The 109590-nt window shown below is 36.1% G+C and overlaps 6 protein-coding genes and 1 long non-coding RNA gene across 11 annotated transcripts; 2 read left to right on the top strand and 5 right to left on the bottom strand.

Moving 5' to 3' along the window:
* Positions 1–209: 209 nt before the first annotated feature.
* On the bottom strand, positions 210–29776 carry trpv4 (transient receptor potential cation channel, subfamily V, member 4). 3 transcript variants are annotated; one of them, XM_039659812.2, is made up of 17 exons: positions 29378–29618; positions 23572–23650; positions 19135–19571; positions 16528–16703; positions 14334–14486; positions 12981–13121; positions 6268–6566; positions 6019–6198; positions 5322–5480; positions 4410–4502; positions 4118–4191; positions 3456–3621; positions 2253–2319; positions 1864–2168; positions 1369–1496; positions 1174–1286; positions 210–878 (listed from the first exon to the last, which is right to left on the bottom strand). In XM_039659812.2, the coding sequence occupies exons 2-17, from the start codon at positions 23578–23580 to the stop codon at positions 766–768; spliced, it is 2613 nt and encodes an 870-aa protein (XP_039515746.1). In that variant the 5' UTR covers positions 23581–23650; positions 29378–29618; the 3' UTR covers positions 210–765. The 3 variants fall into 3 exon arrangements, 2 of the variants coding, with proteins under 2 accessions (XP_039515746.1, XP_039515745.1); XM_039659811.2 differs by having other exon boundaries at positions 19135–19574; positions 29378–29616; XR_016168368.1 differs by lacking the exon at positions 210–878 and having other exon boundaries at positions 1857–2168; positions 19135–19574; positions 29378–29776.
* A 4455-nt stretch (positions 29777–34231) lies between these two features.
* On the bottom strand, positions 34232–41967 carry gltpa (glycolipid transfer protein a). The gene is made up of 5 exons (XM_039659587.2): positions 41725–41967; positions 36961–37019; positions 36733–36866; positions 34760–34910; positions 34232–34564 (listed from the first exon to the last, which is right to left on the bottom strand). The coding sequence occupies exons 1-5, from the start codon at positions 41825–41827 to the stop codon at positions 34382–34384; spliced, it is 630 nt and encodes a 209-aa protein (XP_039515521.1). The 5' UTR covers positions 41828–41967; the 3' UTR covers positions 34232–34381.
* A 2033-nt stretch (positions 41968–44000) lies between these two features.
* On the top strand, positions 44001–51035 carry tchp (trichoplein, keratin filament binding). The gene is made up of 12 exons (XM_039659999.2): positions 44001–44530; positions 45212–45422; positions 45514–45570; positions 46515–46583; positions 46740–46913; positions 47883–47995; positions 48603–48669; positions 48771–48943; positions 49036–49117; positions 50179–50364; positions 50441–50584; positions 50667–51035. The coding sequence occupies exons 1-12, from the start codon at positions 44340–44342 to the stop codon at positions 50697–50699; spliced, it is 1500 nt and encodes a 499-aa protein (XP_039515933.2). The 5' UTR covers positions 44001–44339; the 3' UTR covers positions 50700–51035.
* Positions 51036–51522: 487 nt separating this feature from the next.
* Positions 51523–78385, bottom strand: git2a (G protein-coupled receptor kinase interacting ArfGAP 2a). The gene is made up of 21 exons (XM_089130499.1): positions 77673–78385; positions 73776–73909; positions 71827–71939; positions 71175–71280; positions 70905–70991; positions 70689–70819; positions 69875–69969; positions 69571–69619; positions 69146–69197; positions 68420–68492; positions 68231–68328; positions 65992–66103; positions 65757–65899; positions 64817–64966; positions 61908–62186; positions 59782–59871; positions 56937–57019; positions 56527–56718; positions 54792–54947; positions 54000–54063; positions 51523–52929 (listed from the first exon to the last, which is right to left on the bottom strand). The coding sequence occupies exons 1-21, from the start codon at positions 77752–77754 to the stop codon at positions 52717–52719; spliced, it is 2502 nt and encodes an 833-aa protein (XP_088986625.1). The 5' UTR covers positions 77755–78385; the 3' UTR covers positions 51523–52716.
* A 284-nt stretch (positions 78386–78669) lies between these two features.
* ankrd13a (ankyrin repeat domain 13A) lies at positions 78670–90362 on the top strand. 3 transcript variants are annotated; one of them, XM_039659822.2, is made up of 16 exons: positions 78671–79168; positions 80472–80607; positions 80933–81057; positions 81735–81780; positions 81870–82013; positions 82131–82320; positions 83145–83211; positions 83392–83473; positions 84099–84160; positions 84903–85033; positions 85917–86074; positions 86472–86612; positions 87086–87273; positions 87359–87420; positions 88053–88252; positions 88337–90362. In XM_039659822.2, the coding sequence occupies exons 1-15, from the start codon at positions 79061–79063 to the stop codon at positions 88246–88248; spliced, it is 1836 nt and encodes a 611-aa protein (XP_039515756.1). In that variant the 5' UTR covers positions 78671–79060; the 3' UTR covers positions 88249–88252; positions 88337–90362. The 3 variants fall into 3 exon arrangements, with proteins under 3 accessions (XP_039515757.1, XP_039515756.1, XP_039515755.1); XM_039659823.2 differs by having other exon boundaries at positions 78670–79168; positions 87098–87273; positions 88053–90362; XM_039659821.2 differs by having other exon boundaries at positions 78672–79168; positions 88053–90362.
* A 2102-nt stretch (positions 90363–92464) lies between these two features.
* Positions 92465–93596, bottom strand: LOC148981748 (uncharacterized). The gene is made up of 2 exons (XR_016168195.1): positions 93298–93596; positions 92465–93042 (listed from the first exon to the last, which is right to left on the bottom strand). It is a non-coding gene; the product is annotated as an uncharacterized LOC148981748 (long non-coding RNA).
* Positions 93597–95950: 2354 nt separating this feature from the next.
* Positions 95951–109382, bottom strand: slc6a4b (solute carrier family 6 member 4b). The gene is made up of 13 exons (XM_039658208.2): positions 108944–109382; positions 107795–107929; positions 107405–107624; positions 105045–105183; positions 104831–104965; positions 104003–104106; positions 101748–101875; positions 101513–101625; positions 100567–100698; positions 100210–100309; positions 99459–99559; positions 97152–97319; positions 95951–97060 (listed from the first exon to the last, which is right to left on the bottom strand). The coding sequence occupies exons 1-13, from the start codon at positions 109161–109163 to the stop codon at positions 96980–96982; spliced, it is 1776 nt and encodes a 591-aa protein (XP_039514142.1). The 5' UTR covers positions 109164–109382; the 3' UTR covers positions 95951–96979.
* Between the last annotated feature and the right edge of the window lie 208 nt (positions 109383–109590).

Here is a 109590-nt window from a genome sequence, read left to right as displayed (position 1 = left end):
AAATAAGAAACTGAACCAGTCATTACTAGTCTCTCACCAATGAAGTCACACTATTGCCCGCATACTGAGGTGAAAATAGCATACTGCTGCTGTCTGGCATTGTGCACACTCCTGGTGTGGATGCCACATCTGTTTTCTGCATGACCTTTATTACAAAACAATGCCAAAGGCTAAAACAGAGCAGCATTTTTTTGTCTCTATTTTATGTCTTCCATTACGGTTGGGCAATATAACAAAAGAATAACAATACGATTTTTCATTAAAAAAAGACCATACTTTATCACAAGGCACATTTAACACTGCTGTAATCGTATTGATTAAAATATAACCTTTTCCATGTAATCAAAAAAAAACAAACAAATGTCAGCAAAAATCAACAGCGACATCCAAGACCCTGTGGAGTGTTGTCGTTTTTTTTCCTCGATCAATATATAAACTTTTTGTTTATAAAATAAAAATGATCAAATCTGTTAAGAGAATCTATTGCACACACCATGAATAACACTATAATGTTAATAACTATATTTTCTAACATATCTCTTTAGCAACGATATGGACTGACCTACAAATTAAGTGTTCCTGAGTGTCTCATGGGTCCACGTACAAAAAAGAGAGGATATTTTCATACCTCATCATATATATAGAGCTGTTCTTCCAATAGTGATTAAATAATGTAGAACTACTGTCAGCTTTAATAAAATACATAATTGTCTGGCCGGTAAAAAAATGTTCAATGTCACCCTTTGAAGTCTTTAGCGTTCAGCTTTAGCTTTCAGACTTATGTCTGTGTCTGCCTGTGAGAGGCTCCATCTCTACGGTGTGATCTCTGGACCCCCTGTTCAGGTCAACCACTCTTGGGACGACCGTGGACCAGCGATCTATTGGTGCAGTGGAGAGAAATTGTGTTTGTTAGTTGATTCTTGAAACAATTTGCTCTGTATTGTTTTTTTCTCTAACAAATTGGGAAAAAATTGTGCCCAGAAGTCACTGTGGACCAGCGATTTGTTGGTGCAGTGGAGAGAAATTGTGTTTATTTTATTGTTTTTTTTACTAATTTGGGAACAAATTGTGCCTAAGAGTCATAAAATAAAATTCTAAAGAAGCATAACGTTTCGCTAACGGTTTATGTGTGTGTGTTATTGTGGGTGTGAAAATTCCAGCTCATTTACCGACCTCTTCGAACGCCTCGTCCACCCTGTGTTTGTTCGTAATAGTCTTTCTGTCCTGGATCCTCATTTATGATCCCCAGATTTTGATTCCAATGGGACCACTTAACCTCGTCCACCCTATAGCGTGGAAAATGAAGCCCCGTAACTCTGGTAATTCTGGTAATTTAATGAATGAGAAGTGGATATCTTGTAGTTGTACCTGAAGCACCAGCGTTTGTCTGGCGTTCCATCCAAGCCCTTGCCGACCGTAACCATCTCTCCAACCCGGAAAGACCTCCGCAGACACACTGGGAAGGACCGCTCAATATCTAGGATAGTAGTGGCCCACTGATGCAAACAGAAGGAAAATTACATGTTGGAGATTAAAGGCATTTATAACCACCGTATGCTGAGGTAAAAAGTCAATAGACTGAAGTTAACGAAACATTGAAGTGACTTCCTGTCAGATGGGCATCAAAATAAACCATGGCAACAACAACTTGAAGGAATAGTTCACCCAAAAACTATGTCATTCCAACACAGCATTTTTTTTTCTTCCAAGATACTTTTACTTTTACCAAGATACATGATACTTTTATGTTACTTACATTTCTTGTGTTCCAAAGAGGCAATAAAATAATGAGATTGGAATGACACGAAGGTGAGTAATTGATTTCCATTTTGGGTCAAATCTGACCTTTTGTGTACCTCTCACCTGCAGTTTCCAGATCTTCTTGCTCTCTTTGGACACCTGTCCCACTGTCTCCCCCATCAAAGCGATTAACATGTTGAGTAACAGGACGAAGGTGAGAATGATGTAGGTGACCAGGAGAATGAGGAAGACAACGGGATACTGTGCGCCTTTTAACATGTTGTCCAGCTCTCCAATGCCAATGGTCAGCTTAAACAGGTCCAATAGGAATTCGCTGAAGGTGTTTGTATCTCGGCATTCTGGGTATTTGAGGCAGTTATCCTTGCATGTCTCCTCATCAGGGCAGATGGTCAGAAGTGAGACTAATGCTGGTGGGCAATCAAAAAAGAAATCGTCAGTGACTATTTACAGCGAATATACCATAAAATACCAAAGTGCTATTACTAGCATACCTGATGCATAGCCGATCATGAAAAGCACATAGACCAGCAGGAACCGGAACAAATCTTTGATGAGAATCTGAACAATATATCCAAATTGAAGACATAATGAGTAAGCATTATTACACTAACAATATGAGAGGACAGTAGACTGGCAAGCAGGCTAATTATTCCAAGGCTTGTTTGTGGTTGCCAGCTGTGATGTAGTCATTACTGGAGACAACAGCTTATATGCTTAACTATGGAGATTTGCTGCTTAACTTAACAAGCAGGCCAATGTTGTCTAATTCAAGAGGACAGGATTTACAAATAACATCTTAGCCTAAAAAAAATGGTTGTTGATGGATAATATAGCATTAAAGGGGTATTTCACTTTTAAAAAAAAAACTTTTGCTGATATTTTACTCACCTCCATGTCATTCAAGATGTCCACGTCTTTCTTTCTTCAGAAAAGAAATTAAGGATTTTCTCCATATAATGGACTTCAATGGGAACCAAACGGTTCAAGGTCCAAATGTGAGTTTCAGTGCAGCTTCAAAGGGCTTTAAACGACACCCGTCTAGGACCCTTCGAGTCATGACTCGAAAAAAGATTTGTTCATTTTGATGAATGAGTTTGAACAGGAGAGTCACGAACGCTCATCACAGAACAGAGCAAGGTGAGCATTTGTGCTTATAAAACTTAAACTTTTTTACTTATTTTTTAAATGGCCGATCGTTTCGCTAGATAAGACCCTTATTCATCGTCTGGTGTCGTTTAAAGCCGGTTTGAAGCTGCACAGAAACTCTCATTTGGACCTTGAATCATTTGGGTCCCATTGAAGTCCATTATATGGAGAAAATCCTGGAATGTTTTCATCCAAAACCTTAATTTCTTTTCGACTGAAGAAAGAAAGACATGGACATCTTGGATGACATGGGGGTGAGTAAATTATCTGCAAAAGTTTTTTTCTACTCCTTTAACTATATACAGACATATGCATATGTTTCATCAGTATAGGACACTATTAGTAACTTTCACTATATTTACAGTACATTTTCATTGGACCTTACTAAGAATTAAAATACATATACATATTTTTTAATATTTAATAAACTGATTTGTTTCAAGACTTGACAATTCACAAAGATATTGAAGAGAAACTTCAAATATCAAAAATACTGATTTCACAATTGACAATCATTGAATTAAATGTGTACGGTGCTTAATTCATACCTTCTGAATCATGATACTGTAAGTTCCAGTGAGTTTAAGACCTCTGGTAAAATAGAGGGTGTTCATCCAACCTAGTACTAGAGCAAACACCATCACAGACACGTAGGCTTCAATCCCTGACAGGTACAGCGCTGCGCTCACCAGCACCAACACGGAGTAGATGAAGCTGACACAAGGAAACGCAAAGGATTGGTCAGCAAGGAATGTACAGTACTTGTCATCAACATACTCCAACTAATACATTTACCACTTGCTTTGAGTTTCCTGGCGACAAATGAGCAGCTCAAAACTGATAACTAAACATGTTGTGGCCTCTGGCTACTTCCGTATTTTGTTACTTTGAAGGTTTCAGAATGTCTTTGAGTCCTTATTTGCCTGTGTTGCTGAGTTTCATTATGTAAGGTTTGCTTTTCAAATGTAAAATGCCTCACTGGTTTAGCAATGCCACATATTAATTATAATTAACATAAACATATCGTTGAACTGCAGTCATCTTTGCTGAGATTGTGCTGTTTTTATGCAAGGAGATTAACTATTAAAACATGCCAAGAAAGGGGTTTTGGAATTAATTAGACAGCTCAATTAAAAAGAGGGAGAAAATCGCCTTAGGGAAAGACATTGAGAGTAAAGGAAGATGCAAAGAATGGGACTGAGTGTCTTACTAGAGAAGTTGAAAGGATCCATCAATAAATAAAGAATTCACCCCCGGGCACTTCTTCAGGAAAAGGTCCTTTATCTAAATCAGGAGAGAAAACCAAGAAATGCTGCTCAAGATATTTAGTGCTAGCTAAAGAGGAAAGATAGGGCAACCAAAAAAAAACCCCCAAAAAACACCATACTGTTAGAAATACAGTAAGAAACATACACAAAGGTGTTCTTTCAGCAAGCTGAGATCTTAACAATGAAAAAAAAACTATTTTACAAATAGTAGTTTACTGTGTATGTAAAGCTTACATTTGTTACGAAGAAAAAGACTCCAGATGCCACAGTTATGATCTCCCCTGCCAAGCGCACCTTGTCTGCAGTGGTGTCGTAGGCATAAGGGGGCTGTGGGGGAAGAAGATTTACAAATCAACTCCAGACCTGTTCATTCCCAGAATGCATCTCTTTACACAGGAGGACCCATGTGGTAAAAAAGCAATTCCTCTCTATTCAAATAAAAACATGAACATCCACATCATTCAAAAATAAATTGTCTGTTTTTGAAAGAAGTCTCTTATGGTCACCAAAGCTGCATTTATTTGATCAAAACATGCAGTAACCATCATAAATACTATAAATTGTGCATAATTTCATGCAACTAACCTTAACCACACCCCAATTATCCTATCCTATAATAAGTACATGTAGGTATTTAATATTACTCAGTACTTAAATATATAATTACACTGTAACACGGACACCTTAAAATAAAGTGAAACCAAAAAAAAAGGGGGTTACAAAAGCCTCATAAATCATTTTAATATGCTGATTTGGTACTCAAACACTTTTATTATAATTATTTTTAATGTTGAAAACAGTTGTGCTGCTTAATGTTTTTCCCAGGATTCTTTGATCGATAGAAACTACAAAATTAACAGCATTTATTTGAATTATTTTGTAAAGTTATAAATGTCTTTACTGTCACTTTTGAGCAATTTAATGCATCCCTGCTGAATAAAAGTGTTAATTTCTTAAAAAAAAAAAAAAAAATCTAGATAGATAGATACCATTGTTTTTGTGATTTGACTGGCGATTCAATCTTAATCTTGGCCAACAGCTTCTCCCCATTCAAGCAAACGGAAGAACTACTAATTTGACCGGAGACTCGGCAAAGGCCATGATGGCCGCTGACTGAGTGAACAGACTTGACTTAAAAGGACTCACTTTTCCCACTGATGGGCGATAATAGGCCACAAGAGTGAAGATGATCATGGTGACAAGGTAGGAAAACACACTGATGTAGAAGGTCACAGCAGCAAACTTCTGCCACTTGGCCCTCAGCAGCTCATTTATCGGTTCCACCGCCAACATCTCATGGCGATTCTGAGGGTACAACCAATAAAGCATGTGAGACAGCTAAACACAGAAATAGCCACCAACATCATGAGGAGGACAGTTTCTTGATGATTGTTATTTGTCTGTATTTTTACAATTTCCATAAATGCTCTTCTATACATTATGACTTACACAAGTAATGTCTCATCACCCAACTTCCACTGTTTCAACGCATTCTCATCATATAGGTGATTCTCATCATATTTTGACATCCAACGCACATGGCACCCTTTAGCGTCAATATAACGCTTCGGTTATGGGTAGGTTTAGGTCTGGGGTAGTGTTAGGGTTAGACCATTAGGAGGCGCCTTCTGGCCCACATATATCTGCATCTCATATTGACGCTAAAGGGTGCCATGTGCGTCGAATGTAGACGCAATGTCAAAAGCGTCACCTATATGACGCCTTGGGGATGAGACTGTTTACCTGCTAAATCTCACACGTGATAACTTCACAAAATATGGAGCACCATGCAAGTGCACACAGTCTATCTTCCACACTTTCGTTTGTCAATCCACATATTCACCTCAATCTTGCTGTTATAGACAAGTATCTCCAGAACAGAGACTTCCTCTCCGCAGGTATCCAGGGAAGACAGATCATAGAGGTTGGAGTACACGGGTCCATAAGCCCAGTCCTTAAATTTCCGGGAGAAATGCCGAGCCTCCTCGTCTTTGATCTCTCTCCGGATGATGTGCTGGAACACCTGTTGAGAAAAAAAACTTTCAATGCAAGTCCCTGAAGCTGAATTGCTGGTATAAAGCAAGTCTCCTACCCCGATTTTGCCCAGCTTGGCGGCCATCATGAGAGGCGACATGCCATCGTTGTTGAGCACATTCTCCAGGTTGCAGTCTGGGTAGAGTTTGGCACATTTAATGAGCAAAAGGTCGTACATCTTTGTGACAAACCGTGTGTTATCCCGAGTGTTGTCAGCGATATGGACCAGGGCATGCAGAACTGTGTTTCCTCTCGAGTCCTGTCTCCGCATATCTGCCTTCTTGTGGCTATTCTCGGTCAGGTAACGCACCATGTCTGGTTGGTTGGTACAAGCTGCGAGTGAGAGAGGCAGCTCACCTGTACAATAAAAGAGAGAAAACATTAAAACTTTCAGTTGTTAATTTTTTTATATCCTAATACATTTTTGCATATACTACCTTTCAAAAATTGGGGTCAGTAAGATTATAATACTGTCTTTCAGCAAGGACACATTAAATGTGTCAACAGTGACAGTAAAAAAAAAAAGTACAAAAGGTTGTTTTATAATAATAATACATTTTCTTTAACAAGGACAAGGATTTGAAATAAATCCTGTTCCTTTGAGCTTTCTATTCATCACAGAATCCTGAAAAAAAGACTTCATGATTTCCAGATTAATATTAGCAGCACAACTGCTTTCAACATTGATAATAATAATAATGAGAAATGCTTCTTGAGCACCAAATCAGCATATTAGAGTGATTTCAGAAGGATCATGTGACACTGAACAGCTTTGTCATTAAAGACTAAATTTAAAAATATATTCAAATAGAAAACATCTATTTTATCTTTAATAGTATTAATATTTCACTATAATACTTTATCAAACAAATGCAGCCTGGTGAGCATTACAGACTTACTGTATACATGCTACACTGTAAAAAAAAATATTGTTGGTTTAACTTAAAAAATTAAGTAACTTTTAAGTTCATTAAACTGGAAAAAGTGAGTTAATACAATGAAGGAGATTGATTTAATCATCAGAAACTCAAAATATTTTGTTATCTGAACTACATAAATTATTTAGGTTGATTTGACAAAAGAAAAAATGTTGTGATTACAAATCATGAAAATATTTTTTTTTACAGTGTACGGTATTTAGTAGACACTTTTAATCGAATGCATCATTTTAATATTTTTCCCTGAAAAACTCAAAAGATCAATTTAGACTAGAATTATGGGTTATGCTGGTCGTTATGATCTGATGCTGATGCTGATGCTAGTTAAAAGCCTGATGGGGACCAGAATACCAGCACCCCCAACACGAAAAATACTGTCGACCAAGGTAAAATGGAGTCAGGGATATTTCCCGCCTGCCCAGCTACTAGACTACAACTTCCAGATGTTCCAATTATCATTTTCCTTTATTAGACACCACGGTGAAGAAATACAATTAGCCCCTAAAGCCAATCATCCCTTTGCAGGGCTCACATAACAAATGAGCTTTGATCTAAATGTCACCATTGGTATCCAGTGCTCAATTAGTGCTCGTCTCATGAGAACCCATCTCAAATGGGAAGCCAAACAGTGAGAGTGAGCTGTTGCCAGGGGTGACAGATTATTTTCATGTCACTTCTTATAGAAACGCTTCCCTCTCATTGATTTGCACGCGCTCAGAGAGCGGTTAGTGTGACTGCTAAATCACATTAGCTGTCAGTGCTCTCAGGTTGGCGCTCACGTCACCGGGAAGCTCCGCGGCGAATGACTCCCTTCGTGCTCAGATCTGGGGGGATTAAATACTGACAGCCGTGTCTAATACAAATGAAAATAATTTACAGGTGAATAAAAGAGAGATGGAGACTCCTGGCAGGGCACCAGAAAAGATAATCCTATTCTGTCATCCTTGGATTATTTTAAAATAGTTTTGCACCTTTCAATCAGTTCCAAAGCAGACGTCTTGTTTCGTGGGTTGAAAATGGTGAGATGTAAATGAGGCTCATGAGAAGGGAATTCAAATTCTCAGCTTGATTTTATTACAAAATCACAGTTTTGTAACCACTGACGTCCTGGGAGGATCAACTAGAATAGTTTAGATTACAATATTTATCATGACAAAACAAGAAATGGCGGGACATCGGATTTTATACCTCAGGAAGTCATTACAAAGTTTACAAAGAAAAGCACAATAAGATTAGGAACATGAATTAAAGTAGTCTTTTGCTTTGGCAATATTGTGCTATTTTACACATTCATGCCAATAAAGTTAATTTGAATTGAATTGAAGTAATTCAATAGTATCCAGCTGCAGACCCGCAGCACAACAGTTTCAGAACCCCAGCGCCAGAACCGGACAGTGGTGGAATGTAACGAAGTACAAATACTTTGTTACTTTACTTAAGTAAATTTTTCACGTATCTTTACTTTACTTAAGTACAATAAATAGTGCCTACTTTTTACTTTTACTTCGTTACATTTTGCAGCAATTATTATACTTTCTACTCCACTACATTTCTACAACTTCTGTTACATTTTCGTTACATTTTCTGATCAGTTTTTCCCCTGCCAAAACGTAATCTGACCGTCCGTTCGTTGTACGTTTGTCTCACCAGTGACGTTTGGTTGCCATAGATACAGTATATCAACTAAATGCGTCTCACACGCAGTGTGTTTATCATGCAATTTATACGCGAAAATTAGTTTTTACGTGCATAGGAAACACACCGGGTGTAAATATATGTTTGGTTTGGTTAGGATTATGGCAAGCCAAGAGGTTCAGAATTATACCATAAATTAATCTCGTTTACTGCCAAACATAGTTATTAACATATAGTAAGGATACGCATTAAGTGTATATTGCCTAATTGCAAGCTTGTTTCAGAAATGGTGACATTTTTTTCCATCATTATTGAACATCATTATAGGAGTAGGCTATTAGGTTGAATGAGTTAGAATTAAATGTTTTATTAATCATTAGAAAATAGACATTAAGATAATAAATTGTTATGCAAGTACTTTTACTTTTAATACTTAAAGTACATTTAAAATAAAGTACTTTTTACTTTTTACTTAAGTATGGTTGTCATTGTGTTACTTCTACTTTTACTAAAGTAAATATTTATCTGGGTATTTGTACTTTTACTTAAGTACTGAGATTCAGTACTTCCTCCACCACTGGAACCGGAAGTAAGGGGCGGAGTTACGTTCTAACCAACAACAGCGCCAGGGTCGTAAGTGAGGGGCGGAGCTTAGGTTTGAAACCTAATAACGCCACCTAACGTAATATGGAGGGTATTTTAGACATGAAACAGCTTATTGAACATGTTATGATGCTACATTACAGTACAATAAGCATTTTAAAACATTGATTTTGTGTAATATAATTGTATATAGTTTCAGTTATCTTTTGTTATTGTATGAGTTACTTCCTGATCATGATGGTGAAAAAATAATACTTGAAACTTATGGTCATTTTAATGTATAACAGTTTAATAATTTTATCTAGCTAAGCAGTTTACGTGCTAGGCTACGTGTAGATTTACGAAGGTAAGACCTTTGGTTTTTTTTATGAAGGAGTTAACTTTATATAATAAAGCTTTGAAAGATATAAAACAAGACAAGCATTGGAGGTTTTCAAAATTATACTTTCGATAACTCGATAACTCATTAGACCTCAGTGATATTTTATGTTATATTTATTTATTTATTGTGTTTACAAAAATATTAAATTGTTTTGAAATTGAAGATATCTATTTGTAAGATGATTTTGATTGTTTAATAAAAAAATAAAATAAAAAATGCATGGGTAGTTTTGATAAAATATACTTTATTTCACAAGAACATGTGCAGCATGCATTTTTTTCCCTTGTCAAATAATAATGTCAAAATCTAAAAAAGAGAGAGAAAATTCGGCATTGTTTTAAACGAAACAATAAAAATCTATAGCTACAAATGACCAATTCAACCCTAGGCCTGTTTTATCACAACAATCTTGTATACATATAACTTACAATGTATCTAATGATGAACTCACTCTCAGGCCCATTTTGTCCTTACATTCTTGCTAAAATAACTATAATGCAATAATAATAATAATTCCACCTCTCCCTCACTTCCGGTTCTGGCGCTGGGGTTCTGAAACTGGGGTCTGCAGCTGGATATATCTCAAGTAATTTGACAGACCTGTAGTAACACACTCTGATCAACAGGAGGCAGAATGTGTTCAAGCCATTTTTTTATATAGTTCAGAACATCATCAGGCCTCCTAAATATAAGACCCTTTTACTGTATTTTCCATTGCAAACACAGAGGCTCCTTTCACTCTCTTACATCCTTAGTACACCCAGTACTACTTATGTGTGACATAATGTCCTGTTGGTTTTCTTTTAAGCTCCAGAAACCGTCTTACTCCCAGCTGATTGAACATTTAATGAATGTATAAACTGTGTAATACTCCTCATATTTGCCAAACATAGCACATAGGAAAAAGTAAAGAAAAATCACCTGATGTTACTATAGGAACTATGGGGTTTCTAAATATATTGTTTATTTATCGGCAAAGTCATGAAGGCTAGGCTCCTGATGCTAACTGTCTCATAGAGAAGAATTACAGGTCAAGACCACTAGGAAATCACTTTAATATCCTTTCAATTTCTTTAAAAATGTGGACATACTATACAACAAAGCTCAATTTGTTTGATCAAAATATAGTAAAAACAGTAATAATGTGAAATATTATTACAACAATTACTATTACTATTTTAATATAAAAGTCAAACTTTAATAAGTTATTTTGAACCGTAGTGTAACTAGTGAGCGAGTGACTGATAAAACAGCAAATGGAGCTTCCCACGAAAAACATTGTGAGTAAAGGCTCGGGCATGTTGTTATGAGGTTAGTAGTTTATTGAAACAAATGTTTCAGAACAGAGCATTTAAAGCATATAATAATATTTTAACAGATTAGAGTGGTCTGGAAATGCTCTTGATATATCCTGCACAATACTGCAAAAAATATATATTTAACAATATTAAATATTCCTTATCACTCACTTTTAAAAGGTTAGTTCACCCAAAAATGAAAATTCTGTGATTAATTACTCGCCCTCATGTCGTTCCAAATTATTTGTATATTTGATATAGGGACCATGGATATATTCATGAACATTTTTGTATGATAATACACCATGTAAATATGCCAGAATTAGTAAAAAAGATGCTACTTTTCATCTGCAGTCCCTAGACCGGTAACATAAAAAAAAAAACTAACAAAAAGATAACCAACAGTCATACAGCATTCATTCACGAACAACAACACACATGGATAAGAATATATATTGATATTACAAACAAAGCATAAATACATGATAAAAAAGACATTATAGATTCACCAATATACTACATTTAATTTAATAACAAAAGTGTTTGTACATCTCTGGTTCTCTAAGAGCCACTTTTTAAAGTGAGTTTTGAAATGTCAAATGTAGGACACTCGTGACTCGTATCGAAAGGGGCAAGTTATTCCAAAGTTTACCACATATTATTGATAATATATTTTGGCCAAAGGTGGTACGTCTAAATGGTGTCATACAGTCCCCTTACCGAGACCTGTGTAGTGTACTACCTCCACTTGCAAGTTTTTGAAAGAAGACAAGCAGCGGAGGCAGGGCAAGATTATTTAACACTTTATATACCAGACAAACCTACTTGAAACTTTTAAAATTGGCAAAACCTAGAAAATTATGTCTCTCTAAAATATTGCAATGGTGAAATGACAAGGCTTTTTTTATCAAAAATTTTTATGGCTTTCTTAAATAGAGATTAAATATTTTTAAGAGTAGATATGCAAGTCAATGACCAATTTATAAAACAATACTCAATATGTGAAAAAAAAAAAATCATAGTGTAAAAGAACAACTTAGCAGCTTTGGTCTTAAGAAATGGCCTGACTTGTTTAAAGTTCTGCAAACTGAATTTAACTTTATTTGCCAGTGTGGATGCCATTTCCACATAGTTCTTACCATGTGTAAATATTACGGCATCATCAGCACACATCTGGACAATATTTTTACATGCCTCTGGCAGGTCATTTATATAAAGTGTAAATAAAATCGGACCAAGTATGGAGCCTTGAGGGACCCCAACAGGAGACGTTGAGTCACTAATATGAACACATTGCTTTCTACAGGACAAAAATCCAGTTGAGAGCTTGCTCAGAGAAATTAAAATATGTTAGTTAAAGTAAAAGAACTTTGTGATTAACATCAAAAGCTCACTTTAGGTCAAGGAAAACAGCACTAACACAAGAACTCTTATCTAGGTAGCCTTTAACCTTTTCCAAAAACAAACAATTAGCTGTTTCTGCTGAGTGATGGGCCCCGAAACCAAATTGCATAAGGTGGAGTGAATTATCGCTTTTGCTGAGATGTTGAATCAGTAGTTTGGCTACCCATTTTTTGTAAAATTTTGTTTAAGCTTGTCTTAGCATTTTTTATTACTTTATTTCTTAATGAGGTACATTTTTGTCGGCCAGTTGTAAGACCTGATTTTAAGGATTGTTTCAATAATTGATCTCTTTCATTCATAAGTTTCCTACATCCTTCATTTAGCCAGGGTAATGTGTCCCTGTTCTTCTTATGACTTCACTTTCGGAGGTAGGGCCCCATGACTTTCTTAGTAAATTGGTCACAGTCACACTCTAGAGCTCCTTTAACACATAAATGAAAGGATTTTCATCTTTTTGGGTGAACTAACCCTTAAAGACGGGTTAAAGCTACAGAACAAAACCAAAACTCACCAAAGTAGAAGTATCCACCCTCCTCTCTGGGCTGGAAGAATCGGCCCCTGGCCTGGGCATGAACATCAGCCCCCTTCTCCACCAGAAGCTCCACATACTGTTTGCACCGTCGCTCTATGGCGATATGCAGTGCCATCTGACCTACACACACACACCACATTTTTATTGTAAATAATGATGCCAGTAAAGAATCAGAACTTTTATTATATGATACTGAATTGACCATAAAGTCAAAACCAAAGCACTCTGTGACATTACAGGAAAACTGATATCTATGATACATCTTATCAGACAGAGAAGCGGGAAGCAGCCTGATATTATTAGATACTGTCAACTTCTTTTACACAAGAGGAAGTACTGCAATATGAAAATACAGCCTATGTGCAAAGCCTGTAGTTTGTGTGAGAGCTTTAAAAAAAACTCTTATATTAACTATATTTATTTTTATTGTCCTCAGATTTAATCAACTAATAAAGGATTCCTGACTTAAAGTCTAAGTTTAAGGAAGTATTTTGTCATACACTTGGCTAAACTTGGAAAGGAATAACCTTAAATAACCTGATTTTCGTAGTTCAGTGCCACTCTATGGGTTTTGGCAGTGGGTCTACAAAAGAAAATCTGTTGACATACAGAATCAGCCTCGAGGACTGGAATTAACACTGGCAAACAAACTGAACCAATATGTGAGTGATTGTTTCCTGAGGAAATGAAAGGTAGACTACACAATGTCTGCTCCAAGTACATTATTATTGAGTATTTTGAGAAGTGCAACTTCCCGATATTAGTAATGCCGCCAAAACAAACATGCCATTTACAGCATTTGAAGGATTAAAATTAGAAGTCTACAGCCATAAAAATTAAATGATTTTAATATACATGTATAATACACTAGCATTCAAAAGGTTGAACATGTTGGACTGGAGTGGCCCTGGAAAATTTAAACATTAAACATTCATCGTTTTTGTATCAGAGGGCAAGGACAGTTTATGCACTTTATCGGGTGTGGCACTGGCAAATTCAAATCCCCTAAACCTAGTCGGGTAACAGAGGAACAACGTTAAATTCAGCAGTGTTTGTGAGGACTCTTTGTACTGAACAGGGTGGAGACTGGAGAAACCCAACGTCAACTCGGGGGTGACTTCTCTAACATTGAGCTCAGTCAGAAGTGCATGTGAAACTCCACCGCTGTGCTCATATTTCATTAACCTGCTCAGGGTGGTGCTGGTAGCTGATCAAAGTAAATGTTAGCTCATGCCACACTAAAGATTTTGTAAACTTTTAAGACAAATGATGCTTGAAAACTGGTCCTAACGGTTTTGAATCTGGTTAGTCTTTAGTGGTTGGAGGACTCACCCCTATAATACACATCTCTAAAGGGTGTGTTGATGAACTCTGGGAGACTTCCGGTCTGTTCAACAATGTCCAACAACACAGGGATTGTGTCATTGTGACCATTGTGCAGGTTCAGAAGTGCTTTTGGTAGACACGTCTTCCCTGTAGAAGGTTCTAGAGAAAGCAGAGAGAAGAACACCTGTTATCAACTAGAGTTTTACATTTTATTTAAAAAAATCTCAGTTTGCGCCAAGTCTGTTTGATATTCTGGCTCCTAGAAATGGCCTGTGTCCCACATTCAGGATATTTTTCTCTTTTTTATCATCCAGAAAATGCTAATTTTATGACTGGTCCCTTAGAAAAGTACATAGTTGGGGCTTAATAATTAACATTAGGGGTTTGTTCTAATTGCGAATCTAAGACATGAAAGTAATGTCAATGTTTTCCTTTATTTCATCAAGGCATCACATTTTCCTCTAGTTTCCAAAACCTGATTTCCTTCACTCATGGTAGTTGTCTTTTTGATCCCCTCAAACAGAATCCTTCATTCCATTTGTGACAGTTTGCTGTGATTTCTCACTACTCTCTGACACTTTGAAGCAGGAAGTAAACAGAGGACCACACCTTGCAGGGTTCACATCAGCTTACATAATAGAATTTCCTTTACTACATTAAAAAGGTCCAATAACAAAAGCCTAACAATTGAACCATGAGGGAAGGGGTTGCGACAACATTCGATATCTAGAGACACAACCCTATGTATAATAAATCAAGGTTTTGTCTTTTTAATAAAAAAGTGAGATCATTATTAAAGCAAGTCCTAATAATAGATTATTACTCACATAAAACAGAACAATGTACAGGTAGTATAATAACTTTTCAGTTTGTATTCTAGACAACAAACCTAAACATACACCTATTGCTCTTCACTCATAAGCCCCTTTCACACAGAGATTTCAGAAAATAAACTGATCATGTGACCCGGGATCATGTGCAAACGTGAACGTTGATCTGCATTTAAAACCCTCATTCAAACAGTCGCCCAATAACTACATCATTGGGACGCCGACGACACACGTAGTAATATTCCCAGGAATATTACTAGGTCCCCATCCCGGGATCAAACCTAATCCGGGATCCCCATCCCAGGATGTGTTTGCGTTCACACAGAAGGCCCTCTAGCAATTCGCACACAAAGTTGCTTTATACCCTGAATGTCGTTGCGCAGTCATGTGTTGTGACTGCAGGTTAGCCAATATCGCATAACTTGGTGTGAAGTGTACACTAATAAAGGGTACGATAGCATGGTTCTTTCTGCCATCTGTACAATGTACACTATACTGACACAAAGTCTGTATTCATTAGCTTCTGCATGAGTAAAAATATATAATAAATATATATATATAATTCGTGCATACCCAACTGCTTCACAAATCCAATGATGCCTCCTAAAACAGGAGATTCTTTGAAGCCTTGCCATCTCCCATAGGTCTATTAAACTTAAATGGAGGAAGTAGAAATAACAAGGTATGAACTAATTAATTTCATGAATTCAACAAGCCAAACTTTTGAAGGAATCAAGGACTTAGGTTGAGTACTTTGCAGAATAGACTTGCATTAGACCACCTGACTGCAGCGCATGCAGGGAGGAGTCTGTACAATAGTTGGAACCACCTGCTGTACCTATACCGGGCAATGATGTAAAAGGACATTTGTTTGATGAAGGAACTCAGAATATCACGAGAATAATGAAGAGATTAGAAAGTAGGGAAGTAGGTGAAGAAGGCTGGTCAGGTGGGAAGGGATGACTTGCGAAGGTAGAACATTACGCAAACATGGTAATAATGATTGTATTGTTTGCATTCATTTTGCTTTGCCTTTGGCCATGAATCATGTCAGCAGTCCAACGGGCTGTGAAGACCACCATATACGGAGTCTCTTGTGTATCATTGTTTTGGTCACACTTCATCTATATCAAGGTTGTGGTTCATTCACACCTTTTCTTATATGCACATACATAGTATAAGCTGAAGGCTTTCGATAAAGATTTGTCTCGATTGAACTACACTTCTGTATCTGTGTCATACTTGGTCTCAGATCAGTGTCACACTGTATGTCTTTGATTCGATAAGGAAGATCCATAATTATTTATCTAATTTTCAGTGATCAACGCTGTGTGAAAGGGGCCATAGACTAATCCATTCCCAGAATGCACCTTTGAACTCCTCATCTGTCAGCCTCTTTCCACTTGATTGAAGATACTGCAGGAGACCATCCAGAGCTCTTGGATCTCCTCGAGATACAGCTTCAAGCAACAGCCAGCGGTTGAAGACTTTAAAAACAGGGGGCTCTGGGGATCCCTCGTCACATGACATCTCGATCTCGGCCTTCCTGCAGGAGGAAATACATAGACTGTAAAAAATATGGACAAAGGGTCTGTGACGTCACCCATAGACTTTCTGAAGAACAGTTTTGAGGCTGTTTATGGGGGGTATGGGTGGCGCCATACTGGAAAATCTTGGGGAATACAAAATACAAATGTTCAGAAAGGATACATAGGTGGTATGATGATGTGTTGTGTCAGATCATGGCCGAGACGTCAAATTCCACTCGCCACAACCCGCTCAGCTGTCAATCAAAGTTAACCGCCCTTATTTGTCATACATTTTATATCTAAATACGATCTAAACTAACGAGAAAAAAATTCACCCCCCTCACAGTTGTCAGGCACGTGGAACTTATTGAAGATTACAATAAAAGTCCATGGGACCAAACTGTAAACATATGAATTTATGCTGTGAAAACGGATGTTTTAACATGATGTCTATGGATATTTGCTCCCTTTTGGGACCGGCCTCTAGCGGATTTGAGATGTATCGCAGTTTTTTGCACTTCCGGGTAGGCTTCATCTTTCAGATTAGAATGTTGCCGCTTGGGGAAATATGACCTTTTCAAATTATGACTCCAGTTAAACGTGCTCCAGTTAAAACTAAAAGTCTCTTATTTGTACTGTATACTAAACCGCCAATCTGACATTTATTCAATTGCAAGACATGGCTGGTCATGATGTAATATGGCTTCCTTAATGAGGAGGTGACTTGTTTTTTTAGGCAACCGACTAGTCTTTATCTGTGAAGCGAGTGTGTAATCATTTTACACATCTGTAAAAAGCATTATTACGCTTTTTTATCAGAAACATTACTTGGTGCACTTTTAATCTTCAAATGGTCTCCGTTTCCTGTTTACACTGGGCTTCAGGGTCTATACGACCCCAACAATTGATTGAGTAATTGTACAAAAAATATCCATTTTTAATCATACAAATAATATATTTTTATATATAGTATAATTTATATATAGTATTTAATATATAGTTTGTTTACTTCTCATCTATTCATTAATGCTGTGTTTTTGGAGATATAAAGTACTTTTGTATCCATATACCACACAATTCCTCAACTACACCATTAGCTTGCATATGAAATATTATTTTTTTATGATACTGTACATTGCCTTCATTCTGTGTAAAAGTTTTCAGATTTATGCCGGATTTTTTTTTTTTTGGACACATGAAGAAAATATATTTAGTTTTTTTTACATTTCCCATTCATTTCAATGTGGGGTCATATTGACCCCAAAGACCAGAAGTGTAAACATTTTTTTTTTTACATACCTTCAGAACAACCGAATTAAGCCCAGTTTTTTTGTGTGTGTGTATAGATAAATAATGTATGAAAAGTACACTGAGATGAAGGGAACCTTTTTTTTAAGTAAAAGTCGATTGGGGTTGTATAGACCCCATGACCCGATTGAGGGCTACATGCGATTTGCACATATAAAATTGCACATGGGTATTCATAAAAACTTGCAGTACCACCCTACCTGGCAACAACTTTAGACTACTTTTTAAGTCACAGTGGACGAAGAAAAAACTTCCATAAATAAGTTTCTGTCCTCAGGAAAACCTGACTGCCTAACTGACCTCAACCTCAACATAAACATTACTCCATAAGCCTTAATGGAAACTCCAACAGACATTCAGTTGTCCCACTGTGGATGATCAAGAGTGTAAAATCATGAGTAGACTGTCCTCAGCATGGAGAATAATATGTAAAAGTGACACTACACAATCTGTAAAGCATTCAGATCTGACCAAAGTCTCACCTCAATTGCAAAGCAGGAAGATGATTCCTCTAAGACTTTTCTTAATTGAAGATTAAACTAAAAAATTCTATATTCTTTATATTCTGATTCAATATCAAAACGTGGTACTGTAACTGTGGAACATTGCAAAGAGTTGTTATTTCATATCAAGCTCAACTCAATCCTCAGTCTGCATTCTGTCACCCAGTAAACAATGTGTGCACTCTGTTTATGGCAGTGGCATTCCTGCTCACTTGCACACATGTGCAACGAATCAACACTTTACTTCACAATTTAGTTATTTATAAAAATGTAAAATGTTATTGTATTATAATATCATATTATATATTATAGTGATTTGGTTTTAATTTATTTTTTATAACTCACCATGCATTTCTTGTAAAGCAAACAGCAACTTTTAATGGGTAGAATGCAAATAATCTGCAAAAGGGGTGACTTAATCGGACTGACGACTAAAGTTTACACGTGTGAATGAGTGATTTAAAATTTAAAAAGATAAAAAAATCCAAATGGGCAAGAGATTGTATATTAACCAAGAAGCATTTTCGCTGTGGTTTAGCGGTTAGTGCTTGTGCCTATCTTCCAATAATTTCCTGTACCCTTTGCATTATTGTATCAATAAAAGTGGCAAAAATTGTTAAAAGCTACTGTCTCTCACCCCCGTGGAAGCTTCTTCCTGCGTTTTTTCTGGTTGTTGATCTCCCTACATGTGCCGTAGTCAAACAGTGAATCCATAGGTGCTTTCTTAGGCCCTGGTGCCCCTGGATATTCAGACTTGGTGGACTCAAGAAGGTCCATGGGGTTAGGAACCCCCTTTTTAAAGGGCCCTGGAAACCTAATCCGTGTGTTCTGCTTGTTGTCAGTCTGTTGTCCAGGTCGAGTTGAATCCTGGGGCGAGTCTTGGGTTGGCTGTGATTCATCATCATTGTCCAGTAGTTCTACCAGTGAAGACATAGGGAAGTTGGGATCCCCGTCCGCCAAAGGGTCCTTACCCTCTGACGAGTCCTGAGCAGCAGTCCCGGACGGTGAGGACACAGAGTTTGACTCTGTCATGGCCAGACGATAGCGCTTCAGTAGAGTGGAAGCTGAGAAACCCTGCTGTAAAGTCAAAAATGGAGTCAGTGGACTTTAAACACAAAACAAAGCAATTACTCTGGATCGTGTGCTGCTAATACATGTTCTCTACATCATAACCTCTGTAAATTGATCATTTAAATGGAAAATAATTAAATTAGCTGTTAGGCAACTTTTTCAACATTGAATCTAATACACATATTTAACTATTCAAAATGTGTATTGATCAATCTCAGGCAACTTTATTTTTTATTTTTTTTTTACAAGGTTTAAGCAGAATATGGACGCATGTTTTCTCAATCCTGTTACCGAAAATCATGTGTCATTTAAAAAGCCAGTTTAGAAGCATGTCAATTAATTCCTTTTGTTTATTTTAAAGAAATTGTTGGTTATATGTTCAAAGAATTGATATTTGTGGTAATAAAATCACTATTAAAGCAAGGTGTATTTTGATTTAAAAAAAAAAACCACAAAGGCATTTTTTTCATTTTAAAGGCGACCGAAGCCTCAAGCTTATAATTTTTTTTTTTTAGAATTAATTCATTAAATAATTGTACAAATTATGGGCCAAACAAAACTGATAAAAATAGTGGTTTAATCTTATTATTTTAGAAAAAATAACAGTACTGAAAGTAACAGGATTGAGTTTTTAAGCAAAAAGTTATCAAATATATGGCATATGGCCACATAGCATTGATGCTAATAGCATGAGAACACTGAGCCAGTTCTAGTGCCTTACCAAAAGTTAATATTTTTAAAATAAAAAAATTAAATCTAAAAAAAAGTTTCATAGTTACAATTTCATCAAATATACAGAAATGAAAATGAGAGGAGTGACTTATAGTCGCCCCATTGCCTTCAGAAGATCCAGATGATGCAATTTACTGTTGAAAATGTGTCGTCGTGGGGGGGGAATGAGTGAAAACCCGGGGATATTTTTTATCTAAAATATTAGATCAAATGTTTTTTTCTTTTTTCATTTTAAAGCAAGTTGGATATAAAGTCACAACAATGCAAGAAAAATCAGATTTCTGAAGATTTATGATTTTAATCATAATATTTCATGGTAAAGTTTAGAGATAGAGAGTGGGGACATGCAGAAAATGCAATTTTTTAGTGTTCTGTGTCGTTTTTATTAATGTTTTTAATTATACGTTTTAAATTTTAGTTAGCTTAAATGTGCATGACATTTTGCTATTGACAAAATTTATTTTAGAGTTAATTTTCATGCAATCTTATACATACAATGTCCTGGGGACAGAAATGTCACCCTTTCGGTGGAATGGCTCCTAAAATGATACTATTTATTATAGTGGTCTTTTTACCAAGTTTTTAATCAAGTTTTTGTTTTTCTGCAGTTAAAACTGCAGGTCAATTAGTATAGCCTACTTGAAACTTGATCATTTGCTGTACTGGTCTAATCATATAAATTGTGTCATTCAGCATGTATGGTAGGAAAAAGCATTGCTGCTTTCATTAAATGTTGATTCTAACCAGTGTTAGAAAACTCTGAATGTAAAGAGATGGGATACAGGTTAGGTCTTTCAGTTCACCTTGAGCAAATCCACTTCAGCACGAACAGAACCCAATACTGAAAACACTGCACGAGAGATGCATTCGAGAAAGAAAGAAAAACATTCCAGGAATTCCTGCACTGGATTGTGAAATCAAGGAAATATTTTATCCCTGAATACACAAGAAATATGAAGATGCATTCCAGAAATAAGGCTCCTGGAATCAATTTACCCTGTTGGTACTACCAGAACACCTTATGAGCCTGGCTGGCCTTCCTCTCTCCCTCTCTCATAACAGTGTGGGATGTTAGCAGAGAAAATAATTGTTTAATTAGTTCAACTAGGTGTGCTTCTTTTGTTTCTGAGGAGATCTCTCTCAGGTAGGTTCGCCTCTCTAGCTGAGTCATGGATGCTCACTTTTCCACTTTGTGTGCCCTTCAAACGGATGAGGACTCAGTCTCAGGCACAAACTGATAAGGAAAAAACGACACCATTGTTACTGTTGGTACTGTATACTGTTTGTATGTGTTCAAGTGGTGAGGAATCCGAAACTGAAATTCAGTTATGGTAATAGGTGTTTTGTTTCTGTAAGTGGTAGACCAATCCCAAAAGAATGAGCCATCTGACCAATCAGAGCAGAGTAGACTTGTAGAAAGGAGGGTTTTAGAGCGACTGAGTCTTCGAATGAACCGTTTTCAGACTCATTGAAAAATGAGTGATATTCTAGGTATTTTATGACAAAATTAAAGTGCTTTTTGACCTTGGGTGCATGTAAACTTATTGTAGGAGAGCTCCAAAACCAAATTATGAACCTTTGAAATAGCATAATAGGGGCACTTGGATATATATTTTTGTATATGACACCCCTTTAAATTGCAGCGAAGAACTAGTTGGATGTATCCCCTCAAGGGCGTTTTTTTTATGACATTAATTGCAAACAGTCCAAATAGCTTTTTTGTTTTTCTTACGGTATTTGTACGCAAGAGTTGGCATCGGTGTTGAGGTCTCTTACCACACATCTGCTGTAACTGTGGGCTGTTAATCAAAAGCATTTCTTATGAAAGCCTTAACAATTTAGCAAGACACTTTTGCAGTGTAAAGATAGCTTAAATAAAGATTTAAGTCTTACTTGTTTTATACATTCTATACTTCGTTTCTTTAACAATGACATTTTAATCGTACCATTCTTTTGACAAGAAAAAACAACATGAATGTACTACAGAATACCTCACTGGTACTGGAAGTGCCCAGTAGCTTCAATACTCTGAATCTATAAACATACATACTACTAGGGATGGGACGATAACCGGTTTCGCGATAAACCACGATAAAATATACTGACGGTTAGTAATATCGTTTAAAATGTAATTATCATTAAAACCGTGTTTGATTATCGCGATTTTAATAACTCACTGTAAATCCTGTCGGCCAGTCTGACGCAGCCGCGCGCCGCACGCAATGTTTACTTTTCGAGAAGGAATGGCGGAAGGCAGTGACCGTGCTTGGGAGATTCAGCCTTTTAAGAGGACCAAATCTGGGGAGTGGTCATAGTTAGGCTTTTACAAAAGTCCTGAGGGAAACTTGATCGAGGATAGTCACCCTGTCTGCAGAACAAAAAGTCACTGTCCAAAAGAAACACTTCAAATCTGCCAAGTCGTCTTCTAGTGTAACCATCACCCGCTGTTGAATAGCGAACGCAAGGCAAGTTAACTTTGACCTCAATACCAAAACTACGTCTGGGAAAATATTGGGCACGAAATGTTGTTTTGAGTTTAAACATTTTATGTCACTCACTTGAAATAGAAGTGAAGATTCCGCGAAGAAAAGTTTGCAGCAAGTGTCTTTGAGCCAAAAGACGAACGAACATGTTCAAATAAGGTTATTATTAAGAGTGACGTTTTAAGGGATAGTAATGTATAGATGCATCACGTATTACACCGATTTTATTTTTACCACATAATTACGGGGACATATTGAATTGATAATGAGTTTAGCTAATGTTTTAAATCTTACCCGTTTATAAATTCATTTAGTAAAACAATCGTCCAGACAAGATGATCACACCAATATTATCAAACTCTGTAAACAATAAATCAACTCTGATTTCATTTTCAAAACAATCAAAGACTGGAGACACAAGACGGCCGGCAAGTTGTATTTGAATGAAACGAGCGCGTGTCCGTTGTGATATTGATGTGCGCTGTGTGTGTAATAATGCGTTGCTATTGACGACAGGCATTATAAAGAAGGAAATGCCATAGAATAGAATCTTGCTTAAAAAAACTGCATAGAGCTGATTGTTTATTTGTTGTTTGTTGATTTTCATTTATAAAACTTGTTGAAAAGTTTTCAGTGTGAGCATCAGTTCTTTTTGAACACTTTCATCTAATTTTAACAAAACCGTGATAATATTGATAATCGCGATAATTTTGGACACTATAATCGTGATATGAAATTTTCATACCGTCCCATCCCTACATACTACATAGAAAATACATGCTACTTACTTCAGTCATTGCTTGAATACTATGTGTAGTTCCCAAATGTCAAATTACTCCTTGGGGGAGCTGGAAAGTGTCAGGGGGTCTGCAGGGGTACAAACAAAGAAAAAAAATGTCAGAACAAACTGTCAAACTGAAGCTCGACAAGAAACATGCTGCCCACATTCCCTACAATATTCCCTAGGCTTCTGAAACATTTACATATTTTCTGTTCATGTATAAATACTCACATATATACATTATGAAATCTTGCCAAACCCCGCATGCAGTTCTGGGAATTAATTTGTCTACTGTGGTTTTGTCCAGCTTGGTTTTCTGACCCACCCTCTTGCAGTCTTGGATTTTGCTTCAGATTTGTTGCGCGTGTTCTGAAGTGCCTTTGGCCTCTGGGATTTTGAGTATTACAGGTACTTGAGTATTTTGAGTATTTGAGTACTACTTTGAATTGTGCTTGTTTTTAATCTCTATCCTACTTCAGTACCTGAATCAACATAAGTGATGCAATTCGACATCATATAATGGAAATTGGTATCATCTGTACATACTGATGTCAATGCCAGCTATTATTATATACAATTTTAAATATATTTCATTATTTTAAATTGTGATAATATTCCACAATAGTTTTCTGTATTTGTGATCTCTCGCTCTCTCTCATATCAAAAATACAGAATATATTGGAATATTATATTAAATTATATTTTAAATTGAAATATTCAGGTATTCCTGGTGGTAAAAAATTAATTAATATTTTAAATAAATAATATGATGTTGATTTGGTGCTCACAAAACATTTCTTATTATTACCAATATTGAAAACGATTGTGCTGAAAAGCCACAGCGTTTATTTAAAATAGAATTTGCTGCAAAAATCTTTATTGTCATGACAAATTTAATGTATCCTTGATGAGTAAAAGCACTAATTTCTTTAAAAAAACTTTTTCTTTTTCTTTTTTGGAATACTTTATTTTTCAGTTTACAAGAACAAACACAAACAAACAACCTCCATCCCCCTCCCCAAAAGGATGCTCCATCATTTTAAAGTACATATACAATGTTTCGAGGTCAGTCACATTCCAATATCACATTATCCGCATTTAATCTAAATAGGGCTGCCAAATTTTAATAAAGGTGTTTTATACCTTTTTAAGGTGAGGCTATATGTTATTTTTTCTAAGGGTACACAGTGATTCACACAGTGACTTTTAAGCCAATTTCCACAAAAAAAAAAAAACATTTACAATTTGTTAAGTGGTTTATCAATGACTCCTTGCTTTTGAACGGTAGTTAACATTTCATATTAACATTTAGGCACAAATGTGATATATTTTGGTGCCGATCCCAAGCAATGTTTTGATCCAAGACACTTTCTCACAGCTGGGGAAAAATGAGGTCCCTATTCATCCCTTATATCCCCTCCGTACACACACTCCAAAACCTTTGTCCGCAAGCATGTCACAATCTATTGAGGGATTCGTCTCAGTCCTAAACGGATTCTCTCATTTCCCAGAACAGGCATGACTCACACTCCCTCTGTCCTATTCTCTTCCCAGTTCAAGAGGGAAGTCTACTATTTCATCAAGTTAAGTCCAAATTCCTGAGGCAATGAGCGATGACTGCATCAAAGAACCACAGTGGCTGAGGTAGCATTTAATTCCAGTGCTGTTTAAAAGAACAGTTCATCCAAAAGCCTGTCATCATCGTCTTAGTCATAGTTTTTCAAAACTGAGTTTGCTTTCTTGGTATACAAAAGAAGAAGTTTTACAGAACATTCAAACTGCTCTTTCCCATTCAACTAAAGTATAAAGTAACATGGGGCTGTTATGCACCAACATTTGTTGTGGACCATGACAAAAAGACAACCGCCGTGGTTTAAACCATTTACGTTTACATTTACATTATCCAAAGCGACTTACAATTGCTATATATGTCAGAGGTCGCACGCCTCTGGAGCAACTAGGGGTTAAGTGTCTTGCTCAGAGACACATTGGTGTCTAACAGTGGATTCGAACCCGGGTCTCTCACACCAAAGACATGTGTCTTATCCACTGTGCCATCAAACCAAGAAAAAAAAAACTGGTGGTTTTGCAATACTGATAGATAATGGTAAAATGGTAAACTATTTTTAAATTATTAAAATAATGACTCATGAGATGACTAAACGCTGTGACCAAGTGTGACTGCAAAGATTAAACACGGAGAAGGATGAACAATCTTTTATGTATAATATTTTATACACAAGCCCACAGCTCATATTTTGGCAATCAGCTTCCAGGTTTCGTTTTTTCTGATTGCATGTGAGCTCATCACCACAAAAACAAGCACTGGTCCTGTTCAGGCATGTCCACAACTGCTCTGAGAAGGCATTCTGAGGATGTTTAAGAGTACTTAACAATTACTGCTGTCATATCACAAATTCTCAAATTTTAGCTAAAGTCTGGACAAGTCAACTTTAGTTGCCGAAAGTCCGAGACAGTCTGCACTCTGCACGTATTTTGAGCAGTGTATGATGGACACTTTTTTACTTTAACTTTAGGATTCCACCTAGTCGGAGCTGTATAAAAACGTTTGATATTTCCAGCCGATTTAACAACGAGAAGGCTGCATCCGAAAATGTGACTTGTTGCCTCGCTGCCCTATCAGGCACTTTGCAGGCAGCGTCTGCGCACAAAGGTGGGTTCTGGGGGGATCCGGGACCCCCCATAAGGTATTAGGGACCCCCCATAAGAAGTAAAAAATAGAAATAGGGGGGTCCCTCAGATATTTTTATTTTAGTAAAAATTAATATTAAATTTGATTAAATACATTCAATGGATAAGGTAAATTCCGTGAATTGATTATTTACAATATTTTTTTTTAAAGTTGGATAGTTGCCATGTCGCTTTAAAATGTAAAGCCACGGCCCCACATCTAAAGAGTGCTGTGCGCATGACATCGTTGACTGACAGGACTGTTTGATTGGTGCCGCTCCGTTGAAGCTAATTTTAAAGGGTAACTAAACCCCTGGTCAGAGCCTGACTACACCCACTGGCAATATTTGAAAATGCTGAAAAAGTGGGCAGACCCCAGCGGAGATAGAGGGGACGAAATAGATGCTAAAACACTCTATCCTGATTGTTTTCAATACACACAATTCCAATTCCTGACTCCCTACAGTGGTTTTAACAACACAAGATAGTTTTTATACTGCCAAGGGCGTAGCTCGTGTGGTGAGCTGAAACCTGGGTACGTCACGAAGTGCGGAACATCCAATAGGAAAATTCAACTGCAGTAGCCACCGTTCAACCTGAAGAGGGCAGCACTAAGACGTTTTTACAACATATATTGTAGAAATAAAACACTTTATAAACAAATGTCAAAAAAGTTACTCGAATCAATGACTGGTATTAATAAAGATCCATTCTTACAGATCATTAACAAAAAAAGTTGGTTTAGTGTTTAGTTACTCTTTAACTTTTAAAAAAAAGGAGAAAAATAAACCTCGAGGTCGGGAAGAGAAAGCTTCTTACCGACTTTTTTGAGGGGTAATTGTCTCTCCTTTACATATACCCACACCATATCGGGGCTTCTGTATTCCTTGCGTAAATTGGAAACATTTAGGCTTAAGTTACTTTTTTTATCATTATTAATAGTCCTGGTTCTAAGGGAGTGTGAGATCTTGACGGAGATGGGTAACAGCTTTTCAGTAAGGGAGCGATCGTTGTGTGCTTTCTTTGCTTTCTAATTTCCATTCAGAATTTGTATAAAACTTGTTTTTCATGCTGCCAGGATCAATGGCCACGTAAACACAAAGTTTTGGGATTTACACACGCATTTATGCAGGATTCACTCTTGAAAAAGCAATAAGTTACATCGATTGCCATGGCATTGTTTGTTTCTGAATAACTTGAGTAATGATCTATTTTTTACAGTCTATGGTAATGATGCTGAAAATTTGTGAAAATATCAGAAAATTCTGCTGCCCTCTAAATCCAGTATTACTTTAGTAAGTAATTTAAATAACTCTATCAAGCGTTTTTAATAAATAGTAGGCTATATATTTATGCATACTATGATCAAATACCCCCCCTCCCCCCGTAAGAAACTTGGGGACCCCTATAAGACTTGACTCAATTCGAGCACTGCGCGTAACAGTTTAACGATCTACAGCAAAATAGATTTGGTGAAAACTAAGAGAATATTTAATCATAAGTGAAAAACATTGATAAAAAAGTACATTTACACACAAACTGAAAACCAGCTGCAATTTTCAGATGCCATTTTTACTTTTCAAGCTCAACTGTCACAGAATGGAAAGCACAGGATTGTGGGATATCAAAGGCAGCAAAGGATACATCTGCCTTCAAAAAACAATCAGAAGAAGGTATCTCAGAAAACAGGAAGTGAAACAAACATTGCATTCGGACATGGCATGATACCTTCCAACCTTATCATTGAAAAATCCATACTTCCCTATATTGAAGGCGAAAAACAAAATGTGACAAAATTAGTATGTCTAAATTCACAATACTCATAAAACAGTAGGCATAAAGTACCCAGATGGCCTACTATTTCCAGAGAGATTCTGAAGTGTGCACAAAATGCACACTTTACTATCCCATGAGGCCACAGGAAGACAATTTGTGAATGGCAGTGAAGCAACACACCTGCCTCTGTTAGGTAGGTCACATGATAATGACAATATGGCGAATGTAGTGCGTACGTCCAGATAATATTCATACTACACACATTCATACTAGAACATACTTTTTTAGCGGTTGTGAATTAATTATTTAAAAATACCTACTCCAGAGAGAATACGATTTCGGACGCAGCCATGGTTATTTGTCTATTTGTCATTCGTCTCTTCGCAAAAAGCTGCATGTTTCTGGATGATTTTGTTGTGTTTGGAATTAATTTAAAGACCGATCTTCAGCCACCAAGTGTTACAATCTGTTTAGATTTTAAAAGTCGTATAGTGTACACCACCGAGCTGTTCCCCAAGCTATAAGTTTTCATCTGCCCCTCATGTTTGCTTAAGCGGATGGTGGAAAATCTAACACAAACCCACAGTTACTGCCTCTGGCCTGGCAAGCACTATCCAAATACTGTCTACAGCAGTCCCTCTGCTCTGACCCGAGTCCAATACAGTCTCTTAACACAAAGAGTGAAAGCAGAACAGTGGAAAGCTTTTGATAAGCTCTGACAACATGGAAGCGTGATGACCCAAGTCATTTTAGTGTGTTTTGGGAATTGGAAGGAGCACTGGTGGTGCATCAGACCACGTAACTGGGAACCTAATAAGAAATGCAACAGATGGAGAAAAAGTCAAGCCAACCTACATAGCATTAGATAACAGCTGGAAATTACAGAATCCATCTCCATGGCCACAGAGGAAGATCTAGACTTCCTTTTCCATGTCACAAGGTCTCCAAAGAGGCAAAGAGCTGTGATCTTACTAGAGATGGGGTTGTGGGAAATATGAATGGGATTCAATCAAAGAGTGTCCAGAGCTGGTTTTGCTGACAGTCCAAACATAGTTGAGCGCATCAAATGACTGTAAAACGTTTAACTTTTAAAAGCAAAATAATAATCTTGAACAACAGATATACGCCAAACACACAGTATGGGTCTATGTCGATACAAACAACACTGTGATTTGAAGATAGCTAATCAGGCAGTGGGTAGAAGAAGTTCTGGACATTTTGAAGTGTTACTTTTTCATCTAAATGGACATACATTGCTTTAACTAGTTCTAAATTGATGTGAAATTTCTCATCCCTTCGTACAACACGAACATTGGACCTGAAGTCATAGGAAAAAAGTTGCTCACCCGTACAGACAAAAGTACTGCTGGACGTTTCAGCAATAATAGTTATTCCGTTTGAGGTCAGATTTGCACATTCATTCCTCAGGTGGAATCCGTGTCCCGTTCTCGGAAACTTTAGAATCCCACTCATCCCACACGAGTGTTTCAAACAGACTGAGAAGTAATGTTTGTATCCCCCACCGCCGCCCTCTGAATGGGGTGTGGTGGACCATAGACTGTAAAAAAAAAATAGGTGTGGTGGACGGACCTCTTCATTCAGACGTAGAAACTGGGATCAATTTTACTTATGAAGCTGAAACAAAACATTCACCGTCTAGTTTATGAACTCGAGCTATGTTATCTTTATACTTAGTATCATAGGAAGAGGAAATATTAACAGTCTAACTTCACTGGCGTCTAAAACCGTAAACGAATTTATTCACAAATTTCACATTGTAGCCTAACTTTTTTAGCAAACCGTTTTTATTATACCGGCCGAAAGCTTAGTATAATTAGCATATTGCTATTCAGGACGCGCCTAAATTAAGGTTGTCTAAATAGTGTGTTTTTTAGCTGTTTTGGTGTGATGATTGTAAAGTGGACGAATAATTAAAATGTTGTGCTCTTATGATACAGTTTATTATGTTAAAACTATTTAAAAATATTCAGGCAATCTCGCAAAGAACACTGTGAAGAATAAGGTCTTTCATAAACAGGTATGACCGGTTGGTTAGCTAAGCTTTTTGTTGTCGGGACTCGGCCGTCTACATGTAAAATTTTGGGAGTTGTGCCCTCTGGTGTTCTTATAAAGGAACAGCGCACGTGAGACTGATGTGTACACTCCAGGCAAAAAAGGCTAAACGCTAAGCTATTAATTTTCTTAACCACACATTATTGGTCTGGAAATTTGCTAAATTTGAGCAAATGCACTACTTAAAAAGCCATTACTGTGTCAAAAAAACATTAAAGACAGAATTTTTTTTTTTTTTTGTCAGAATATGGGAAGTTGTGATGAATCGAGTTGCTTGGTGATGCTTTTGAGTGGTGTCTTCCAAAGAAAGCACCTGAGAAATATATGATAATAAATGCGTCTAGTGAATAATGGAGGAAGAGTGTCATTGTGTGGGAAGCCTTTTTAGCTGCTGGTATTGATGAGCTACTTCACTGTGAAAAGTCATTTAATCCTTTGGAGTTTAGGAGAATATTGCAGAATGGCTTGCTTTCCACAAATGAAAATTGTTATCTAAAGAGGAATGATCAGATGTTATTTTTCAACAAGACAATGCTCCTACCCAAACACAGCCGTGCTCAGAATTAATGGTACTCTTGGTAAATATGATCAAAACTGGCTGTAAAAAAAACTGTGCATTCTTTTGAACTTTCATTCCAAAAATTGCCAAAAAATCTAACCTTAAATTAAAGTGAAAGATTTGAAAGCGTGTGTGTGTGTGTGTGTGTGTAGGGGGGGAATCACATTATGAAATAAATGTTTTTCTCTGAAACGTGTTGGCCACAATTATTGGTACCCCTAATTTTTTACGAGTAAAATATCTCTGAAGTATATTCCCATTAATGTTTACCTTTTTTTAGCACACCAGGAGGTCTAAGAACATGAAATTGTCCAGCCATGACTTCTTGTTTCACAGGAGTTTAAATATGTGGAAACACAGGCCAAATTCCCTTAATCATCCATCACAATGAGTAAAACAAAAAAATATACTGTAGGCTAGTTCTGATGTGCATCAAAAGATTGTTGAGCTTGAAATGGAAAGTAGCTGTAAGAAAATAGCTAGAGTTGAAAATCCCCATTTTGACCATCAGGGCAATAAATAATTGAGAAGTTCCAATCAACTAAAGATGTTACGAATCTGCCAGGAAGAGGACGTGTGTCTATATTGTCTTAATGGACCGTGAGGAGGAAAGTTTGAGATGCCAAAGACTCTTTGCAGAGATTAGTTGATTCTTGGGGTCAGTAAAAATAAATAAATATATATATATATATATATATATATATGAAGAGTTCAGATGCAAAAGCCTCTAAATGCCATTTGAGATTTTCTTCTTTAATGATGATTTTTATCAAACTTGTATATTTAAGTTCAGTAATTTCACTTAAATAACAATTAATAGGTAACTATCATTGCCATTTAAGTGAAATCACTGAACTTAAATATACAAGCTTGATAAAAATGATCATTCTAGAAGAAAATTTCAAATGGCACTTAGAGGCTTTTGCATCTGAACTCTTCATATACATGTTGGAATAACAGTATAAAAACCTATTAAAAAACCAAACAACCCCATATATCCCCACATGTTGTTTGGGAAGGTTTCAAGAAAAATCTTCCTCGCTCATCCAAGAACAAACTCCAGCATTTTCAGTTGTCAGACAATGACTGGAGCTTCAAACAGCTCAGGGTTCTGTGGTCAGATCATCAGCTGAAACAAAAAAAAAACATGTGAACAATTTAATAAACCATTGGCTCTTTAATGTTGTGGGCATATTTTTTCTGTGGGAGGTCCTGCACGTCTTGTTCGGACACATGGCATTGTGGATTCTATCAAATATCAACAGATAAAAAATTTAAACCTGACGCCTTCTGCTAGAAATCTTATAATGGGCCGAGGTTGGATCTTCTGTTGTATACCTTCAGTGTAGGGGTCAAACAAGTTGTGCAAACAATCTTGGTGTGTCTCTAGAGTCAGACCTTAATTTCAGTAGTCACGTCAAAGCAATAAATCAGCATACAATCACCTGAAAAATATTGCAAGAATTAGATGCTTTGTTTCCAGTCAAGACTTAGAGAAACCTGTTCATGTTTTCATTATCAGCAGGGTGGATTACTGCAATGGCCTCCTCACTGGCCTTCCTAAAAACAGAACATAGCAGGACCAGAAAATATGAACATATCACACCAGTCCTCAGGTCTTTACATTGGCTCCTAGTTACATTTAGGATTGATTCTAGGACCTCAACATATTGCAGATATGCTCACTGAATATGAACCTAGATAACTTAGATCATTAGGATCACATCAGCTAGAAGGGTTCACTCTAAGCATAGCGAGTCCGCTTTTAGCTATTATGCCAGCCGCAGCTGGAACCAGCTTCCAGAGGACATCAGGTGTGCTCCTACAGTAGTCACATTCAAATCCAGACACAAAACACATCTGTTTAGCTATGCATTTACTGAATGAGCACTGTGCCACTGTTCGTCTGTTGCTGTATTTTATTTATGTTTTGTTCCAAACTGTTTTAATTATTTACTGTATTTTATTTATTCTAAACTGTTTTGATTATTCTGATTTCTTTTGATTATTTTAATTTCTTCTATGTAAAGCACTTTGAATTACCATTGTGTATGAAATGTGCTGTATAAATAAACTTGCCTTGCACTGTAAAAAAATTACTGTAAAATTTACAGTAACTTACTGGCAACAATTAGCCAGTAAGTTACTGTGAATCATTTTTACAGTAAGGGTACTGTAATTCCATTTACAGTATTTTATGTGTACACTGTGGAATCAAAAACAATTACTGTGGTTTTAATTGTATTTACAGTAACTGTAATGCTTGGACTACTGTGATTTTTAAGGTCTTACTGTAAAGTTTACAGTATTCTACTGTAAGAATCTTACACAGTAATGTTACTGTGAAATCTACCGTAAATAACTGTAGATTTCACAGCCATTTTTTACAGTGTGCCTTCCATCAGGACAGTGATCCAAAACAAACATCAAAATGAACACAAAAATTTGAAGGATCTGGAGATATTCTGTATGGAGGAATGGTACCATTAATTCTGACTGAGCATGACTGAATGATGATTTATTATGAATTTATGATTATACACATGATTGTACTAGAATAAATGAAATAAACAAAATATAAAGCAAGGTCCTCTTATTTAGTCCAGCCAAAAGGAAAGTACACCACAAAACAACTTATGCAAGGTCGTGGTTTTAATGAGATTTTAAAGAGACTACATAACTATGATCAATGTAAGATAATAAATTACAGTGGACGAATAAAACAGCACCAGAATGTTTCAATCACTATGTCCACTATGCCAGTGATATATATTTAAATAATTTGATTTAAATAAATTAGCTTTTAGTGACATCAAGTCAGCTGACAACAACAAGAACAGAAAAAATCCATCGCTTAAAATGACATCAGTTTGCTTTCTGGCCAAGCCAAAGCGGAAAGAAGGTCTGTAATGTCAGAAGATAAATCACTAGGCAACTGCCATAAAAACCAAATCAAATAAAATAAAATAAACAAACATTTACATCTAAAAAACAACCTGATTGAATTTAACCTTTGATACAGTAGTTGAAAATGACCAGTTGAAAACTACACACCAACAATACTTTTCCATTATATTACATAAATAAAACAATCACATCATAATAGAATGTCATAATAGAATTTAAGAATCTAAGAAATGTATCTAGACGTTGTACAATGTACTGAATACATTTAACAGCTCCATATGTGGCTTCGAAGTCACTTATGAAGGAGTCATTTCTATAGATTTTGTCATATTCAAGTATTTTTTTTATTAATCAAACATTATCCAAGGTCAAAAGAATTTTCAGATATTTCTTTAAAGAGTCTGCAGACTCTTGTTTTGGTATAATTAAGTATATTTAAAACCCTCATTTGTCATATATTGTTGTTTGCTAAAAGAAACCATTCCATACTTAAAGTGTATGGAGAAATAATTAGTAAAGTTATAAAACACGTTTTGTTTTTTTGAATACTACTTTTCTAAATAAAAGCCAAAGCTTTTAAACCGTCATTAAGAGCAGAACAAACAATAACAGACATCCTCCCTTCTGAAACCGCCAGAGTCTTCAGCAGCTTGGACCCTAATTGTCCCTCAAGAGAAAACAAAACTGTGCACTGCAGAGCTGCGGGATCCAGTAGGAAAGAGGAACGGTCCAATGAGGAGACGTCTAATGGGAGGCAACAGTCAACCACTGGGAGGGAGGAAGATGAGGTCTGAAGCTTGTGAATGAAAGATCACACAGTGTAGTCCAGCTCTGCGTTCATCTTTGTGTACATTTCATAGATGGCATCAATAGTAGCTGTGAAGTTGACTAGAAACTGTCGCATTTTTTCCAAGCATTCTTCGTCCTTGACCTCTCGCCCTTTAGAAAGAGCTTTGAGAAAATCCGATCGGTATGGAGCGGCATATAGTGCTGCCTGAAAGAAGGAACACGAGGGAAGCATAAAAGGTGTGTCGAAGCATTTACAGGCATCACAACACAAAATGTCTACATATATATATTTTTACAATATAATATATACTTATTTATTTACGTGAATCCAAATGTTTCCTTTGTTTATTTGATCATTTTTTCCTTTGCTTATTTCATCATTTTTAATCAAGAAGCTTACTTTGAAGAGCTTCTGGACGAACCAGCCGTGATACTTCTTGAGGGCCATCTCATAAGCTTTGGTGATATTGACTTTGATGAGATTAGGGTTGTTTTCATCCTTATCCCCGTCCACTAGACTCTGGAGAAGAACCTGGATAAAGCGTAGCCCCCTAACAGTAAAATGCATGGGGTATTTTAAGGGTTAGTTCACCTAAAACTTAAATTTTGTGGAACAAACAACCCCATATATCCCCACATGTTGTTTTGGAAGGTTTCAAGAAAAATCTTCCTCGCTCATTTACACTCACTCACTCACTCACTCACACTCACTCACTCACTCACACTCACTCACTCACTCACTCACTCACTCACTCACTCACTCACTCACTCACTCACCCACCCACCCACTCATTCACTCACCCACCCACCCACTCACTCATTCACTCACACATTCACTCTTACCCACTCATTCACCCACTCACTCACTCACTCACACTCACTCACTTACTCACTCACTCACTCACACTCACTCACTCACCCACCCACTCACTCACTCACTCACTCACACTCACTCACTCACTCACCCACCCACTCACTCATTCACTCACACACACACACACACACACACTCTTACTCTTACCCACTCGCTCACTCACCAACTAACTCACTCACTCACTCATCCATCCACTCACTAACCCACTCACTCACTCACTCACCTCAACCCACTCACTCATTCACTCACACACACACACTCTTACTCTTACCCACTCACTCACTCGCTCACTCACCAACTAACTCACTCACTCACTCATCCATCCACTCACTAACCCACCCACTCACTCACCTCAACCCACTCACTCATTCATCCACCCACTCACTAACCCACCCACTCACTCACCTCAACCCACTCACTCATTCATCCACCCACTCACTAACCCACCCACTCACTCACTCACCACAACCCACTCACTCATTAATCCACCCACCCACTAACTCACTTACTCGCTCACCCACCCACCTACCCACCCACTTACTTACTTACTCACACACCCACACCCACCCACGCACTCACTCACACACACACTCACTTACTCACTCACACACCTCTCTCTCTCGCTCACTCACTCACTCTGTCACTCTCTCTCTCACTCACTCACTCACTCACTTTCTTAGTCTCCCACTCTCAATCACCCACTCCCTCACTCACCCCCTCAATCACTTACTCGCTCTCTCTCACTTTCTCACTCACTCACTCACTCTTTCATTCACTCACTCATTCTATGACTCTCTTTCACTCTCTCCCTCCCTCTCATTCACTCTCTCACTCACTCACTCACTCACTCACTCTTTCATTCACTCACTCATTCACTCACTCATTCTCTGACTGTCTTTCACCATCTCACTCACTCCTTTTCCTTTATTTATATTATAATTTAACTTTTGTATCCATGTTTAGTTGTACATTTTTTTACTTTCTTTTTCCCTTTTCTATTGAAGTTGATCAAAATAAAAACTAACTAACTAACTAAATAAATAAATAACTACAAACAAGTAACATTTAAAATTCATTTAATCATTTAATCTTTCATCTAAATAACTTCCTCTCCCTCTTACATCTCCTCTTCTCAGATGACGTGTTTACTGGAACGAGAGCGAGACAACCTGTCACTCACATTAGATAGCAACAATAGCAAACCACAACCATCCAATCAATTCAACATGGACAAAATCAAGTCCCACCCTAAATTTGTTTCCTGTTTGAGAAGATCAATAGATAAGCCGTTTTCTTTGTTCAACTATTGCAACATCTGTTTCATGACAACTTTAAAAGAAGAAATATAAAGTCCCTGAAGTCTAAAAGTCCCTGGAGAAATAGGAAGTTTAAAAGTCCATGATTTAGATTATGCAACTTTCAATTTTAAAATCACTTCTTTTTAAGATTCACTTCTCCAAAATCAAAAAACAAAAGAAGCGTTTCAGGCCCAGCCTTGCCTTTTCAGCCACATGAGTGCAAGTGTTGCTCCTGCTTTTGGCCACTCGGCTCCATGCATCTCTTTCTCCGCTTCCAAAATGTGCTGCAGGGTTTTAAACTTGGTGGGGTTGCTGTCATACACAGCCTTGATTTTCTGTGAGAAAAAGCAGAGGGGTGAGTGGAGTTCAGGTTGTGAAAGTTATATTGTTCAATGCTTATCAACCGTGTATGTCAAGTGATAAACTTACAGTGATGTTACCCGCAATATCAGCCTTGATGGGGGAAAAAACAGCAGAGCCGAGGCAATCTAATAGAAGATAAAGAGAACAGGCAAATAATATTTGCATACATACAGTACAAACTTTATTAACACTTAGGCAATGTTTATGTATTTGAAATGTCCCCTGAAGGGTTGCCATGAATTGTTATATATATATATATATATATATATATATATATATATGTGAGAACGCAACATTCTTTCACAGAGCTGTGAGATTTTTATTACAGGAAAGTGACAGATACACAATAAAAGTATTGCCGCTTCTGATCCCAAGAACTCAGAGTGAACTCTGACATTACCACCTTAAAAAAAGAGCACTGAATAATTAACTGTGCTTAGAGAGCATGACAGATTTCTGAAAGCACCCATGCGGTTCATTAAAGTTTCAGTACCACCCATTATCACATCGAGACCAAATGCTTTGCGAGACTGATATTGAAATAAACACCTGTGGAAATGGAAACAGACTGAATCACTGATGTTTCCATTACTGCAACCAATGAATACTGTATATGATTAGATATGTTTTGTATTGTACAAAATAAATGTTTGATTATGATTTCCTGGGTTGTTTGCATGCATGCATTGCTTAATTCTGCAATCATACGCAACATAACATGCCCCCTCAAATGTACAGCTCTTCAGCTGGGCTACACAAACCAACAGAAGTGTCTATAAGTGACTATTCAAAGTAAGCAAAGTACATTTTGAAAGAAAAAATCTGTATACAGTAGTTAGGTCGTATAGTTACTGTATAGTTTTTTTTCATAGTTAGGTTAATTGTATTCAAAAAAGTGATTAATTACATCTTCAACTAGGGATGCAGCGATATTAAAATTTTGGCTGATACTGGATAAGCTGATAATAATTTTCATGTTATTCATGTTATGGCTAATAACCAATAAATGCACTATATATCATCCATTAGTCCATTAATATTAGTGCGGTCAAATAGATTAATAGTGATAGATCATTTTTATCAAATTAATTAATAGATTAATATATGTGCATTATATATATATATATATATATATATATATATATATATATATATATATATATATATTAGGGGTGGCACGGTACATGAAAAAACACCCGAACCGTTCGGTTCGCTTGTCTCGGTTCGGAGCGTGTGTGCGTCTCACGGTTCGACGCATGCGCAATGTAACCTCGTGCCCGTATGTGACGTGTGTTTTCTTTTCGCGCGACATAAACGTGTTCGACTTGGACCGGCGCTGCACAGAGCGATCGGTGAATATCAAACTAGCGCGAGTCGGCTCCGTATGCATTCATCACTTTCGCGGTATTTGATGTCATTACCGATCGCTCTGTGCAGCGCCGGTTCAAGTTAGTAAACAAGCCAGTAAAAGTGGAGTATGGACCGCTGCAGGTCACGGCACGCGGAGAAATGGCAAGTGGGAGAGATGAGGGAGTTGAAGGATGCGCCAGCGTCGTATGAGTCTATGTTATAAGTCCGGTGTGTGGGAACATTTTGGATTTCATGTTATGATATTTTAATATAACGCTACAGTGGCACTTTATGTATAGATAAGAGCTTCAGTCATACGTTTCCAAATCCTGCACTTTAATTTTAAGTGGAAAAAAGGTACCTCACACATTTTGGGAATAGAAGCATTGTTGATACTGTTTTTGTGTTGAGGCTGAACTTAAATTTTACTTTATGTTTATGGCCTTTGCTATTGCTATAGCTTAATTATCTATAGGCAATGAGGTTTCATGTATATTGACATTTAAAAGACAGTGTTTTAAGAGTTCCTCTCTTTTTCTTTTAAAAGATAGAATTTTGGTAAGAGCTACAAAAGTTAGCAGTTGATACATGAAAGTTAATTTCTTTGTGTAAATAAGATTTATGTGATAAAAATGCACAAGTTCTTGTAGAGATAGTGATACACATTCTCCTTTTTTTGCCAAATAAACAAAAAGCATGTCAATGTCTTCTCTCTTGCTGTATCTAAATCTCACCTAGCTTTCCTCTGAGATAGTCCCAAAATGTGCTTAAAGTCAAAGAGTCAAATTCAGTTTGTGCATGATTGCATGAATATAATATTTTTTTTTTAATACAGTATACTAAAGTGTGGATAATTAAGCGACATAGCATGTTGAAGTACATTTCTTGAGTGTTAAGATTAAAAGAAAAAATAACAAGAACCGTACAGAACCGAAAACCGTGACCCTAAAACCGTGATACAAACCGAACCGTGGGTTTTGTGAACCGTGCCACCCCTAATATATATATATAATGTATGTGTGTGTGTGTGTGTGTGTGTGTGTCTATAATATACATAACACACAAATATTCTAAAAACATAAAGTTTTGTTAGATGTGATTAATTGCAATTAATTGATTTGACAGTTCTAATATATATATATATATATATATATTCTTTATTATTTTGCCTAAACCAATTAAAAATAAAACACAAAAACTAAAATCAGTCAGTTTAAATGCTAAAAATAGATTTAGACAGAGCAACATTACAACTTTAAAAACACTACAGCTAAAGATTACACTTAACAGTGTTATTAAATGATTTTAATTTTTAAAAGTTAATAAGTAAGAATTAAATGACAACAAATGTAAACAAAATATACAAATAGTGGAAATGAGCATGCACAATTAAATATCTATCGGTCAATATATATTACAATATTGATAGTGATAAATGGAAAATGGCATCAAGAAAGCCAGGACTGCCACTGGTGCCCCATCACAACAACAGATATGACAGCCCCATCAAAATAATCAAAATGCCAGAACTAGAAAAGCCTTAGAAAGTGATATACATGTTCCTGAAGTGAGAGCAAGGCCATAGTGGGGTGAAAAGTGGGGACGATTCTATGGGCTTAGGAGGACCCCGCGATTTCAACAGAGGGGGACCCACCACATAAGCCTCTCCCTGGCCCCAGAACACGATTTCAACTGAGGATTTCACAAGGGGCAAAGCCCCTGCCACAGAACGCGATTTAAAGGGGATCCACGGCAACAACCTGCACCGGGGACCCGGATACCCCCGCTATGGTCCTGACTCCTGAGTGAAAGTGCCATCTGAATAGAATCTCCCAAGATAGTAGTAATATGTTCAACAGTGTAGGGTTCAAATCAACATAAGCCCATTGGAAAGTCCAAGTCAGAAAGTCAGCATTTTGTACTGATAGCAAAAGGAGCATCTCTGGTTACAGAGAACTCCACAAACAAGCTCAAACACTGCTTACACTTCAGCTTATTCAATGTGAATGAATGCCTTCTAATTACAGAGTAAAAACACACACACATTCACTCACACGTCTCACAATGCCAGCCCTCCCTCCAGTTCTTTCTGTGTTTGTACTCCACACAGGGCTTTTTGTGATAAAGTGTGAACTCTACACAAGAGCTGAGAAGCTTAATTGTCTTTCTGGGAGTTAGAGACAACAATCACAACAACCAGACTCATTATGACATCGCATGATCATAAATATGATCTCCAATCACAGCCTGCTATACAAAGTCCATCTACTGAGGTTAAGTGCCTTTATCATTCTTTCATATAGTACACAGATCAATTTACCTGCACTCCACCAGGAGTTTCTAGATATAAGAACAAACATAAACATATAAAATGCTTCTATTTAGTGTTCTCTAATTTAAAAAAATATATATCATTATCATTGGAATGAAAGAGTTTTAAATAAAATATGGCATTTAGCATAATGGACACCACAAGTTTGTGCAAAACCTTAACTTTTTTTTTCTTTTATTGCACATGGTGAACTTGATTAGTGACCTAGAAAAGATATACATGTTTAAAAAATAAAAATTAGATTTTAAATCAGACTTTTGGAGTTCTTTGCTGTCACTGGGAAATGTAGTTTATTCTATTGCTGTCATATCTAGTTCTTTTTAAAGCTACATTAAGAAAATGGCCCTTTTAGTGATGGAGCACTGATGTGAACACTTCAGGCTTGGCGTTTCAAGTGGCAAATTCATTTCAAATGCATTTTTCATATTAATACCAAATGAGTCTTTGAACAAAGATGTTCTGCTGTTCGGTTCCACCGATGAATAGAGCTGGGCAACTCAACACCATTCTAATCAATTTTCTCAACTTCCAAAATCGAGGGCAGCAGATTAAATTATGTATGTAATAGGTTTGTTGCCTTCTTTGTGAAAAGAAATTTGAGCCAAAAACAGATTAGTCCTCAATAGCAAACAATGGCTTCTGCTTGACATAGGCTTTGTCTGACTTTACTAACAACTTCTGAGGAACACATATCTTGATCAGGAGTGGAAAATCTCACCCCTGATCAAGGAGCTGGAATATCCACAAAATCAGATGACGTCAAACTAGCCTATTGATTTTTGTAACACGTGTATAATTATGTAATAGAATCTTTTTAAAACTCTCATTCTGTAAAGACACTTTATAGCAAAATGCAAGCGTTTAATTGTTACTTTGTTTCCACACTGAAGCGATGACTGAGAAATGGATGAATGTGGAAACGAACATTAGGTATTTTGTAATAGGTATTTTTGCCTAACATATTGAAATGGCTACTTTAAAAGAACTTTTTGACGACCTGAACAAGTTACATAGAAAACTGAAAACTTTCAAATCTAAAAATATTATTCTAAATATCATTTTAAAAGACAACTCATCAGGCCGTTTCATGACAACACAGAGTTCATGCTCAAATCTGAGCTCAAATGAAAGTTGACGGAAGAACCTACCGAAGAAAGGAGGAAGGTGAGACACCGCCTCGAGAAACGGCCGGGTTTCCACTTGTTTGTCGGCTGGAAGTTGCCGGAACTGGTGCTCCATAAGAAGAGCCATTACTGCCTAAAGTGGGCGAAAGTGACTTTTTTTTTGCCTACAACATAAGACGAGGACAACACAGTAGAAATGAAGGCAGAACCCGGAACTACCGCCGGACAGACAGACACAGCGTTTACTATTCCAGTTCTTCTGTTAAAGCTGTACTACACAGCTGGACGGCCCCCCCCATGTACCGCCCCTTTATGCAAATATTTGTAGACATATCGCGGAAACCAGAGCCGTTAGGCGGAAAAGTTCAACATGTAGGCGGAGACTCTGCGAAGAAACGAATCATATCATGGGGGCGGGGCCAAAACTGACAGTTTATTTTCCTCAGTCCTCACACTTTACAATGTAGTGATGAAAAATGTTGCTGCACATTTAAATAAATATGTAATATTCAGTGTTCAACTTTTTCATTATCTGATGTTATTATGGTGTATAACACATTTTATTTTTATTTTTAAAAATCTGTTCAGACAGATTCATCAGATAAAACACAAATGTTTCGTCCCTTATTGAGGCTTAGCTTTAGGCAGATTGCGTTTCAGCCGGTCATTTAATACACAATCAGGCATTAAATCATTTAAAAAGTGTTTTTTTAAGGATAAGTTATTTAAAGGATATAAAATAATCAAAGAGCAGCTCAGGTTAGATAGAATCTTTGCTGAAAGTTTAGGGGCCTCCTATAGTTAATAATTAAAATGTCCTTTACCCTGTTGCTGACATTAGAGGTTTAAGCGGGGAGTCTTTCTGACGACAAATAGACACGATTATCTGGTCACCATTAAACATTCAATGCAATGTTTAATTCATGCACTAGTAGGCCTAACCTACAATGACCCAGAAACATGTCATTGTCTCTTTATTAATACTGGCATCAAATTTGCAGTTTTATCTCACACCTCAGCTGACTGCTCATTCTTAATCAATATTTAATCTTCTAGAGTATTAAGACACTGCTGTCACCTTCACTGCAGGTCTTGATCACGCTTGAAATATCCCTGGAGATCAAAATAAGACTTCTGAATAGTAAAGGGCCAGCATGCTTGAGTGAAACTGTTACAGTCAGGTTCCAATCCAAAAGTAAAAGATCCATTATTTTTCTCCATGTGTAAATTGATTATTAACGATAACTTTAAACCAGTTTAAAGACAGCCTTACTGTGAGCTGCGAGGTTGTTAGTCGATAGCATTTGTTGCTGTTGCATTATTTCAAATTAGTTTTAAAATAATTGTGTTTAACAGCAGAATTGGAGGTGAAAAACTACATTAACCGTGATGCTGTACAGAGAATCCACCAATCAGATAGTTGAAACAAATAAAACGCACCAAAAGCAGTCTTTAGGTCCACCCACTCCCATGAAGCACTGCGAATCACCTAAATGACTCCATATACAAAGTCGATATACACAAATATGATATATGCATATTTTACCATAAATTATATAGGCCATAAAATCTAGATTTTTATATGCTAGTTGTATATTTTTCTACATCGTTTTTATGCTGTTATGCTGTTAAGTACACAGTCTTGTACCTTTGTATTTTTGTAAGATTTTTTAAACACTTTTTTTTGCTTCTTTTTTGTTTCATCTCATAACTGGATGACTTGGTTCATGGCTTATAACACGTTAAGACCCTGGGAAAAATGAGTGGAAAAAAAATACTTCCAGAACCAACGCCTCTGGAAAAGTGGACGGGCACTGTTGCACTCAATAAGTCTTTTAATAATTTTGTATTCTTTTTGACGCATTTTAAAATTGCCAAAGGGTGATTTAATTGTAAGGATACAAACATTTAGTATCATTCAATAGCTACTTTAGATTAAACCAGCCTAGCAGAGTTAAAAAAAATTTATAAGATTGCAAGTTGGCAACTATACATAGCCTATATTAGCAATTTTACAATTGTGTAAATTAATCACACTGACATTCTTTTTCTGCAAAGACCATGATGACAAAGGGTGAGCATGCCTGCATTTTCTTTTTTTTTAATGTCATCAAGAAAAATATTTAATTTAAACTATTTTATAAAATAGTTACTCTAACTGTAAACTTGATATCATATTGCCATATTTATCTGCAATAAATTAAAGTAGCCTCCTTTATATATATATAAAAAAAAACGACCGCAAAATCGCTTCGCTCTGTCAACCTTGTTTGTGCCTCGCTCCACGCCGTAGGTAACCAGGAAGTAGCGCAGTAACCAAGTACAACGCTTCCCCTCTGGTTATTTGTTTACGCGCCCGCTGTCGTTAACTGCTTTCCTCTTTACTTTCATATTATTCGCTTAAATTAGGAGAGCACCAGAATATAACGTTACACGCATCAGTGTGTAAATTCAATGCTTTGAACGTGATTTAGCAAGCAGAGCCTTGTTTGCATTGCGAGCGATTATAAGCTTCAAATGCAATAAGCATGTTTCTATAATTAAGTTACAGCATTTTATGGATTAAAATTGCCTGCTGGAATGATCGTAGGTCAATCATAAAGCTTGAAAACGGAACTCGATTGAGCATCAGATGATCCATGGCTTTACCGACGCTTTCAGCGCACTGGCCGGGTCGGGTGCGGGCTCTGGAGAGGCAGCTGGTGCGGCAGCGGGAGCAGGAGGCTCGCTGGAGGCAGCAGTGGGAGCTGCACTCGCAGTACTTCAGAGAGCAGGAGGTCCGAAGCAGCAAACAGTCGCAATGGAGCTCACGGCAGTCCTTCCAGCGCAGGTAACGTTACTGATGGAGAATTACTTTCATTATGCCTTCCTTTAGCTTGTGTAGCTATTTGAAAAAAACACCTCAGCCCACATCATGGTTCTTTCTGGGATTGGTATTGAAACGTTATTTCTTTTTGGAACAGATCGATCATATTCCTCACCGATTTGAGCTTATTTACTTCAGTTTTTTAGTTGAAAAGCAGCATTTGTGGATCATTTTGAGCAATATTCAATAGAAAATTAAAACAAATGTACTATCATACTATTCTGCTTCAAGAAACATTCTAAAGTATGAATATTTAGTTTTAATACCCTCAATAGCATACTTAATTTAAATTGTTACAATGTTTCATGTTGATATACAAATCATTTTTGATTTTTCTGTCTTCACTTTTTCCTCCCCGAGAAGTAAAAATTTTGTAACTCCTAATAAGTTATTCATGTACAATATATGGGTCATTCAGGAGACAATATAATTGAATGAGCATGAATTAATTGTGAAATTGAATTTTAAAACTTTTATAATTAGCTTTAATTTGTTATTTTACAATGAATATTTCTTATATTACTGTGTTTGGCTGGTTTCACTTAAACAGTGAATGATAGAACAATATAAAAAATCCCATATGTACTGTATTAACTGGCTTTTGCATCCACGGTAACGATTTGTGTTCTTTTCTTGGCCTTTTAGTATGTCAGCATTTCAGCGGGAGCGCATGAAGGAGGAGAAGCTGCGGAAACTAGAGGAACGCAGGGAGCGTCTGAGGACGATGCTCCGGCAGGAGACAGACCAGTTGGAGGCAGAGCTCAGAAATTTTGTGCCAGACAGAGCCACACTGACTAGACAGCTAGTGGAAAAAACAGATGGTCTCCGGTCTGCCAGGGAAGAGAGGAGGAAAAATGTATGGGCGCCAATTGTTTTGTCACAAAATGATGTTATGTTACACGTTTGAAAAGTGTCTGATCTGATTTGGTGATTTGTATTTTCTTCAGCTTGCACAGGAGCTGCTGAGGGAACACTGGAAGCAAAACAACTCGGATCTGCGGAAGGTCAGTCATATTACAGTAATGTATATTATGAAGTAAGTCAGTTATGAGTATTACTATGAGGCCATTTGTAAGGAAACACCTTTTTAAAGTAAGAATTTATATACACTACTGTAAGTTTGGGGTCAGTAAGATTTTTGTAAAATAAAGTAAACCATTTTAATCAGCAAGAATGCATTAAATTGAAGTGAGAGTAAAGACATTGATAATGCTATAGATTTATATTTCTGATAAATGCTGTTCTTTTGAACTTTATATTCATCAAAGGTTTCTACAAAATATAAAACAGCACAAATGTTTTCAACATTGATAATAAGAAGTGTTTCTTGAGCAGCAAATCAGCATATTAAAATGATTTCTGGAGGATCATGTGACCCTGAAGACTGGAGTAATGATGACGTTGAAAATTCAGCTTTGCCATTACAGGAGTAAATTACATTTTGAAATATATTCAAATCTAAACGTTATTTTTTAATTGTAATGATATTTCAAAGCATTACCATTTGAATGTATCAAATCAGTATCATGTATAAAATAAATGCAGCCCTGCTGAGCATTAAAAAAAAACATTTAAAACCATTAAAAAATCTTACAGACCACAAACTTTCAGAAAGCACCCTTTTTACCCTTGTTTTAAACCCTCAAACTACATTACATCCATTGAAAGTTCCTTACTGTTAATAAAATTCTTCCTTTTTTAAAAAGCCGAGAGATGAGTAATTAAATCTGTGGAATCAAAGTTAAGCATTTCTGCAAAACATTGCCAGGAAATTAAACTCATCAAGAACCAGACATGACTGTAAGTTAATAGGGCATGTGATATGTTTCTTCCATGACTGATCTGTAACTCTGAGCTCGGGATTTGGTTCCGAATCCAAACACACGCAACCACTTTTGGAGCATTATTTAATCAGACATCTCCGTGTCTCAAATGTTTGTGCATACAGGTGGAGTCAGGATTGCACAAAGATCATGTTGTGAGCCAGTGGCAGTTTCAACAGCAGGAGAAAAAACAGGTAAGACGTTCACAGGAAGTGCATGAGTGCATGATCAGTTGAGCATCACGTAACATTAACCATTTTGAGTATAAACATCTAGTGTACAAATAATATTAGTTGTGTCCTAGTTGATATTGTTGTTGTTTTTTGGTTTAACATTAAAATGTAACACAGGCTGATGAGAGAACTCAATTGGAGAAACAGCGTTTTGAAAACGAGTATGAGAGAACCAGAAGGGAGGCTCTGGAAAGAATGAAGGAAGAAGAGGAGAAGAGAAGACAGGAGGAAAAGAAGCGAGCTGAGGACCTCCGCAAACAGATGGAGGAGCTCAAACTACGAGACCAGGAAGTACGAAATTACTGTAGAATAGACTTATACGTGTAATGGATTGTTAAGTTTTGCCTGTCACAACAACAACAACAACCATGTGACATAAACAAAGGCGATAAAGATCAAGTAAATTATTTATATTCGTTTTTTTTTTTTATTTGTTTGTTTACAATAAGGTCCCATTACTAAAAGTGATTTAATACATTAACTAACAATGAGCAATACATTTGGTTATAGAGTTTATTAATCTTTGTTAATGTTAAAAACTTTTAGGGTTATCACATCCATTTGAAGACAACTTTTGATTTAAAAAATGTATTGGCAAATTTTGAAATGAACATTAATTGAGATTAATAAATGCTTTAAGGCTTGTTCACACCAAGGGCTATAACGATAACGATAAAGATATTGTTCATAATAATTATTTCTAAATATAAAAGGAGTTTACACCACAACTATGACGATAACAGCACGGAGAAATGATATCATTGGAATCACTTTTTGCATTTTTTTTTTCAGCTGATGATTGATACCAACATTGACAGCCAATCAGAATCCATCCTGCTTTAAATAGCTTGAGCATTTAAAGCGGCAGACTAAATGCTTAGAATAAACAGAACAATATTGTCTGGTGTGAACGCTAATATAGTTATTGTGGTTGCACTTTATTTTACAGTAGTGTTCTTGCACTGTACTTACCCAAGAAACTACATGGGTTAAAGTTACATTAGGGGTAGGTTCAGGGGTCGCAGTTATAACCCAGTTATTGTACATAGTATGTACATGTGAAAAGGACTATAAAATAAAGTGTTACCATTATCGTTATACATATCTTTATAGAAGTATTTTTCATTGTTAGTTCACGTCAATAAATGTAATAATAAAAAACATTCCTTAAATAAATAAAAGCAGATAGATGCCATGTATTTGAGGTTAAGTTAGTGGCGTTAAAGTTTTTATACATTACATTACTTTTATTTGTACCAGGCTGAGCGTCTTAAGCAGGAACAGGAAGCTCTGATGTCTCAACGCTGGGAGCTTGAGAAGCTAGATGATGAGAGGAAGAGGATGGAGGAAAGCAGGAGGAAAACTGAATTCGGGTAAAATATTGAAACATGTTTTATATCATGTTTCACAAGGATTTCTTCTGCAACTGCTGTTATTGTAAACTAAATATAAACTATTAAAACCAGTTTTTGTTAAATGAATAAATAGTTAAATATTAGATGAAAAAGATTAACCAAACTAAAATTTGAAATGTTGCTTTAAAAACTAATTGAATAACTTGAAGCACTAATTACTAACTGAAATAAAACCAAAACTGAAATATATATATATATATATATATATATGAAGAGTTCAGATGCAAAAGCCTCTAAGTGCCATTTGAAATTTTCTTCTAGAATGATCATTTTTATCAAGCTTGTATATTTAAGTTCAGTGATTTCACTTAAATTGCAATGATAATTACCTATTAATTGTTATTTAAGTGAAATTACTGAACTTAAATAAACAAGTTTGATAAAAATCATCATTAAAGAAGAAAATTTCAAATGGCATTTAGAGGCTTTTGCATCTGAACTCTTCATATATATATATATATATATATATTATACGAAAATGAATGGAGTTTTTACTTCTGGAACCCAACTGTTGCCCTCTATAGTATATTAATAATAATAAATGAATAGTTCTCTGCTTCCACAGGCATTTCCTGACTCGTCAGTATCGTGCTCAGCTGAAAAGGAGAGCACAGCAGGTGCAGGAAGAACTGGTATGTTACAGCAGAAACTGACGTTTTTACCACTTTTTGCCCCAGAACTCAACATAGTTTGTCCTGGTCCTGACCTTTCCAATAACTTTCCTGTCCACCAGGAGGCAGACCGCAAGATCCTGGCAGCACTGCTGGAGGGAGAGGTGGAGGACCAGAGACTGGAGAAAGCCAGGAAAGAGAGAGCTGTCGCTGACGCCGCCTGGATGAAGAGAGTTATAGAGGAGCAGCTCCACCTGGAGAGGGAGAGGGAGGCAGAGTTTGATATTTTATATCGGTAAGCACAGTCAGGATGTTTTTTAAAAAATGTAAAGATGTGTTTGTACCTGTAAGTCAGACTCATGCTCTGTTTTTGTTTGCTGCCTGCAGGGAGGAAGCTCAGCGTGTTTGGGAGAAGAGAGAGGCAGAGTGGGAGAAAGAGAGAAGAGCTAGAGAGAGACTGATGCGGGAGGTGAGGCGATGCTGACAATAGATTAGCAGTCACATGCTCGAACGTTGGTTTTCTTTAATTAAACCCCCTTTAACAGAGCTCTTTGCTCACGTACTTCATGTGAATAATTTTCTGTTTATTATTTTCTTTGGATCATATAATGAGGAATTAAACAGGAATTGAGAAATTGTAACTTTTAGAAACATCTTCTTTAGACTCATTCTGAATTTGACAACATCATATAGATGAATGCATTAATATATGACTTTCAAACCCTAAGATAGTAAGTACTGGATATCATTTCATATGCAAAGAGGATGTTTTTATAGATAACTTAAAAAAAATAAAAAATAAAAAAATAAAAAAATACCCCAGCCAATTTAACTTTAAAAGTTGCAGAGGGTGGAACATAGTACTGAAACATCAAATTTGGTGAAAAACTTAATAATAAACATAATACTTTCAAAAGTCAGTAAGATTTTAATGTTTTATGATTTTAATATCTCTTAAGCTCACCAAGGCTGCATTTATTTGATCCAAAATATAGTAAAAACTGTAATATTATGAATTATTATTACAATTTAAAATTGTTTTCTACTTAAATATTTTCAAAATCTATATTTTTTCCTGTTATTACCATTATTCCAGTCTTCAGTGTCACATGATCCTTCAGAAATCCTTCTAATATACTAATATGCTGTATACAACCGTTCAAAAAAAGCTAGTATTACTAATTATTACTATTATGTGTGTACCTTTAGGGGGGGAAATAAAATCATCTTTGATATTATAATAAATAAATGTTATTAAATGTATGATTTCCACTTTAAAGGTGAATAGTCTGTTTGTTTATTTATTTTCTTGAAATCACAACATATTTTATGTGCCACTGTCTGGTCAAATGAATACAATGGTTATTTTTGCAGTGGCACTAAAATGACTCACTTGACCTTTAAATTGTATTTTGAAGTAGTATTATACAGTTTTATAATGATAATGTAGTTCATTTTTAAGATTTATAGTTAAATAGTTGACAGTGAGTGTGTGTTGGATGTTGTATATTTTTAAACTACGTTTGGTAGGTCCTGATAGGACGTCAGCAGCAGTTGGATGAACGAATGCAGGAGAACAGGCTGGCAAGGGAGGAGTCTCTGAAGAGGAGAGAGGAGCTCATCCAACAGCTGGAGCAAGAGAGAATCACTCTACGCCAGGAGAGAGAGCAGCAGGAGGGATCCCGCACATCTCGCATGCAGGAGATCAATGCACAGGTGTGTGTATAGTAGCACTACACTTACTCTAGTATACGAGTTATAGACGTCTTCAATAGATGTGTTCGTCCAACAGGTGGCGCAGAGGCGCAAGGAACAGTGGGAAGAGCAGCAAAGACAAGAACAGGAAGAAGTACAAGAGAGGGAGGAGCTAAGGCTGCAGGAGGAGGAGCTTCGTCTTGAGACGGAGAGAATGAATCGACAGGGCTACCAGCAGAGAGTGAGTGAAGATTCAAGTAATAATGAAAACCCAGTGTTTATGAAATGCACTAACTGATTCATTTTTTTTTTCATCATGGTAGATTCACGGCAGACCCCGGTCAGCATGGACATGAGAGCGATTTTACAGGAAGAATTGTTGTGCCACATCCCCTATCAGATGCTAGGATGCATTTTCGGGGATATCTATGTCCATGCTGAGCTCGGCCACTTTGTGCATTAATGAGAGCCAGTTTTCCCATCAGAGATTATTTTAATATATGACCCATCAATTGTTTATGATTTAGATTATGGCTTCCATCAGTAGTTGTTTAGGCAAGTTCTCAATTTAAAATTTCTATTGCACTAGTACTGAGGTTTGCATGTAGTGCTGTTTTTATATGTAGATTGTTTTGTATACATGAATTTCAATGCTGACAAGGTTTTCAATAAAGAAACTGTTATCCATTGTCTACTGCATTCATGTGTTTTGAAGACCCTTAAAGGAGTAGTTAACTTTTAAAAAAACTTTAACTGATAATCTACTCACCCCCATGTCATCCAAGATGTCCATGTCATTCTTTCTTCAGTCGAAAAGAAATTAAGGTTTTTGATGAAAACATTCCAGGATTTTTCTCCATATAATGGACTTCAATGGGGACCAAACGGTTCAAGGTCCAAAAGACACTTTCAGTACAAACTGCAGACTGTTCAAAGGGCTTTAAACGACACCAGACGATGAATAGGGGTCTTATCAAGCGAAACGATCACTCATTAAAAAACAAAAGTTTAAGTTTTATAAGTTCAAATGGTCGCCTTGCTCTGTTCTGTAATGCGTGTTCGTGACTCTCCCGTTCAAACTCGTTTATCAAAATGGACGAATCTTTTTTCGTGTCATTTGGTTCATTCAAATTCAATTTGATTCATTTTCAGATATGAACAAAAGCTCTGGAGCAACAATTAAAGCTCAAAATTATAAATTAAGTTTATTTAAAAAATAAAGAACTCATTTTTCTTTTTAACCACAGGCATAACAATAATATTATTGAATGAGTGGAAGACCAGTTCATCTGAATAACTACAAATACTCAAACAAGCGGACTTTAACACTGAGCTGTAAGTCACTGACTCTTAGCCCTAATAACACTGAGCAACCAGTCCACTGCACAACGGTTTGCCAAGTCTAACCTGAACAGGTTAGATCAAAATACTTAGTAGAGAGGAAATAAAAAAAGATCTGCAAAGATAAGAGCTGCCTAAACACTGAAGTGAATGTACACTATGGAGAACTATCTAAAAAAAACCTGAAACAAAAGTATCACAAAACAGCATCAATCTGCTGGAGGAGATTATTGTATCTTCATATACTCTGCTGTGAATGTATAAGTTGTACATAAATACTGTATCGTAACCTACAAATCGTTGATGAAATCTGATTAAACTATGGTTAAGTAACTTTTCATAATATATTTTTCTTTAATACACCCTAAAAAGCTGAGTTATAGCTACCTGGCGTTTATCAGACATTTATACGGTCACAGAAATTATGGTTTAGCCACCTGGCGTATCCAAAAAGTCTATTTAACCTCTGACATGAATCTTTAACATGACATCTTTAGACTTTCAAGTTTATTGTATCTGTACCTAAACTTGGCCTACCAGACCACACTACCTGAATGTTTCGTACAGATAGATTACTACAATATTTCTTATATATATTATAGATTTCACTGAGATTATCATTGAAAAAAAGCTTAATTTAAACACAATTCGAAAACAACAAAGACATCCACAAATTTTGGACTAAATGATTGATTATAAAAAGGTAAAAGAACTTAAGTTTTCAGTATAGTGCAAAGAGTCAGGCATTTACTGAATATTTAGAGACTGGCTGCTCGTTTCTGCTCACAACATCAAGTCAAAAACATTTTCACGGTTTAACACACGTCCTTACACAACCCTTGTGAGCATTTCAGGCTTTATCTTATGGCTTCAAGCCAAACAGACACTTTAAATTAGAAATGAAAACATGCGAATACAGTTTAGATTACAAAAAAAAAAATCTCACCTGACTTAACCTAAAAATGACTACTAAAATAACACTGAGGAAAACCATCAGGGTTGCATTACAGGTGAAAATGGGTGGAAGCAGGATCAGTTGTTGTTCTCTTTGGTGGTTATGGTAACAAGCTGCTTAGCAGCCTTGGCGATGTCATAAGCGCACTGGATGACCTGCTGGGTGACCAACTGCATGTCCACTGGGGTGCTGCTGTCCAAAGGAGATGCTTTCTTACACTCGTTCTGCAGTCGGTTTGCACTGGACGTTAATAAGCGCAAAGAGCTCCTTGCTGTCTCAGAGCGTGGTCTCTGTGTACAAAGATGAAAATACAGAAATAAATACGCATAAAATGCATTTTATAGTGGTTCAAGACTTAGCTAACTACTTAATATATGTCCAGATGTCCTCAAGGAAGCATTAATATATAACTGGGGTAAAAAACAAATATAATATAATGCAAAATATCAAATAAAAAAGTAATTAGTTATCAAGCGGTGAGCGGTGTGTGGGATTTTTACAATTTTTCTAGTTGAACTGAACTCCTATCCGACGCACATACATTGAGATTTGGGTGTGCAAGGCATTATATTTTATAGTGAATAATATATCAAATTAAAATAGACATATTTTTTATAAGATATTAATAAAACTAGAAACACTTTACAATACATTTGTTAACGTTATTTTAATGCAATAGTTAACATGAAATTACAATTAAAAAAAAGATTAAATGTTAACTTAATGTTAATTTCAACATTTTCTTATATATTATTCAAATAAATCTGAATCTGTTAATATTACTGTATGAATGCATTAACAATAACTAATGGGACCTTCCGGTAAAGTTACCATAATATACATTTTTAAATAAATTACATTATCAAAAATGTGACCTATAGTTAGTGTCCAAATACTTTTTGTGGCCACTGTACATCCAAATACAAATCTAACAAACATCCTAAATGTATGATACATTAAAAGCTAGATATAAAGTACATCCTACTTTACCTGAGACTTTATTTTGTCACAAAATGTAACGACAGTTTATTATTGCCCAGCTCTTTAAATAAAAGTTCAATATATGTATGTATACATATATTCACAAGTATGTAAAAGTATGTCCAACTTTATTCACATACTTACAGTATACTTGCATAGGTTGATATATACTATATAGCAAATCTCAACTTCTTGATTGTTTGTATTGTCACAAAATTAAATGAACTATATTAATCACCCAGTTTTAATCTGCTGAATGCAACTAAGGCATGAAGATACTTTTTTGTGTGTGTGAAAATCACTGTACATATACATTTTACTTGACGTTGTCTATTGCTTTTTCTATTGCATTTATGAAGCGTGGGGAGAAACTGCACACCTTTGGGAAGAGAGCAGCCATCTCATTCACAGCCACATGTATTCTTTCTGCGCAGGGTATAAAGCTATTGGAGGAGAAAATGATAGACACTGTATTAAAATCTCAAAATAAAAACCACCAGAATTTGGAGAGTGAAACATCAAGCTAACAACAGAGCAATCGGTGGATAAAGCTTTAAATCTGGACATTTATACTGTCACGAAAAATAGAAAATATTGTGTGGTTTACAGATTTGTTTTGTTGTCTTTTAATCCCGTTTGTAGAATAATATCATATCACTGACATATTACAGATATTCTTAGAAAATATATGTAATATACTTGGCTTTAATTTCTTCACAAGTGCATTTATAAAAGTATACATTTCTGTGCATAAATCCACAAAAAAAGAAAAACATGCATTTTTGTAGTTGTGCAGCAGACAAGATGCAGATATTTTCAATGTAATGTATGTTCAAAATAACTGGGTTTGGCTTTCTTCAGCAACTTGAGAAAGATCTTAAAAATCACACAGCTTATTTTGCAATAAAATTCAAACCAGTGCAAAACAGAAAGATCAGAAGTTAGATGGATGGATGTCAGTACAAAGCCTTTTCCTAAAAGAGAACCAAGAGTTCCTGCAAATAAAGGTGAAGTTTAGAAGACAATGCAGACTGATCCAGGCCTTTGGCATTAGCGTAGACATACTAGTAATCATGCGTATCGCATTCATGTTCAGATTAGTGGGTGAGTTCGGAAGAGAGAGATATAGGTAGACACTGTGCCTGTGAGGCAGGGACAGAGGCCAGAGTACCAGGAGGCAGGGTTGTTGGGGTGGGCTGGGTGGGGAGCTCTGAGGCCGAGGGACTGCATGGGAGACGGGGGCTTGTCTGCCCACGGCACCAGTGTGCTGAAACAACCCAGACTGTGTCTAAGTCTGCGGACACTCTCCCTCTGCTCACATGGTCCACTGGTTGGGAAAGAGACAGATCGGGACCCAAACAGAGCGTGGCCCCCGATGGGACAGACCCCAAATGATGAACACAGACAATTGAGAACAGATGGAAAATGGAAAAGGTATGAATGGAGAAAATGATTCATTGGTTGGGAAACAAGTGGATTACGAAAAAACAGGCACTTTCCATGAATGGGGTACAATATGCATTCTTTTATTTTTTTAAAGGTCTATATAAAAAAGGGTAGTGCTTAATCTTCAGAAAGAGTTCAATGTCAACCTCTGGAGGTCAAACTAAATTCATTTTCTATTAGTTTTATATACGGTTTGCTATTTTTGCAACAGTTACTTGATTTGTGATTTGTTGTATTTTCCAGAAAATAACAAAAATATATTTTATTAATATAAAGAAATATTAAATATATACATTATCATTAAAAAGTTTGGGTACCATAAGATTAAAAAATAAATAAATAAATAAATAAATAATAATACTTGTATTCATTAAGGACACATTCAATTTCTATTTCAAATAAATGCTTTTTTATTCATCAAGGAACTCATAAATAATAAATTATTATAAATCTGTAAATAACTAATGATGGCAAGTTAATTTTAACACTAATCACTTATTATATTAATTAATACTAACTAATTTAAACTATCACTCAGTACAGAGTACTCGTATATAGTATATAGTATATAGTGGCTATAGTGGCTTACATTTCCCATATATTAATGTATTTGTTTGATAATTTGCTCATTCAACTTAAGGCAAATTTGTGTTAAAAAAAAAACAAAAACAAATTGCCAAGGCTATGAGTATTTATTTATCCCTCCTTCCATGATGTAGAAAATGTGCAAATATAATTTTAGTAAAAAAATAAAAGTTTTTTAAATTCAAATAAGATATTAATTCAATCCATTGTCAAAATGATGATTCATGAAGCTGTGGTTCGATGTTAATTGCTGGTTACCGTTGAGAAGGTAAATGTTGGACAGGCCAAAAAATATTAAATTATCCACCTGTCATTCTTGTGTATTAATTTAAGTGATATTTCATCTGAAATATCTAAAAGTTCTCACAACTAAAAAAATTTGATTTGTGTCTCTATTTGGCCACTAATAATCTTCAAAATATCTTCTTTTATGTTCCGCATAAGAAAGAAAGTCACACAGTTTTGTAATGACTTGAGGGTGAGTGAATAATGACATTTCATTACTTGGGTGAACTACCCCTTAAAGGGATAGTTCACTTTTAACTACATTTTTGGTATGTTTTAGCATACCTCGAGGGCATCCAAAAAATGTAGGTGTCTTTGTTTCCGCAGCAGTTTAAATTTTGATATTTTTAGGTCAAACTGTTCATGTCTATCAGTCATATAATGCAGGTCATCACCTCAAAGAACTAGCCCTTTAAAGTCACAGGAAAACAATTTGTACCCAAGGCCCAAAAATGTACATGTGAAATTCTTTAATATATGTGGCCAAAGTTACCAAAAAGAAGTGACCTCAGATTTTTTTTGCAGCCATACTGTATATGATGAAGGAAGAAATCCGATAAGAGAGATGTTGACATTGGATGTCTGCTCACCTTTCATGCTTGTTCTCCTGTGCAGCCCTCAGCAGCTCCTGGATGTTCTTGGTGATCTGCTCAGTTTTACGGATGACGTCTTCTGTGCTGGGCAGACTGGGGTCAGGCTCAGATTCGTGATCATCCAGCTCGGGTATTGACCCGCTCTCTCCCATCCAGCCACTGCTGCGCAGACGACATCTACGGCCAAAGCTGCAGGGACGGAGCAAGTCAAATACAGTAAAAGGAACCAAGGAGTCAGGGATGAGTATTGCTTGATGCATGGTTCCAGAATCATTAGTTTGTTTTCTCACTTTGCTTGGCTAAAAATCAAGGGTCGATACCAGAGCCGGACTTATTTTCAGAAAAAATAAGGAGTGAAATCAATAGGAATGAGATCGGAGTTTTTTTCCAAGAAAGTGGACACATACCCAGAGTCATCCAGATCAGACTCGTTGACCGTGTTATCATAGTCACCATCAGACACACTGCTCTGCTTGTCAAATTTGGAGGCCTAAAGAGACAGGAAAGGACACGGCAAGAAAAACATGTGACGTCACTAAATGCCGAAGGTGGCAAGCAATGAAACAGTGATGGAATTGGAAATTTCAGCATGTTTGCTAGTTCATATGAAATAAAAATAATTCAATTCAACCATCTGCATTAATTGAATGGTCAATAGGGTAGAAGCAAGTTTTTAGCATTAGATTCATTAGATCTTTCAAGCACTAAACTCTGACAAGTATGGAGCCTCTAAAGGGACATGGTGAAGAAAGAAAGGAGATGGAAGGATTATTTGGCAATGCTTTTGCGCTCTTTCTCAACTGTTCACGTTCTCCTGAAAATCTTTGCGTTCACTCTCAAACACAAAAGTTTGCAAGCGAAAGCAAAGTTTCTCAGGGAAACGCAAAAACACCATAACTACCACCATTCACCACCATAACTAACCTAACTTTTTTTTTTCCTTCACTCATTTTTTTTCCCCCACCAGCATGTTCCTTTAGAGGCTCCGTAAAAAAGCATTACAAGGTGTGAAGTGAGCAAACGGGTTAGTTGAGTCCTTAAATGTGGTTACAAAAGCTGTCTTAATGTTAATCAATAATGCACTTCTAGTCAAGCTCAAATCTACCACATTTAATGGAGTGCCAGTCATGTTTTGTTTAGCAAGAATGCATTAAACTGATCTTATGTGACAGACAGCAAAGACTATGACATTGTTAGAAAACATTTCCATTTCAAGCAAATGCTGTTCTTTTGAAGTTTCCATTCGCAAAAGAATTATGTCACGGTTTCCACAAAAATATTAAGCAGCACAACTGTGTCCAACATTGATAATAATAAGAAATGTTTCTTGAGCCCTAAATCAGCATATTAGAATGATTTCTTCAGGATCATGTGACTCTGAAAACTTGAGTAATGATATTGAAAATATATATGCCATCAATGATAATTACATCTTAAATATATTAAAATAAATGTTATTTTAAATTGTAATAATAAAAATAATAATGAACAATAATTACATTTTGTACTGTTAATATTACTTCAATTTCTTTTAATAAAAATAAAAAAATCTTACAGAGCCCAAACATTTAAATGAAAAATCTTGAATGCACTTATAAGTCCAAGTGCTGACCAGCGGATGCGAAAGCTAGCTATGAAACAACTAGTGTGTCCCCGAGGGTAAAACTTACAATTGAATCTAGTTCATGGTCCTAAATAGAGTATTCCTTCACAGTGCCATCGAGCATTTACAGTAAAGCTGTTTGACAGTCTCACTGGAGCATGATTTACTGTGCTCAAGGATATGAGGTAATGGGGCCAGACGCCAGCAGCACTCCGAGTTGGGACATTACTAAATTAGTGTAACAGAATATTATAACAATTTCGTATCAGGGCAACATGATGCTTGGAGAAGCGCCACTTGATGACTGAATAATCAAACTAATGTTCTGTTGAACAAACATTATTGTTTCCACACTTCTATCTCCTTGTACATATGGGTCTAAAATGCATCAATGCATTGTGATGCTTTGAAAGGACAATTAAAAAAAATTAAACACAGAATTGAATAATCAATCATATTTATATTAATAATACCCAATGTACTGCATTGCAGATTTTATTCTTATACACTTCTCAGTTAACATAAAAATCCAGATCCTGAATCGACTGAAATATTAGAGTTTAGTAAGATTTTTTTTTTCTGCAAAGATGCATTAAAGTGAGAGTCATTTATAATGCTACAAAAGATTTCTATTTTTAATAAAGGCTGTTCTTTTTAACCTTCTATTGAACCACCTGGGGGGGGAAAGTTTCCAGAAAAATATGAAAAAGCACAACTGTTTTTAACACTGATAATATTCATAAATGTTTCTTGAGCATCAAATCATCATATTAGAATGAATTCTGAAGGATCATGTGACACTGAAGACTGAAGTAATGATGCTGAAAATTTAGCTCTCATAACCAGAATAAATTAAATTAATAATATTATTATTTTAAAATATATTAAATTTTTATTTTATTTAAAATTTTATTTATTTATTTTTTATTATTTTTTTAAATCAAATTAACAGTCTTGGTGAGCATAAAAGCAATAAAAACATTTTTTTATGTTTACACTCTAGTGTATTAAGAGGGTTTTTTTAGGTAAAATGTTTTTTTTATTATTATTATTAATTGAATTCTATGGTCAGATCGATACTTTTAAAATTAAAATTGTCAGACCAAAATTTTACAGCCAAAACATTGCTTTCCAAGTGCTAAACAGCCATGAACAAGACCCACAATACAGTCTCTATGACATTAGAAACATGAATCTAAATATGTCTGCAATCTGCACACACAAAACTAAACAAGCCAATCCAGCTCATCTACATATTTCACAAGTGTGCATTTTCGTCATTTTTACAATCAACCCATGCATGAGCAGTATGGCATTTCAAGGCATCCTGAACAGATGTGGGAGCAGCAGTAGCAGCAGTGGACAAGCCCTGGGGATGAAGACACAAGCCATGAAATGTATGTGCTATTTATGAGGATGATGAAGGCAGAAATACGTATCAGTTGAAAACAGCAGCCCCCGGAGGGTTGTTGGAGGGACCGCTCATGCATGCTGACGCGTGGAGCACAACAGGAGTAGGAGGAAAACGGATGGATGGGAGTAGAGGAGGCAGAAGATGAGTTTGTGAAGGATGGTGGAGAGGGGGTAAGGGGTTCTGGGAGCTTTCGGCCGACCCCACGAGGAACGGAGCTTGTGAGGATGTACTTAACCCTTTGTGCACTCTCATACCGCAAACAGGACGGAGAGGATGGGAGGAAGGGGAGAGATGAAGAGGAGGCCATAAACACACCCTTTCCGGTCTAAAAAAGGGGTGCAAATAAGACTTAAGACAGAATGAAAGATATACCCCCTCCTCCCCCCACGATAAAGAGCTTGGAATAGAGAACAAGTGACTTTTGTAAAAACTGCATGATGTTGGCAATAGAAAATTTGAAAAATAACTACCGTTTAAAAGTTTGGGGTTGGTAAGATTTTTTTTTTTTTTTTAAAGAAGTCACATGCTCAACCAAGCTGCATGTATTTGATAGAAAAAAGAAAGTAAAATTGTAATATTGTGAAATATTATTACAATAAAAAAAAAATACTTTAAATGTATTTTATTATTACATCAGGAATCTTCAGTGTCACATGATCCTTGAGAAATCATTCTAATATGCCGATTTGATGCTCAAGAAAGATTTCTTATGATCAATGTTGAAAACAGTTGTGCAGCATAATATATTGTGGAAACCATGAAACATTTGCTTCCAGGATTCTTTAATAAATATAATATTCAAAATAACAGTTTGTTTGAAATATATATATTAGGGCTGGGCAATGATTATTCGCGATTAATCACATCCGAAATAAAAGTTTGTGTTTACGTAATATATGTGTGTGTAGTCTGTGTATAATTATTTTGTATATATATATACAGTATATAATATATAAATACACACATACATGTACTGTATATATATATTTAAGAAATATTTGCATGTATATACTTTATATATATTTATACATAATGAATATAATTATTTGATATACAGTAAGAACACATTTTTTTAAATATATACATGCATGTGTGTTTATTTATATATATATATATATATATACAAAATAATTATACACGCTACACACACATATATTATGTAAACACAGACTTTTATTTTGGATACGATTAATCGTTGCCCAGCCATAATAAATATCTGTATCTAACAAATATCTAACATTAATAGTCGTTTTTAAACAATTTAATGCACTTTTTCTAGTATTATTTTCTTTAAAAAAAATAAAAATGTGTACTCACCCCAAACTTTTGAATGGTAATGTCATCCCAATTCATTTCTAACATTTCAAAGTTGTCAGTTGTATAAATTAATATTAGTTAATGTATTAAATTCACAATGAACCATATTAGATTTTGAAATTAACATTAACCTAGATTAATAAATGCTGTTAACAATTGCAGCAAACATTACCTTGTGAAAGATTACAGAACCCGGCACAAGTGTTAAATAACGATGGATCTCTAACATTTGCATGCATTTGAAAATAATCAGTAGCATTAATATGCAGTAAAAGCAATGGAAAACCATAGAGTTAAACATTTTTTAATATAGACACTCAAAAGGTCAGTAAATAAGGAAAAAGGAAATGGAACAGGAACTTACATTGTATAAAAGATAACTGAAAATAAAATACTGGGCGTTTTACATCAAGATGATTTCGATGATACTGAAACTTGTGAGCCAGAGTAACTGACATATACACAAAACATTTGTTTTTTAAAACAATATCCACAATTAAAAATGTTTCCACTGTGAAAAAATAGTACCCCTAAATAAATCCTTAATACTTCGAGGAAAAAAAAAGTTTGAAGTTATGTACACTGACTTGAGTATGTCAATCATGTTGAGATTACATTTACAGCCAAATACTACTCATTTATCTCAGAAAACTCGAATTATTAAACTCTGGTGCATCATCGTATTAGCCAGCAAAACAAAGAAACAATTGCTTGATGCACCAAAAACTGTGATCTGAAATTATATGTACAGTTTCATAAAGCAATGACCGTGACTTGTGCATTGAGTTGACAATAAAGACATGCTTTGTGAGTCCCAAATGACAAACAGGAAACAGAAATATGATGAAATAGCTGCTACAGTATGTTAGCCAACAGGATACAAAGTGAAGTAATACGTTGAGTGAACCAAAATGTTCACAAATGTTTATTTTGGAAACTCTCATGAAGCGCTGAGAATTGGAAACACCAGCATAATAGCATGCCACAACATTAGAGAAGGAAGGTGAAGAAGGAAAAGAAGGCGAGAGGCAGGTCTTTACTTACATAGGTTGGGAAGGGTTGCAGGGTGGGGAAGGTCTCCTCAGGGTAAGGGGTCTCTCCCTTTGGGAGAAAGGGCTTCAGACCAGAGCCGGTTTCGTACATAGACATGGGGCGGCTCGCCCGTGCAGACAGGTGGCGTTTCAGGGCAGAGGAGGAGGAAGAAGAGGAGGAGGAGGAGGGACTGGAGGGATTGGGGTGGTCAGGGCCGCCGGGGGCCTGATAGGGTTGTTGAGCGGAGACCTGCCGCCTGAGAGAGCTGTTCTCGCTTTGCAGAGACTGCAGCTGAAGAGAAACACGAGTAAGCCAGAGAAACGCATAGAAAAGCAGAAACTGTAGCAAAGCTGAGTGTACAGGAAAAACTGTCAATCAATAGATGAATAGCAAAGTTCAGTGTTGCCCGTTTCAGGCCTACTGAATTTTTACATTACCAACAAAAAGGATTGAATTTAAACCCTTTGCCTTTTCCATTTAGTATCAAGAAAAAACAAGAACCACATCCTTTTTTCTACAATTTACTTGGTCCTCAAACCGTATTCACTTTATAGCCCTTAAAACCTGTAATTGTGGACAAATGTGGGCACAGAGGACTCAGGAGTGATCCTAATTTTTAATCATTATACATGTTACATCACTGTCTTCGATAAAGTTTTGTCTATCCATTTATGGTGTTTTTTTCTATTTTGGGGGTATTTTTGAATTTATTTATTTCAAAAAGTACCATATTTTCTATGTAAATTATTTCTATGTAAATTAAATAATACTACTATGTCTACGTAGTTTTATTATTATTTTTTTTAACTACATTAAAATATCATTCCAATAAGTTCTTAGAGCTAAAACCTAAAGATGAAGTGACTTTGCTGTCACCTAGTGTCTTATTTTGGCTTATTTTAGAACGCTCTAAATTACAGTTTTTCCCATTCATTTTTATGGGCGCCCATTTTTGACCCAAACACAAGATTAAGGAGTTTTATTTTTTCACCCACTTAACATTGTTAAATTGAGTCAAAAAAAAAAAAAAATTGTGTGTGTTCAGGAGGCAAACTTAGGAAAAGTAGCCAAGTCTTGTACCGCTCAGATCAAGGGAAGTATTTTTTTTTAAAATAAATCAAAACTATTTTGTCCACATTTGTCCAGAATATGGTTTTAGTTGCCAATATTATGAATATTAAATAGAACTAGAATGTGCATTTCCAGAAGAAAATGTGAAGTGGTGCTTGCAGTGGCAAAACTCATAATTAATGAGTATGAGCAATAACAATAGTGTTGCTTTGCGTTTTAGCCATTCTATTAAATAGGACTTAATTTTTTTTAGATATTATATATTAAAAAAAAAAAACAGTAGTAATGATTTGAGATAAATTATGAGTAAAATTTATTTTAAATTAAGTTAAAATCTTAGGGGAACTTTGAATGAATAAGGGAAAAAGGGATAGAGTGTTAAAAGTGTTAAATGGAGTTGCTCAATAAATCCAAGTTAGTATGCAGGCACGGGTATATGCAATGTCTAGACATGTTCGCAAGCGCGAGTTAGACGTGTTTAAGAATCTACAGTGAGAGGCAGATTCACTCCACAGCTCAGAGAGAAGCCCAATAGCATTGGCCAGGATCAGAAAGGAAATGCATAGCGCAACTAAAGAGCCTAAGGACTTCACTTCACTCATGATTTGGCCAGATCTCTATTTTCAGACTTTCATCCAATGCAAAGCCACACAGTTTTATCACACAAACGTCACAGTGGTCTAATTATTCTAATCATTACAGTTATAAAAAATATCTGGAAAACATAATACACAACTTTTGTGTGGGAAATACATAATTCACAACCACTTTCAAATCATCATACATTTTAAGAAAGAACTCAGAACTATAGCAACACATAAAAACTAGTAACATGTTCTTTTACGAGAGGACAGAGTAGTTTCGATCACAAACAGTCAAAACCTTCTGTTACATTTAAAGTACCCAAATCACCATCTTCTATTTTAATCATTGAGAAGTGTAACAGGAAACGGGCTGAAACGGTAACATGCTTAAAGGGATAGTTCACACAAAAATGAAAATTATGTTCTCATTTTCTCACCCAAGGCATTCAAAACATGTATGAACTTCTTTCTTGTGCTGAACACAGAAGTGTGGGTAACCAAGCAGTTGACCGTATCCATTGACTTCCATAGTATTAGGTGAACTATCCCTTTAAAAGCTGGGCCGTAGAGGGACTGCTCTTATCATCTGTTTGATTTATTCAAGACTATATTAACCACACTTCAGTGAGTGTGAGCAAATTCACTTCTCTAGAACTACTTTATAATTTATTGTCTTTAGAGAATATTCCTTGAATGGGGTTCAATGTCTATGAGAAAGAGAAAAATATATATATTTCAAACTATGTTCACATAGAAATGACCAGGCTGAAAGCCTCCAATTTCAATTATTAATTTATATTGAAGCTATAATTTTATCTGATTTACATCGCTTGTCTAATGTACACACATAGAAGCAGACAATTAAAACGAGTCATGCTGATGCAAGAGCCAACTGCTGAATCAGGTTTGCAGTTAGGGAGGTTAGCAATAGCATGCCAACTTATTTCATCTGCAATCAAATGCCTAAAAAGTCAGTATGTTTTGGGTTTATGTCATTAATTGAGCATCTTTTGGAGTGATTTAGAAGTTAAGGTCATGCTGGTTATTTAAACACTACGGCAGATATTACAGGATTATTTTGACATTCCAGAGGATTTTAAGGATCATAATCGTTCAGTCAGACGGGACTTTTAGGTCACCTGCAATTTTGCCCCCTCACGTGCGAGAAGAGGTTCAGGTGTAGGGGTTAGACAGTCTTGCTTTGTTTAGGAGCAGAAACGCTGCTCTGACCAGGGCGTTCAGCGCTCACTGCTGAATCTCTGGTACCTTTTTCTGCATCAATCTCAGCTCTTCACTCAGATTACTGTTGGCTTTCATCAGTTCCTGAATTTTGGCCTCGGAAGCGGAAAGTGCGTTTTTCACTTCGAGGAACTCCTGCACTGAAATCGGTCCATCGGACAGATCAGAGTCCAGGCTCTGAGGGGAAAAGAGAAAAGATGGAAAGATGGCCAACATGTACACATGTACACTGGGATGGCAAGAACGGCTCAAAACAAAATTCCTAAAGCTCCACCGGCTTACCTTAGCTCTGTCTGCTTTGCCTATTCGTAAATCAGTATCTGTTTTATCACACAAATGTCACAGTGGTCTAATTATTCTAATCATGAACATTTATAAAAGTATCTGAAAAACATAATATACAACTTTTGTGTGGGAATTTAAATACAATTTTTTTTTTTTAAATTTAGGGCTGGACAGCGATTAATCGCATCCAAAATGCGATTGTTCACATAATATATGTGTGCGACGCGTAGTGTGTATAATTATTATGTATATATAAATACACACACATTCATGTATATATTTCAGAAGAAATATGTTCTTAATATATCAAATATTTATTTATACACATAATATAAATTATGTATAAATATATATTAAGTATGCAAATATTTCTGAAATATATACAAGCATGTGTGTGTATTTATATATACAAAATAATTATACACACACATATATTACGCAAACACAAACTTTTATTTTGAATGCGATTCATCGCGATTAATCGTTTCACAGCCCTAAAATAATTCAAAACCCCCTTTAAATCATATATTTTAAACAAGCCCTTAAACACAACCAAACTTGGATCATAAACAGTCAAAACCATCCATTATGCTTAAAGTACACTAATCCCCATCTTTTATTATAACCATTGAGAAATGTAACGGAAAACTTAAATTGTCACTTCTTAAAAGGGATAGTTCACCTTCGCTCTGTCTCCTTTGCCTATTCGTAAATCAGTGTCTGTGTCCTCATCGGACGCCACGCTGTCATAGTCTGGCTGGTCGATTTCCTGACTTTCACTTCCATGACGACTTCCCACACTTTTGAAGAACACGTCAACATTGTCTATGAAGAAGTAGACAACATCAACAATCATGAAACGTCAGCAAAATCTATAAAAGAAATCAAAGACTGGTGTGTCTGAATGCAGGCTGTACCTTTAGGACTTGAGACTGAATTCCCCAGCTGGCGTCGCTTTGCATCACTTAGAATATCAATCACAAGTGTGGCAAATTCATGAGCGTTGAACCTTGCCAGTTTTTGTCTTCCCTGGAAAAGAAGTTAACTGCTCAATTTATTGCACATTCACCATCTGAACAAACATCTGGTCTTATGGAAGTCCTGTATAATTAGAGCTCAATTAGATGTGCTTCTTTTCACATTCTTGTATTTAAAAACAGCTCAAGCAGGGGGCCAGGGCCAACTAGGGGGACTCAGCAAACTTACAACGTGGCCTCAGGATGACACAAAAGTATTTAAAGGAGCTGTATGTAAGAAATTTATTTCAAATAATCATAAAATGGCCCTGATATGTCACTAGACATTAAGAAATGATGTTCATTTCAAATACTGACATACATCACTGACAACAGTATATTGTCATTTAAAAGTGAAGTTGCAGCCCTCAAGTGATGTTGATGTTGTCATGCTGTGTTTTGGTCTGATACGCTACCCTCCACCGATCTACCAATCACGAAGTCAGTAGTCTGTCTATCTGGCAACCTCGAGTCGGGGGGAGGGGGAGGGGATACACCACTCTACAGTAATTTGAAAGTGATTGCAGTACCAGTTTTGGCCACAATCTTACATACGGCTCCTTTAAATTAATAAATTATTATTAATATATTAACAATTTAACTTTCAATTAAAATGCTACAAATACACATAAAATCAAGATGTAAATTAAATCATGTTTTCATTTTCCCCTCAAAAACTGTTTTATTGAAGAACACACCACTGTGCGATACAGAGCATAACTTAAAGAATCACAAAATTAAGCGTTCGTTTTAAATTAGTCACTGGAGTGAATGGGAACATGACTTGTTGAAAACATAAGTGCTTCTTAAGTCAATACTTTTTAATGGCTTGTCAACTTTCCATTCCTCCGCTGCGTGATTCAAGTCAGCGCTGGATTCAAGCCACCACCGGAATGTTGTCGGAGTGAAACACATTTTTGTGCACGTGAATACTGATTCTAGCCACCACTGGATTTTAGTCAGCGCTTAGGCGCTGGTCTGACTGAAAAAATAATAGTCGTTGCAAATGAAACGATACATAGCTAACACGTCGCATTAAACTGCCAGATTTTAGAATGTTGTAGGCAATTCTTTTGCAAGTAATCCCGTTTAATCTGGTCTTGCCTGGATCTTTGGTGTTAATTTGTGAGCGCCCCCTTTCAAAAATCGTTGTTCTCTGAACGGCACCATTGAGAAACACTACTCTATATAGAGCAAATGAGTCCTAAAGTCAGTTCTCGAAGTTTCTATTCAGAATGCATTCAAATATACATACACATAGACATAATAAAATAATTTTTTGGTAAAGTTAGTGTTCATTTTGAGTATTTTTAAAATGTTTTTCTATATATTGAAGCATTCTTGATATTCCATTTATTCCTAATAGAGGGAAACATTTTTTTTTTCTTTTTTTTTTAACCACATAAACTCCTCAAATCCAGTCAATTCTTTCTCATTTTGAAGTAGGGCTGTCAAACGATTAATCGCATCCAAAATAAAAGTTTGTGTTTACATAATATATGTGGGTGCACTATGTATAATTATTTTATGTATACAAATACACACACATACTTGTATATATTTAAGAAATAATTTAATGTATACACTGTATATAGATTTAAATTGTATATAAATATTTTATATATAAATAATATTTTTTTCTTAAATATACATGCATGTGTGTGTATTTATATATATATATACAAAATAATTATACACAGTGCACCCACATATTTTATGTAAACACACATTTTTATTTTGGATGCGATTAATCACGATTAATCGTTTGACAGCCCTATTTTGAAGTCTTGGACCACTCTGATTAACTAATTTTTTCACACAAAAAAAAAAAACAAAAAAAAAAAATGGGTCAAAATGACCAGAGGGAAGGATGAGTACAACTTCTCATAAAATACATCTTTGTGGTTTGGGTTGTCTAGGCAAACTGTTTGTGCATAAAAGTTTTGATGCCATTTCCTTTTTTATTCATTTTGTGGCATCTCTGTTTGCATGTTCGTCTGGCACATTTCTGCATGGTGCACTTCTAGCTGCGAACACTGCATAAAAGGTGCAATAAAAAGTTCACTTGTGAAAGAGCAATATTTTTATTTCCTGCTAAGATGATTATTGAAAGCGTCAAAACTTTCAGTGCAGTACTTGCCTGGTTTCGTGTTGATGAGTACTCTGGGTTTACAGGAAGGAAAGGCACAACTGTTGTCTCTGTTACCAACGTGCTGTGGTTCTGAGTGGCCAGCCAAACTAAACCAATACAAAGACAGTGCGTGTCACGCTTTGCACTTGTATGATGTACATTTCATGAGCCTTTTCTTTCACATGCTAATTATCTCACCTGCATCTGTCTCTCTTCGATCTACTTCATCGTACACATCCATTGCTAATTCCTCAAACAAATGATCGCTGAGCTGCAATTATATTAGTTACACATGTCATCTGTGCTCTCAATGATTGTAAAACTGCATAAAAGCATGTTTAGAGAATTCAGTTAAGCTACCATTTTAAGTAGTGGTTATCTATAACACAGCCTACTTGCAAAATATAAAGGGTGCAGCTGCATATGGTATCATTTATCTCTGCAATCACAGCAGCATTTATCTTTTACAATGAGGATATGGGTTTGCATTTTGCTAGTAGATTGCATTCAATTACGGTTGACATCATTTGAACAGTTAAACTGATACTAAATAAAACTAGTCAAAAACAATGACTCTTTAATTGAATATTTCACTTAATACACCAACGTAAATTCATAAAACAGAATTTAGCTTAGTATTTCGCTATAAAACATGTTAAAAAAGGAATTTGGAGGGACTTCTGTTAATGTTTTAATAAAACAAACCATTAAATTGTTTTTTTGATTTACACTAACTGTCCAAACATTCTGATTCACTATTGAAGTACTGTAATCCTACTGAAATATGTAGTTAGATTAGCAGCATTATACTTTTAGTTAGTTACTCCCAAACATTAGTGCTTAGTTTTGTTCTGTTTGGAGGCTGATACTTTGCTTAAAGTAAAAAAATAAGTTAAAAAATAAAAAGTAAAATTGAGGACTCACAGACTGTAGTTTTCTTTTTGCAGCTTTTGCAAATTCTGATAACTCCAGACTGCTATAAAAGGAATTAAATAGTAAATATATTAGTTTTTTTAATTAAAATAGCTTTATCATCAAATCTGTAATGGTAAAAGATAAGGGTATATTTAATTAACTGTCATGTAAATACTTACACATTTCTTTTTCATCAAAGACAGCGAAAAGAGAAAGAAAAAGAAAAAATATAAAATATTAATATAAAATAATGTTAACATTAAAAACTTGCTTGGATAACTATCTCAGCTTTTCTGGGATGAAAAGTATTCTGGGATGCAATCAGAAGATCCAAAACATGACCAAGCACATCCCTGAATAATCCTCTGCTACAGAAGAAACTTCTTATTTAATTATCATTAACAGGAGAACATCAAAATATATCAGATTATTACTACCTGTCCGCCATCTGTGGTATAATGAAATGCTGTCCACTCTTGTGATCTGAAACACAGAATGATTTACTCATTTACAACTAACTGACAATCCACGGACAACGATGCACCCTAAAGCATAAACACATCAAGCTCACTGTAACTTCACTGGCATTTTATTGAGGCATCTGGCACTTTGAAGACCATAACCCATCACCCGATCTGACTAAAGTAAAAGCATGCTGTAAAATGGCTTCATCAGCATAAACAGCCCTACAGCTGGATATGAAAACATCAGTTCTCATCACTCAACACACAGACTCACCAGGCTTCCGCCCACAGAGGTAGAAAGCCAGCCTGTCTGTGAGCTCATACTGTACTTCCACCAGTCTGTCTGCCAGGTCCTGATGGCCAGCCTGCCTGAATACAAACAACACAATGACGTTATGACACATGGATCTTTATATTTGAACTTTTAGGTCATGTGCCAAATTCTATCCAAAGACCTTGTGGTCCTTCTCAGAGTCTCCTATGAAATCTGCACCATAAATAGGGTGCACAGTAGGCCCTCTGAATCATAAAATAACAAATGGGATACCATACACACCCATGGACCAGTGTTGTTATTAATTAAATAGAAATATAATTGATTTACTTTATTATTTACCAAGGGAACATTTCAAATTTTTAAGTTTTTCATCATGCTTTATTTCAATTACCAAAAAAAGCTGAAATAAAGCATGAGGAAAAACTTGAACTTATTACAATTAGTTACTAAGGGTACATTTCTAATTTAAGTACTAAAACAGGATAACTGCAGACATTTGCACTTTCAATGTAATATATTTTTAATGCGATTTTCAAGACTTTTCCAAATTATTTTGTTTTTTTGGCGCTTGCAACGCCATGGTCATGGGTTCGATTCCCAGGGAACGCAAGAACATATAAGAATGTAAATGTATACCTTGAAATGCAACACAAGTCGCTTTGTCTAAACAATACTAAAATAACACTACCATGGACTTAACATGGATATTTGTTAGTGAAGGCAACTGATAAATTAAATACAGTAAGTAATCTATAAATTCAGAGTTATATGCCCAGTGGCTCAGACCATCAATGCAGTAGCTATTGATTACCTTGCATAGTTGATGGGCGTTTTGCCATTGGAGTCTGGAGCCCCAGGGTCTGCCCCATAAACACAGAGAAGCTCGGCCTGACACACTTGCCCTGCTTTAGCTGCTATGTGCAGCGGGGTGTTCCCTTTCTCCTGTTTAAACCAGAGCAGAAAAGTTAAAAATGCAATTTGTATGTGACTGAATATGATAAATGAAGGCTGGGACAGAGGTTTCTACCGGGTGGAAGTAGTTGGCTTGAGCCCCAAGGGACAGTAACCGCAAGCAAGTCTCAAGATTGCCGGTTCTAACACTGGAGTGAAGTTGCTAAAGAATCAAAAACAATGCGGATCAATAGAGACAGTTCAACAAAAAATAGATGCGCCTTAGATGTGCTGCTAGAGGAATCAGTTCAATTTATAATTCAACAATAATAATTTAAGACAAACCTGAAAAAAATGTCTCATAATGGATGCATCACATATTTGAATATTGAAACTCTTTCCTTACCTTGCTTAGATCACCGGCTGCTGTACTGTCGTCATCTCGACAGGGTAAACGATGGACGTAAGCCAGCATTTGATACTTTGCTTTTATAAACTCTGTCTTGTTGGGGCTTTTTGGGTGAGAGAAACAATGGAGGTATTAGAGCCAATCAACATTTGGGGGAGTTGCTTTATCTCAGCTACTATTGTTTTAATATAAAACAGTTCAAACTTTTGGGGTTGGTAAGGTTTGAATGTTTTTGAATTTCTTTGATCCAAAATACAGTAACATTGTAAAATATTAAATGTTAATATAACCGTTTTCTATTTTAATATATTTAAAAAATAGCATTATTATTAATTAAACGTATTCCTGTGATGACAGAGCTGAATTCTTAAGTGTCTTCAGTGTCACATGTTCCTTCAGGAATCATTATAATATGCCGATTTGGTGATCAAGAAACATTATTATCATTGAAAACAGCTTAAGTAATTTTGTCCCCAAGATTCTGTAAGGAATAAAAAGTTCAATTTTTGTTTGAAATGGAAGTCGTTTGTAACAAAATCCATGGCTTTGCTGTCTCACTTTTAATCAATTTACTGAATCATCATTGTTGAATAAGAACTATCACTGATACAAAACTTTTGAAGAAAATGTTTAAAAACAAAATACTCACTGGATTTTATCCTGAGGATTGGCTTTGCGTTTCCCGCTCATGATGCATGACGGGTCCAGCAGAGTGTGCTCCCATATTGCATTAGCGCCATTGTTGTATAACGTCTGAACCATCTGTGAATGAGAAAGAAATTGAGGGCATACATCATGAGACAAAAATCCATTATGAAAACATGCTTCTTTAAATATGCTTTGTGAGTCACAGTCTCTGTTGGAAGGCCTCCAGTGAGAATGCACACCAAATAAACCGTTTTCTTAAAACTACTCAAAAGACTCACTCTATTGATGGATTAAAAACACAGATCTGTAAACAAGAATATGAAAAAATTGTACTACACAACAAGGACACATTAAATGAAAAGAGACATTATGGGATCAAAGCAATCAGTCGAAGACAACAGGAACTTGAGAGAAGATGCCGTAGGCTGTACAAGAAGAGCACATTAATGAGTGTGACTGTTCCTTGTGTTCAAATTAAGAGAAGACGGAGTGGTTTTAGAACCACAGACTGAAACAATGGGTTTTGTTTTCTCTTTCTATGGAATTTACATTGAGATTGACTTTAAAAATGACAAGAGAAAGTAATTAAATCATTTCAGGTAACTACTACTGCATTAGAAATATATTTGTACATGTATTTTGTCTTGTCAATGTCTTGCCTTGTCATAATGAAAAATTTCAAATCATTGCATAAACTGCATTTTATTTTCAATTTTGGCCCATACTCAGATAGCCTGGTTCAACCAGACTCTAGTACATTTTAATTTAAGGAAAATGAAATTGAGCGGAAGTGCGTAGGTGGGCGCAGCCAGGCTAATACTTAGACACTTCTCAATAAAAAAATGCATCACTTTTTATTTTTAATGCATAAAATACCCCTCTATAATACCTCCCTGTAACCACTTATATAAGTTGATATATAAAATATATTTGACAAGTTGATTAATCAGCATTTATTTTGTATTTTAAAGATAATCTGTATTAGCCGATTAACCAAAGTTAGTGCTTATCTAGAATCTATCAACAATCTTGTGAGTGGATTATTCACATTTCCTTCCTTCAAATATTTTACCACATACTGAGAACTCTATATATCAACATCGGCTATCAAAACAAAAACGCATCTCAGTCAACTACTTTTAAATATGCCTCAGACTAAAGATGATTATTATAAAGTCAAAAAGTCTCAGATGAAGTAGGTTAATCAGTTATAAACAAGAAGTATCAAAAGGAACTATATCCACCTTATTCCTACGCCCCATTACGCTTTGACGCTTTAAAAGGCTTGCTCTATGAACCCAGTTCGTTAAAAAAGTGACATTAATCGACTCACCCTTCAAGCATCGAACATTAAAATAAAATCCAAAAGTTGAAAAGAATCAACAGGTACTTTCAGCAGATCAAAAATAGCCCCATATGCGTGATTATTGGTTAAATATCACTGTAGTGGGCAAATATTAGCCTTAATCAAAAATGTCCATTAACTTCAGCATTCCAATTTCCGTCATTTTGACAGATTATAAATTGCATTACCTGTGAAAACAAACATGGAAAGGGACATGGGGATTTGAGGAGAATAACGAGAGATCCTTCGCGCATTCCAGTGAATTATTAATGTAATATCGTAAATTAAATTCGGGAGAACAACAGACCACAAATGTGGCGAATATGGTGTCCTTTTTCATACTTTTACAGGGGATTGAAAGCAGCGACTGAAAAGAGCTCTTACCATAGATATTCTATATGTCACGTTAAAATACCAAGTATAACGTTATTCTCATGATGTCTGAAAATAAAACTTGAAGGAAAATTGATAGTTCATCCAGTCAAACTGACAGATCAGCTTTGAATGGAAGTTCCCCAAACCGGAAGTGCCACCCATAATTCAAAACGCAGTAAGGTCGTCAGGAATAAGGTGGATAGGGTGTCTATTTGTCTGAGTGGGCTCACCTGTAGCTGGGTGGGCGGCCAGGAGGTGTTTGACAAATGCCGCACTTGCGAGTTGTGGCGGCCCAGACTGCGGTGAACGCCGCAGCACTCGTCACATATCAGAACGCCTCTGTTCACAGACGCCCAGCGAGGATCTAAGGGACCCCGAGAAAAATCAACAGATTCACAGGAAGTAAACAACAGCGTGTGCGTGGATCATTGATCAGTACACGATATGTGATAATGGAGCTTTTTGATTGGTGCATGAGAATGGAAACAGAAACACAATACTTTTAAAAGGCTCATGGAGGAAAGATGCTTCTTAGCACTTGAGAAAATGCACAAAGGTATCGTATCATCAGAAATGAGAATTAAGAAAGCAAACCTTTTGATTTCATTTTGACTTCAAAATGTATTATTTACACTACAAACAAACATTAAAAATGCATTTGGTGTATACATAGTATGTATTAATTTGCTTATGTTCCACTATAAATGTCTGATAACTAGTAGCACAGATGTCTAAAATGTAGCTTTGATATGCATGTGATGTAATATATGACGACAGCTAAATGTGGTGCTCAGTTCTTCCTTATAAGGCCACAGTAGTAAAGGGTGAATGTCATCCGTTCATGTATGGCTGTAAACGCGCTAACTTCCTCTTACATACACATGCTTCAAACCACAACAAATGCTAAGCAGCTGAGCTTTACTTCCAGGGTATGAGCAGGTGAACAGGGAAACACTGCGGCTTCTTAGTTTCACTACCTCCAAAAGGGCCGTCAACTGCAGCGTGATTCTAAACTGGTTTCACTTCAGATTCAGACACTGAGCAACCGAAAAATACAATATTAAATGAACCAAAAATCTAATGAACTACATAAATACAACAAATTTTTTACATAAAATATAATAGGCTGAACATGATTTTTTGTAGTATGCGTAAATGTATAACCAACAACTGAAGAGTGATTTAGCACTCTTGAAACACATGCAACAAACACGGCTAAAAACTGCCTTGAAAGTCAACAACAGAAGATATGGAAAGTATTATAACTCCCTTTATACCTCTCGCCAGCTGAGACCTAAATCACTCAGAGTCACCACAACACTAGACAAACTCAACGACCTAGACTGAGACAGAATCAACACTTGTCACTCAACACTTGTCACATACCAAGGCAGTTTTTAATAGAATATGTCATACATAGCCTCCCTCCTTCACTGAGTCATGATGCCAAATGAGGGAAAGTGGGGTCAATCACACTGGACCTATGACTAATGTGTCTGAGCAGTCCCTCCACCCCCTCAACTTTTCCCAAGGACAGATTCAGGCCAACTTGTGATTTCACTTCCTTCAGAAACAACGATTTGAGTCAGAGCTTAAGAGTGTCAGTCAGAATTCCCCAAGAACAGAGTTTTGAGGATTTTATTTTCAGACTGATAACAGGCAAACATTTATTTTCATTTCTGCAAATATTAATTCATTATTTTTCCCATTCTTATACGGAAGATTAAAATTGGAACAGATATATGGACCAAGGTCAACAGCCATTTTCGTTTAACCCTGTTGGGGTCTTTAGTCATTTTAGACAATCAAATATACGTTAACTAACAAACTTTTGCAATTTTTGTACTTTATTAAAAATGAAGGTACTACAAAACTAGGTAACTTTTGTAACACCTCCTTTATGAACACAAAAAGCTAAATGATCTTAAACATAGTTACCCTTGAACATTGTGGTGAAAAAGCCCACGCACAATAAAATGAATGGGAAAAATGAAATGTGAAAATTCAGAGCAATTTTTAAGCCTGAAAATACACTTATAAGGAACTAGGGAAAATAGATTCCTATATACAGTATACATATTATTTTAAATTATTTGTATTATTTTAAATTGAAATAAATGATGTATCGTTCATTTAGAGGTGAATATTGTCAAGTACCATGAAATACCCTAAAAATACAAAATGTTAAAGAATAAATATTATTGAAACAAAATATAGTACATTTTTTAAAATTACGCTTATTGTCTTATGTCTATTTTTTGACCGCGGAGGATTACAAGTGTTAAATCTGGACTAAAACGCATGCTTGTACTGCATCAAGTAAGCAGGTCATTAAAGGGGTGATGAAGTGAGAAATCAAATTTTTCTTGAGCTTTTGACATCTAAGAGGTCATCATATTATAAGAATATCCTGTGAAGTTTCAGAACTGAAAACGTCCTTGTTAGTCCAATAAAAACTTTTATTGACACCAGGCTCAGCAAACGACTCGTTTTTCAAACTGAGTAACTATAACGTCAGAGGGGATAAAACACCACCCCCGCAGAAGAAGATCGACGCCTACTTCAACACGGCCGGTTTAGCCACCGCCCACCTATTCGCGCATTATACGCATAGCTAAATAACATAGGCCTACCACATGATGACAAACTGGGTCGAGAGTGAAACTTATTATAATATGCAAAACTGTTATCCACTCACAGCAGTGGGCGTTCACTTCCAATTCTTCAATGGGAGACACCCGTAAACCGATGCTTTTTTTAAAATGTAAAAACCAAGCGAACATCATAAGTTGACCTCATACAACAAAATACATTAAAAAAAAAAAGCCAGTTCATGACCCATTTAAAGTCTCTGACACTTATGAAGTTTGTGACCAATTTGGATTTCACAGCCAGCTTGATGGGATATATGATACCACAATAGCATCAGTCTAACAGAAACATGAGTTATCTAAATTAAAAACTGATCCACTGATAAGCAGAGAGCAGACTAGAAGCAAATCACTTCCCTTCATGCACAGGAAGTATCAAACAACAGCTGCAAAGAGGCCAAGGGCCAGAATCAAGCACCTGGCACCAGCATCATTCCCCTCTCACCCTCATTCTCCCTCCCTCTCCTAACTAAGGGCTGATGTCTTCCCCATCAAGTGCTGCGGCGGCTAAAATAAAACCCAGTGCTGAATGACTAAAAATATTCACCCTAACAACAACTGCCCAATGATCCCCCCTGACATGCTGGGGCAGCCCAGGCCAGCTGGTGTCTGAGGCGTAACGAATCAAGAGGAATCAATATGGGGAATGAGGAGAAAACAGCACCAAACACATCACAGGACAGAAAGTTAACCATGTTTTATAGTTCAAACACTAAAATGGGTCTTTCCTAAATACAGTAGCCAACACTACATAAATGAAGGCCTATGAAACTGTTCTCTACTCATTTATCAAATCTAAATGTTGTTCAGGTCATGTATAGTCTTAGAAGGTCAAATCCCTCATGAATTTGTAATCATTCATGGTCAATGCATTTATCACAAAGACAAATCATTACCCATTAACATGGTGTAGTTATGAAAAAAATGCTGTGTGACATTTTATTTATTTTTTCTATCTCTCAAAAGTCAGGACACTGCATGTGTTGGTTAGGGTCACTTGTTAGTAGCCCTAATGAATGGAAACTTGGATGTTGTCGATGTTTTCACCTGAAATAGGGGTCAAGTATGTTTACCCATTTCTCCACAGACAAAAAAGTGAAATACAATGATTGCTCCCAAACCTTCACAGCTTCATTAGAAACTAGAGAAAACCCGTCAAATTTAGTCAACACTGCATGCGGCTCGGTCTCAAAACCCACTAGCTGCTAGCTGGAAAAGAGCAGAATCTTTGGGCACGCGCATGAAGCCTAAAATGCTGTCTAGGTAGACACCTCACTAGGTTTTGAGCCACGGCCAATGGCAATAACATCATCATGCTCCAAAAAGCACACATTAACTATTCAGTCATTTCCACTGAGTCATATATTTGTATAGCTAAATGTTATCATTCGGTCATTTAATACGGCAATATCACTTGGCTGTCCAGAACAAGTTGAGTCTTTTCCTAAAAATTCTATAGTAGCAGAATATACTCACCCGAACTGCTGCAGTCCGCACAAACTTCGCTATTTCGCAGCCGTTTCGACATCCTTGTCTCCGGTAACGCGGGTATTACCATCTATTATCGACTCAGAATGGTCTACGGATAAATTTAAAGCATGCACCGCTTTGACATAATGACGGGATCCGTTTAAAAGTATTGTATCACTGAAAGAGGATCTCATACCCGAAGAAGAGGACGCGCATACGGAGGAGATCGATGTGTGCGAATCGGTGCGAGCGCAGTGTGTGGAATAATTTAAGTCGTACTATCTAGCTTGAAATTAGGACAGACAAGTCAGGCAGTGAAGCCTATGTCATTATACCGTGCATTAAAAACTACACTACGGAAATGCTTGCCACTGCAAGTAACCCATCAGATTGCAGTAGAGTGCTGCCATCTGCCCTCCCAGACCACACATTTGAGTGTCTCGATAAATCAGCTTTCTAGCGCTGCCTGACACACAGTGGACAGACGCTTCACTGCAACGCATGAGATATTTGATTCATTTAACCATTCATTTACAGGCCATGAGACGATAATATTGAATAAGTAAGTCTGAAAACAAATTAATCCTCTTTATGTTTGGAATATATCTACAAACTCAAATGTGCCAAACAAACAGTGTCGGGAAATGAAATGCACGACATCATCTAGTAGGACGCAATCTTCACAACATACTGCATTCGTTCCCGCGCATGCGCAGGAGCGGCTCCAGTCGCGAGGATGAGCTAAAGATCATTTAAAACACAGAGAGAGGGCGGTGTCGCGCTTACCCTTACAGGCGAACGAATTTCATACAGTACCAGTGATATTAATTATTACAATTGTTTACTGATACATTTTATTTTATCTTATTTAATATAATTAAGACAATGTAAAATTCACTTGTTGATTTAAGAGATTTTAACATGTTTTAGAACACGACCACCCCTCCTTCATATGGAATGGTTTAGTCTGGCGTTGGGCTTGTCAATTTTAATTAAAAAAAATAATAATGTATCCTTTACAATTTTGTGACAGAGCATGTACAGCTAATTAGGCTCTTATCGGCCATTTTATGTTGAGAACAATATTTATAAATACAACTAAATGCTAAAAGGTTTTGGGGAACCGTTTTTCAAATGACTGGATACACCCCTACTCAAATAGTTTCAACCTGCCACTTCCTTGTTTTTCAAAAGTTTATTTTGAAAAAAGTTGGTTGCGTTTTCGGCGTCTCCTTTGCTTAGGCGTCTTCATCTGTTTAATAGCCAGAGTCTCTGTATATTTATCAGGAATGAATTAGACGCATGAAGAGATTAGATGGTTCATGACAGTAGCTAGCTCGAAGGCTGGCTCTTGATTTCGGAGGCTGAGACACGGAGAGTTAGATCGAGCCAGAATGTTATCCGCCACCGCTGCTAGCGTCGAGGATTTCAGACTCAGGTTTCCACTGCATATCCTGGTGTGGGAAAATGATTACAGGAAGCTGGAAAAAGAGCTACAGACGGTATGTGTGAGATATCCGTAAATGCTGCTGATGTCTGGACACACTACTATGAAGCTAATGGCCAAATGAATCAATGATTTGACCGCTGAGAGATTTCTGCCTCCTGTGGATGTCATGACATGCGTGTCATGATTTTAATAATCTAATGAAATTGGACTTGGTGCATTATTGGATCTCACTGCAAAATGCTTCATCAGCTTGCCATCCACTTGTTAGCCACAGCCCTGCTGTTTTGCATTGCACTGGAGAGCTGGTGTCTTAATAACAGTAGAGATTCACTTTAAAAAATGCTCCATGCTATTAGATATGCCTTTTATTGGAGAATTTCGGTGTTAAAAATGTTGATAATAATTAATAACACAAACAGTAGTAGAAACAAACGTAAACGAAACTAAATTACATTTTGCACATTATGTAATTTAGTCCCCATTTATATAAATGCATGCCTTTTACATTTTAGGACGAGTGGTCCCTCACATGAGGATGATCATATTTGTGGGTACAGTGGGAAAATAATTATTTTATCTCCTGCTGATTTTGTAAGTTTGCCCACTTACAAAGAAATGAAGGGTCTATATTTTTTATTTTAGGTTTATTTTAACAGATAGAGAGAGAATATTAACCAAACATATAATTACAAGCATTACATAAAGCTAGTAGTTAAATTGATTAGCATTTTATCGAGTGAAATAAGTGTTTTGTCTCCTACCAACCAGCAAGAATTCTGCTTCCCACAGATTTGTTATCTGCCCATGTAGGACACAGATTAGCCCTGTCACTTTAAGAAAGTACTCCTAATGTCCTAATGTCAGTCGACACCTGTCCACAGAATCTGTATCTTCCGTTCCAACATCTCCATGGGAAAGACCAAAGAGCTGTCAAATGTCAGGGACCAGATTGTAGACCTTTATATAATGTGTTGTTTCTTGATGTTTTTTGTTTCATATTCTATCTGTTAAAATAGACCCTTCATTTCTTTTTAAGTGGGCAAACTTACAAAATCAGCAGGGGATCAAATAATTATTTTCCCCACTCTATGTGGCATCTAAAAGATTGAAAACCTCATGCTGTAGGTGACTGATAAATCAGACATCATGACATCGTTTCACAGGAAGAGGGTCTAATATTCTGGTTAATTACAGTTGCGTTCCACATTTTTATCTCCCCACCCACAAGCCATGCAGCAATGCTTATAATTTCTGCCACTTTTTTGCTTTTCTGCCACTTTTCTGCCACTTTGCTTATAATTTCTGCCACTTTTTCCCCCGTAACATATGTACTGTCTGTTTTACACTCCTTTCAGAATTACATTGAAGAGGTGGATCCCCGGGGCCGGACCCCTCTGCACCTGGCCGTCTCACTTGGACACTTGGAGTCCGTGAGAGTGCTGCTCAGACACGGCGCGGACGTTTCCAAAGAAAATGACAAACATTGGACAGGTGAGAATGAAGCCATAGTGGTTTGAAGACATGGCAGTCTTCAAAGTAAACTTCATTGGCTCTCACAAGAATGCCATTAGAACTATTACCACCACCACTTCCTTGGCTTGTGTCATCAGTGGTTTTTCCAGCCAGTGAAAGTGTTTAGTATCTCTGTTTCAGTTTTTTTGCATTATAAATAGTCCAATAACCCCCTCCTTAATGGGCATTAGTCTTTTTTGTCATGTGTATTATATAGTGGTTCTAGACTAGTATGTTTACCTTTCCATTAAAAGTCTATATCCTTGGGTAAGCATAAATGTCATATATTGTGTTGTCTGTACAGTGCTACAGGAAGCGGTTAGCACAGGAGATCCTGAGATGGTGCAGCTGGTGCTCCAGCGACGAGATTATGTCAAAGCCTCCACTGCGTTGGGTGGCGTTCCAGAGCTACTGTGCAAGATCCGAGAGGTGCGTCTGTCAAAATACTGAAGAAACAGTACTATTGTGAAATATGATAACATTTAATTAGTCCATTCATTAGTGCAATGATCCTTCAGAAATCATTCAAATTCTGATATGCTGATTTGGTGCTCAAGAAACATTTCTTATTTATGATCAGTGTTGAAAACAGCCATGCTGCTTAATATTTTTGTCTGCAATTCTTTCAGCAATCCAACTTTTTTTTTTAATTTGGCACTGTTCTAAGCTCAAATATTGTAACTTTTACTTTCATTTTTGACTGTGACGTGGCACATGACACTTGTGTTTAAGCCAGCAAGGACATAGAAACTGACTCAATAATAAATTTTAAATGTGTTTAGCATCCTGCATTATCTGAAACAAATTTTGTTTGGGATTTTCTATTACGTTAAGCCAATGCTAAGATAGCATTCTATACGTGTATCATGTGTACTACTTAAAGCTTGTCAATCAACATTAGACACTCCACCCCAAGGCTGAATAACACCTCTGCCAAGAGTGTTATGCATGTGTTCAGTGATTAGAATGTAAATCTTACAAAATGTCTGAGCTAAGACCCAGAATCAGCCCTACCTAAATTTAGTCAGGAGCAGCTTCTGGTTGAAGCCCTGATGCAAGTCATGTGAAAGGGCCTGAAGAGTGTAATGAAGCTCTTTTTATCCCAGTCTCCAGATTTCTACATGGAGATGAAGTGGGAGTTTACTAGCTGGAGTAAGTGCTTTTTTATCTCCTCTCATGAATCCTTATGAATTTTTTAGGATGTTGAATGATCCTCATCTTGTGCTTCTTTCTCACTCCAGTTCCTCTGGTGTCCCGCGTGTGTCCCAGCGACGTGTGCAGAATCTGGAAGAGTGGGGCCTGTCTGAGAGTGGACACCACCCTGCTGGGCTTTGACAACATGACCTGGATCAGAGGAAGAAGAAGCTATATCTTCAGAGAAGAGAGTTAGTTATTCACTCTGACTGTGGTTTACACATTCATTTGGTGGTGGGGTTCTAGCAAACGTGCTGTGAATTCTTCTGAAGCTACAACAACATAATCAGTAACGTGTGTTCTCACAGACAACTGCACTGAGCTGATGGAAGTTAATCACGAGGACGAGGTGGTGGACACTGAGCGCTTTGATCTCTCCCGCGAGATCGAGGATGTCACTCTGGACTCAATGCAGCCCGCTGAACAGGAAGTTGCCAAGAGGCTGACAACACCTATTGTTAACACATATCTGGACACAAGAGACATTGCGTTTGAGAGGTATGGCCACGTATATACTATTTACTTCTAATGAATGTACTACTGTTCAAAAGATTAGGGTTAGTTAGACTTTTTAATGTTTTTGAAAGAAGTCTCTTATGCTCACCAAGGCTGAATTTATTTGAAATGCAGTAATAAATGTAATATTGTGAAATATTATTACATTGTAAAATAACTACTTTCTATTTTTTATAAAAACTGTTTTCCACTTTCCTGTGATGGCAAAGCTGAATTTTCATCATTACTCCAGTCTTCAGTCACATGATCCTTCAGAAATCATTCTAATATGCTGATTTAGTGCCTAGGAAACATTTCTTATTTTTATCAATGTTGAATGCTGCTTCAATGCTGCTTAATATTTTTCTGGAACCCCTGGTTCATGTTTTTCAAGATTATTTGATGATTCAGATGTTCAGAAAAACAGCTTTTATTTGAAATATATATATATATATATATATATATATTTGTTACTTTATTATATGTATATATATATATATATATATATATATATATATATGTGTGTGTGTGTGTGTAATAGTTTTGTTACTTAATTTTTTTGTTATTGTCTTTACTGTAATTTTATCAATTTACAATTTATTGCATCCTTGCCGGAAAAAAGTGTTAATTTCATTCAATAAAAATCTTACCGACCCCAAACTTTTGAACAATAGTGTATATGAAAATATATGGATTTGGGTGAATATTTTTGAACATTGACTCAAAACTCTAATCTGACTTGATTCATTGAAATTAAACTCTTAACACCGTTTTTGTTGCTGAAGTTTAAATCAGAGATGCTATTAAAACATTAATTCTGTGTTCAGGTGTAAATCTGGTATCTGGGGTTGGAGGTCAGACAGAACAGAAGTAGTAAATGGATTTGAAGCCAAGGTGAGCCATGAACTATAATATCATTATGAATCATTGGAATGAGAAAATTTGCTATTTTAGAACTACAGATGCTCCAAAGTGAAAAGTTAATCTTCAGAAACATCAGACTTTCTTTTTAGAGTAGTGAGTTTAAGAATAAGGCAGTCTTTGTGCTGTGGGTGATGATGCTGCTTTTGGCAGGTTTTTTCAGTGAACAATGTGAACGTTGTGATTCGCACCAGGACGGAGCACCTCACAGACGAGGAGAAGGCCAGGATAAAAAGTAATTAACCCACTTTAAGATTTACACTATATATATCATACCCCTTTTCCACCAAAATGGTTCTGATGCTCGACCGGGAAACTGCTAATCTCTCTCAAAACCGACCTATGTTTCCACTTACTTGAATGATGAGCTGTGATGTTATTCACACAAACAATCTAGCACACCACAGTCTTTGTCTAACCAGTGTAACATGGAGTATTTTGATTCAGTGTGTTATGCAATCACAAGCTGCTTTTGATGGAATGGGCTAAAGTTAGAAGAATCAATTTCCACATATTGAATAGATGGACAGAGAAAATGTGGAGCGGCTGTGTGGGGTGACAAACCTATTAACAAAATGTGTCATTCGAACATGCGACTATCACCGCATTTGTGTTTCTGTTGTAAACAGATTTGAGGAGCAGTCAAATGTGATCTTGTCCCCTGGCCTCTGACATTATCAGTTTCCTGTTGGAGGGATCAGTTTAAAGCCCATAATTGCTTTCCCGCCAATGAAAGCTCATGAAATTGTCCCACATTGGGATCTAGCACCCTTGTCGGTGGTAAAGAGTCAATAGTTCCCTGCAGTTCTTTGTTATGTGAAATGATTATTATTAATTTCTGATGCTTTTGATCTCCACAGGTGAAAGGAATGTTCTGGAATCTTTACTCGGCACCGTAGAACAACAGATCGGTGCTCAAGGGGTAAGACGAGCACACGAAACGGACACTGAATTTATTTTCTTCTTAACTTTTTTGACACTTAAGAATGTATGTCTGTCATTAAATTGAATGCAAAATATCAAATAAAGCGGCATTTTTCAGAAAAAAATGAAGAATTCTAAGACATTTTAGAAATGAATTTTAACCAACAGGTCTCAAGGTGATTTTTAGTGGGTCTATGAATCCTTTTTTCTTTAGTTCATTACATTAACTATGAACATGTTCCAAATATTTTGTGTATATTTTGAATAGGAAACTAACACAGTGACATTCATACTTTCATGTGGCTTAAAGTCAACATGAAACAGAATTTGCGATTAGTCTTTTCTTCCCTATTGTGATGCATGTAGTAAACAACATCGTTAAACAATCGGAAATTGATTGGATGGTTGTGGTTTGCTATTGGATCTTATGTGAGTGACCCTTGTAACATTAAACTCGTCATCAGAGAAGAAATATTGCTGGAAGAGATTATTTTGATTTTGATTTAAAGAGTTATTAAAATCAGTTATTATAGTTATTATTAAGAGTTATTTTGATTAAAGATGAAGGGGACACAGGATGTGCACTTGAAATCATTTCAAATACTGTAATATTTCATTAAGAAAAAAGAATTGTCAGTTTTGATTTCATGGTGACTAAGTGTCTCCCAGTGTTTTTTTATGACCACTGTATTTTACAAAGCTAAAAGGATTCTGTATTTTATTTCTATGTATGATTACAGGACATGACTATGGAGTTTGCCACTGCCACAAACCCCACAGCTATTACTCCAGAGGAGTACTTTAACCCCAACTTCGACCTGCAGGGTAGAGATATTGGTCGACCGTTTGAGCTCACCATCAGAACACAGAAGTAAGACAGGACATTCACTCAACTTCACAATTTTATTTATTTTTTTAATAAAAAAGTGTGTTTTTGTGAAGTATATACATACATATACACTGCCCAGTCAAATATAAGGTTGTGGTTTGGATTTAAATTGGCAAATGCTTAGGAGTCAATGATTGGATCGTTACTTCAGTGATTATGAGTCTAGCATGTTTTATGTTTGGCAAAAGTTCTTCTGACTAATTGAGTTTGTAGCTTTTCATTTCTTAAACTAAACATTTTCACACATGAATTGGCACCAATCCAGACCTTAATTTCATTGAAAATATTTGGGATGTTCTGGAGGAGACTTTACAGAGTCCTGTACTCTTGCATTGTCCATACAAGATCTTGACCAAAAATCGATTTACCTCTTTGAAATGAAAAGCTACACACATACCATCAATTAGGGTTAGAAGAACTGTTACCAAACAAAAAACATGATAGAATCATAATAATCACTGAAATAATGATCCAGGTGCATCTATTTTTGGTCAAGATCTTGTAATGACAATGCAAGAGTCCAGCACTCTGTACACTCCATCAATCAGGATTAGAACAACTGTTAGCAAACATATAATATGCTAGAAACATAGTAATCACTGCAATAATGATCCAGTTTAAGCATATTATTTATTTAGCACATATGCTGACAAACAAAATAAATACATTTTATATATTATATATGCACACACACACTGCTGTATAATTTGTTTTAGAAAAAGTCTCTTATGCTCATCAAGACTGCATTTATTTAATGAAAAACGATTACATTGTGAAATTACAATCTTACTGACCTCAATAAGTTAGAGTGTGCGTGTGTAAGAATTTAAGAAAATGGTTTGAGTTTTTGTGACATCCTTCTCAGGTTTAAAGGCACCCTGTGGATGAGCGAGGAGCATCCTCTGTCTCTGGTGGAGCAGGTCACTCCCATCATTGACCTGATGGCTCGCACCAGCACTCACTTTGCCCGACTCAAGGACTTCATCAACCTCAGGTTTCCCCCTGGCTTTCCTGTGAAGATCGGTGAGTGGAAGAATTAAAAAGAGGAACAAACAGCCCTACTCCTCAGTTTTGAAGTTAAAAAATTAATTCTATGCTTTGCTTCAGCTTGAATATTAACTTATCTAACCTTCAACAAAACTACAAGTACACTTATAACAGTCAACTAAACATTTGCAAATTATGTATGGAAGATGGTTTAGTATTAACTAATCTTACTTTCCTGTTTTCAAGACTGCTTTAATGTTTCAAGCCTGAACTTAGGTGTTGTCTTTTAAAGAAAACTTTGTAAAACATTTCTGCTTAAATTTTGGTCATCAGACAGAGAATACAGATATCAATTTTTATATATATATATATATATATTGATTGTGTTAATGGCTTTAATATAACTGGTTCTACTTCTGTTGTGTTCCTGCAGAAATCCCACTGTTCCATGTGTTGAATGCCCGCATCACATTTGGAAATGTCAACAAGTGCAGTACAGATGAGCCTCTGGACACCAACCAATCAGCTTCTACACCCACACCTACAGAAGAGAAGTGTGACAACCAGGCTTCAGGTTTGGAAATAGATTGATTTATTCCTCGTCTGTTTGAATAACTTTTAAAGACATAGTTCAACCGTAAATTCTGTCATCATTTACTCACCGTCAAGTTGGTTCAAACCTATATGAATTTCTTCTGCTGAATACAAAGATATTTTGAAGAATATGTTTAACCTAACAGTTGATGGACCCCATTGACTTCCATAGTATGGGAAAAAAAATGACTATGGAAGTCAATGAAAATTGGTCACTGACATTCTTCAAAATATCTTTTGTGTTCAACATAAGAACGAAATTAATACAGGTTTGGAAGAACTTCAGGTTGAGTAAATGATGACAGAGTTTGATTTTTGGGGGGGTGAACTATGTCTTCAACTTATGTCAATCACAAACCATCTCAAGCACTTGATCTCATATTAAGAATGGGCTATTTGGTTTGGTTCAGCAGGGAAATGTTCTTACATGTATTTTCACTAAATGTTGTTTAGTTGCTCCTGCAGAACCTGATCAATTCGAGGTGTGTCCGTCTGTGTTCATGGCACCTTCACACTATCACCACCGAGGAGGCAACCGCCACTCCAACACACGCCAGTACAACCCAGTGCACCATGATGAAGAGCTGCTCCAGTACGCCATCCACCAGAGCCTGCTTGAGTCCAGTGCACTTAATTCACAGGTCAGAAAGCTTCCTGTGACTGTATTTTGTGCAATTCTTGATGTTGTCTGTCTCTAATATGCAGTGTGGTGGGTCTTTTTTGTAGGAAACTTTGAGTGATTCTGATGGACAGGCGACACAATCCATGATGAACCGGTTGAGTGATGGGTAATTTCTGCATTATATGTCAGTCTTTTGTTCTGGGGCAAATAGAGTTTCACGTACTGGGGTGCGTTTCCCAAAAGCATTGTTAGCCAACTAGGTTTGCAAGTTCTGTCGTTATGAGCATAGTTCAACGAGTCTGCGTTTCCCGAAACCATAGTTCCAACGAACATTCGAAAACATGTATAATACTTTTATAATATTACAAATATTTTCTATTTAAAATAAAATGCAGTTCTTTTGAAATTTCAATTCATCAAAACATCCTGAAATATGTCACACTTTTCTCAAAAATATTAAGCAGCACAACTATTTTCAACATTGATAATAAGTATTGTTTTTTGAGCACCAAATCATCTTATTAGAATGAATTCTAAACGATCATGTGACTCTGAAGACCATCACAGGAACAAATTGCATTTTAAAATATATTCAAGCAGAAAACAGTTATTTAAAATTATAATACTATTTCACAATATAGCTGTTTAACTGTAAAAAATCTCTTTGACCCCAGCCTTTTGATCCGTAGTCTATTTAGCAGAGGAGAAGTATAGGTAGAGTGGTGTTTCTAAGTGCTCTGTTCATTCCTGTGTACATTTTCTTAAATTGTGTTGTTATGTTCTGTTACATAACCACAGGTCTGAGTCTGAGGGAGTTTTAGTAGACCTCAGTGACACCACACCCTCCAGCTCTGTCTCCACCTCCAGCCCCGACACTGACCTGCGATTGGCTATGGAGCTTTCGGCCCGGGCACAGGAGGAGGAAGAAAGGAGAAGGAAAGAAGAAGAGGAAGAATTAGAGAGGATTTTACAACTCTCCTTAATGGAAAAGTGACGAAGTAAGATGAGGGAATGAAAGACAAAGGGAGTTCCTGTTATTGCCATAACCATTAAAACCTTTTTTTATTTATACCTTTCTTCAGATTCACGCAGCTCTCTGTGGCCACTGACATACGACTTAACTTAGTTACATATTCAGTTCGGAGCCGACATCTGGAAGGTTCTGCTTCCTTATCCAAAAAATAAGCAATTTTTTTTATTTTTTTTCATGATTTTTACTGCTTTCTATGGAAGCTTGTTTCCGCCACTGAATGAAAAATAAAAAAGGTAACTGTGACTTTTTATCTCGCAATTCTGACTTTATTTCTCAGAATTGAGAGATGTAAAGTCAGAATTGTGTGATATAAAGTCGCAATTGCGTGTTATAAAGTCAGAATTGCGTGATATAAAGTCAGAATTGCGTGATGTAAAGTCAGAATTGTGAGATATAAACTATTCTGAGGGGGAAAAAGTTAGTCTTTTTTTCTTCTTAGAATTGGACTGATAACTCGCAATTGTGAGTTTATATTTCACAATTCTGACTTCATATCTCGTAATTGTGAGATAAAAAGTCGGAAATTTTTTTTATTTAATTTTTATTCAGTGGCGGAAACAAGCTTCCATAGCTTTCCGCTTTCTTTCCCTCCTTTAAAAAAGGTGATCACGCTTGTATTTTTTTATATAAAAAAATCAGTGCTGCTTTTTTTATATTATGTGGTAGAAAGGTTGTGATGTGCTTGGCAGTCCAAACATGATCCTGTGTGAGTTTGTACATCTTGACAGTAATGACTAGATACATTTTTTGTTTGTTTTGATAGAAAGGACGTCTTTTTGCATTAACATTAGCTTTAGGTTTATATTAATACTATATCTCAGGGTAAAACTGATCACCAGTTATTGGTTCCTTTTAAAACCATTTTATACACAGCCAAGGAAAGTGTAAGAAATGAATGTTTCACACAAAGCAGTAGGACAGTACCATTCTTAACCCCCGTGTGCTTTTGTCATTAGACCACTTCTGACTAAAGCATCTGTACTGTAATGGCAATAAATCCACACCACTGTGCCTCACTGGAGTAAGAGGCACTCATACAGACCGGAATATTCCCGATGTAAGCCAATACGCCTCAAGCTTTTAGTCTGCCTAATTTGTAAAATGATACAATAAAACCGCTTGGATCGCCAAATGTATGTTGTAATGCAAAGCATGAAAGTGGCAGTTCTGGGTCACTTTTTCTGGCACCAACCAAACCTCATGCTACACTAAAGGACTAGGGGAATGTGTGACAAGAAAACCAGCTGTTTTTGTTTCGGAAAGAAATGTGTGCGGTTGGACAGCATTGTTTGTTGACTGAGGTTCTGATAAATGTGGAAGAACCTGCCCTGCTCTGTTTGGGAATCTTTAGGGAATCTCATGCTGTTCCTTCCTCTTGTAGCTGACAGTGCTATTTATTTTGTTGCGAATTTTTTTTTTTCTTGATAGTTCTTTTGTTGACTCCTTCCTGTAAGTGTTTTTTTTAAAGCCTTGTGAGGCTCGAAGACATCCGAGTATTGATTATTGACTTACAGCTTGCAGTATCTCTCTCACTACTTTTTGTATGAACCTGTGTCCTTGAACCAATATTAACTATATCTGTCACCTCATAATTGTTTGACATTTATATAGCTTTATTCTTCCTGTAGCAAACAAGGATCTGAGGCTACAATCTTGCATTTATAAAAGGGATGTTGTAATAACAAGACATTGATTTTATTTTTATGCCTAAATAAATCAAATGCTCTGGCTACGATTATCCACACACCATTATTCCTGGACACAGAATTTATTTTCATTCTTTATTTAAAACCTAATTTAACTTTTGGTATTTGGTCTTAACTAACTAATTGCCAAATTGTTTAATGGTCTACCGGATCAGGGTTAGTGATGGTTTGATTCTGGGTAAGTTTAATGTATCCTGTTTGAGCATGTTGAAGATATCCTGAAGGCATTTGTAAACTGTGATGTATGTTTGACACACACGCAAAATATGTTTTTACTTTAATAAAAGCACTTTATTGATTTTATGGAGGTTCATTAACTATGGAGGCTGCATGGACATGGAAAATCATATAATAAAGGCATAAAAGCTATTATGTTGATCAGATCAATTTTATCATTATTAATTGTTTTACAAGTAATTTGACTTTGTTTATTAGTGAAACATGTCTGATACTTTGAACGTTTTGGTGGCAAGATACATCAATGATTTTTTTTTAGTTATTTACACGTATGTCTTAATATTCATGCTGCTCTGTTTTTTAATACGGTCATTTCAAATCTATCAATTTATTTAACTTTTATTTCAGGAAAGTCTATCCATCTCCTGTGCATCTTGAATTTTATTAAACAAACCAACAGATGGCACTGTTCTGATGTGTAACAAACTGTCTTTTTTGTGTTGAATGCTTTTTAATATATATATATATATATATATATATATATATATATATTTATTTTTTTTAAATGTATCCATCACAAATATTCTTAGTGGAAAGTGTGTTAATGCTATTTCTGGTTATGTTTTCCCTGTGACAATTACAGTAACATTATTCAAAAAAGAGCATTTGAGATCTTGAGAACTTGGCTCACAATGAGGTTTGATCGTTTAGCCTCACACATGAGGGTACATCACGAGAAATTGTGTTGTGACATTTTCTGAACAGGTCCCTGCATTAGATGTGAACGGTTGTCTTGGCACCAACAGAGCTTCGAGTGCCATGTGTTGGCAGAGGAAAGCTGTATGTCAGCAGTGGTTTGAGGCAGTGTTCAGTCAATCTCAGCCGTCTCTAGGAATGAAATCATGATTTTATTGAGATCACGTGTGAAAGTGAAGGAAACCGTTTTAAAGAAGCTGACTTGGAGGAGGAATTTTATGGAGTGTCAAATGCATCCAACTTTACATTAAGGCTGACTACTGATAGATGATTGGGTTTTCATAATTACATATATAGTTAAATGTTTTTTGTACAGTCAGTTATGGACACAGCAAATATTGTGTTTTACAACAGAAATGAACCAAACAAACTTAAGATGGAATATAACACTGTTCTTTGTTCTTCTAGATCTGCTGTACAGCCGAAACAAACTTTGCTGCTTCATTTTCCTGTTATTACTGTAAAGCTGTGAAACAATCTTTATTGAAAAAAGCATCACGTATATATATATCATGTATATATATATATATATATATATATATATATATATATACATATACATATGCATACATATTTGAAGACATTGGGGCCTTGGCCTGTTTGGTTTACCATATTCTTCAAAATATCTTATTTTGTGTTCAGCAGAAGAAAAAAACTCGTACAGGTTTGGAACAACTTGAGGGTGAGTAAATGATGACAGAATTTTCATTTTTGGGTGAACTATCCCTTTAAATAGCGATGGGAAGTGGGATTGATTTTAGTACAAAGTGAATAGACCAGCAGCTTGGTTGGCATTCATGTAATTTTAAATAAATTATAGGCTAATTGTCCTCCAGTGTTGGTGCAAGTTGATCGACTTGTTTACTTCCCAAACCTATTGTAGCAATTTCAGTCGAACTGTCAAATACATTTTTTTCATGTAGGCTATCAAGTCAGAATCAGTCCTGTTTACTATAGATACATATTTTGCTACATGATGTAAAAGAAGGATCCTGAATGCTACAGCTTGTATTCGATTTTACTTTAAAAGCCTTTAATTTCACAGGAAATTGTTTTCTTCACTCATTTGGATTGTTTGACTTTAATCAGCTCAAGTGTCTTGCGCTATATTGGTAAATTACCCGAAGCAACTGTCTTCGTGACTTCAGCTCAGCAGGTGTTTGGCTTGTGGACCACCTTCTTAAAAACCATTATGCAAATATAGGCTATACATAAGAATTCATCTGCCATCTGCAACTGGATTAGGAGGATGAGTTCTCTCCCCCATAATTGAGAAGAAATTCACACAGGAGCTGGTGGGATTGAGGAGACGACACAAATTAGAGAGAATTAGAGCAAATGTATGTAATATATGTATGTGTATGTGATGTAAATATGCTAATTATTTCATACCATGGTATTACGATCTGATAGCCTACCAAAAACAACCATTGTACTTTAAAAGTGTAGATAAACATAATTTAAACTATAACATTATAACGTGTTGATTAGGCATTGTTTCATTCAGTTCTTTATTTTGAACAGTTCTTTCATACAGATTCAAGTTTTGACATTTATTTCAGTAGGCCTATGCAAAATGTCTGAACTGCCAGAACCGGTCAAATAAACATATAACAATAAATACACCAAAATAAATAAATATGTATAAATTCACACAGTAGCTATACAATTTAGTAGCTTACAAACGGTGCACACTGAGGAAACATGTGGTTGAAATAGTGTTCAATTTTAACAACTTAAATTACAATATTTTTTTCTTATAGGCTATGACCCACATGGATATTTAACCTCAATTACACTGACATTAAGTGTTTAAGGGAAGAAGATAAGGGTTTCATCCAATTAATTTGGGCATACTAACGTTGATTTGTAGCTAACCTTCAATACCGAGTGAAGTAGTTCGTTCGTGCTGACGTTGTAGTGTTCTTGGCCAATGGCGAAGAACTGGCTCATTAATATTCAGAAGCAAGCCTTCGCCATAGTAGTGTTCATTTCCCGGCATCTTTCTCTTTCATCCATACTAGGGATAGTCACCTGCGTCGAAGAGGTTTATAGACACAAACTGCCATCCCAATCATGATCACCAACAGTGTGGATAGAACACTTAAAAGAAGAACTGAAGGAGAAGATAAAATTAACAAACAGATCAAATAAATCTGCTGATATAACGTTAGTGCAAAATACTATGGTGAAATCCACAAGATTTTAAGCTTAGCTATAACTGAGAGTCCAATTTAGCAATGTACGAACGTTGGCATTTTAAAACTGAATCAGTGATAAACTGTGAAGTCATGATGCGACATTGTCAGATTCACTCATTGTGAATGTGAAAGGCCTGACAGGTTCAGTCGCGTGTGTAGTCATGTCTTACCCAAATTTTGTCTCAGCAGGACTTCATAAGGTCTGTCATTTACTTTAGACTCTCCCAGTTGAGCATTTCCAGATTGGAAAAACGTTATGCAGCAAGCGATGAGAGAGACCAGGCGTGGTGCTGACATTATTGCGAAACAGTGTGAAGGATGCGACCGAAACCAATCCACTCAGCTCGACGCTGCTGTAAGGTCCTAACGCCGTCGGGTTTAAACTTAAAACCAACATCAACATCCCAGTGGAGGATACCATTTGTTTCAACTGATATCCTTCGAAGAACTCGTCAAAAATATGTTTTTGAGGCAGACTTTTTACATTTTAATATAAATCCAACGTTGATGCTCTGGAGAATAGTTTTTGCACCAAATGCAGGTTGTCTTGTGACCGACTTTTGCCTTCAGAACTGCCTTTATTCTTCATGGCATAGATTCAACAAGGTGTTGGAAACATTCCTCTGAGATCTTCTCACAGTTGCTGTAGATTTGTTGGCTGAACATCCATGATGCAAATTTCCCATTCCACCACACATCCCAAACTCTATTGAATTGAGACCTCGTGACTGCAATTGAGTATAGTGAACTCACTGTCAAGTTCAAGAAAACATGATTTATGCGTTTTAACATGGCATATTATCCTGCTGTGCTAGAAGCCATCAGAAGCCATCACGGGTACACTGTGGTCATGATCATAAAGGGTTGGATATGGTCAGCAACAATACTCAGGTAGGCTGTATTGGGCCAAATTCTGACCCTATCTGAATCTTGCAGTATAAATTGAGTAGTAGAAATCTTCTATTGTCCAATGTTTGGTGAGCCAGTATGAATTACAGCCTCAGTTTCCTGTTTTTAGCTGACAGGAGTGACCCCCGTTGAGTCTTTTGCCACTAGCCCATATCTGTGTTCAAAGAGGACCTCGGTTGTAATGTGTGGTTATTTTAGTTATCGTTGCCTTTCTATCAGCTCGAACCAGTCTGGCCATTCTCCTCTGACATCTGGCACCAACTAGACATTTTCTCTCACAGAACTGCCGCTCACTGGATTATTTTCTCTTTTTTGGGCCATTCTTAGTGAGCCCTAGAGAGGGTTGTGTGTGAAAATCCCAGTCGATCAGCAATCGAAATACTTAGACCAGCCCGTTTGGCACCAACAACCATGCCACGTTCAAAGCCACTTAAAACAGCTTTCTTCCCCATTCTGATGCTCAGTTTAAACTTAAAGGAGTAGTTCACTTAAAAAAAAAAACTTTTGCTGATAATTTACTCACACCCATTGCTGAAAACATTCCAGGATTTTTCTCCATATAATGGACTTCAATGGGAACCAAACGGTTCAAGGTCCAAAAGACAGTTTCAGTGCGAACTGCAAACTGTTCAAAGGTATTTAAACGATTCCATACAATGAATAAGGGTCTTATCAAGCATAACGATCGCTCATTTAAAAGCTCAAGTTTAAGTTTTATAAGCTCAAATGGTCGCCTTGCTCTTTCATCAAAATGAACAAATCTTTTCCAGAGTCAACTCGTTCATTTCGTTCGTTGAATGAACAAAATGACATGAAAAAAGATTTGTTCATTTTGATAAAAGAGTTTGAACAGGAGAGTCACGAACGCCCATCACAGAACAGAGCAAGGCGACCATTTGAGCTTATAAAACTTAAACTTTGTTAATTTTTTTTTAAATGAGCGATCATTTTGCTTGATAAGACCCTTATTCTTCATCTGAAATCGTTTAAAGCCCTTTGAACAATTTGCAGTTTGCACTGAAACTGTCTTTTGGACCTTGAACCGTTTGGTTCCCATTGAAGTTCATTATATGGAGAAAAATCCTGGAAGGTTTTCATCAAAAACCTTAATTTCTTTTCGACTGAAGAAAGAATGACATGGATATTTTGGATGGGGGTGAGTAAATTCTCAGCAAAAGTTTTTTTTAAAGTGAACTACTCCTTTAAGCACATGCCTTGATCATGCCAACTGCATTAATTTGATTGGATGATTCGAAGTTTGCGTCAAAGAGCAGTTGAACAGGCGTACCTAATAAATTGGCCAGTAACTGTGTAATTTAAATTTTTATTTAAATCTTCAACAACTGCTCATGAACTTTAGTTTGATAAATCCTGCTTTAGATTTCACCTCAACTCATGAAACACTGTGATTGCAGGTCACATAGGCTACAGTTTGTCACTCGCTAGGCTTTTCCGTGCAACTCTTGGTCTTTCATTTGGGTAATTAACGGAAGAGCACAGAGCCTGCAGGCCTTTTGTTAGGTTCCTCTGTAGTTGAATCTGAGGTCCACCTCTACTCCAGTTGCCTTTGATCCATTCTGCGGCCTCTGCTAGAAGTGGCTGAATGTGGAATAGCATTATCTTTTCTCTATTCTCTCACCCCATACCTGAAACTGGCACAACCGAGCCGCGTTTCCCAGAGCTGCGATTGGTGGCGATTGAAGATCTAGTCTTTAATAAAACATCTCATTTAAATGCCTGACACAATGCTGTTCTCTTACCGCTTGTGTGTTTGCAGATGCTGGATACTGCAGCTCAATGCAAATCAACATGTTAATTAAGGCGCAACAGTGCAAGGCTGTTCACACTAAGAGAACGAAGGTGGGAATCACAAACAAATCCATACTTTTGGATGGATGGATGGATAGACGTGAATATTCAGTACAGCTTTATTAATTTTCCAGACATATAAGCAAAACTCTCTGCCACAACCTACAGTGCAGACATAGTATATGAACCACATTTTCAACTATCCATAATAAGACATTCATAGCAATTTAGTATTTGGTCACATCCAGAGTTCAGTAACATCCTCAGGTCTTTATTTGGAAAAAACGTGGGAGAAAATGAACACATTACACATAGCTAGGTTTTGGGCTCAAGTTCTGTTAGAGAATGAAGATTTCAAACAGTCATGTAGTCTTAGTTCCAAACGAGGAACAGAGGAAACCAATATTTTTGTCGTTTTTCCTTTTCTTGGTGTGGCACAATATCAATACAGGTTTAACAAAGTTTTGACATAAAGCAGCTACAATATTTAGGCAGAGTTCAGGCAGAAAACACCATAATGATTAAATCTTGACAACAGTTATTTCTGGAGGGGAAAAAATGAGAGCGAAATGTGTGTTAAGTTCTCTGCTGTCATTTTCTCATTGGCTGAATGAGGTCATCTCACTTGCATGTATCTCAGAAAACATATGTGCATGACTTACAATGTAAAAAAAAACACACCAAACTCTTCAGTTTATAGGTATTCCTTAAATTAAAAAACAAAACATCAACCTTTGTAAATTGCACTGCATGTTAAAATTAGGGACTATAACTTATTTAATTTTCATTTTCCGTATTAATCGAATTGCACATCACTTGCAAATATACAGTCCAGTTACCCATGTAAATACTATGTACTTATTTTAATAACTAAAATTAACTAGTACTAACCCTGAACCTACCCCCTGTTCCATGTACTTACCTTATATTAGCCAGTACTTTCTAGGTAAGGTCACTGTAAGTACTGTACTGTAAAAGGAAGCGTTACCTAATTTTTATGCTAATTTCAAATGGACAAATCCCTGAAACTGCAAAAGTTGCTCTTTACACTTATAATAAATTCTTAGTTTGCTGTGGACACGTCACCCGATATATGTGGCCTTTTTATGCGAGTTGTGTTTTTCTCTCAGTGGTCTAACGTACCGGACTCAACCCCATACTGTCAGGGTGGATATCTGGCAGGGTTCTCTCCGGTCGCAGACATACAGCAAGGCGCTGAAATCGGATTAAAAACAACATTTGAACAACCTTTACCCATTTTATCAATTAAATAGATTCAAACGTTTTTCTGTAATGCACGTCTCACCTGTTTAAGAGAGCCCGGGGTCCACACGAGCTTGTACACCATGTATATGGGGATCCATATGAAGGAGGAAGCTCCGATGATAAAACCAACCGTGATGCTCCAGTCTGGGAACTTGTAGTCAAATAGCGTGAGGGGTTGAGGGTTCAGCAGTGAGCTGATGATAATGTACTGAAGAAATGAACAGGAAAAGTCACCATGAAATCAAAATACTTATTTTTATGGAAAATTGCAGTATTTGTTATAAATGATTTATCTATGCACATCATTATGTTTTTGGCCTCATAATCTTTAATTCAAATAATTTCCCCTTCCGCTTGCAGCGACATCTCTTTTCCGATAATGTGTTTACTGGCATGAGGGTTGGACAACATGTCACTCACATGGAATCACAGCAATACCAAACGAAAACGATCCAATCAATTCCTGATGGAGAAAATCAAGTCCCGCCCTGCATTTTTTCTTGTCCGTGAAGCTGTTTCACTCGGATATACAGTCAAACCAAAACTTATTCAGACACCAGATATTTTTTTTACTAGTGTGTGCAGGACACTGTAGTTCATTTATGTAAGTGAGGATAGCAAAAAGTGAAATGTGTTATATTATACCAAAAAATTCTTCATATAGAGAGCTACCAGTAAAATGTATAAAACTTTAAGACCAAAAATGATTCAGACACTTTGACCTGACCAAGTTTTGCATAAGTGTTTTTTCTTTCATTTCTAATATGAACTCTTTACACCACTGACTGAACAAGATTAAAGGAGTAGCTCACTTTTGAAAAAAACTTTTGCTGATAATTTACTCACCCCCATGTCATCCATGATGTCCATGTCTTTCTTTCTTCAGTCAAAAAGAAATTAAGGTTTTTGATTTAAGGTTTTTTCATCAAAATGAACAAATCTTTTTCCGAGTTATTTGGTTCATTCAACGAACGAAACGTACGAATTGACTCGGAAAAAGATTTGTTCATTTTGATGAACGAGTTCGAACAGGAGAGTCACGAACGTGCATCGCAGTACAGAGGACGGCAAGCATTTGAGCTTATAAAACTTAAACTTTGTTATTTATTTTTTCATGAGCGATCGTTTCGCTTAATAAGACCCTTATTCATCGCCTGGAATTGTTTAAAGCCCTTTGAACAGTTTGCAGTTTCCACTAAAAGTGTATTTTGGACTTGAACCGTTTGGTTCCCATTGAAGTCCATTTTATGGAGAAAAATCCTGGAATGTTTTCATCAAAAACCTTAATTTCTTATCGACTGAAGAAAGAAAATCATGGATATCTTGGATGACATGGGGGTGAGTAAATTATCAGCAAAAGTATTTTGAAAAGTGAACTATAGAATTGCTTGGTAATTGGACGGTTGACCTAAATAGTTTTTATCTAATTTTGTACTTTAATTTAACAGCTAACAGCTATTCAACATAATTCATTTGTGAGACAGTCTAACAGAAGGATGGCCAAAACCAGTGAAATTCCAACTGATTTAATAACTCAAAGTTCTTGTCATATTTTATTACCATATTCTAAAACTGTGATGATGTGAGAAATGTTGAAGGTGTCTAAATACATTTTGGTTTGACTGTATAGGTCACAATAGAGAAGAAAAGACTATCGCTGCTTCTATGTATTTTAAAGCGTTTCTTCGAAATATGTCATATTATTTTAAGAGTCTTACAATGAATTCAGATTAGGATACTCTGTACTGTAGTCCCCTTGTGAGTTCAGGTGGATTGATATCTTTGAGAACCTCCATCGATTGAGGCTCTAATCTGATTATTTTATTTTCAAAATGTCCATATTATCCTGTAAGCCGTACACATTCCTATGGAGACTAGAAAATTGTAGAGTGGTGGCCTTTGTGTTTTGAAGGAACCGAGACAAATGTCTTCTCGCCAGCATTTCAAATAACGTCTCAGAAGATGAGACAGGCAGCCGTTTATCATGTTTTTTTTACAGAATGAAAAAAGCATAACAGGAAAACTATGATTGTGGAAATGTCAGCCATGTGTGCCAGCTCAGGCCTGTTGGGATTAGATATAATGCATGCAGAAGTTTCTAAAGAATACTATAAGAGTGCATGCAGTTTGACATTTGCAGACTGGGAATTGTAACTGTGTGGACAGGTGAGAGAATGAGATTATAAAGGTAATAAGGGTGGAAAGGAGGTTGTGGGTGCTCTAATAGTTTTGAGCGCATGAAAGATGACTTTACCATTTCACCGGTCGTCGCACTTCTCTAAACAGCGGTGACACTTTGCGAGTACTGCACTGAATGATAAATCAGAACATCTTTTTTTAAACTTACAGCAAGAAATGCTGGGCTGATGGCAACCCAACAGACTTTCCAGAATAATCCTGGACTGTATCCCAACATTGACTTGATATCATTGCTGAATCTGTTAATACCTGGAGAAGATTAAATAAATGAGTTTGTCAATTTTATATATTGAAATTTTTGTTCATGCACAATTAGACATGATGTTTATATACTCAACATGAAACATTCTTAGAACTTTCCTAAAATTCTTCCTAACAACAAACGTAATTCCAGTAATGTTAATAGAACGTTTGTTCAGAGTTATCTGGTCTTTAATAATGTTTTTAAAACTTTAGCACAAAAAGATTATCTATGTGTCATACCTAGAAGGTTTCTCAGAAACATTTTGGTATGATGTTCATCTTACATTTTTTTTAATGTTACTACTTTTTTCAGAGAATATTTTTACAGAATGTTCCCATAATGTTGCCTTAACATTCGCATAACCAAGATTTTTTTAATAACATTTAAAAAACTGGACGTTTGGAGAACTTTTATAACTTGGGAATGTTAGAAAAAATTTCTCAGAACATCTTTTTTGTTAGCTAGGTATATACTGTATAGATATTGTAAAACATATTACAGTTTTAAAATAGTGTTTTCTATGTTAATTATTTTAAAACATAAAAGCAGCTTAATTTAATATTTTTGAGGAAACCAAAATACTTTTCTCTGATGAATAGAAAGTTCAAAAGAACAGCATTTATTTGAAAGAGAGTTTTAAAATAACAAATCTTACCATAAAACCAGGATACTGCCGTGGCCTCCAGAAAAACTACAGCTATAATTGAAGAACCAACTCCAAATTCTTCCAGTAACTTTACCACATACGCACCACCCTTGCAAGAAAAAAACATTTACATAATAAATGAAGAAATAAAATGCTGATTCAAACTCGGCACACCCAAATTATAAATCACAATGTTTATTACTGTATATAACTGTCCTGCAAGATATGTAATCAAATTCTATATTCTATACTCTATTATTATTATTATTATTTTTTTGTGTTAAGACACTCAAATAAATTCTTATTGTATTGGTAAACTTCACTGAACATAGGCAAAATTAAATCCAGAGGTTCATTGAAACTCACTTTAGTAAGGGTGCTGAGAGAGCCCAGAAAGCAAACAACCACCAGTCCAAGAACAAACAGCTCTCTCCGATTGGCCAGGACATCTGGGTACTCATCCATTACAGCTGTGATTATGGCCTCTAGCCCACCGAACTGAGGTAGAATACACATATAGACAGAAGAGAAAAAAAACAAGAATACTAAACCAAATATTTACATTCATGTAAATGTATTTGTCTTTTATACTACTTCTTCACAATGTTCAGTTAAGCTGGAATTGTTGTACATACACCATTCAAACAGTTTTGTAAATCATTTCAGACTTTGATGTGCCATTTACTATTGTTTTATAAAAACTACACAAATTCTCACACTGGCTCAGCAACATCATCAGCAATGATTTCACTAACTGTGTCCCAATTCAGAGGCTGCAGCCTTCGAAGGTCGGACCAGGTGTTGTGAAATTGGACGGTCTAGCTTTTGAAAGTTATATTAAACAAAACAGGGTTCACAAACTGTCGAAATATGTACACCATGGTCCATTTCTGTAAATAATAAACAGTATAAACTATATAGCCTATATAATCGTATATTAGTAAGATAAAAGTCAACATTTGAACAGCTTTTTATTTATTTTTACATTTGTATCATTCGATATTTGAGTAAGTTGAAAAGCACTACTTACTGTATATTTAAAAGTGTAATTGGCTGCCTTTGAAGGACTCTTCGAATTGGGACAGCCTTCGAAGGATGCAGCCTCTGATTAGGGATGCGGCTAATATAGTAATTGCAAATTAAACCGAGCGTTTTACTTAACTTTAACACTGTTGCGACCTCGGAAGCACTGGTATTTCTGTCTGTCTTTCTTTTTTTATATCTATATTTATCTAATTTATCAACTATATACTTCTGCTGAGTGCACATGCATATTTTGAGCACATTTACAGTTATAGGTGTATATACATACAGTGCTGTCTAACCCAAGAGTAATCATCATCACAAAGAAGATGATGGCAAAGAAAGTCGACCCAACCATGTTTGCAATGGCTTCTGGATATGTAATGAAGAGGAGACTCGGTCCTAGAGGAGGTGGAGAAAGTCAAAATATAGACTTAATTGAAGTAAAAGTAGAGGTGCTCTATTTGTAGGGCTGAAAGCCACTCACGGTAAAACTACAGTATTATGCAAAAGGGGAAGCTCACCTTTGTCCCTGGCTACGTCCTCAACGTTTACATTTCTCTGTTCAGCCATATATCCCAGGACAGTGAAAATAACAAACCCTGACACCAAACTTGTCAGGCAGTTCACCAGACTGGTTACAATGGCATCTCTGTACAAAATGCATACAAAAAATAACTTACAATCGAGATTTTTACATTTTCTTGCTTGACTGTGCAAAACTCGTCATGGGTGGTTTCTGTGGAGTTGCTATGCAGTAGCTCTGGGTGGTTGCTTATTGGCCCAAGTCTATGTGGTATTCTTGTCCTTATATGACTTGATCCCTTTAGATTGCCCGCGTGCCTCCTTACAGACGGACAGTAGTGCACAATTCAATTTCCCCTGACTCACCTATGCTGCCCGTTCATCTCTTCAGACTGGCCTTAATTCTCAGTTCTAATCTTGTTTTTATATCATTTACCCATGAGGCAAGGCATTTGTTTCAGTTCATCATGTGATTCATCAGAGCCCAGTTCATTTTGATGGTATTTCTCCTCAGTTAGTGAACACAGAGCCAAATGCTAATGAATGGTTAAGCTATAGATAGAATCAGAATTAAGAATGAGCGGGAATCACATTGGCCAGAATTGGCAGGGCTGTTTTGTTACTAATACACAACAGTGTATCACTGAACCTAATGTTTGGGGTCAGTAAGATTTTGTTAGACTTTATTTTCAGGTGTCTGTGTACTCACCATAAGGTTAGGGTTAGGATTGGGGATTGGTTTAGGGTTAGTTGCATGAAATTATGCATAATTTATAGTTATTACTACAGTACCAATGTTTTTAATGAAATGAATATTTTTATTCAGGTGCATTAAACTGATCAAAAGTGAGAGTAAAGATTTATAATGTTACACAAGATTTCTATTTGAAATGAATGCTGTTCTTTTGAAATTTCCATTCATCAAATAACTTTGAAAAAAATATTAAGCTGCACAACTGTTTTCAACGTTGATAGTAATAAGAATAAATGCACCAAATCAGCATTTTATAATGATTTCTGAAGGATCATGTGACACTTAATGCTAGAGTAATGATGCTAAAAATTTAGTTTTGCCATCACAGAGATAAATTACATTTTAATATACATATATTAAAATAGAAACAAAAGTTCATTTTAAATGTAATAATCACTTTTGTAAACAGTATTTTTGATCAAATGAGCATTAGCATCATTCTTTCAAAAACATTTTAAAAAATCGTACCAACCCCAAACTTTTGAACGGTAGTGTTTTAAGAATTACATAGAATTCATTTACAATTCATGTATTAACTCGAACAAAGAGTAGATATTATTCTTAATATCTTGAAAACAAACATTAAAGGAGAACTTCGGTCAATTTTAACGCTGAGCTAATTTTTTTGTACATTTGAAGTGTTGTCAGTACAGACAAAAACGACAAAAATCGGTGTTGCCTACACCGTATTATCGTCTATTTAAAATTCGCACCCTGTTGACTTCAATGGGGCATGTTCTAAACCTGCTTTTAGCCTCTTAACATCCTTGATTAGTCATTACGAGTGCACAGCCATGTGAGTGGTGTTATTAAGAGTGACCAAGGTCAATCTGACTGCAGTAGATGTGAAAGATATGAATAAAAATGATGTTAATTCAGCCAGCTCACATAACTCTATTTGCTTTCGGTCGAAGTCCACAGTAGTCGATTGACGAGTTGACGCGCGCGATCATTGGTGAATATCATGTCAAACCTACCACTGTGTGCTGTTCTGAGAATATCAGCTCAAATGGATAGTTCATCCAAATCAGATGTTGAACACACGGAGGAGGTTTGAGATGATATTCACCAATGATCGCGCGTGTGAGATCGACAATCGACTACTGTGGGCTTCGATCGAAAACAGGAAGCAAATAGAGGTATGTGAGCTGGCTGAATTAACATCATTTGTATTCATATCTTTCACATCTGCTGCAGTCAGATTGACCGTGGTCACTCTTAATAACACCACTCACATGGCTGTGCACTCGTAATGACCAATCAAGGATGTTAAGAGGATAAAAGCAGGTTAAGAACATGCCCCATTGAAGTCAACAGGGTGCGAAAAAGCAACACCGTTTTTTGTCTGTACTGACAGCACTCCAAATGTACAAAAAAAATGAGCTCAATGTTAAAATTGACCGGAGTTCTCCTTTAAGAACTCACTGCAAATGCTGACGAATAGAAGAGGTTGAAAATTCCAGAAGATCAACGTAATGAAAATGAAGGTTGTGCCTGTACCTGTAGCAGTTGTTGTTGAAGGGATTGTAGCTGGACAGGGCGAGCAGCACGCCAAAACCAGGACCAAGAGAGAAGAAGATCTGCGCAGCTGCATCTACCCATACCTACAAAACATTAGATACTGCAAATGAGGTGTGGCGAAACAAAAACAAGAAAATGGCTGAATAAATTGATCACAGTATGTGAGTAAAAATTAGAATCATCTTATACTAATAATTTAGAAAATTCAATTTAGGATGCAATTTAGGACATTGACATAACAGTATATGGGGAATAGGCGGTGCTTGCTCACATCTGAAGATTTGAGTGAAGAGCAATGTGTGTGTGTGTGCATGAACGTGTCTCAATGAGTATGAGAGCCTTTCATGATGGAAAAAAAATTCGAAACCAATTACGCATCTCATTAGCCCCTAGTGCTTTATTTTTGCTTCTCATCACGGTTCTCTGCAGCGCTGCATCACCTTGCAAAGAGTACTGGACTTAAACAGCAAACAGATCACAGGGCTAGAAATATGGAGATGCAGTTTACATATTGCCTCCATTGACACTCTATATATCTATAAAATATTCATTTATTGTGTTTATTGACTTATCCTGAAATTTATGAAGGAATATGGCCCTTATGAAGTCAGCTCACTAGTGATTCATGGATTTCATGACTAAATGCCCCAGGTCCTTGCATGAAAAACATGCATTTTGCCTTCAAAAGATTAGCAGCAGATTTAAAGGGGGACATATAAGTGAAGGATGTTTAGAAACAACACAAACTAATGTAACAATAAATCAGTGTTAGACACAAAGGGAAACGAGAATGAGAAAAGCACTCACGCTGGTCTCTTGCAGCTTCTCCCATTTGGGATTGAGGTAGAACACCACTCCTTTCCACGCTCCGGGCAAAGTGGCACCACGGATCATCAGAATCAACAGCACTACATACGGGAGGGTGGCAGTCACCCATACAACCTGAGAGAGACATGGATGAGAGGATGTGGAATGTGCAATAAAACACGTTTCATTTGGTTTTTAAGGACTCCGGAAGGACCTTTCCTGAAGTCTTGACTCCTTTCCACAGGCTGAAGTAGACAATGGTGAAGATGAGGAAGAGGCAGAGCATGAGCTGCCAGCGAATGTATCCCACATTCCCAATCCCAGATGATTCATGAACTGCCAGGACATTCCTCCTGTTTTAAGATGGATTTACAAAGGTGCAGTCTGAAAATATTCATTATTATGCTCTCAGTGACCTGGACCACAAAGCAGATGCATATAATACTTCAGTGTACACAAGTTTACTGAAATACTGTATATAAAAAAAAAGGTTCTGAAATGTTGGCACAATATGAAAGCAGTTCTCTGGACATGTTAAACCAAATGAGGAAAAGTGTTACAAAACTCGTATGAGATTCACTCTGGTGACAGTGCTGGGTAGTAACTGATATGTGTAATCTGGATTATGTGACATTTTGGAAAAATGTTGAAAGTTACTTGTCATTCAAAACAAATAAAACAATAACAATTGAAGGGAAACAGGTTATTACATATTTTGATTGTAGAGATAGAAATTTGTGTAATATTGTAAACCTTTTTGTTTTAATGTAACTTCCATATTCACAAAGCTAAATTCTCTAAATCAAAGCCATGTTTTAATTTTTTTCAAATTGAAACTGATATATATTTTGAGTCTCTTAAATGGGTTAAAAATAAGAAAGCTATGTCAGCAACTGAATTATGCTCTAAAATGTTCAAGTGAAAATTAGGAACATATTTCTCTTTTTATAGATAATGAAGTTTGCAAGTCTGTCTATTTAAGCTATGTATTATTATTTTTATTTATTTATTTTTTCAATTAATTTTATTCAGATGTTTATTTATTTTTTGCTGAATAATATTTGTTTACGAACTGTGATTCTTGTATGTTTGTAACTTGCATTCTAATAAAAAAAAATATAAATATATATAAAAAATGGATTACGTGATCAGATTCCAAAAAAATCATATACTTGTAATTACATGATTACTTAATATTCACAAAATGGCAGTAAATCATTCATAATTTATTGATTCTCACTCATTCTTATTTTTGGAGGCTGTTGCTTATGTATATTCATTGAGTCCACACAGCGTAACAAATAAAATATTTAATCTTTTTGTGTTTTATTTCAATTTTTTTATTTTTAATGTTTACGTTTTTATGGTTTAATTAATGATGACCTTTTCATCAATTTACAACACCCCCCCCTGCAGGTCTTTCACAAACCCTTTGGGAAACCATCACGTAATGTAATGTTTACACTTTTGTTGATGACAATGTCGTATTTGTATATCACTATTACAAGATTATCCTATCAAAATCTATGTAATAGACAAGTTTATTGACAATTGATAAACTTAATTATTGGCTGAAAGTAATCTAAAAGTAATCAAAGTCCGATATAAAATGTGTAATTTAGTAAATTACATTACTAACTTCAATTTTCATCATGTCATTCAGTAATGGACTTGTATTTTTAAGTAATCTACTCAGCTCTCTGTGTGTGTGTGTGTGTGTGTGTATATATATATGAAGAGTTCAGATGCAAAAGCCTCTAAGTGCCATTTGAAATTTTCTTCTAGAATGATCATTTTTATCAAGCTTGTATATTTAAGTTCAGTAATTTCACTTAAATGGCAATGATAATTACATATTAATTGTTATTTAAGTGAAATTACTGAACTTAAATATACAAGCTTGATAAAAATCATCATTAAAGAAGAAAATTTCAAATGGCATTTAGAGGCTTTTGCATCTGAACTCTTCATATATATATATATATATTAGGGCTGTGCAAAAGTTAATTGCGATTAATCGCATCCAAAATAAAAGTCTGTTTTACATAATATATTTGTGTGTGCTGTATATAATTATTTTGTATATATAAATACCTATGCATGCATGTATATATTTAAGAATTATTTGCGCTTAAATTCTGTATATATATATAAATACATAATCTATATTATATAAATATAAATATTTTATATATGAATAACACATTTTCTTAAACATATACATGCATGTGTGTGTATTTATATATACAAAATAATTATATACAGCACACACAAATATATTATGTAAACACAGACTTTTATTTTGGATGCGATTAATCGTAATTAACTTTTGCACAGCCCTAATATATATATATATATATATATATATATATATATGCTGTTCCACCTTTTCCACTATGATTTGTATGTAAGGTAGTCCACATTTGCAACATATTCATCTATAATGCTGTTTCCCCACCCTTTGTGATTTCTTTTTGCTACATCTATCCCTTATTTTCTGTCCCTCTCCTGCTTCTGTCTTTCTTTCTCTGTCATTTTTGCTCCCTTTCAGTGCAGACACTTACGTGCACTTACGTGTAAAACTCCTCGGCAGGTGAGCGTGAATAGTTGGTCCAGGTCACATTGTCTTTTCCAAAGTAGTTAGTGCAGTTTTCTGTGTTCCATTCATTATCACAGCTGGTCCAGGGCAGAGTGCTGCTGAAGGAGGAGTAGAAGTAGAACAGAGCCCAGGCGATGATGGTGTTATAGTAGAAGGACACATACAGTGCAATGATGCAGATGGCGAAACCAATACCTGACAGGGAAGGGGAAATGAAAGGGTTTTGTTAATGAAATCTCTCAATCTAATACTCGTTCTTTTGCCTTTTTCCGTTCACCATTTAATTTCATATCCACCCAGACTTTGAAGATTTAATGCAAAAAATTGCAAAATCATGAGACAGAATTAGATTGTATTTATCTTACCTTTAAAAATAGGGCAAATATGTTTCCATATGGATATGGCACCTGTTCTGTGGAACTGTCCCAGAGCTAACTCCATGTAGAAAAGTGGCACCCCACCGAATATAGCCATCAGGACATAAGGAATAAGAAATGCACCTGAAGAACAGAATTAGAACAGGTCTTTTTCCCCTCCAACAACAATGAGTGAGATCAATAAGGGGGACTTTGCAGACTTTGAATAACCGTATTAAAAACAAGTGCACTTAAATATTCCTTTAACTAAATGTTGTTCTGTATGTAGAGGAGATATATGTTTATACCAGGACATTTGTTGTCTGACACTTGAAATCATGAATAACTTTTGCATGATTGATGACTGCAGCTGGCAGTATCTGCTTCACAGGTGTACTGAGGTAGAAGTTGAAATAAACAGAATTGTAATAAGCACTGCTTCATGTAATGAGAATAGAAACAAAAAAAAGAACATCTTTATTGTATATGGTCAGCCTGTATCATATGGAATGCACTGTATGAATGCATAATTGGTAGAAACAGGGTTAGGAAACCAAAACCAACATTTTCCCCCAGATTTTAGTAACTTTCTACTTTAAATTTGTTGCATCAATTTTATTACAAATAAAGGCTATATCAAATCGTATGTCTTATTCTTGCTTTCAGATAGCTTGTGAAAAAAATATTGGGGTTGTTTTCCCCTTTGATAAATAGTTATTTGAAATTATACACTGTAAAATAAATGTGATGATGGATGGACAAATTTTAACAAATTTATACTCGATTTTAATAAGGTCCTTTTTTTCAAAGTAGCCTAGATGAGAGGTTGTTAAATTTAGAAGACACCTACATTTTAGAAATATGTTTATTGTAAGAAATGTTCAGTAAACAGTTTATGTTGCTTATTTGGAAGCTAAGAGGTTTTGTAAAATAGGCCTACTTAAAGTGAACACACAAAAAAAATCTATTTCAGCACCGTGGACAGGTCGCCCGCCCAATAAGACTGACACCTGCACTTGATCAATATTTTACTTGTCATAAAATATTTCATGTTTTTCATGTTTTTTTGTGACTGATTAGTAGCCTACGCATAATGTAACTGAATTTTTATTAAAGTAGCCTATAAATACAAACTTTTCACAAAAGTAGAAACCTTACCTCCGCCGTTTTGATAACAGATGTATGGAAATCTCCAAACATTTCCGAGGTCTACCGCAAACCCAATTACCGATAAAAGAAAATCCATTTTTTTGCTCCATTTATCGCGGGATTCTGTCTGAATGATAACGGGCACCGGGTTGCTGTTGTACCCGGCGTTGTTTGGAGGACCCGGGGCGCAGAGGTTCCCGTGAGCGATCACTTGCTCTTGGTGCGGCATCTTCGATGGTCCGGTGACTTGGCAAACTGCAGAAGTACTAATAGACTAGGTAAGAAATGGCTTTTGCGAGTTTTTCCAAATGTAAAAAGTAGTAAGAAGAGTTTTATTTATTTAATATTATGCTCGACGTGCGGTCAAAAGAGTGTGTTCGGGGGACCGCAGCATGCTGCTGTGGTTGATTTCCCTGCTGGTGGGAGTAAGAGCTTCAGGATTATCCAAGAGTCCCCCACCTGAGCGCGAGAGCTGTGATCGAATGAGATTACACACGCGGGAGCTGCGCGCGACACCATCACTCACCCCTGACATGACATCCCGCGCGCACTGCACTGCTATCATTCAAGTGGACTTTTCCAAGAGCGCGCATGAGTCCTCGAGAAATATTGCTCTATTTGTCAACGTGATAATGACAATATTATGAAGAAGTGGA

This window comes from Pimephales promelas, chromosome 4 (genome assembly GCF_988280905.1).
Source record: "Pimephales promelas chromosome 4, fPimPro1.hap1.1, whole genome shotgun sequence".
Classification (NCBI taxonomy): domain Eukaryota; kingdom Metazoa; phylum Chordata; class Actinopteri; order Cypriniformes; family Leuciscidae; genus Pimephales; species Pimephales promelas.
Note: the sequence above shows the minus strand (reverse complement) of the source record. Positions and strands in the feature narration are given on the sequence as shown.

Coding starts and splice junctions, on each gene's coding strand:
- gltpa (XM_039659587.2), bottom strand. CDS start 41,827: ATGGCTCTTCTTATGGAGCACCAGTTCCGGCAACTTCCAGCCGACAAA. Junction 36,867..36,960: donor ATATTGCGGGTAACATCACT/GTAAGTTTATCA, acceptor TTTTTCTCACAG/AAAATCAAGGCTGTGTATGA. Junction 34,911..36,732: donor GCACTCATGTGGCTGAAAAG/GCAAGGCTGGGC, acceptor TTTTACTGTTAG/GGGGCTACGCTTTATCCAGG.
- ankrd13a (XM_039659822.2), top strand. CDS start 79,061: ATGTTATCCGCCACCGCTGCTAGCGTCGAGGATTTCAGACTCAGGTTT. Junction 82,014..82,130: donor CTATATCTTCAGAGAAGAGA/GTTAGTTATTCA, acceptor GTGTTCTCACAG/ACAACTGCACTGAGCTGATG. Junction 83,474..84,098: donor GGAGAAGGCCAGGATAAAAA/GTAATTAACCCA, acceptor TGATCTCCACAG/GTGAAAGGAATGTTCTGGAA.
- trpv4 (XM_039659811.2), bottom strand. Junction 2,169..2,252: donor CATGATCGGCTATGCATCAG/GTATGCTAGTAA, acceptor ATTGCCCACCAG/CATTAGTCTCACTTCTGACC. Junction 1,497..1,863: donor AGAAGATCTGGAAACTGCAG/GTGAGAGGTACA, acceptor TGTTTGCATCAG/TGGGCCACTACTATCCTAGA.
- tchp (XM_039659999.2), top strand. CDS start 44,340: ATGGCTTTACCGACGCTTTCAGCGCACTGGCCGGGTCGGGTGCGGGCT. Junction 46,914..47,882: donor TCAAACTACGAGACCAGGAA/GTACGAAATTAC, acceptor TATTTGTACCAG/GCTGAGCGTCTTAAGCAGGA. Junction 48,944..49,035: donor GAGTTTGATATTTTATATCG/GTAAGCACAGTC, acceptor TGCTGCCTGCAG/GGAGGAAGCTCAGCGTGTTT.
- git2a (XM_089130499.1), bottom strand. CDS start 77,754: ATGGTAATACCCGCGTTACCGGAGACAAGGATGTCGAAACGGCTGCGA. Junction 70,820..70,904: donor AAGCCAACTACTTCCACCCG/GTAGAAACCTCT, acceptor TGGTTTAAACAG/GAGAAAGGGAACACCCCGCT. Junction 57,020..59,781: donor GGTATGAGAGTGCACAAAGG/GTTAAGTACATC, acceptor CTGTCTCTTTAG/GCCTCCAAATTTGACAAGCA.
- slc6a4b (XM_039658208.2), bottom strand. CDS start 109,163: ATGCCGCACCAAGAGCAAGTGATCGCTCACGGGAACCTCTGCGCCCCG. Junction 100,310..100,566: donor CTCTCAGCACCCTTACTAAA/GTGAGTTTCAAT, acceptor TTTTCTTGCAAG/GGTGGTGCGTATGTGGTAAA. Junction 97,320..99,458: donor TCAGCCCAGCATTTCTTGCT/GTAAGTTTAAAA, acceptor TCATTTCTTCAG/TACATTATCATCAGCTCACT.